This window comes from Haliotis asinina, chromosome 5 (assembly GCF_037392515.1).
Source record: "Haliotis asinina isolate JCU_RB_2024 chromosome 5, JCU_Hal_asi_v2, whole genome shotgun sequence".
Taxonomy (NCBI): Eukaryota; Metazoa; Mollusca; class Gastropoda; order Lepetellida; family Haliotidae; genus Haliotis; species Haliotis asinina.
The window spans coordinates 17,157,392-17,279,287 of NC_090284.1; the positions used below are offsets into that span (position 1 = coordinate 17,157,392).

The following is a 121,896-nucleotide window of genomic DNA, read 5'->3' on the forward strand; positions in this document are numbered from 1 at the left end:
TTTGATGGAACACACTGTGAAGCTAAGCGCTTTCATGAAAACAAATAGGTTTTTTCGGAGAGCTGTTCTGTTTCATCCCCGATAAATTGTAATGAGAGTGACTTACCTGCCCTATGCATGTGTAAGTTATTAAAAGAGACACTATTTCCTTACTGGCAATGTGAAACAGGGTATAACAGCTCTTACATGGTTAAATCACTTACAGAGCCGCGTGCATTCCGGGATGTACGGACTGATTCTGTTATAAAAGTTCCAACCCTATGAGATGCCTCACTTAAACGTGGGTACACTCAGACACTGTACAGTGGAGAACACCAGAAATGGACTTCACACATTGTACCCATGTGGGGAATTGAACCGGGTCTTCAGCATGAGAAGCCAACGCTTTACCCGCTTCCTCCTTGTTTAGCAAGTGAGCGAGTTTAGTTTTACCCTTCACTCAGCAATATTCCAGCCATATGGCGACGGTCTGTAAATAATCGAGTCTGGACCAGGCAATCTAGTGACAAACAACATTGACCATCAATCTGCGCAATTGGGAACCGATGACATGTGTCAAACAAGTCAGCGAGCCTGACCACCCGATCCCGTTAGTCACCCGTTACTCAGCTCTTACAAGCCTTTAATGGCAAGCATGGGTTGCTGAAGGCCTATTCAACCCTGGGACCTTCATGGGTCCACAGAGGTAGTGGAAACTATGCTGACCTTCCAAACAGATAAGACTTGTGACTTCAAGATTTCATTGCTGGGATGTGTTCACACACTGGATTCATTAAACAACATCACCACACTGGCAACTGTTTGACGTTTTAATTTATATTCAGTATGTCAACAAATGCACCTCCTTCCCAGAAAAGAAACAAAGTAAACAGAATATATAACAAAACTTGCCAAGTTCAACAACATGTATTACCTGAAAACCTTCAAAGTTTTCAAAATAAATATTATCAATTCACTACATTTCACATTGTCAAAGTTAACTCTTAGTCTTCAAGTAGGTTGACAAATAATATGTATATTCTTGTACTAATGACTAACTTGCTTTCACAGAAAAGATCCCTTGTATACAAGCTTTTAGCAAATGACATGACAGTCTCATGTAAACAAAATGAGGGCACAAATACTTTCTCAAAACAATTTCTCATCCAAAGATTCTTAGGAATCAACACAATAGCAGTTTGTTTTCGTATGCTTGAACAGTTTCATGGAACCAGAGAGTTATTTCAAACCCTAGTGAAACAGTATTAAGTGCCCACCTTTCCAAGTAAGACAGGGAAGAAATAAATGAAGAACACAGTGCAAAAATGGTAGGCGGACACTTTCACCACTCACCTACCAACTTACACTGACCAATATTCACATATTTTCAAACAAATCAGGCATAATAAATGATTTATCAGCATGAACATAAATAGTATTGTGACATACTTATTTATCACTAAATACTCATACTGGTAATCTCTGCAGAGTTTATTTTCTCATGTGAAACAGCAATATTCCAGTGCATTCTCGTCCCAGCAAACTGCCTGTAAAGCTGTATACAGAATGTACCACTTTGCATCCATGCTGTCTATCTCGATGAGGTTAATGTCGTAATGGAACAGTGTGGCCGAACTGAAAAGGAGCACCTTCAACTTGTCAGCATGACCTTCTACAGTCCATGATACAGTCACAGAAGCTGCAAGTCATGGTGCTGATATTACCAACAATTCATTAAAACAGTGTGTTCAGGGGAACCTCTCAAGAAGCAACCTTTACTAAGGTTAACCGTAACTCCCATTCTTTAACCTTTGGACTAAGGTTACCTTAGTGTGAGGGAGTTTAGTTTAACGCCTCTTTTAGCAAACTTTCAGCAATATAACCACATAGGAACACCAGAAATGGGCTCCCTACGTTGTATGCATCTGAGAACTTAGCCTGGGTCTTTGGCGTGATGAGCAAATGCTTTCACCACTCGGCTACCTTACTGCCCCGTTACCTGGGTGACGTATGATCACCAAACTGCTTTGTGAAAGGGGGTTCAGGTCTTTTAATGTTGACATTACTGTCCTTGTGAATACCTGAAATGTCACTTTATGGAACGACAGCTGCATTATTCATTCCTTTAAGTAAGACGCTGCAAATTATGAGCCACTTTAGCAAAACTTGTTGCCAAATCCCAGCTTATAAAATGTGTGTGGAATATACTAGCTCCCCTCTCCATGATAGCACAGACTATGTATGTACACATATTGACATATTCACATAGACATTCATACATTTGCATAATTCACACAAAAAAAGATCATTCTAAAGATCTGGCAGATACCAATTCAGAAATCTTTCATGCACAAACTCTTATAAATCAAATTCTCATACTGACTGTTCAGAATGTAGTATGCTACATCAGAGCAAAGCCAACTCAAATGAGAATACACAAAAATATTTTCCATGTTTTCCAACTCCATCTCTGTCAGATCACACCAGCATGCTCCTGTTAACACTGTTGATCAACCCACATGTCAAAACTGTCATAGACTGTACATATGATTACAAATGTGTCTTTAAGGAGGTTCATTGTGCACAGGAATTCCTCGGTATCACAACTCAATATGCTGCACACAAATTTACAATTACACGTCACCTTAAGAAAGGACACATACCTTCAGATGATAACTTACTGAAACGAACATTTTGTTCTTGGGAGGGTGATGATCAAATAATACTGAAAACTAGAAAGGGGCCTGCGTTTAATGTTGCCTTGGAATTTTAAATCTATTATGGTGCTGTGTCTGATGTATTGTAAGACAAATGTTATAAAATGTAGAACACAGATAATGGTGCAACAAAACGGTTTCTCCAACAAACAAATGTCAGCAAACATAGTAAGGATTAGTATTGTAATAGATATTGATATATTGAGGTAGTCTGAAAATCTGACATGTCAAACTCTTCACGTTCTCTATAAAACCGAAATTATTTGTGACATGAAATGATAATTGATAGGATATTTGTTACACTACCTGTTCAAGGGAGGTAAAAGAATATGTTTCTGTCCTCAGGCACTTCATCTGCCCTTTAAACGATGTTCAGTCATAGTCATACACAATTCATAAAGCCAGTTGTAACCCAAATCTAACAGGCTAACAAGTTCACTTATGTCTTTTGCCACAGAAACTGTCATTACTCCTACAAAAATCTTTTCTTTGTTCGCGAATCCTTCCATGAACATGTATCCGATTCCACAAAGTTCAAAACAAAGAAACACAAGTCTTACAAGAAGAAATGATTCAGGGTAGATTTTCCTTAGGACAATTATTGCGACTTGTGTGAAGAAGGCAACAGGCTTGCACAGCTGTAAGGCTTCAAAACAATATACTGGTAAAAGGTATGTGACGATGCAAGGCAGTATCACCATGACAATATCGACAACAGACAGGATAGAGGTTTTAAAGAAAAAGGAAAGAAATGGAGAGTGAATTTATATCATGATTGACATGAATCCATTAAATACACACCTGGACATAGTCATAATTAGGATATACATCATCTGGTCATTCACGTTAAAGGTGAATAAATCTTGGCTGATCAACTTTTCTGCATAGCTTATAACCATGAATTATATATACGATACAGTTCCATTTATCACTGTCATATGCAAGGAGACAGAGATCAAAAGTAATGCAGACATGCTAGCAAGGATACGTTACGGTTAAAAATACGATCATAACCGATGGATATTCTCACATTTGATTTACATAAGCAGATCCTGCCACAGCTAAAGGAAGCAACTCTGGACAGTGCACTATTACCCTTCAGCAACAGGGAAACAGGTGCCCCTGTGAATGGTCAAGGCAACCTGTCTGACACTGTTCAACAAAAAGTAAATTTCTGAAACCTTTTCTTCCATTGGAACTTATCAACATAGTGCATCTCTTTGACAAGTGTCACAGATGTAAGGCTTAAAAGCATCAAAACTCCATTCCACAAAGTGTTCTTAGCGCTAAGTTGATTGTTAAACGCACACTTTAACATCGACTTACAATAATCATAGCGCCAAAATCACTTCACAGAACAGGGTTCAGATTAGTTTCTCTCCTCAGATACACCGACTGTACAAGCAACTCCATTCATCCATCTGTCCATTCATGCATCTATTTCTTGCCCCCACCCCACAGCCAGCCCTTGACGAAGCCTGTGATTCCTCCTGCAGCCTTCTTCTGCTCCATCTTCTCCTCCAGAGATGGGAACTCCACGTGATTCAACGCAAGGTCAAAGAATAAGGGCCGACAAGGAATAGGTTTGAAATCTGGCGGGAACGATGTAATATTGGGTTTCTTGCTGGTTAAAGACCTATCTTCTGCAAATGTGTCCAAACGATCTTTGAGAGGCTGAAAAGAAAACATACAAAGTAACTTGAAAACAAATATTTTTTTAGAATGAAATCATAATTCATTAATACTGAAAACATTTAAATGCTTGAATAAACATGATAAATGCCCTGTTAGAACAGGGGGTCTCAAAAGTTAACTGCCCATTAAAATCTCACAAGCCTAAGACTTCATGACACAAATTGTAGGCTGACAAAAGTTATCTCCCCTCAATAATTCACTATTTCAACCTTTCTCCTCTTATGCTGATGGGTGTCTTACCCTCTTGTCACTAGATGGCAGCACTCCAAGGCTGTCTGTAGTATCATCCGTCTTCAAGATACTGGAGGCATGGCATGAATACATCAACCCATTCACGTCTTTCACCAGCTCATTCAAACTGGCTACTTCATCCTGATACACAAAATATGGTCAAGAATTAGCTGGAGAGCTCCTTTCTGCACACATTAATATTCTCGCTATATGACAGTGATATACAAACATTGGAATCTAGGCAAGACAATCCACACGTATGACTGACTGGGGTTTTTTTGGTTGTTCAACACAACACACGCCAATATTGCATCTATTGAACAGCGGCCTGTAAGTAATTGAGTCTGGACCAGACATTCCAGTGACTGACATCATGAGTGAGCAAATTTGTCCACCTGATCTCAGTAGTCAACTGTTACAAGCAACACACACACGACGGTAAACTGAATCCCCAAACCAGAGTGAGTGATGGCAGTCTGAAAACATTCCTGTCTGGAACAGACAATCCAGTCACTGAATGTCACAGCACTGTCGCTCCAGTGGTTGGCTGGTATGTTATTTAACGCTGCACTCAGAATATATGGCAGTGGTCTGTAAATAATCGAGTCTGAACCAGACAATCCAGTGATCCACAGCATGAGCATCGGCCTGTCAAAATGGGAACTGATGATATGTCAGCCAAGTCAGCGAGTCTGACTATCCCATCCAGTTAGTCACCTCTTGCAACAAGCATGGTCACTGTTTAAGGCAAGCTAAGGCCTATTCTAACCCGGACCTTCAAAGGTCCACCAATCGGGAACTCCTATTTACCTATATTCTTACAATCAGTGGTTCCTATTAACCTACACTAGCCCTGAATCCCCAGAGAGTTGTGTCAATGACCATCTGTCTCTATTAAAGCTTGACTCTTTAATTCTGCAATCGTTTGATTTTAAACACAACTATTACAATTTAAGAAAGAAAAATTGGGTATCATATGGAAAGTAGAACTGTCACATCTGATGAATCTTTGCCTGACTACATTAAAAGAAAGTTAAAGCAAACAGCTACTGACTGTTGCTAAATGTTCAGAAATAATCCAGCTTTAACACGCATCCTGTAAATAAACGAGTCAGGCAATTCTACCATCGTTGTGGGCTGTAATCAATGGCATGATGACACTCAAGTTACCTGAGCTGACCACCCAGCCATTTGGTCACTTAATACAAACATCATGGATCTTTGATGCTTACCTGGAATTCTATCAAGGGGAAAAGATAAAAGTTCACTAACCTTAAACATCCCTTGGGGTTTCAACTTCTTGTAGCCTGACAATGCCTTGTCAGCATTTGTGATTGTCCGTTGATACAATGCTATGGCCTCAGTCCATTTCTTGGCAGCAGAGTAGGACTGAGCAATGTAAAATGATCTGAAAGGAAAGTGCAATAAGAATACAACACGATGCTGTCATATATCATGGCAATATAAGCCATTAGATAATTCTAAACAGTATCTCACAGATATTGCAGTACAGTTGAGCATAACAAGGAACTAAATTGATGCAGGTCTCTAGTAATGCTAAGGATTAGCACTTTCAGTAGTGAGTCCAACAAACAAAACCATCCCAACTTGGATGAAGCTTGGATCAAACTATTACAGAGAATCCTCACAGGTAAGGGGGACAACTCTGCATTGAAAGTCAATGAGCAGCTTACACGTTACAGGGACCTTTTAGTTCACTTACCTAAATGCTTTAAAACCTGTTACTCTGGTTGTTATCTCCTCAAACAATGAAGGACTTTCTTCTAACCCATGAAGATTGGGTATATCATTTAAATTCTGAAAAGGAAACAAAGATTTCCCATCATTAGATAAGTGAAATTGTATGAGTGTGTTGATGGTAACTCTGCTTGTATAAATACCAGTTGTGTCGCTGCGAGTCACATGAGGGAATGAATGAGTTTTTAGTTTTATGCCGCTTTTATTTATTCTGGCAATTTCACACTAATGGACACTAGAAATGGGCTTTGAACCCAGGTCTTTGGTGTAACAAACGAACTTTTTAACCACAAGGCTATCCCACCACCCTAACACATGAGTGAGTGAGCGAGTTTAGTTTTACGCCACACTCAGCAATATTCCAGCTATATGGCGGCGGTCGGTAAATAATCGAGTCTGGACCAGACAATCCAGTGATCAACAACATGAGCATCGATTTGTGCAACTGGGAACTGATGACATGTGTCAACCAAGTCAGCAAGTGACCACCCAATCCCGTTAGTCGCCTCTTATGGCAAGAATGGGGTTGCTGAAGGCCTATTCTTCCCCGGGACCTTCACGAGTCCCTAACACATGAGAGGATAACCTGAAATGATGTTGGGTGCAAATGTTTGCCACCTTGATTAGCGCGAGAATGAAGTTCAACACCACTTAATGAACACCAGAAATTGGCCTGACACCATGTACCCATCTTGGGAATAAACCCAGGTCTTCAACCTACAGCATCACCCGAACCATACTGCTGAACCCCATGAACATGGTGCAGACAAACGAAAAATAAACGTGGTGAGCCCATCCACAGACATCTGACTGAACATCACTACAGAGCAAATAACATCCCCTGATGACCGAACTTCTGATTAATCAACAGTTGACCAGAACTAACCATCATACAGAACCCACTAAGAATTCAGTGCATATGTCACCTTACCTGAATAATGATGTCGTATAGTCTAACAAGGTCCTGGGGCTTAGTGATCTTCCTGCCCTCCTCTGCCACCCTTCCTGGCAGGTAGTTCTTGAGGTTGTCTATCAGCAACAGGTTTCTCTCCACGGTCTTGGTGAGCCGCAGGTAAGTCAAGTATGAGTGCAGATAGTGCTGGTTGGAGATCCTCCCTTCTATTGGCTGGCCACGAGTCGCAGCTTTAAACACCTACATGAACATCACGGAACTGTTCAGCTACAGTTTATTATAATTTTACAAATCTACCTTAAAAACAAAGGCCAACCAGGAGGGAGAGAGTGGGTGTGAAACCATATTTAACAGTTTTAATACTTTTGATCAGTGAAACAGACAAACCACTACATCCCTGGGTATTATTTTCAGGATTTCAGTAACATTTACATGAACCAGGTTGTAATATAGAAACTATTGTTGGAACGAATGCAGAACATTCCACTAGGAACCAATGACAATATTTTCATATCCGAACCATTTTATGAGTCATTAATGGACTGAATTCAAAAATCACTGTCATTATCGAAAATGCAAGATGCATTTGTGCATGACGATCCCCCAATAACATAGGTGACCAAAATATGCACATATCTTGACCCCAGCCAAGAATGTATGGATGGGGAACCACGTGTGCCCTGTGCAAAATAAACAAGCTTTACCTGATCATCTTGAAGAGCATCTCGCAGAGCCTGCTGGGCATCAATGCACTCCTTCAACAAGGACTCATAAATGGACACTTTTGTCTCATTATTCTCTGCTGACTCAAGCTCCTTGGAGCTCTCCTGCAGGTTGAGGAGGAAAACCCTCACAGACTCGATTTTCACAGGCACAGTCCGCCCCTGCCACGTTATCTCTGACAATGTGGCTGCCTGCTTTTCTCTGGTCTGAGACAGAAGATCCTGTAGGAGAAAGACATTCACTTATGATACAATATGTGTACAAATACACACCTTAGCTATGTTTCACACATGAAATCATCTTCTATTACAAGAAAGCTACGCAAAGGAGACTTGTTTCATTCCAGTCAGCAGACTTCACACCAACATCTAGGTTGCAGGAAGATGGAATCAAGCAGACCTGAGCTAAAGAGTGAGTTAGCAAGTTTAGTTCTGTGCCGCTTTTAGCAATATTCCAGCATTATCACAGTGAGTGGCACCAAAAATGTGTTTCACACATTGTACCCATGGGAGCTATCGAACATGGGTGTTTGGGGCGACAAGCAAATACTTCTAACAACTAGGCCATCCCATTGCCTCAAGATCAGTAGCATCAATCAACAAAACAATCAGCATATTGTACATTGTACCTTTGTGGAAAGGAACCTACGTCCTCACCACAAGGCCACCACACCATTCCCTGACTGAATATGGTTTTATGTCACTTTTAGCAATATATGATGAAAAACATCACTGGGGACACCAGTAATGGACTTAACACATTGTACCTATGTGAGGAATATAACCCAGCTCTTCGGCATGGTGAGAAAACACTTTCACCAGTAAGCTATTCAATTTCAACCACCCCCAGAGCTCAAAACCATCACTACATAATACATACAGAGGTACAATTACTCACACAATCACCACATTGCCGACTTATTTCGAGCGAGACATGACAATCATAGGAACAGGAGTGTCACTATGCCACTCAGATGGACTAAGAAATTGTTACTAACATCCAATTTTGATGTGAGTTGGTCCTCTCCTGACTTAAGCCTCATGTTCTGGAGGTCCCGTATAGCGGACTCATCCCCGATGTTGTAGGCACAGTAGCGTATATTGGGGGAGATCTCCTCCACACGTGACTGGTACAACACCTGCAGGTCCTCTGTCAGAGCGCCAGACAGCTTCTCATAGATCGTCCTGAAAGCAACAACAGTATCAAATTTGTATTCATTTTTCAGTTGTTATGCAACCAATAGACTGGTTTGTTAACACTGCACTCAGCTAATACTTTATCTATATGGAAGCAATCTGTAAATAATCAAGACCAGAACAGAGCCAATCCAGTGATGAACAGCAGGAGTATCGATCAACACAATTGGGATATGATGACATGTGTCAACCGAGTCACAGAGTCTGAGCACCCGATCCCGTTAGTTGCCTCTTATGACAAGCACAGGTTAAGGAAAACCCATGCTAACCTGATAGTCATGGATCTAATGGAATGGAGACAAAATTGAAACAAACAATGTAAAACTTCACAACATTTCCCTTACTTTGCACTTGTGAACTGTTCCATAGCATTCTCCCAACTGGAGGATTCAAAGTACAGCGAACCTTTGATCCATGCACTGTAGGCCTGAAAATAACACAAATTTCAAAGTATGATCTAACGTTTTGATTCACTTGTAATACTGCATGTCATGGAATAAGGGAAATGTTAAGATATGCTTCATGAAGATGACACAGCTTAAAAAAATTGAAAGGGGAAAGAAAAACAACTGACAACCTGTTTCACAGTTGATAACAAAACTCCATTGATTGCGTGCTTAGATGTGATTATTCGCCTCATATAGACAACAAAACTGACTGCAGAGTCAAACTGCATGCATTTCAGTTCAAACATACAGCTAGACACAAGTAGTGAGCAAGCAGGCGAGTTTCGTTTTGTTTGTTGTTGAAAGCCTGACAAACTAATATTCAAATTATATGGCAGAGGTCTGTACCTAAACTAGTCTGGATCAGACAACCCAGTGATCAACAGCATGGGCATCATCGCAATTTAGGCATTAAAACTGTGTCAACTAAGTCAGTGAGCATGACCACCCAATCCCATTAGTCGCTCCTTACAAAGGTCACAGGTCACAGGTCACAGACACATCACTGATTTTGAAAATCCACAGGTGAGGAGCCAACAAATGTGACACTGATAATACAGAGAGAAATGGCATTGATTTTATCAACAATCATAGATTAGTCATCCAAAGGGACACAACTCTTGTCCTAGACATGCAACACCGCAACGTCTCCAGTAAAACACTGCTAAGTGTATATCACTAACCTGACATTCCAACTTAGTCCTAGCATCACACTTGGGGCTTTCACTGAGGGCATTCAGTTCATCTGCATGCTGCACAGACTTCTTGAGGCGCGACATTAAATGGAACCGTTTCCTTGGCTCCGTGTTGGCCTCTGACTGAAGCTGCATGGCAAATGCCCACGCCCTCTCAGCAGAGAATAGTGGCAACTGAAGATATCTGAAACAAACATTTAGAGTAAAATTATACAGGTACGGTTCAACATTAATAACCACATAAGTGGCAAACCACTAGGAAATCTCTCTAGTCTGTAATCTTAAAGTTACAGTAAATGTGAGAGCGTAGTTTTAAGCCAATATTTCCTGCAATATAACAAAGAGCAACACCAGAAAAGGGCTCCACACATAGCACCTATGTGCTGAATTGAACATGGACGATTGTTGTGACAAACGAACACTTAAACAACCTGCCCACCCCCTCAAGCTACTAGTCTTGGACAATGTAGGCACATGATAATTAATATCTGATACGAAACCGTTCAGACCCAAACACAACGCTTAAAAATGTAACAGTCAAAATGGGTTCACATTATGCATGATACCTTGGATCTGTCAGCATTTCCACAGTGATTTTCTTTGGTTGAACTCTGTGTTTACCACCCTGTGGAAAGTGTAGAGACTTGCGTATTCTCCGGATTCTCCTTGAACAGTAACTCCTGTAAACACACACAATGAGACATGAACATGTCACAGCCAAGAGGTTCTCCATGCTGACCTGCATCAGTACCAAATTCAGTTCACCATGTGCTCCTGCTTTATCACTGTTGTGGCATTATTGCATCTTCCAATGCCAATTGAGTGGGTTAGTTTATTTTTACACAGCATCTAGAAATATTCCAGCAATATGACGGCTAGGGAGACCAGAAAAGGGCTTCACATATACTATGATACAGTACTCATGTCGTGAATCGAACCCTGATCTTCAGTGACATGACTATATGCTTTAACCAATAGGTTAGGACACCGTCCCAGTTCTCGTTCTACAGTTCTTGTGCTGACGTGGTTTGTGAAATAAGGATATGAACATCTGTTCCAAGCTCATCATTTGATGAGGAAAGTCTCCATCATTTAGGGATGAAACGACACAGAAAGGTAATGATCTAATACATAATTGTGATCCATAACACTCACAGCCCCTACTAAATGAGAAAGAACACAATTCTTCAAATCAGTCTGAATAATGGTGACAAAACAAAAGATCCTGTAACTTCAAAAACCACGAGCAAGAGACAGAAAAACGGTTCCAAATAAATTGTAATATCAACAAAAGAATGTATCACAATCAAGCCATCCATGGATTAAGTTACTTGTTACTCGTTACTCATGAAAAAGAAAATGCTGCCGCTGCTGTTATCCTGGTTATCCTCACCTGTATCTCTGGTAGTCACCGTGTCTGAGGCCATGCTGCTGCTGGGCCTCTTTGATTAACTGGAGAACTGGAAAGAAATACTTACTAATAAATAGTCATCACACTTAAGAAAACACCACATCTAAACACATCTGACTTTGGGTGAAGAAAAATGAGGACTAACATATTGTTCAAGACTATTTATCACTTAGTGACATGCAGATTATCAGACTGATAGGAAACAATGTAACATTATAAACATATCAATTACAGGAACTGAGTTTGTGTTGGAATTATCTGGAACAACTCACAGGCCAAAATTTGGCCCCATCTCTTCAAAAAAATTCCAAATGAATGAATATGTTTTTATGCTGCCTTTAGCAATATTCAAGCAACACCACTAGCCTAGTGGTTAAAGTGTGCCTCAACCTCTCAAAATATATTAAAAACGCACACACAAAAAAACACTTGGACAATATCAGTTTTTCAGTCTGCCAGCCAAAAGCACTTTGAGTGAGTGAGTGACTTTGGTTTTATGCCGCTTTTAGCAATATTCCAGCGATATCACAGCGGGGGACACCAGAAAATAGGCCTCACACATTGTACCCATGTGGGGAATCGAACGCTTTAACCACTAGGCTACACCACCGCCCTAACTTTGTTTGAAATCCCAGCAGAAAATGTTCAAGTGTAACATGTCTGTGCTGGGAGTCTGTAAATACACATGGCTAGAAAAACATCATCTACCATGACAAAATATGTCTTACAACATGTCAATTAAATGCTTATGATTCAGACATTGCATTATGATCAAAACTGTTCTTTTCATTGCATGAGATGTTATCCTAAACACTTGCATTTTATAACTGCACACAGAAGACATTCCGAATGTTTACATAATGGCTAGAATATCACTGAATATGGTGTTACTGTTAAACAACAGGCAAACCAAAGAAGAAGAAGACAGTATTGTAGATATGGACAGTAAGAAACAGTATTGCAGATATTGACAATAAAGAATACATATTACATAAGGTTTAATATTTGTAGGTAATGCATGGGCCCTGAACACCACCTTACCATTAAGCGAACATATTCTATATACAAACTGAGAATTATTTGTCATGTGCAACAACATATGGACGAGAAACTTTTAACTTTAAGTTGTTGTCGCTTCTACACATCCTCAATGCGGGCAAAGTAATTATCCGTGGTCACTGCATGCATTTGGCTGTACTTACAACACAGCATGCACAAGAACTGTATATACGTAGATGAGTATTAACTATCCAAATCCAGATGTTCGTGTTGGCAAAAATTAGTCACATGTTCGAACATATTGGTCTCATTCCGTTGAGAATAAGGGCACGCTTTTACACTCAGAAAGAAGATATTTCAAAGGAAATATCTCGTGTGGATTACTATACCTTCTACCGTAAATGACTGGGGTATTGCCTGATTTGAAGTCGTCTGTTCGCCAGACATTTCATTTTCTTGGCCCACGCTTTCCCCTTCGCCCGCCATCTTGTTTTCTGACACGACTAATGATGCCGCGCCCCCTACCGGAAATGTATACTCGGGACATAACTCTCAATGCCAGATGCTCATTCGATGATCAGGCAAAAAGATATAATGCCAACACATATCAAAGACTATTGTGTGCTAAGGGACAATGTATTTAGAACGTGAAATAAACGCTAACAGACAAAAAAATAGTTTTGTTTGAAATCAGAATTTAGATATTATATGTTATGGTATCTGAGCATTTGTGCTATTTAACATGTATATTTCATGTCTCCTTGTCAAAATGTATTTAAAAATCAAAACAAACAAAACAACCCATCAGGAATAATGTGGTAAACTTTCAGTTCACACGTGTAACGCACACGCCTTGTACACCCCATTTCTCCACACCTCACCGTTAAACTACAACCAACCAACCAACCTATCAATCGATCAAGCAATCACAAAAGAAAGAAGCACAATGTAATCATAGTTCTCCTTCATCATATAGTTTAAATCGTTGTAAAGAAAGACTTGAATCGAGCTGGAAACTAATTCCGACCAGGAAAATGATGACAAACAAAGGCACATACCAATGTAACACAGTCAAGATCCTGGTTGCCCATCTTTTCCCCAAACAAACATATATAGTCTGGTTCATAATTATTGAGAATTTTTCTTCTTACTTTGAACTATCCTAACACCTCAACTGATTCACTGATACTTAAAACTAAGTAATGGTATAAGGGAGGTAACTCATCTTGGCCTACTGAGTATAGTACAATTAGAGTTACCTCCCCTGAATTTGTAGCAGACGTCATTTTCCTCAGCACTGTCAACAATGTCTGCTGAAGATAAAAGAAGGTTGATTTTTGAGTTGTGTAATCAAGGAATAGATGATGTAAATACATTGGCAGAGAGAACAGGAACTCCTCTTTCTACTGTGTATAGGATTAGGAGAAATTTTAAAGAGGGAAAGGATTTTGGGCACCAGAAAGGAGCAGGGAGACCCAGAAAATTGGACTTCTCAGATCGCGTCCGGCTGGGAATTTTAGCGTCTAAAAAGCAAAGGGCAAGCATCTCCAACATCAGGTATGAAATGATAGAAAGGGGATCAACAGTTGTATCAAAATCTACAGTTAGAAGAAATTTGATTGATCTTGGATGGGAGAAAAAGACTGGAATTCCTTCTCCTCTCATGAAACAAGAACATAAAGACAGGCGTGTTGAGTGGTGTTTGGCACATGAAAACTTTGACTGGGAAAATGTGATTTTTACTGATGAAAGCTCAATATGGGTATATCCCAATAATGTGAAAATATGGACAAAGTCTGCGTCAGAACCGTTGTATCGACGACCTAAATACAGCCCAAAGTTTCATGTATGGGGAGGGATATCCTTATTAGGAACGATCCCGCTGTGTGTGTTTGAGGGAAATCCGACAAGTCAACGCTACACTAACATATTAGATAATTTTCTCCTTCCAAGTGCACATGTGTTTTATGGAAATGACTGGATTTTGCAGCAAGATAATGATCCTAAACACACCGCAAAACATGCCAAGCAGTGGTTTCAGGAGAAACATGTGACTGCATTACCATTTCCTGCGTATAGTCCTGACTTAAATCCCATTGAGAACATTTGGGGGATGATGAAAGAATGTGTGAATCAAAAGGGGTTGACAAAAATTGAAGACATGAAGAGAGAAGTGGTCCGATACTGGGACAGCATAACTCACGAGACACTAACCTCTCTGATAGGAAGTATGCCTACCCGTCTTAGACTGTGCCGTGAAGCTCAAGGAGACTTGATAAAATATTAAATTGTTGCCTACACAACATGAAAAGGTCAGTTCACTTTCACAATACATTCAATTTTATCTGATTTGTTCTCGTTTGATAATATGAAATGCTTTAGCTATTCTCAATAATTTTGAACCATACTGTACAGTGATACAAGACATGAAACAGGAAGATGTTCCCCTAAATACGCGGTTTCAGCTATTTGCGGAATCCAGTATTTTCCCCCGAGTTTGACATGACACAATTGTATGGATGGTCAACTTCTTTATTTTAACAATGGCAACGTTTCGGTATAGGTTTATACCGTTTCCAAGCATGTCTCTCTACCTGTAACTGCCAGAATGCCACTCAAAGAAACCATTTCCCAGAGGAAGCACATGGAAACTCAACAAGTGTCACGTCTGCCTAGGTCACTTCCTGTAGATGAGTGAGTAAGTTGCGTTTTACGCCGCACTCAGCAATATATGGAAGCAGTCTGTAGTGTGCGAGTTGTGTTTTACGCCACACTCAGCAATGTTCCAGCTAGATGGATGCAGTCTGTAAATAATCGAGTCTGAACCAAACAATTCAGTGATCAACAACATGAGCATCGATCTGCACAATTTGGAACCGATGACGTGTGTCAACCAAGTCAGCGAGTGACCACCCGATCCCGTTAGTCGCCTCTTACGATAAGCACAGTCGCCTTCTTCCACGGAATCTTGACGGGTCTCCGGTAGATAATCGTCTGGGTGGGCAAGTCCTCGACACATCTCTGAAAAGTACATTAGTGAAGAAATTCACAAATTAATGGCACATATATTGAAAGTAATTTTCTCTCTTTCAAGTTTCATCTTTTTTCTTCGGAATGATTCCTGTGTATTGTATTGTGAATTTCTAAATTTTTTAATTGCGATTGAAAAAGAAAACAGAGATATATCTGAGTCTATCAATGTTTATATGATAATAATGAATGTTTTGAGAGTGCGTCACCACTATAGTTGTTTGTACTGCAATTGCTCTTAAAAGATGATTGGTGTATGACGTGAAATTTGCACACCCCCACTTTTCATTTTCAAACAAGAAGAGGAAGAAAAACAAAAACAGAAACAAACACTGACGCAAGATGATTGTCAAAATTGATGGTCTACAGTGATTTATCGACCTTCTTCATGAGCCCCGTGAAGGTCACGGGGTAGAACAGACCTTCAGCAACCCATGCTTGCCATAAAAGGCGACTATGCTTGTCGTAAGAGGCGACTAACGGGATCGGGTGATCAGGCTCGCTGACTTGGTTGACACATCTCATCGGTTCCCAATTGCGCAGATCGATGCTCATGTTGTTGATCACTGGATTGTCTGGTCCAGACTCGATTATTTGCAAACCGCCGCCATATAGCCGGAATATTGCTGAGTGCGGCGTAAAACTAAACTCACTCACTCACTCTGCTTCACGAATGACACCCCATGGGATACTGCGTTGTGCACGTGCATCCCATACGTTGTGTTTAAGGGTGGTGATAAAGATACATGTTGGTGCGTTTATAAGATGTCTATCTTTGAAAAGTTTGTCAACGCTTATACTTCCTATCGAAATCGAAACTTTATGTTCCCCTACTTTTTTAAGAGTATATATTGTATGTATGCGTAAATGCGAGCATCTACGTATTAAGGTTCATGGGTGCGTCTTGATCTGCGTACATATCTGTATGTTTCAGGGTCTGTGTGCGTGCGTACTTGCGAGTGTGTTGTCAAAGACCCTTCGTACCCTGTTGTATTGCCACAGATAGACTCATCTTCAACATAAATTGCAAAGTTATTAGTAAGGCGACCCAGATTAGAGACGTGTACCAGTGTCTGCTTAGTGGTGACTACAATATGGAGCCTGATGGCTAGCGGGTGCATACTTACATTGAGATGCCGAGAGAAGTATGGGTAATACAAGGAAGATATTCCCAAAAGTTACAACGAGTGTGACAACTGACATAATGTGTCTTTAAAAGTCGGTAAAACGTTAACAATACGATTTATTCAGAAATTGCGTGTTTCACTATTGCGGAGCCCCACAGCGATCTTCATGTGGGACCTCATTGACAGCAACCCAATACTCTTCACAAACGCCATCAAGAGGTCGCACGCATGACCGCCCGTGCTTGAATATATAGGTTTACAAAGAAGACAAGGGCTTGCATCAGCTGTACACAATTACCTTCCCCGTTCAATCTCAGATGCTCAACGTCTGTGTTGCGAAGTGGGACAATCAGTAGTAGATTTTGAAGGGTAGTGGATTTTTTACAGTCAGGTGAGATCACGCTCTATAGTTTGCTGTCACGAACATACATTTTACCTGATCCTGCCACGGTTAGGGGCGGGTCATTTACTTTTAGGGGTGGTGGGACGGGAGACATGGGTCATGGAAAATGTGACATGTATTCGCGGAAGCATGATCACATGTTACCCAAAATGGAGACGGCAAACTTATATTACACAGTTGTTTGTCGGCAGTGAACACACTGGTATTCATACAGCTTGAGGTATATCGACCCGTGAAGGTCACGGGGTAGAATAGTCCTTCCGCAACCCATGCTTGCCATAAAAGACGACTATGCTTGCCGTAAGAGGCGACTAACGGGATTGGGTGGTTAGGCTCGCTGACTTGGTTGACACGTCATCGGTTCCAAATTGTGCAGATTGATGTTCATGTTGTTGATCACTGGATTGTCTGGTCCAGACTCGATTATTTACAAACCGCCGCCATATAGCTGGAATATTGCTGAGTGCGCCGTAAAACTAAACCCACTCACTTGAAGTATGTCAGTGTATTCACATACTGCAACTTCCTCTGTGCGTTCTTCCTTGAACTAAAGTAAGTACTCGAGTCTAATATATAGTCTAATAATGTCCCCACCCCTGGCCCAACTTCCCCGAGCTGTTATTATAGTGTTTTACAGAAATTATCACGGGCATGTTTGAATGACTATATGTTTGTCTGTGTATGTGGGTTAACATGGCATGCGGCAGCATTGCAGATACATGAAGACGGGAAAAAATATAGTCTTCACCAAATAACCCAGTGATCAACGTCATGAGCACCGACCTACGCAACTGGGATATAATGACATGTGTAAACCATCCTGGCCACCCGATTCCATTAGTCGACTCTTACAATGCGAAATGGAACCTTCACTGGTGTCCTCTTCTTGTTAACGTATGTACTGACTATTTAATCAACAATTAATGTATAATCACCAAGCAGTCTGTCCCTGTTAGCCATAGTGGAAGGATGATAAACCTACTGAGAGAGAGAGGGGGGGGGGGGGGGGGGGGCACACACTAGCGTCACACCAGTCTCACCTCCATATTCTTGCAGGATGGCACGCCTTCCAGGAATCTGTCTGTTGGTGTTGGTCATCGTGGCTGAAGGGATGTCTCAGAATGACGTCACGTTGCCGGGGGATGTCCTCATTGGAGGGTTGTTTTCTATCCAGACAAATGATGACGGCCGGTGTACTGGCATCAACGGTGTGTCTGTTCAAGTTCACGAAGCCGTCCGGTGGACCCTCCAGCAACTTAATCGTCAGAACTTCATCCCAGGGGTCACGTTAGGTACAGAGAAATATATATTCTCATATTCTGTAGTGAAAGGAGCGGTGTTGTAGCCTAATGGTAAAAGCGTGTGCTCGTCACTGTAAAGGGCTGGGTTCGATTTCAAACAGGAAAATGCTGTTTTCCGAGCCATGGTGTTAGATGTTGCTATGTTGCCGTGATCAGAGATACCAGAAATAAAAACTAGCAATCGAGCTACTAACAAACCAACCACATGAGGCTACAGTGTTGGAGAAGTACTACCATGTTGTTCTATGGCTTCTTGGGTTACTGAGGCGTGTAAGGACCTCGTCGAGGAGTTCTGGACGACCGACGACTTTATACGCTGCCAAGGTATTATTCCCTGCAGCTGCCGGCAAAGAACTTCTCCTAGTTGCCGTCGTCCCTGTAGACATGGTCGTTGATGTTGGAACAGACGTTGATGTTACCACAAATACATATGAGTGCGCTTCCCGAATGTAAGCTGGCGCCATTCATAAGTACAAAGCACTATCTGCATATCTTAGTAGTCCTGGTTCACTCCCACCTTCCTCCATTTCACGACAAAACGACAGGTTTGAATACCTTTGGCACTGATACGCCATGACACCGAACACTTTTCTTTCATTTTATTTTCACCAATGTTATAATGCCGATTCTATCTTACAATTTCTGTACGTATATTTTATGGTTACTTGGATCGACATATTTAAACGGCTGCAGATGCAACTTCATAGCCAGTTATGTTTGCAATGTTTCGATCGGTGACTCTTTTCAACATTATGACTTTTTGTTTTGATAATCCCTCCAACAAAGCTATTTTTAAAGTACTTCCTTTTGACAGGTAGTTGAGAAATGCATTTCTTTGTTTAAAAAAATAGATGAATATTCGAAAACGAAAAGAAGTCAGTTTATGACGTAAGGTGACCAAATTTCAAAATACATGGAGTTCGCGAGTTGTGGACACATATATTGACGTATTCTATGAGGACTGACTAATCTCAGTTGATATTTAAGGTCTAATGGCGTACAAGACGTGCGGAGATCCAGCTCTTGCTGTCAAGAGGACCCTGGGGATGATGAGAAAATCTGAGGAAAATACCACAGCTTCTCTATTTGGTGAGCTACTCAATGACGTTTATGAACAAAGAGGTGGATGGTTTTACATCAGGGTTAAAGACAGGTTAAGGCAAAGTCAAAAATATTTTTCAGGTGTTTTTGTCTGTTTATCTATGATAGAAAGACATATTCACTGCTATTATGTCTTTCGTCCAGAGTAGTCAATAATTGAGTGCTGAGGGTGGTTATTCCTTGGGGATGCCGTTCTCCTTTCAAATATGCATTTTCGTGAATCCCTGATGCTAATCTAGTATTCCAAACAGTACATCTGTCGGAAGAACTTTACGAGGGACAAAGACAGCATTTAAAGATCTGGGCCCTTATTCTCGAAGCGTTCGTAGCCCTAAGAATTCTTAACTTTGATCGTAGCCAAAGTATTAAGAATGGGCTTAAGAAGTTCGTAGCGCTACGAACGTTTCGAGAATAGCTAGCCAGATGCTCATCTTGCCATACTATTTCCAGGTGTTCTTGGCCCAGAAAGCACATCAGAAACTCAACCAGTGTCACGTCTGCTCAGTTCACTTCCGGTGGATGATCGTCTGCTACAGGTCAGCTACTCCGCCACAGCCGCCAGTCTCACAGATAAATCTGTCTACAAAAACCTGTACCGTGTCATAGCAGCAGACAATGTACAAGTGGAGGTAGGTCAAGTCTGTTTTCAGAGTATTTATATGCCAGTGAAAAACTCTGTATCCTGCCGTACAACCCTCTGTATCCCTCAATTAAGCCCTGCCCTCTGTATCCCTCTATATAGCCCTCTGTATCCCTGAATACAACCCTTTGTATCCCTCTATACAACCCTGTGTATCCCTCTATATAGCCTTCTGCATCCCTCTGTACAACCCCCTGTATCCCTCAATACAACCCTCTATTCCTCTATATAGCCCTCTGTATCCCTCTACATAGCACTCTGTATCCCTTTATACAGACCTCTGTATCCCGCTATACAGCATCTGATATTGTTTTTCAAAAGGAAGCAAGCATAAATTGCCATGAAGTTCAAAACATTCACAAATCATATGTACGAGTATGACACAAAGTGTTGTGATAAATGCCAGATCCTACAGAATGTCAAGGTCACAAAAAGTGTCACCTTTTCAACTGGAAGACAAGGAAACACACTGATAGTGTTAAATAAACAATTATCATTTGACTGTCAGATTTAAACACTACGGGTTGACACAAGCAAACCAAAAGTCAGAGGAGTAGAATGGGATATAAACATACACTGAAGTACAAAAGAAAGTACACACCCCTAAAATGTCATATTTTGTTTCAAAATGGTTCCCCCAAAGTGTTTCAGTCTTGAAGTTATAGTATTGTAACGAACGCAATCAATGATAACACTGCGCCAAAACGTAACTTTAGCATTCTGGTTTCCAAAAACGTGAATTTTTCGAAAAGGATGATTTTTTCCATTTGCACGTGCAGAAAGGGTATGAAAAGCGGTGTATTCTACCGTTCATTACACTTGTGAGGAAACGCACACAAGAGAAATGCCACGTCTTACAGCAGCGGAGCGAGAGAGAGCCGTCGGGATGTCGCAAGTGGGGGTCTCAAACAGTGAGATTGCAAGAACCATTATCCGACTTCTTCGTCGTTTCAACCATACTGGCAAGACATCCGACCGTCCAAGAAGTGGAAGACCGAGAGTAACAACCCTGTGGAAGACCGACACCTGCGCACTCTACATCTGCGCAACAGATACCTCACCATGACGCCATCAGCAGCGACAGCGCTAGGTCACTTCGTCAGCAGGAACACAGAGATAAGACGACTTCGGGCTGCTGGTATCCGGGCATATTGTCCATTCCGTGGGATGACCTTGGCCGCTCAACACCGCATGAACCGTCTTCGCTATGCAAAAATGGTGAGACGCTGGCAACGTCGGGACTGGTCACGAGTCATCTTTAACGATGAAAGTCGGTTCAACCTCTTCCAGGCTGAGGGTAGAGTGAGAGTCTACCCGATGGAGAGGCGAGCGGCTGGCTCCAGCATGTGTCCAGGAAGTCGTTCCCTTTTGCGACGGAGGCGTTATGGTTTGGGGTGTCATATGCGGAGACCAGAGGACGGATTTGGTGGTTATTCGCCGGACCTTAACAGCCCAGAGGTACAACGTGCAAGGGATGGTTCTTCAACAGGATACCGCCAGACCCCACACCGCCAGACTCACTATGGACTTCCTGAACAACTAGAACATTCAGCTTTTGCCTTGGCCGTCACGCTCCCCTGACTTGTCACCGATTGAGCACCTGTGGGACAACCTCGGGAGACAGTTGCGACGTCGTCCTCAGCAGCCAACCACCATTCCTCAGCTGGAACAGGCGCTGCTAGAGGGGTGGCACCGGATCCTAATGATGTCATCCGGCGGATGACTTTCTCCATGAGAAGACGTGTGCTGTCCTGTATTTATGGAAACGGGGATCATACGAGGTACTAAGAATACTCACAATGCCTTCACACCTGGGACTGTCATCATTTCTAGACATGTGAAATTTGCTTTCATACCCCTATGGACGCAAATGTAAACAAAAGTGCTTCAAATTGGAACAAATCTCTAAATCATTTCCGAACACGTTTGAAAATGACCCAGAAATAAAGTTAAACAGTTGAATCTTATTTATGTTTGTTCTGATTTCATTTATGGACAGACTAGTAGGGTGTGTACTTTCGTTTGTACTTCAGTTCATGTACTTCACAATCCGATTGACTCACGCAATCACTCTCTACAACCCAGTTCAGTTATCACTGGAAACGCTACTTGCTGGTCGCTGTCTAATAGCCCGAATTGGAAACGTTAAAAAGTCTTTTTTTTAAAGAAAGTTAGGACATTGATGACGATTTCTCGACATTGTCAAAAGGGCGATCTTGTCTCTGCTGTTGGGGCATGTTGAGAATCAACAGACAAAGGTACACCACTTCACAGTTGTAAACCAGACCAGCAATGTTTTCAACTGGATTAGTACAGGCAAGCTGTATTTTCCTCAAAATCACGTTTTCCTTCCAGGTTATGCTGCAGCTCATTCAACAGCTGAAATGGAATTACGTTGCCATCGGCTACGAGAATGATTCCTACAGCATTGAAGGCGCAACAGCATTGAAAGAGGAATCTGAACGTCGAGAAATCTGCATTCCGCTGTTTCAAATGATCACCACTACAATCAGTATTGCTTCACTGCGGGAAAAGCTGGACATTAAGTCAAGTCCAGTTTCAGGAATGGTGTTCTTCGGGAGAGGACCAACCGTGACTCGAGTATTAGAGTACTTTGATGAACATCTATATATGGATCAGTTTCAGTTGATTGTTTCTGAGGCCGTTGCGCTGGAACCATCCTATCTAAAGAGTGGACAGAACGATGTGTTTGATAGAGCAAAAGGACTTCTTGTACCTACGCCTGTGTATGAACCAATACTGGAATTCTCTTCTCACTGGAACTCCTTGTTTGAAAATGTCACAACATTCCGCGAAGAAGCACAGAAAAACCGTTGGTTGTCTCTTTACTTCCAGTCATTGACTGGTTGTGATCTACTTCCAGGAACAGACATTTCCAAGTGCTGGAGAGACTCGCCCAAGAGCTATAAAATCACACAACAGCCTCTGTTTATTCCCTATGCAGTTCTGGCCACTGGGGTGTTGGCACAGGGGTTAAAGAACGTCATTAGTCGGACATGCGGTGCAGGGAAAACCATATGCAGTGCCATGAGAGACGTATCACAGAAAACCTTATTTACAGAAATCGAAACCCTGAGATTGGAGCCCTCAGATCTGATGGTTAGTTTATTCCCGGGGACAGGAAACATTTCCTTCGTCAAAGGCGAGATGAAATTGCAGGCAGAAAAGAGCTTGTACGAAATATATAACTACAAGAGGAATGATACAAAATTTACCTTCCATAAGGTAAGTTATTAATGATGAATAGAATTATATTTCGCATTATTTGGCTGGAAGATTAATGCTATGTTGTTGCTACTGATATCAAAACTAGCGCCGAGAAATACGGGGCTGAATTGACTGTGAATTCAGTGTTTTGGAACAATGGAATGTAACAGCATAAGGTTTCAACTTGTACAGAAATATATAAAACGAACAGAACAGTAAATCTTGTTTTCTGACTATATCGTTAATTTTGTTTCGAAGTTGTTAATTTAAGATGGGTTGTAAAGTATAAATCTACCTGAAATTCATATGGATAAATGCATTAAAAAATTACAGAGGAATTTGATTTGATTTTAATTTTGTATTTCAGGTTGGCTTTTATAATGGTTCACTACAGTTGACAGGGAAAATCCAGTCCTTCGACAAATCTGGCAACAAAGGTGGCCCAGTTCATGGTAATTGTCAAAAGGGTCACATTTGTTCAGAATGCCTTAAAGAACCTTCAGAGGAGATCATACACATCAAAGGGGACCATTATGTCGTTGCTCTTGTTCCTATTCACAACAAACAAAGCAACAGTGGAGGCTCCCAAAGTGTCTTTCGGTGTGGTCCCCTACGGCCATCTACAGGCGTAGACATTGCAGAGGCATTGGTTTTTGCTGTAAAAGATGTGAACAGCAAAACAGGAGAATTTGCATCAGTTACTGGCAACACTTCCATAGGACTGGTTGTGTTGGACACTTGCAATAATCCTTTGATAATTCGTGATAAAATCGTAAAATTGCATAAAGGGGAACTTCATCTTGGGGGAGGGGTCTATAGTTCAGCAATTAGTGACAAGGTAATTGGCTACATAGGGCCACTAGCAAGTTCCATCAGCATTCCACTGGCATCGACAATGGAACAACTGGACCAATTATTCATAGCCTATGCCTCCACTAGCTCCATGTTAAAAGACAGGAAGACATACCCTACTTTCATGAGAACATCATCTTCACTTGATGACCAAGTGCAACCAATGATGGAAGTCGCCAAGAATGTCGGGGCTAGATACATCCAAGTTTTGTACACGGATGAGGCATATGGTCAGTCTGGTCGGGAATCTGTCCTGGAAGGATCCAAGAAGGCAGGAGTTTGTGTTGCCCAAAGTGTACCAGTGAAAGAAGATTTTGACCCCAAAGAATATGTGGGCATCGTATATAAACTGAGGCAGTTTAGGGCAGCCAAAATGGTGATTGTATTTTCTCGATCACACACTACACCAGCTCTTATGAAAGCTCTCAGTGAAGAAATTGAACCTGGAGAGTTTATTTTCTTTGGATCTGGAGAGGGCTGGGCAAGACGGACTAATGTCATTGAAGGCAACTACAACCTCAAAGGAAGCTTCACCATGGCTCAGGAACTTCCAGTTGACCCAAATTTTGAGCAGTATTTTCGCAACATCCACAGCTCTTCTGATGAAAACCCATGGCTCAGACCGTTTTTGGAGAAGAGAGCCAACTGTTACTTTCCAGACAGTTTTCTTAAAAAGGACAAACAGGAATGTACTTCCTCACTACTCTCGAGTCACCATCAGATTGACACGTGGGTTCCATTCGCTACAACTGCCCTGCATGCCTTGGTGCTAGGTTTCAGGAGCAGTCTCCAGAATGTCTGTCGGGGGGCTGCCACAAAGTGTCGAGAATACTCAACCACTGAGCTGATCCGCTACACCAAAGATGTGGAGCTGGACGTCTTCAGGGATGGCAAGCAACATCGTGTATTTGATAAGGATGGGAATGGTGCAAGTGGCTTTGTTATCTATCAGATAGTAGGAGCCATCGGATCCTCTGACCTGGAATACAAAGAAGTGATTTTTCTTATTTATAATCCAGAAATTCAATCTAGATTTCTTTTATATTTTAAGTGTCATAAACAATAATTGGCATTTCAGTCGAGTAGAGAGTGACAAAGAACTTAACACGAGCAGCACATATTGCTTGCACCTAGATTTATCTTTGACTCACGACTATGCAGTAGACTCGTCACGCCGAAGATCAATTTTCGATACCCGACATAGGTACAGTGTGTAAAGAACATTTCTGGTGTCCCGTCGTGATATTGCTGTAATACTCCTGGAATTAAAGCGGCATAAAATTATATTCACTCACTCAGTATCCTGCCAATCTCTGACTGCTTGACATCATCAATTCTATACATCCCCGAGAATATATTTGATAATGTTTGTTACAGTATCTTGGGTATGCATGTTTCAAGATGTGACTTTTTAAACAATCCCTCACAGGTGGGCAGAGCCATTGGCGACTCTCTAGCTTTCAATATGGATATTCTGGAGCCTAAAGTGACGTACAGCACCGAGTGTCCCAGTCAATATGAGTGCGACAGATGTGTGTATGAACAGGGGGAAACCACGTAAGTCTGCGTCGTCCATCACACGTAAAGAATAACAAAGAACTTGACACCGCTGAAAGTTCAGGTGTGAATTAGTCTGCAACAACCCATGTTTGTCGTAAAAGGCGACCGACGTGACCAAGTTGTCAGGCTCGTTGAACTGATTCACAAATGCCATCGTATCCCAACTGCGTAGGTTGGTGCTCTTGCTGTTAATCACTGGATTATCTGGTCAAGATTCGATCATTCATAGAACGGCTTCATGTAGCTGGAATATTGCCGAGTACATAGCTAACCAAAACTGAAATCCATCAATGTGTAAAATCCTAATGCGTACAACTCCTACATGTAATTCAAAGACTCCCTCCAAGCAGTTCTTTATCTGGATACCTAAGTCATCAGCTTGCTGCAGCATGATCACGCTTGGAAGACAACGAGTTTGTTGCCTGTACCTCCTTTCGTTGTTTCAGTGTCAGCGCCATCCCCGACGACTTCATAGCTGCAGTTGCTGTGGAGGCAGCCATCATCCTTCTTCTTACCGTCGCTGTCATCATCCTGGCTATCAAATATAGAAAACGTCGAAGTGACGAAAGTAAGCGTGTTTTTTATCGCCATCATTGATGATTATTGAACGTTCTTTCACAAATCATAAGTAAAGAGTGCGTGTTTGGTACACATGTCCTGTAGTATCGAACGTTTAAGTCTCAAAGGAGTTTGGCGACGTCAGCTGGAGACCATTGACGTAGTGCAATGTATATACACTACAATATAAGTATACGACCTGATTTTGACTCTATATACACGTGCCAGAAGCGATTAGGTTTTGTTCCAACGCTGGGGCGGTGGGCTAGACTAGTGGGAAAGGCGGTCGCTGGTTACGCCGGAGAACCAGGTTCGATCCTCGACAGGGACACAACCATTTGTTTTATGGGGCCCTACAAATCCATTTAATGAACGGCCGTTGTTTCGTTTCAGATTACCATAAGGACAGTGAGCATGTGTATGACGAACCAGTCTCAAATAACAGCCAACCTGGTAAGCCAGTTAACAGACTTAATGTTGAAGATATTCTAATTTTTTTTGCCAGCTATGTACATGCAGAGATGTTTGTGTTAGGTTGTATGTGGTCAACCATTATCTTTCTTCGAATGGTGTTACTTCCCTGCATATCTACTAAAGGTTGAACATGACCTTAAAGTACGTCATACATGGGCCTCTGGTCTCAATGGTCTCTGTTCAAGGTAACGAGGAAACACTTTTGAGAAATAGCTGAAAAAACAAGAAAACATTCGAAGCAACGAAAAATCGTGCTTGCAATTTCGAATAAACCAATAAGCAAATATTTAAAATAGCGAGAGAATTGTGCGACTTTAAGAGGAAGAGGGGTCGCTGAGTTGCAGCAAAATGCGTGTAGATCCCAAACGAAATCCTAAACTATATCTTTGTCCTATTGGATTTTGGGGGTATGTTATCGTGGTGTTTAGGCTTGGAAATATGTTCAGAATCTTTTCTAAACAAATCTAATCAACGTGCGATAAACTGTACTCTATATGCATTACAGTGATATATCTCCGTCCGATCGATGATCCAAAGCGGCAGGATGACACCCGATAGCATAGCATGTCTGTTCATCTGTGACACCAGCTGTGAAGTGATATTTGTACAGGGCACAACTACGGACTTTCAGTGGAAGGCAGGACACGTCTGTTCGTATGTTACACCCGGTGTCAAGCTGCCCGAATCAGGAGATAAAATGAGCTTCACGAAGAAAATGATTAGAGATTTCTTGCTTAAAACACCTTCCAACATACGATGTCTGCATTTTGGTATCGTGTAAGAATGTCCGTATTTTTGTTGTGTTACTCTTCACTTGCCCACCTGGAATGTCAATTCCGACGTGAAATATTAAATTGTTCTTATCTCAAGCTTCTAACTCCTTGTATGTTGAATTGATACCCTTGTTCAATATCCAATATACTCTAATCATTGACAGTCATAATAACCAGTTTTCTTCACATACAGGTTTTTTATAAGTTTTCCTAAGCAAAGCGCCTTGTTCTAAATCATAAATTAATTTAAAGACTAATACCAAGTGATCTAGCTTTTAAAATTTCTCGAAACACATAACATAATTATTACACAATTAGTGAAAAATATTTTATTTATTGTAAGAAATCAAGGAGGCGAGTGAGAGATGGGTGATTTTAAGTGGGGGTCACCCATTTTGTTCCGGTGATGTTTAGGGTCAGCATATTATATAATGCGTCAGTATATACAAGTAATAAAGATGTATTGAAAAATCTTCTCTTTTATTGTCCTTGCATTTGACTCGTATAGGGGCAACTTTTTCTTGGGTAGAGAAATCATTATATAGGCCTACAATTCAGACAATTTAATGTAACTTTAATTATATTAAGTATTTTGTAAATCTGTATATCTCGGCTAGGCTGTATCATATATGTAAGCACTGCTATCTACCCAGTGGTGTAAAGTTGCCCAGTTGGTAGTGTCAGGATCTGCAGAACAAGTCCTAATCACGTTTTCTCCCTACTATGGTCCCTGATCTGTCGGTCTGTAGGCACCTCATGTGTGATGTCAGGAAGAGATGGACGTTTACGTCTGTGGTGTACGTCTTGTGTTGCTTAGGGTTTGATGGGTTTCGGTAGTCCAGTGGTTAAACCTTTCGCTCGTTCGGGTTCGACTCGAGTTTGATAATATATCTAGGTTCGATGATATAATTAAAATACAGTCCATGACGAAGTAAACTCCCAGTTTAGAGACCGGTCATTTAGTACAAGGGGGCATACATAAGATGGAATCCGGGGAGGGCTACCAAAATTAGGACAGTCTCTATGGGAGTGTAATAAAATACTACATATTTGAGTCATGCGAAAAACGGTCATTTTATGTTCAGTGCTTTTCCATTTTAACGGAAGGTGGTAAGAAAACCTACAAGTATAAGTGGTAGCTTGGGCCTTTCAAACATATGACTACCGTTATGGATTGGTCAATATTTTGAGAACACTGGTGCATAAAAAAAATCTGACCCCCTAACCCTTTCGTAAATGTCCAGGGAGAACTTCTGCAAATGACCTTCGCAGGCGCCTACATGTACAACGTATGCAACATCATCGTCGGGTGAACAAATGTTTTAGGACATATGTATTACGCACTGCTGGTAAAACATGCCCAGTTTGAAATTCCCCACATTTCACCTATCGACCTTAAAGATGGCTGAAGGTCATAACCTCTAACCCCTAAACATCCGGGCTAGAAGTTGCCTTCCACAACCCATGTTTGTCGTTAGTTCATATGAATAAACTTGTATTCGAGCCAAGGCCTACATCGAGCACACCTTGGTACAGTGCGAAGTCGTCTAGTTATATGCTGGACTAGTTTGTCGTAAGGGGCGAACAACTGGGTAAGGTTCTCGAGCTCGCTGACTTGGTTGGTACATGTCATCGTACTGGATGGTATGGCCCAAACTCGACTAGTAACAGCCCGTCTCCACATAGTTGAAGTGTTGCTGAGTACGGCGATAAACTACAATCTGTAAAATCATAATTTGGGCATTCTGCACGTGGGTAATATGTTCTCGTTCAATTTTACATACAAGATAACTAGAGACTAATATCCCCTGCAATTGAGAAAGGTTTAACTTAATTACTGAGAATAACGTCTCGTTCAGTTTTAACATACAAGGCTAGACTATTATCTCAAACAATTGTGAAAACTTTGTTATTTCCGAGTGTCCCCCTACTTTGGAAGCGGATCGTTTAGTGACACTTGACCTTTGTGACTTGATTGCCCTTTATGTGGGCCCATAATATAAGGCACCACTAGGTATATAAAAAGGTTACTAGTCCAGTCAATCTAACCGAAATATAGGGTCAACCACCAACTCTTTGCAAAAGAAATGATACATGTTTATTTTCAAATTAGGGGTATATGAGATTTAAAAAAGTCTCGAAAACTCTAATGGGTGTTTTGTTTCAGCTAAAAGCATTTCTTTTGCAGACGGTTCAAGTTTAAATCTTTGATTGACTGGACTGCACGCTGACATGGGGTGACGAAATAGCAGGCTTGCGAGTATATGAGTTGCGCTTGAATTCCTCTTTTGACATACAGTGAGTAGGGATTCCAGGACAGATGCAGCTTAACAATCCCATGGCTGTTAAAGAGCCGACTAATAGCACAGTATCCCAGTTGATGGTGATGGTCATGACGTTGATCACTGTATTGTCTGGTCCAGACTCGATTATTTAGAGCGCTGCCACATAGCTTTGATAGTGCTGAGTGCGGCGTCAAACAACAAACATAGTACAGAATGCGTTGTTGTTTCTATTCCTCATCCTGCATACCTGCTCAAGCTATCAACCAATGGTTTGTCTCGTCCAGAATCGACCTGCCCACCGTGATACGTGAATCAGTGAGTTAGTTTTACGACTCTTTCAACAGTTTTTCCAGCAATATAGCGGCGGCGACACCCGAAATGAGCTTCACACATTTTATCCATGTGAGGAATGGAACCCGAGTTTTCGGGGTGGCGAGCGAACGCTTTAACAACTAGGCTACCCCATCGCCACCTGTGGCAGGTGTTTCACTGATTTTGTGTCATATACAACAATCACTACTCTTACATTGAATCGTGTGGACTATTTGAGTGAATGAGTGACGTCACTGTTGGGTGACACATAACATTGGTGCACGTGAAGCATTTGAGTGACTATGTGTTTAACGCCGGTTTGGACTATGTTCCATTTTATAACCGCATTCTAATGTAACGACTTTGATATTACTAAAATCGGCGTAACACTAAACTCACTCACTCACCTTGATATTGCTAAAATCGGCGCAACACTAAACTCACTCACTCACCTTGATATTGCTAAAATCGGCGCAACACTAAACTCACTCACTCACCTTGATATTGCCAAAATCAGCGTAACACTAAACTCACTCACTCACCTTGATATTGCTAAAATCGGTGTAACACTACACTCACTCACTCACCTTGATATTGCGAAAATCAGCGTAACACTAAACTCACTCACCCACCAGACATGCACTTCACATGAGAAATCGAACATTGATCTTTGTCGTGACGAGCTAAGGCTTTCACACAAGGCTGACCCACCGCCCCCGAAATAGTGAGGCTGACATATTGTAATGATGAACAAATAACGACGAAGGCCGTTTAAACAAGGGATTAAAACTGGATAAAACTAAATTTACTTTCAGTGCTGGGCACTAATAATTAAAGTGTGCGGGCCTGTGGAGATCCCGGTTAGAACTGTTCTTCGGGAAGCCATTCAAGTCATAAGAGGCGACTGACAAGATCGGATGATTAGGTTCGTTGACTTGGTTCACACGTGTCCCAACTGCGTAGATTGATGTTCGTGCCTCTACATGATCAGTAGACTTACTTCAGCAGTACCACTACATGATCAGTAGACTTACTTCAGGAGTACCACGACACAATCAGTAGACTCACTTCAGCAGTACCACTACACAATCAGTAGACTTACTTCAGGAGTACCACTACACAATCAGTAGACTCACTTCAGCAGTACCACTACACAATCAGTAGACGTACTTCAGGAGTACCACTACACAATCAGTAGACTTACTTCAGGGGTACCACTACACAGCCAGTAGACTCACTTCAGCAGTACCACTACACAGCCAGTAGACTCACTTCAGGAGTACCACGACACAACCAGTAGACTTACTTCAGGAGTACCACTACACAATCAGCAGACTCACTTCAGCAGTACCACTACACAGCCAGTAGACTTACTTCAGCAGTACCACTACACAATCAGTAGACTTACTTCAGAAGTACCACTACACAGCCAGTAGACACACTTCAGCAGTACTCGCTTCAGCAGTACCACTACACAGCCAGTAGACACACTTCAGTAGTACCACTACATAATCAGTAGACTCACTTCAGGAGTACCACTACAAACCCAGTAGACTCACTTCAGGAGTACCACTACAAAATCAGTAGACACACTTCAGGAGTACCACTACACAATCAGTAGACTTACTTCAGGAGTACCACTACACAGCCAGTAGACTTACTTCAGGAGTACCACTACAAAATCAGTAGACACACTTCAGGAGTACCACTACACAATCAGTAGACTTACTTCAGGAGTACCACTACACAATCAGTAGACTCACTTCAGCAGTACCACTACACCGCCAGTAGACTCACTTCAGGAGTACCACTACACAATCAGCAGACTCACTTCAGCAGTACCACTACACAGCCAGTAGACTTACTTCAGGAGTACCACTACACAATCAGTAGACTTACTTCAGCAGTACCACTACACAGCCAGTAGACACACTTCAGGAGTACCACTACACAGCCAGCAGACTCACTTCAGCAGTACCATTACACAGCCAGTAGACACACTTCAGGAGTACCACTACACAATCAGTAGACACACTTCAGGCGTACCACTACACAATCAGTAGACTCGCTTCAGCAGTACCACTACACACCCAGTAGACACACTTCAGCAGTACCACTACACAGCCAGTAGACACACTTCAGCAGTACCACTACACAGCCAGTAGACACACTTCAGGAGTACCACTGCACAATCAGTAGACTCACTTCAGGAGTAAAACTACACAATCAGTAGACTCACTTCAGCAGTACCACTACACAATCAGTAGACTCACTTCGGGAGTGCCATTTCATGAACAGTTCACTTGCCTCAGGTGTGAAATTATGGGAAAGATAAAAATATTAATGGCAGTTTCCCCCAAAAAGCAAACAACATTTGATCAGGAACAAGGTTTAATCACAGTAAGACCCAAATCTTGCCTCACAAAACTTTTGTGTTCATTCCATTTTGTTCAACAAAAACTGGAATTAATATGTACACACTCGATGGAATTATTCAACAACAACATAATATTCTCTAAATGTCTTAATGCATCTGGCGAGCTCTTCGTGAGTGTCTGTGTGACTGTTTGAGAAGATTTTGATCACTCGTAATGTCCTTCGTTCTGAGTTCTTTCCCAGTCTTGACTTTGGCCTTGCTCTCATTTGTGGTCTTCTTCATACTATCCCCACAAGCAGAGAGGGCGCTCCTGTTGTTCTGTGCAGGCTGGATCTTGCAAGGGACTCTGCTTTGGGCCTTCCCAGTGTATGGTCTATGTGCTTTCTTCGAGAGGGTTGGAGGAGCTACGACTGGGAGACGGGCCTGTGACTTGACTGGAGTTTGGCAGGTTAGAGGCCGAACCTGCTGCTGGAGGGCTGCATGTTGATGAATAGACTTCAGCTGCTTCAGCTCTTCCTCCAGTTTCTTTTTCTGCTCAATCTCCGCCTGTTTCTCCATCTCCCAGCGACTGGTGAGCTCCACCAGCGTCTGCTTCAGTTCCTGCAGTTCGGCATGCTCCATGGTCAAACTGAGCTTGAAATTTAGATATTCTACTCTGAACTCGGCCCTCTCTTTTTCAGCTTTAAGTCTCAGTTCGTGTTCATGGCGAAGCTCGCGGCTCTGCCGCTCATTCACTTGGCGCAGGTTCTCGTTTTCTTGGAGAAGATAGTCAAGGAGGCTGAGGAAAGACACGTAAGTTGCTTCAAGACGCGTGTATTGTAATTATGAAAGGGTAATGGTAACTATTCTCAGTTTCAAAATGCCTTTCAAATGATTAAATATGTAGTTTTAGAATTTTTTCTAATATCTTTCCACAGCACAGTTTTTTCTCTCGTCAAATTGTATGGTCTATTACTATTTTCTTAACCAACACAGCCTATAGTACTGTAAGTATATTCCATGTCTCTTTTTTTTTTTTTAATTTTCTGGCTACCAGAAAACACAACAAACGTCTAGTCGCTCAGCTTCTGCTTACCTCTCTTCCATATCTCCGACTTGAGCTTTTAACACCATGTATTGGTCTGAAAACAAAAGCACGAAGTGAGATAAACACGTCCCACGTCATGACGTGATCAATGGCCACAATACGGCAATTCTCTTAAGATGTTTACCGCGTTGACGATGATTCTGCATCCACTCCAAACAACGGATTGGTAAATCTATGTGGCTTACAAAAAATCTAATTTATATATTTGTGTTGACCTTCTTAAATATCCCCAAGATTTGAATTCAACTAGAACCATGACCTACCGAGAACATCGTTGTTTTGTTTCTTTGATCTTGGGCTAGATAGGAAACACGCCGCCTCGTTTTCCGCTTCGAGAATGGGAGAGAGAGGTTTTCGTTGCTTCAAACGACCTTCCGTGCACAAATTCATCTGTTTGATAAACATATACATATTATTTTTAAACATATACATACTATTTTTGAATTTCGAAATTTGAAGAACTTACGTATAGATTTCTAGTTGATATCTGCACTTTTAAATTTGATGTGAAATTCCGTTTTCACCACTTTCGGAAATGTCTTTGCCGACGACAAGATGTTTTAAAGAGGCGTTTTTATGTCGGAAATAGAAGATAAAATACATTTACGTATGTATATTGTTCTAAAAAGACTTGCTTACCTCGTTTGCGGCTGATGAAGGTCACAGGTATCAAATATCAGGAATCCTCAGCGGTAATGATCTTATGTCTATGCCAAGAAGCAAATGTACGTCTGAGCACAAATACAATGCGCTTAGAACTGAGGACTTGGACCAGGAACGTCGTCATGGAACCATTCTATGACGTCATTGCTATTGTGACGTCACACACTGTTTGCTGACTATGGACAATAAACGATCCGTGAAGACACGGCTTAGAACTGGACATTAGCTCATGCCTGTAAGATTCGCCATGATTCCCACGTTTGACAACGCACATGTTTACAAATTTGAAGCTATTAAAGTAGTCACTTTATTTTGTAAATCCCACGTTATTAAGAGCAAACAGTGGTAATATGTTTGCAAAGTTTTAATAAGCCTTGTTACAAAAATATACATGCAACACATCCAACCATAATCTCGAGCTACATATGAACACAAGGTATCGTCATATGAACTAGAAAAGCTATACTGGACAAAAATCGTTGGGGATATATGTAAATTTTCAAATCAGTAATAGTGATATATTTATTTATTGACACACTGATAAAATATCAAATATATAAATACCAATATCCCTAACTTACTTTGTCCAGTATGAAATGTATTATAACAGACAAAACAGGAGTCATTTTTAGTTTCGTAACACTGGGCTGTGCTCATTATTACTGATAACTTGTTTATTAAACCCAACAATGTTACAGATATAATATAATACAAGGTAAGATAAGATAAGGTAAGGTAAGATAAGATAAGAGATAACTTTATTAAATTCGTTTTGCATCACAATGGTCTCAGAATGAATGTATACACAATTTACAACTGATATAATTAAATTTTTATTGTGTTCATTAAACTTCTGGCAATCTGATTGGTTAACTGGGAACATTTCTTTTGAGTTCATTTCCCAATGAATCTGAAAAAAATAAGCCACGCCCAAAGTTTGGTCTCAGAATGAATGTATACACAATTTACAACTGATATATATCCAATAGTTTTATGCACAAAATGAATGGTGGTTACACACTTTCACACGGTAAAAATAGACAGGATTCCATACAATGTAACCACATAGGTATTGCGGCTGAATAATTCCAGCAGTCATCACATGATGATCAGTCAAAACATGTGTTGTATTCACGCGTACTGGATGGTATACGTTTGCTTTAAGCGGGGTGGGGTATTCGAAAGCGGAGATAAAATATGAGAACTATCAGTTCTAATTTTAGTTGTCCTTTTCACAGTCAGCATACTAGTACTTTGAACAAAGGCTGGATAAAATAGGCCATCATGTGTATTCGAAAGCGGAGATAAAATATGGGAAAATATGGGAGGTATCAATTCTAATTTTAGCTGTCCTTTTGACAGTCAGCATACTTTGAGTAAAGGCTGGATAAAATTGGTCATTATGTGTATTCGAAAGCGGAGATAAAATATGGGAAAATATGGGAGGTATCAATTCTAATGTTAGTTGTCCTTTTGACAGTCAGCATACTTTGATTAAATAGGTCATTATGTGTATTCGAAAGAGGAGATAAAATATCTATCAGTTCTTATTTTAGCTGTCCTTTTGACAGTCAGCATACTTTGAATAAAGGTTGGATAAAATAGGTCATTATGTTTTAGGGGTTTTCTTTTTCAAACATAAATGTTTCTTTAGCGGCGAAGAAAATAAAGATAGTCGCTTTTGGCCTTTATGTAAATGTGATCGATATAGAGACGGCTTGCAAAAAATAGTCTGAACGATGTATTCCAGTGATTGACATCGTGAGCATCGATCTACGCAACCGGAATACGACATGCGCGTCAACCAAGTCAGCGACCATGACCTCCCCATGCCGTTAATATAGTCGCCACTTACGACAAGCATGGGTTTCTGTTGGTCATCTAACCCAGATCTTCACGGTAACATTTCAGGTAGGTATGGTTTTGAATATACAAATCTTGTTGAATGATGTGTAGAAAACATGCCGAATTTCACGGTTATCATCGTAACCCTTTATGTCTGCTGATCGGTAATCCCTCCCCGGGTTTTAAATGATTGAGGTCGAAGTATTTATTTCACACAACACATTGGGTATAGGGTATATGCGTTTCAAAATTATGTATTACAAAATTAATTAAACTTCAAAACAGTTTGTCCCATACAGTAAAAATTCCTCCAAAATTGTAATGGTGAAATGTATGATGAGGCACGAGTGATTATCATATCATGCACTTTAATTATATTAATAATTATGATTCATCATTATATTCTGAAAGACTTGACATTGTGTATATTGTACACTTTAGATTATTTGTTGTTATATGCTTTGTATTGGCTCTTTGAATGCAAGACAAATTTCCCTTGCGGGACAATAAAGTTATCTTATCGGTAGCCGCCAGCTTGAGCGTGTGCATTTTTGCGTTTTCGTTATATAAACAAAATACTCAGTCAAATATTGCGTCATAACAAAGTGCCTGTTCCGGTCTTGCTTGCTATATTTTCATGAAACGAACAATGATTTATGTTAAACATCAATGCTTCATATGGATTGAGCAAACTTTGTTTATAACATTTTAGTTTAAATGTATTTCTAACATTCGGTATTATGATATCATTATGCAAAGCCATACATTATTTCAGCTGGATGTACTTTACCTGCGGGCTCCACCGAGATACAGTTTTACACTCACCCGAAATGTCTGTTTCGTGGAAGCGGCAGTGATTGTTTGTGTGCTGACGATTATTCTTTTCAACTTGATCATTTCATAAATTTCCACCAGCTTGACTGAATAAGGTAACTTTTTGAGTTTTAGCTACGGAAAAGGACATGCTCAACAGTTGTCACACTCGCTTAATTCGCCAGTTTTGTGTAAAACCAAGCCACAGTTTATTACGACATGAGGCCAAGTATGTTACCGCCATGTGCCTGTTGAACAACACTTTTCCTAATGAACTAGTTTTCCAGTTATCGTTGAACAAAGTATCCCAAAGTAGCATGCCATGTCGGCTAGAGTGCAGTTTACCGGGCGCGCGACCCGGGACTGCTGAGCGTTCGCTAATGAGCGCGCTATAGCGCGCTGTAGAGCTACTGAACTGTCTCACTTTACCGCGCTGATGTATCCTTAGGGTTAGGGACCCCCCTTCTAGATCCTTAGGGTTAGGGACCCCCCTTCTAGATCCTTAGGGTTAGGGACCCCCGCTTCTAGATCCTTAGGGTTAGGGACACCCCCCTTCTAGATCCTTAGGGTTAGGGATCCCCCCTTCTAGTTCCTTAGGGTTAGGGACCCCCCTTCTAGATCTTTAGGGTTAGGGACCCCCCTTCTAGATCCTTAGGGTTAGTGAGTAAAGGTTAGAGTTGGCAAACCTTAGATGCGATTATATCCATCCACGAATCGAAAGTCAAACGATAAACGTCATCATATATCATAGCTTCGCTGGATTGGCTGCACAACATCTTGAAAACAATGCCTAGGTGTGGCTTCTCGCTTTGATGAATGGGTAGGCGGGGCCTAGCTCTGCGCATGCGCAGTAAATGAAAACAAACCATAATAGCTTGTTTTCATTCACTGCGCATGCGCAGAGCTAGTGGGGTAATGACCCGTTAAACAAGCACTAACAAATTGTGATCGCACCGGTGGTCCCGAGGTAGCGTGTCCGCTAATTAGTCTAATTAGAATCCCACGACCCCTGCTGAGAGCGTTCGAGCCCCGCCAGCACAGCGAAAAAAAATCGGAAAAAGCGCGCCCGGTAAAGTGCACTACTCCCGCCATGTCATGTATACGACTATTCATTTGATAAGAGGTTTTGTATTCGTAGCCTCGTTTGATGTCATTTTTGAGAATATGGAAGATAATCGGTCTTTCAGCTAATTCATCTGCTGTTGCAAGAGGGGAATTCCAGAATTATCATCCTATGGAAACATCAGACAGTTCTTAGAATGTCGAAGTGTTCAATTATTTATCGCTTTGGAAAGAGTTCCGACCCGCTCTTTTCACACAGAATATTTCCACCTTCCCTGATGTAACAACAATGAAATAAGGTCATTGATTGTTTTCTTATATACCAAAGCGAGCTGATTTCGTTGTTCTGGTGATTTCGACGATTGCATTGCTAGCGCCATGTCGGAGAAGTATGTGCGTCATCGGAGTGCACAAACCGTTTCATCAGTAGGGCAGATGCCCAGTTCCTGTCGTGATACGTTTTATTGACAATTGAAATTCAGAAGTTCAGTCATGTAAAGAGCAAATAAATATCAATATTGTTTACCCAAGATCGTTAATACCACATCAGATGCAAAATCAACTGCCTTTTTAACAAAAATATCGTTGGAAATTCTGCCAGATCAGTCATCTGCTGTTGATAGATTATGTGTTAAACAGGAAGCCACGTGATCAAAACACTCTCTTGCCGGATAAGGTGTAAGTATGGCTCATCTTGGAAAACACTTACAAAATACCCAGACGTGGCAAGCGGCTACAGTTTCGCTGATACAATGTCATCAACATTATTTTTGTCGGAAACACATGATATTTTTGTGTGAAATAGATGAATACACCTTTATCACTCAAGGTTAGCAAAATCAAAACTTTAAATGATATTTAAGATAAAAGTTACGTTTTTGTCTTACATCGTCGAAAACCCCTAACACCAGGATACCTGTTCTAGTTTATCGAATGTATATTTAGGTTGAGGTGTCCATATCAGTCTGTTGCGTGATGCATTTGTCTTCATGTGGCGATTTTATACTTTTATACAGGGGTTAAGTTCAGGTCTCAATGCAACTGAACATTTGATGGTACTTGTCTCACAGTATATAGGTATCCCACATATTCATCCAGGTGTGTCGACATAATGACTTCCTCACTTTTGTTGTACCCACACGTTTGTTCTTCGATGTACTGTCTTTGGCATTTTAAGTGTTTGCTGAGCTGAGTTGTAAGTTTGTGATTGTGATTTCCCCAGTAGATGAACACTGACTTAGTGTGCATGACCATCTTTTGGTGTGAGTTTATGATGTGAAATTATTACATTGTCATTAGATGCTGTATTCAGACAATGATGTCCTAATAGTAAGCCTAAAATTACATTCACTGATTCGTTTCATAATTTTTTGTTGGTAGTATGGAAACAACCTCCAGGGGCATGACTTAGTGATACTCTGTTGCCATGACGATCTGTTCCTAAAAAGTAATCTATAGCCCCGACAACACCTCATACCTGAACACATTCATTAGGGGTGGTCAAAGATGGATAATTATAAAAATGAATTAGTAGCAACTAAAAGCAAAACTGATTGAGATGGGTGCTCCTTCCAGTGGTACCATGTTTTGATGTGCGAGTTTCCAAACGCTACTGACAAATCTCCGAAGATGGCCAATTTTCTTTCGAGTATTATGGACAGTGCTTCTGATAGGGGCGTGGTGTTTGTTTTTACTGCTACACTACTAATATCAGTGCATTTGTGAGTGAGCTGCATTGTTTACATTTGGGATGCAATTCCTTCAAATTTGCTGTAATTCCTTCAGTTACTTAATGGGGCCTGATGTATATGCTGTGTATACAGTTATAAAACTCAAAGAGTATTTTGATGTTTACTGAACACTGTCACCACCATCAGAGTGCAAAGTAGTTTCCAAACTGTGCTAGCCAGTCGTGCTAGCTATGCCAGAAAGTTACTGGTCAGTAACTGGTAACTAATTCACCAGTCCAAACTTTGGATGTAGAAACTAACTAAAAGGTCACAAAAGGTAAAGTATCTTCATGAAAATTCACTAGCCAGTCAGGCCAGTGACTATGAAGATTTACTGGCCCAACTAGAATTTTACTAGCCACAGGCTATTTTGCACTCTGACCACAATGTGTATTATATGCATGTAGCAACCGTCCAAAATCCTCTGATATTTGGTTAATGTCAAAAACCTCTTGATGATCATGCGTAATTTACATGCTGTTGATATTAGTTTTGTTACTGTGTTTTGGATATAGCTTGATCAACTCTCAATGTATTTTTATATTTGCAGCAAGCAAGGGGCCAGCCATGGACCCCTCGTGGTCTAATGGTGGGAAGCCACCAGATGACAGTATGGCCAGAGATCAAAGGAAGGCAAGAATTCAACCGTTTTGGGAGGACCTAAGGTAACATACCCAAATCATTCATGCTGGATATGATTCACAACATGCAGGTCAATAAATAGAGCTCAGATAATGGTTGTAAACAAAAACTCAACCACAAAATGTGACACAATCATAACAATGAAATGAATCAGGCATCGATTGATACCAAAATCAAGCCGATCAAGGTTATTTCTCTTTTAAAATACCCTTTTTTGTAAAATTTAATTGTATGTTTCATTTTATATTAATATCAGTTAGTTTCCCAAGCCCAGCAACAGTTGCTGACACATCCAAGATCAATTGACAGATTTTTCAATCATTCCAGCTCTACTAATCATGCCTCCATTTTGATAAGGTTTGATTCCTTTCTCAACATGTTTAGTCAAAACTAGTAAGATTTCTGAACACATGCTGAGAGACTGATAGTCAGTCCCACGTACACCTGATGGAAAGTATCTCATTCATGTTAATCAAGTTACCAAATGTAACAAATGACTCATTTTATCACTTTGTTAAGATAACTTATAACATCCACAGATAACAGCGCCAATAAGTAGGAAGAGGTTTTCAACATTGTTTTTCATTGCAGTGTTAGAGGACCATGTTTAAAGTACCTCTGAATATACGAAAACCATAGAAATAATTTGAAGATTTAATATTGCCTTTGTATGTACCTGTAGTAACACAATGTGACATTTTGTCAGTGTGCTTTAGTGGGTGTTCACCACGTACCATGTGTATTAAGCAGAAATAATGCCAAGCAGCCACTGTTTTTCTTCTCAGATGTAATTATCAATGAATGATTTGTCTCAATTATTATTCAGAAGGAATCATCTTATCTGTTAGCCTGGTAGTGCATTTCAACCATGGTCATTTTGTTTTGAGGGCATTGCTCATTCAACAAATGGCTCATTGTGAAAAAATAAAGAAATTTTCCAAATGTTATCTTGGAATTATACTTGTCAGGAGCGGTAAATATCGTAGTTCAATCTCACGCCTAAGACCCATGTTCGATTATCTCACACTTTTTATCTTTATTTCAGTGATGACAAAGAGCCTCGGACAACAAAGGTAAGGTGAAGCAATCTTTAAATCAGACACATTTGCCTTATCATTGTTTTATTCCATTTGGTAAATCTGTAATTGTTATTGTATATGACATAGAAAACAGACATTGTAACATTTCATTCAGCATCTTTAGCATGCTTAGTGACTTTGTCTTTTCCACGAGTATTTCTACAAGGGGATTCCGGAGTTATATTTGATTCCAAACAACATGTGCCGGTTGTACAACATGACTGGCAACTAATGGGATTAGGTTGTCAGACTCATTCACTTGGATGACACATGTCATCGTTTTCCAGTTTCGTAGATCAATACTCATGACGTTGATCACTGGATTGTCTGGTCCAGATTGGATTATATACAGGGCAGCATTAAACAATCAAAACATGACTAAATGGATGTGATGTTCAGAGACATTGGCATATTTCTGTATTGTGAGGATTTTTCTTCACAATATCCATGACTGTAATATTGCTGAACAACAGACAAAGCATTTCATTTTTAGTATCATTGTTGTGCCAGATTTCTTTTTAACTTAACAATGGCAAGTGTTTCATTTCATTGTGTTAGCTTGGGTTCTTCCTTCCATGTCTCAGATAATCTTGACTTACTTCCTACACCATTTAGTCTTCTTGTAATTGTGGCTGGCCCTGCTGTATCGGTGTGTTATTGTCGCGGCTCCTACTGTATCAATATGTTGTAGCTGGCCCTGCTGTATCAGTGTGTTGTTGTAGCCAGTCCTGCTGTATCTTTGTGTTGTTGTAGTCAGTCCTGCTGTATCTTTGTGTTGTTGTACTTGACTTTGCTGTATTAATGTTGTACTCAGTCTGTTGTATCAGTTTTGTTGTATTAGCCCTGCTTTATCAGTATGTTGTAGTCGACCTTGTATCAGTATGTTGTTGATATCAACCCTGCTGTATCAGTGTGTATTTGTAGCCGGCCCTGCTGTATTGGTGTGTTATTGTAGCCGGTCCTACTGTATCAATATGTTGTAGCTGGCCCAGTTGTATCAGTATGTTGTTGTAGCTGGCCCTGCTGTATCAGTGTGTTGTTGTAGCCAGTCCTACTGTATCAGTATGTTGATATAGTCGACCCTGCTGTATCAGTGGGTTGTAGAAGCCGGCCCTGATGTATCAGTATGTTGTTGTTGTAGCCGGCCCTTCTGTGTCAGTGTGTTGTTGTAGCAGACCCTGCTGTATCAGTATGTTGTAGTAGCTGACCCTGCTGTATGAGTGGGTTGTAGGAGCCAGCCCTGCTGTATCAGTATGTTGTAGTAGCCGGCCCTGCTGTATCAGTGGGTTGTAGCTGGCCCTTCTGTATCAGTGTGTTGTTGTAACTGACCCTGCTGTATCAGTGTGTTGTTGTTGTAGCCGGCCCTGCTGCAGCTGATGCAGGACCTGAAGGATGAGGGCAACACCCTTTTCAAGGAGACCATGTATGACCTGGCCTGGATGCACTACCGCAATGCTCTGTTTGTGGCACGCATGCTTGAGATGCGTTTCTACTATGAAGTCAAAAAGGATTTCATCTCAACTCTCTTTTCTAACAGAGCCCTGTGTTGTTTGAAAAAGGTAAAAGCGAAATATACTCTGGCCTTCCAATCTAATCTACCATAGTGTCATGAAAATATTAAATGGGCATGATCAGATTAGTTCAGCATGTTTCTTAAACATATTCTCTTATCATGTTCATAAGAAAAGAAATTGGATTCAAAGTATGATTACAGTTTCTCCATACCCTCAGTACAGTACATTTTGTGGATAGGATGTTGAATGGTCAGGGTTTAACATGACTCAGGAATGTGCATCCTCTACTGCGTGACAAGTATTAGATGAGTCCAATTTGCATAAATGGGAACGCCCTCCAGGACATTCTATTTCAAACAAGACTGGAACAGGTCGTCGTCTAAATGTTGAAAAGTTCAATTTCCTTGTGCAAATCATGTGGTTATGTTGTTTTGCTGAACTAAATCACTCTACGAGACACGTGTTGAACAGAAGCAGTATTGATTTCACAGCAATGTCAGTATGTATACTGCACGTGCTTAATCACCAATCTACCTGTTGCAACCACGTGTGCTCGTCCAGACTACTTGCCCCACCTGCTTGTCACAAACGCGTTCACTGCGCTGGCTCATCTAATACTGTCAAGCTGTATGTGGAGATGTATAGACTCAACTACAAATAACTATTTGGGTTATTGAGTTATGTACTTGCTTGTGTACTGAATTGGGTATCCTAATTTTCCTTTTAGACACCATATAGGTTGTGCCCACCTCAGTCAAATCAGCTAGGTATATTGCCATGTTCCAATATATGTGAAAACGTTATAAAGTTTAACTTTTAGTTAGGTGTTTTTTGTTATTTATATTTGATCTGTAAAATGAGAATTGATAAGAAAGACTGCACTTTGCCAAGTTAATGGATATTTCTTCAAAAGATTTGAACAGTGTTATACATTGTACTGAATTCTTTCTGTTTCAAGGAGCTGTACGAAGAGGCTGTGGCTGACTGTGATTCAGGTATGTATGGTCTTGACTTGACCTCTTTGTGTTAAAAGATTTAATTCAAAATAAGGATGCATTTAATAGTTATCAGTATGTTTTAAGCATCTTTTACTAAGCATCTGCACTGTTACTCTCCTTTATGTGACATAGGACCTGAGAAGATCCGGAGTAGACTAGGTCTTCAGCAATCCATGCTTGCCATAAAAGGAGACTATGCTTGTCATAAGAGGCAACTAATGAGATCGGGTGGTCAGACTTGCTGACTTGGTTGACACATTTCATCGGTTCCCAATTGCGCAGATTAATGCTCATGCTGTTCATCGCTGGATTGTCTGGTCCAGACACAATTATTTTCAGATCGCCGCCACATAGCTGGAATATTGCTAAGTGTGGCATTAACTGAACTTGCTCAATCTCTCACTACTACTACTACTACTACTACTACTACTACTACTACTACTACTACTACTACTAAGTACTAATGAACCAGAATTAGATCAGACACCACCTGACAAATGACCCCAATTTGCATATCCAGAACATTCCATTTGAAAAATGAGTGGCACAGGCTGTCGCCTACAACTTGACAAATTCAATTTCCTTGTGCAAATTGCATCTGTGGAAGACATGTTAAACAGAAGCGGCACTGAATTCACGCCACAGTCAGCGTGTATTGCATCTGCTCAATCCCCAATCTACCTCATGTACCTGTAGCAACCAAGTGTATTCATCTATATTCCCTGCCCCGCCTACTTTTTTCACAAACGCGTTTACTGCGCAGGCTCATCTAATACGTGTCCAGCAGTAATATGGCATAAATTATCTAAGATCCTAGATTTAATAACTATGGATCACAAACAGGGGAGGGTTAATATTTTTGCTTGATTTATTCAGAATTTGCCGAATTAGGATATCTTATGTTACAGATTGGGAATTATTGGCATCAGCATTTGCTGAAGACAAGAGGCTAATTTTTCAGACACTGAGAAATAAACCATGATGGGATCGTAATGACTGTGTCACATTATTTTAGTGTTACATAATCTTGGAAATATGTTTAAAACTTCAGCCATCAGGACCCAGCCGACCAATCTGAAGGCTTACTACCGCAAGGTACAGGCTCTCAAGGCTCTCCACAAATACCAGGAGGCTCTAGAGCTGGCACAGACTGGATATGCAAAACAGCCCACAGTAAGAAAACTTTCCTGTTTTTTTGCTGTAACTTGATCTTGCTCCAGGCGCAGTGGGTAGTTCAGTGTTTAAAGTGTCTACTCATCACGTCAAAGACCCAGTAGGGCTCCAGATAATGGCTGTATCAGCATATGTATCAATTAAATATGTGCACGATACGGCAGAAAAACAGCAGAAAATGTAGCAGATACACACCACAGCAATGGTGTATGGTTTTCATATCATTTATGGACGTATTTATCTGAAAAAGTATTGCTTTATTGTTTATTGACCTCTTTACACAAGAGTAGCAATGTTGTGGTGCATATATGAAACGAAACATGACATTACTTACATGCCATTAAATTCCATTCAGTACACTAACTTTTCCCAGTACTGTTCTATGGAAAAAATAAGGCGTATATACTCCTTATGTTGAAAAATTATCTGGTGCCCTGCCCAGGTTCGATTCTCTACATTGGTATCATGTATGAAGTCCATTTCTGGTGTCCCCCACCTTCATTTTGCTGATATATTCCTAAAACAGCTTAAAACTAAACTCACTTTGTTGCGCCAAGAAACAAAGGAATGTGTACTGATTTTCATTGTCGCTCATATTCCATGAGAATACCCCTACCACAGGCAGCAGAGAAGTGATGATTTATTGCATCTTAGACAGTTCAGTCAAGAAAATGTATTTCATCAGTGTTGTATTTGAGTATTTGAATAGTTTACTTTTATTATGAAAATATCTTTGAGGATGGAAAATTATATCCAGGTGGCAGTTTTATAAAGCGATCTTCACACTTAGTTGACCATAACTCCTATACCTTAACATGGGCATTTATAGTGTTAGGCTATATAAAAAAAGTGAAATGTTCCTCAGGCATTGACACATCATATTTATTAGTGCGCGTAACATTTTTTTATTGCCATTTGGAAAAAATCATTTTGACTTGGCCACGTCCAATCATCCATTTGTCCCCTACAAGAATGAGTGTCTGTAAGAGCAAGTGTGACTAAATCTACAGCTCCTCAACACGTGGCTAAACGTCCCAAGCGGTTTCTGAGAGGAAAAAATAAAAATGTCTTCTTCCCACGTCACTTTTTTTTCTATCAAAAATTTGTTTAAAAAGTTCTACCGCCTCCGTCACTTTTGTAAGAAATGTGCCTGAGAAACATTTATTTTTTTATGCAGCTTAGTGCTAAGACAGACCGCCATCATATACCTGAAATATTGCAGAGTATGTCATAAGACTAAACTCACTCACTTACTTAGCGCTAAGTTTGTTTTGAACAACAGCACCTCTGTTATGCAGTAATTTTTTAACAACAGCACCCCTATTGTGCAGTAATCCTTTCCTGCTTTATCTTGTACAACTCCATGTGCTGTCATCAAAGCTCTGTGGTGAGCTGGCAGTTCTTGTCACTCTGAGTGTAAACATGATTTCATGCTTGTGTCAGTTGCGATTTTAGTAGCATGTCTATATAATTATGCAAAACAGTATGTAACTGAACACTGAACAGCTTGACTTAGGCTAGTTTGTACTATTTAGATACAGAATAACTGATGTTATGGTTAGTCATCGCTGATCCAAAGGGTGTGAAATTGTGCAGAATTTCAAGTCTGACCCTGAGAAGTATGAATGTAGGTTTGAAGCTTACGTCAATAAGTGGTTAATGCACTACATCCCAATATCAAATTTTCAAGATTAGACTCATAGTGATGAAAAACATTATTGACCAAAGCCTGTTAGTCTCACCTCGCTGCCATCATTGACGATATTTGTGCCGTTTCGGGATGCTGTGACTGCTGTTTTGTACCCTTGGAGACCGTTCTCAGGCACTGTTGCAACTGACAAGCGAGTTTTGTTTCCTTTTCTAATGATTAGTTTTCCATTACAGATCGTTTGTTTCGATGTTAAAGGATATTGTTGCATTTTGGAAGTTTATTTTCCTGACTGGTGGTTTTTGTTTTGTTGTGCTGAGTACGGCATTGAACTACCAACCAACCAACCAACCAGCCAACTTGTGTTTTCTAGTTCCATCCTGAACTGTTAATAGGTCATTCTGCCCTACTTTCCAGTTTCTTTGAGGAACTTGTCGTGCACATAGTTGCAGTTTGAAATATGACTATAATTGATATTTTATTATTATTTTATTAATTATTAATATTTCTCTCAGCCATGAGGTATTTAGAAAATGTTAGTGTATTGATGTTTATGTGCTTTTTTACCATGTTGAAAACCTCCAGTCTAATTTTATATAATGTGCAGTGTTCATTCTTAGGCCTGGCATTCAAGCCACATCTGTTACAGTTATGACAAAGAATTATTGATAGTGCATGGTTTCAGAATTCAAAAGAATTTTGTATCACGAATGTAACAAAACTTAACGGCATAGGCATTTTCAACCTGGTCCTCTTGCCCATGCGAACCTACGCTTGCCATAAAAGACGACTCTTTGTTGTAAGAGGCGACTAATGGGATTGGGTGGTCAGGCTCACTTACTTGGTTGACACAATGTCATCAGTTCCCAATTTTGCAGATCCATGCTCATGTTGTAGATCACTGGATTGTCTGGTCCAGACTCAATTATATACACACCACTGCCATATAGCAGTGAGTGCTGTGTAAAAGTAGACTTGCTCACTTGCCCATGTGTTGACTATTGAAATCATCGGAGAGACCACATTAACACTCAGTATTGGTGTGAATGCAAAATCCTGCATGTTTCATGCAAAAAAGTAAAATCTACATTTCACACAAGACATTTTCAACCTCTGTGTTCTGGCAACAAGTATCTGAAAAAGGTATTTTGCCCAAGTAACAGCAAGTTAAATACAGTTACTCTCTAAAATGGAGGGGAATGATGTCTAAATTTCAAAATGTTTCCATGGAACCCTGCACCACACTAGAGACCTCACAAGTTTCTGTGTGGGCACACTCCTGCTATGCATGCACATGCAAAATCTTTGGGCTATGTGGTTTAGGAACGCACAGCTTTTTCCTAAAACGAACACTACATCTGCAAGTAAGGGTTTCAAGAGAGTGTGTAAGGGAGCAACCCAAACATGTTGTAAGACAAGGTTCAGGTGAGTTACGGCTTGATAAAAGTCACAAGCCAGAAATCCACTTTGAATCTCAGCAACATTTTTTATTTTATTATATTTTAACTTTGTTCTCAACAAAAAGTAGAATTTTACTTTTTTAGTCTTGATATATACATATAGAAAGAGTTTATTGCATAAAAGATTCCAACTTGCAAGATACACGCTGCTTTTTGCACCATATGATTAATGCTTCTTCTTAAACTACATTCTTGTTAATACAAGAGGTTGTGGGGTAGCCAAGTGGTTAAATGTTCACTCGTTATGCTGAAAACTCAAGTTTGATTCCCTACATGGGTACAATGTGTTAAGCCGTTTATGGTGGTCCCCTGTCCTCATCCTATCGTGATATTGCTGGAGTATTTCTGAAAGTGGTATAAAACTCACTCAAAATTGTTCGTGTGCTAAATTGATCAGGATTTCGTACTTGTTTGTATGAGGGGCTTTGGGATAGCCTTGTGGTTAAATGTTCACTACTCACTCTGAAGACTCAAGCTTGATTGCCCATGTGGGTACAGTGTCTCTCTCTCAGTCGCAATGGTTTAGACCCGTGAAGTTCCAGGGGTAGAATAGGCCATCAGCAACCCATGCTTGCCACAAAAGACGACATTGCTTGTCGTAAGAGGCGACTAACGGGATCGGGTGGTCGGGCTCGCTGACTTGATTGACACGTCACTGGTTCCCAGTTGTGCAGATCCATGCTCATGTTGTTGATCACTGGATGGTCTGGTCCAGGCTCGATTATTTACAGACCGGCACCATATAGCTGGAATATTGCTGAGTGCGGTGTAACACTAAACTCACTCACTCACGCAGTTGTAATTGTGATTAATTATTCAGCATTTTTTTTCATGACGAATTGAAAATTATTAGGATACAAACAACAATAATACCCAGAAAAATATGATTTGTCATATAACTGAGGTAAAGTATCTTGAAAAATGACAATATGTCCTTGTGATACCTTTGCTATTGGACAGGGTAGCAAAGACTGTAGGGCTAGTTATTGCCAGTTTCTGTCAGTGCATGGACAGAATATCAGAATGAATATTTAGAGATAAATAGATGTTTGTGTCTTCTTAGCTACCTTTATGAAATAACGTGTTATTTTGAAAAGAAAGACTTGACATTTTTGCAAAATACAAGCAAGCTTAAAAGGGACCTGGAGATTCTTTTAGACATAATGGAAATTTTGAACATGTATTTCATGGCTAGTCAGACTAACCTGTGTAATAGTGACCTTAGACCTGTCTCACTTGTTGATCAGTATTCACTGGAACATTCTTATCAGGTTACAGTGACGGTTACAGTGTCACTGTATCATAAGTCAAGTGCTTATTCCTGGTAGAGCCTAGTAATTGTCAGGTCACCATGACCTCACCGTGTCATGAATCCTGTCATGATGTCAGGGCTAAAAATAAACATGGGAATACCAGTATCATTGTCCTGGATATATTTTCGGACTAGACACAGGTAGGTTGTAGTACGCGTCAACACCCCTGCATATTTTACATCAAATTGGACAGATTTCAGTCATGTTAGCACCTACAACTGGTTCATCTCAATCCTTCATAGATTGTAACAGCTGACATCTGTTTTATGGATCTTATTGTGGATCTTAATCTGCATAGGGTTTCTTTATAAAACATGTCGGAACAGATTTACCTGTCAGTGTTTCCTGGAAGATGCATTGTATAACCTGAGATAACATTTCAGTTACCGGTAATTCTAAGAAACACTTTGTTCAGTAGATAGTCACCTCACAATCTATTCACCTGTGGAAATTTCTTAGCTTAGCATTTTATTCAATACTTCAATTGAGAAAATCAATCCCATAAAGACATACCTGTGAAGAGTGCGTGACTGGGTCATTTTGACTTGTACCTTTTTGGGTTTACTTAGCAATATAATCAGCTAGGTGTGTACTTGCTTGTTATGGAAAGATATGATGTGACATGTTGTAATCAGTGTAGTAGCTATCTCACCTCATTTCAGCAGCTGGCGTATACAGGTTGTCAGTAAATACATTGTAGAAATAACTGTGTGTGTCGATTTTCATTGTTTATTACCTGTATACAGCCTGTGCCAATTTCGTATTTCTCACCTGCTCCTTACTTTCAGGAGATTTTATAATCAGTATATGGACTATACTGAACAGCAAAAGAAACGCAATGCTTTTTGTCAGGTTTTAAAATAGAAGATATTAACATGAAAGCTTACTTTATTGAAATTTCATTTTTTCGAAACTTGCCTTTCTTTTGCTGTCCAGTATAGATTAAACTGATCTCACGCATGCTATACTAGAGGACGTTTTGCTATACTAGAGGACGTTTTGCTATACTAGAGGACATTTTGCTATACTAGAGGACGTTTTGCTATACTAGAGGACGTTTTGCTATACTAGAGGACGTTTTGCTATACTAGAGTTTTAGGATAATTACTGGAATGCAACAGTTTGTAAATGATTACTGAAATTTGAATCTTTCTCAAAGCTCTTTTTCTGAAACTTGAACATAGTTTTGTAAGCTGATTCATATTTTTTATGTAAAACCAATGTTTTCCCTTGACTGACAAACATGGGGGTCTTCAGTACCCCAAATTTGTAGTTTCAAGGCTCCTTGCAGGCAATGTGAGGGTCCTGTGAAGTAACAGAGTAGAGAATTGTATGTTGTAACAATTTCTTCAGAGCCTGGAATGAATCATTGATCAAGTGGACTGATGATTGAAATGATGCATGAAACTACTTCAGAGGGAAACGAGATGTCTTGTTGGTACATAGAATAATATTGTGCATCCGTCTGTGTCCATTCTGTACATTTGTATGTAGTGGCTGCACATTTGCGTGTTGCGTAAAATCATGCAAGACATATGATATTTCTTTTCTAAATATACAACTGTGTGAAGTCATGAAGCAAGGTTCCTTGAAAATGTTCACCTTACTCTGTTTTCCTGCCTATCCTTAGTGTCACCCTGATCGCTTAAAATTGTGTTATGCAGGACATAGTGTTTTTAATTAGAAGTGTGCAGTATTACCTTTATATCATGGAATCAAACACTAGTAAGTACATATCACAAAATATTTGATGTAGAAAAATAAGAGGAAATTATTTGCAACCAGTTTCCTATATAATCATAATAAATGTGAGTGTTAATTTATCTGTAGTGACATAAGCATGAACCAATAAAATACACAGTTGTCCAAAACACATGGAAAGACCCGCATTGAACAACAAACAAAACATGGAAGGGGGTAGAGCTGTTTTTGTTCAGGCTCTGGAATAGCCAAGTGGCTAAAACGCCCACTCAAACCTGAGTTCAATTTCCCACATGTGTACAATGTGTGAAGCCCATTTCTGGTGTTGTCAGCTGTGATATAGGTGGGCATAGGAATATTGCTTTAAGTGGTGTGGACCCATACTAACTCACTTACTCTTTCAGGCTCATAACCAACTGGAAACAAAAGAACGTGTAATAAATTATCTAGTGTATTTGCAACGCATAGTCCATTGCAATACTAAGCAAAACTGGGTTTGTTACCCATCACTTTTGCTTACATACTGTAAATCATGAAATTAATGCGAGCATTTTATTAATGCGAAAAATGCGTGTGTACATGTGTCGCATTATTAAAATGACACATTTCAGTCTTGGGGTGTACTTTTGAATAGACATCAGAAAACAGAAATCTCTTCTCGTCCTTATTGTCTTCAATACAATCAATACAGAATAAAACAACAATTTAGACATCTTGTATAACATTCATTGACAATCGAGCACTCGTTACATTGACACTACTTAATACCCATTGAAATTATTCATTGGCAAATTTTGTCACTAAGCAGAAGTGTTGACACTACACACTACACCAGTCAATACAGGTCACTTCCTCATCACAGGTATCGCAAGTAAGTTGTCACTGGTTACAATAATCACTGTCAATTGTTCAAAGTCATTGAAGAACATCCGCCAGACTGGACATTCTCCAGTCACGCAGGATCGTTTCGCGATCTTTGCTCACCTTTGCAATCGCGACCTCTATCCATTTGTAGAGGCGTCATCACATTCGTTATGACATTGCACAATTACCAGGGTTTTTTATATGTTAACATGTGTCACCTCAATTTAATTTGAGCAAATCCGTTCAACAGAAGTCTTTCAAGACGGATTACATTTATAATTGTTGCCATAAGACAAGTAGTGGCAAGCAATCACATGATCAAACATGGCAGCGTAATCAAAACATCATCAGCTCCAATCCATTCAATGCTTAACAAGTTCAAGGTCACTAGTGTGTGGTAAATAGAAATGAAAAGAAAATGAACATCAAAGAATCAGGGTGTCGCATTTTCTGATCAGCACAGCTTCCTGAGCTCACATTAATTTCATGACGCATTTTAGACAAGACCTTTGCACTCGTATTAAATTCATGACGCATTAATTTCATGATTTACAGTAACTTGCAGCTGACGATTCTGCACTAAAGGAAACATTTGTAATAGAAACCTGTATGGTGATTTCAGGACAAATATATGTTTCCACTTCTGTTTCAGGTGTTCAAGGATCTCCTGGATGAGCTACAGGTCTTGTGTCAACAACCGTCCCCAGCTGCACCTAGAAAGACATCTCAGGTGTCTATCAATGATGCTAAACCTGCTGCCAAAACAGAGGTGGATAATGAATGGCTTAGAGGCACAAATGCCTTGAAAGCAGAGAAGGTTGGTTGATACTTGACTTTATCAGTTTTATTAGCTTTTTGTTTCTCGGAAACTACTGTGTAGGATTAGCTTTTTGTTTCACGCTTTTAGTCTTTATGCTAAACAACGAGGTTAAATTCTGACACTTGAAATTGATTCCAATTTCCAGTATTGATTCAAATGTTATACAAATGTCCTTCAGATCCTAGGGTTTCAGGGTACTGAGTGAATATCACATTTGGTATTTATTTAGAAATGTGTTCAATCAAAGGCAAGTGACATCAAGAGAATGGCTTTTTATTTCAATTGTTAATTTTGTTTGCTATTATTAACACAAAACTGATAACTCTTCACACAGTTAGAAATTGTGGTAAGTACAGTCCAGAGACTTTGGTGGAATCCATGTCAATAATATCAAAAGTGGTTCATCGTCTGTGGGCCAAGTGGTTTAAGCATTTGCTGCCCACACCAAACACATTGGTTCGAGTCCCGACAAGGGTAAGATGTGTGGAGTCCATTTCTGGTGTACCCTGCTAGAATATTGCTAGTGACATGTCTTGCATCTGCAGCAAACCCTGGCTGATGACTATACGATACGACTAGATATTTGTATAGCGCCGATATCCAGTTAGTTCAACTGCTCAAGAGCACTTTCTTTTTCCCTCGATCATTGGATATCCATCACAACGGCACATAGTATTTTCAATCTCAACTCCCTGGGGATCATACAACTCTTGCAGCCTACCAGGCGCACCGAGTTAATGTGGCTTTCCCATCCTTACGAGGTACCCATTCACACCTGGGTGGACTGGGTGGACTGGGACAGATAGTCACAGTACTTTGTCCATGTTTACTGCACATTGCTGTACCCGCAACCAGGTGTATATTCATCTGAAACTGTTCATATTACTTATATATGCTGAAAAAGTTATACAAAGGGCATCAAAGATTTTGATTTGTTGAGCGTTATCAGGGACTTATCTGTGTTTGAGAGTCCCTGGGACTCTTGCTTATAGGGGTCCTGGACAACAAAATGGGGGACTTAAATATTCTTATTAATACTGTTATTGTTTTGCGTATTATGATCAACACATTAATTGTTACATTAATGAAATTGCAAACGATAACCCATCTCTTACTAGTAGTAGCAAACTCAGTGACGACTTATTATTACTTGACTGGAATTTTTACAAAAGTATTTGGACATCCACAGCGACTGTGTCCCTGTGGATGTGCTGATAAATATTGTTGCATCCATGATCAATTTTTATGGGTGTAAAATGCAGGAATTCACAACCCTTAAATCCTTGACTCATTAAGAAACATTCTCTTTCTTTATTTATCAGCAAAGAGAAGTAGCAGTGGCAAAGATGCCAAAGAAAAAGAAAGGTAATCTACATCTATTTCAACTTGGTACACACTAAAGTAAAAACTTAGCATTCATGGATTTCAGTATGGTGATACTCTAATAACAGTACAATACACAGAGCTGCCTTCCTGGCATATTTGGGCATATTTTGTACACGTTTTAAATAAAATGCTATTGTACGCCCACATAGCAGATTGTACGCCAATGTATGCCATTCCACACTGTAGTTCAACCTTTAGTATTAACCATTATTGTGAATGTCCCTGTCTGTTCTTCCAATATTGTTTATCAGTGCCATCAACACCCGAGTCCTACCGATATATTCCGAATGCTTACAAATGGCAACAGCATGGCTGGCAAAACCCTGGATTTGAAAATACAAACATTATCCTTTAATCATAACTTTATTGAGAAATACACTTTCATCCTGGCAATAAGCAGGTCACCTAAAGGAGCCAAGTATACATATTGTACATATTGCTGTGCAGACATTAATATTCCACATTTGGGATACATTCCGGGTCTGTTGGAGGAGCCAGATTATATTTCTTCTGAGATTGTACACTTTTACACTTCAAAATACACTTTTTAGCCACCATGAATACACTTTGAAGGCAAGTGGGGTAGGCAGGTCTGAATACATGGGTGGATGCAGGAATTTTTAAAGAGGCGGGAAGGAGAGGGAATGGCCATTTTGAATCGTCTGAACATTTCATTATATGCGTTTGTTCCTTATTGCCGAAATTGGTTCTATACATAATCTGTTTTTGACACTGTTATACGTTCACAGCTAACAAGTCAAATGGTGTGAAGAGTGCACCTGTACAGACTCTCCCTCAAACAGTGGAGAAGGAGAGTACCACTGATGAATCGGATGCAGATTCAAGTGACCTAGGGGAGGATGAGACGTTTGTGAAGCAGCTTCAGAGTGTGCGGACAAATGTGAAAAAAGCTGCTCCATTCAAAATCACCCAGCCTAAAGTGCCTAAGGAAGAGGAAGCATGGGCGTTCCCGCACTCGCCCGACACAGGAGGAGGCTTGATGCCCTTCGAAGCCTTCAGGAAGGTGGGGCCAATAGGATCCAAGGTGGGTGGTGGGTGCCTCAGATCTTGTAGCTGATACTTTTTGTCATAATTTGGGTTACATATTCTCAGGATGGAAAATGAAAACTACCAGCACTCAAAATTATTGTTGTCCGTAGGCCCAAAGACAACAGAAAACCACTCCGACCAGTCTCTTTTTTTCAGCTGATCCTTATGGCCGACAACTTTTTCTTCTCTAATGACCAAGAGTATTATTTCCATAATAAAACATAGGGCCTACACATTCTTAGCAGGATCCACAACTTTTCATGGACCTGGGTCCTTAGAGCCTGTAGCTTTTCAGGGGTAAGGTCAAACAGTGCTAACTACTGTCTGTCACCATGTTTAACGTGACTTTTCCGTAACGATGATTAGAGGAGTCGGATTGTTGTGGTGGATGGGTGGGATGGGTATCACCTTATGCATGGGCTAGAAGATCACTGTTTTTTCTACCTGTATCACTGGGTAATCAAGTTTCCAGTGTGATCACCGATCTTGCCATCAACCATCACTTTGCTAGGTGCTCGAATAGTTAGAATATTGATGAATGCTATGCAAATCAAATAACTAGTCACTAATGATCAAGTTAATGTGTGTTGTAAATTGTTGTATCCCATTCTTTGCTTTCACTTTCACTCATAAAGATCTGGGTTTGTTCTTCAGTAACCTGTGCTTGTCATAAGCAGCAGCCAGTGGTATCAAGTGGTCAGGCTTGCTGACCTGGCTAATGCATGTTATATCTCATTGCATACATTGATGCTCATGCTGTTCGTCACAGGGTTGTCTGGTCTAAACTTGTTTGTTTGCACCATCACATAGCTGAAATATTCCTGAAAGTGGCATTTAACTACAAGCAAACACACACAAAATATTATGTCATCCAGACACGAGTACCTTCACTGTCTTTTAACTGGAATATTGATGAGTGCGGTATTAAACAACCAACAAATATGCCTATATTCCATCTTACTGTTTATATTGTCAGGCAACTGCAGTGGCTCCAACCATGGGTCTAGATGATTTTGGGGCACCAGGTAGGTAACACTGATGCAGTTTGGACCCAGTGTCCACAAGTACCCTGTAGAAATTCTGTGTCCTCTGGCACAGCAGACACACACAGGTCTTGGACAAAGGACCAATTGTGATTATTCTCAGCTGTGTTTTTTCTTACCAATAGTTAACTCATTAACTCTGATGAATGTTAATAATCAGGATAAGATGGTTTTCCAACTTCTTTGTGTGGTAAGGGGCAATGGGCAAGTCAAGTGGGTTAAAGCAGTTGCTTCTCTCAATGAAGACCTGTGTTCGATTACCCACATAGGTACAGTGTGTGAAGCCCATTTCTTGTGTCCACCCGTCATGATACCAAATGGCATATTACCAAAACAGTCAACTTTCATCATGTTCTTTTCTGTAACACAAGCATTAGGACGAATAAGTTATCTGCTCTTCATCATATGTAGCATCTTGTATTCAGGGAGGATGGCAGAAACACGTGCCAGCTCTGTCTCTCGTGCCAGCCCGGACAGAAGATCTCCCAAACCTGCTGCTAGACCACCTCAGATTGAAATAGACTGGCCGCTGAAAGATGAATTTGACTTTCAATTAGCGTGTAAAGTCTGTTTCCAGAAGATTGGAGAGGGGGTCAAAGGTTATGTTTATAAGCCATTCCGACACAACTGCTTGAAGAACTTTTTCCTAATTCGACTTAAAGATAAGGAGAACTTAAATTGGTTGAGAGTTCGACCGCGAGCAGAGTCCCAGATCCATCGCAATGCCAACTACAAGATTTGTCAGCAGTTCCAGAACTCTGTGCCATGTCGTGTTGGAGAAGAACGGTGTACTTTCCCCCATCACTGGCCAGAGGTTCGACTCTGGGGCATGGACAGGGAGGGCCAATTCATCATTACAGAATTTATGGAGCATCTTAAAAAGATTGGCGTTGGTGAGCTTTATGTTAAATACTAATCAACACCAAAAAGCTTCCTCTTTCAGTACCACACTCCTTTCACCCCATCATCCCTCTGTATGTGACATTATGTTGCTCAGGGTGTTTAATATTGAGAGATGTCCATATAAATGTTAGAAAGTATTCCAGCTTCAGGTCAAGAACATTCATACAGTAGCTGACTCTTTTTCACTCATAGTACACTTAAGGAGAAGCACTGACACTTCAAAATGGACCGCACGTCTTTCTGGTCAAACGACAGCATGAAAAGTGAGGTGCAGGGTAGACAGCCAGTGTTATCTGCTCTTGGCTGTAGGTGGCCCAGACGGGCCCTGTAACTAAGGGTGGTCTCACAAGACAAAGTTTTTTGTTTTGTAAATGTTTTATTATAAAATTTAGTTACAGCTGTCATAGGAATTTTTAATGGACATAAATAATGCTTATATGGAGGAGCACTTTTGGCAAAGAATTCATAGCCTCCACAGGTTTGTATAAATCAAGATGCTAATGCAATAAGCTCTAAGTCGTCCATGAAGTCGTTTCTTTTCATTATTAGCATTTGTCCAAGACTAACCCAATGAAATTATATAATTCAATGTAGCATTGATATTGTTCTATAATTTTGCAGACACCAGCATTGGCAGAGTGCCAGCTTCATCAGTCACTGACCAGAAGCATGTCATCCCAGGAATGAACTACCAGACAGCCACCCCGACAACTTCAGTGAAACCAGTGCCAGCTGGCCCTGCCCACTTGCCATCAGCCCCTCCTCCAGCCAGGCAGTCTCCCCAGAAAAGTAAACAACCTACTGTTGGTATACCACCAACTCCAAGCAGTGCTATCATGCAGGACAAGTTAACCCCAACAATCCACCATCCACCCCCCAACTTTTCAGTTCCACCTCCAAACATTCGAGGTCCTCCGCCTGGTATGACAAGTCCTGTTGCTTACACACCCCAGGAAGAATATCGACCACCTGCATCTACACATCCAGACGGAGATGCAAGCTCAAGGATTAAGATAGAAAATCCTATAGCAGACTCTTACGAGTTCAAGGTCATGTGTAAGATGTGCTTATGTTACAACAACTTCCCAGGCCGGTATATCTACAGCCCCCATCCCCACTTGTGTGAAGAGAACATCCTGGCAATGAGGGGGCGGCAGGGAAACAGCCCCTGGTTCCGGGTGCGGGAACGGAAGAATCACCGTGAATTTCCTGGGAACTATGTCATTTGTAACAGTGTCACACATAATCGGATTGAGTGGTGTCACTACGGGGAGGAAAACTGCAGCTTTGCCCACAACATCATTGAACAGATTCTATGGACTCTTGAAAAAGATGGAGGGAATTTTAACGTGACTGAGTTCATCATGCAGAATCGGTCCTCAAGTAAGAACAGAGGTTTCTCTCTCAATGAAATCCTCTCCAAACATGGTGGTTACTTCACCTTCATCTGCCGCAACTGCTACTACAGCCAGCCCCCGATGATAGCCACTGAAGGTGGTAGTGGATTCTGCAGTGGAATGTACAAACATCCATGGCAGTCCAGCTCAGTTTTGGCTCACTTTGATCCAAATGGGGCTGTTACAGTTATCAACAACAGAGGATTCCTTCACAAAACAGCCTTCTTTAAAATCTGCAGATGGCTTCATTTCTGTCGCAACTTGCTTCAAGGAATCTGTCGTTTTGCCCACAGCATGGTAGAGCGAGATGTATGGATGCTGGAACGTGACACTGGGATGAGCAGGAAGGAGATAGTCCAGGAGTCCGACATCCTGACCGGTCGCAGTCATGCACCAGGACCACCTCTGCCGCCAGGGCTTTCAACAGACACTCGACGTCTGCCTCCAAAAACCACATCAGCAGCAGCTGCAGCAACACCAACAAGGACTGCACCACCTGCAACACCACCACCATCAGCGGCAGGAACTGCTGACTGCCCTTACAATGTGCAGATCATATGTGGAATATGCTGGAAGAAGGGAGCCAGAAGCTTCCAAGATGGAAACAAGGACAGATGTAGCAAGCTGCACAATCTGTGGCACCAAATTCGGATGTTCCAGGTTCAGCCGAGCTTGAAGGAGATTCGGCCTCTTCCAAGGAAGATCCCCACCAACTACCACTTCATTATCTGCAAGTATGTGAGAGAGAAGAAGAGGTGCGACTACAACTTGGGAGGACCATGTCAGTTTGCACATGGAGAAGAGGAACTGGAGATCTGGAAGTGGATGTGCAAAAATAACGGTAATTAGGAACATTGTATCTGCCATGTATCGTATATTAAAATCATGGTAATATCTATGTCCTGTAATAGGGATTTACTTATGCTTTTGAACTCTGTCTCCTTGAAAGAAAGTGAAATACAGTTGAAACATAACACACTCAGCACCGTCTCATTGATATTGATAACAACAAGAATTAAATATTATTTTGTGACAATGGGGTAACATCAGTCATTATGATGGAAATAGGTGATTATATTAGGCAATGACCCTGTGTTTAGTGGGCAAAAGAACAAAACTTGAACATTTATATCATGGTGGACATATTAGACTGGCATTTTGAAGTCTATACATGGAAAGTGTGTTGTTTCCAGTGAAAACGCTGGACGAACTTGCCGAGGTATCCCGCAAGGCCCAACTTGCACGTCAACCAAAACCTGGGGAGTCTGTCGTGTCTGTACAGAAAGCTGCAGCCCGTGTTATTGCTCCCTCTGACCTGAACTTCAACCCCCACTACTGCCAGTACTGTGGTATTCAGTCCAACAGTGAGAAGCAGTGGGACAACCACTGTGCCTCAGAGCGGCACACATTCAATGTCAACTCCGACAAGGACCATCAGTGGAACCATCGACAGCCTCCCTGGGGAATACCATCCTCCAGTTATGACCTCTGCTCTAAGTAAGTTTGCCTTACCATGTAGGCGACAGGTACAACCGTTCAGTGGTTGGTTGTTTTTTTTCATGCACTGAATCTGTAAATAGTTGAATCTGGGCCTGACAATCTGGTGATCAACATCATGAGTATAGATCTATGGAATTGGGATATTATGATAGCCAAGTCTGTGATCCTGACCACCAAATTCCTTTATTTGCCTCTTACGACAAGAGTTGGTTACTGAAGATCAGTTCAAACCCAGATTCTGTACTCTGATTTAACACAATTAGATTATCTACAGGATGCTGTTTTCTGGCTGGAAAATTGCTTAGTGTGGCATGAAACAAGTACTGAGAGGCAGACACACATGAAAATTTCAATTGATTTGAGATCACCGATACCTATTATTTATTCTCAAAAAATCATTGTGGCTATGGTGAAGGAATTCATATGATAGGTGATATACCTTTGATCCTATAATTCATTTTAAGATACAACAGTGATTCCAACATTATATGATCCAGGTTGAAAATTTGCCTGTTATTCAAGAATTCATTCCGGGTTTTTTTTTAAAAAAAGCCCGTTGCCAGACGTCTGGGACAGGTCATTTTTCATTTCGGACAATCAAATAATGGTATCTTACTTGTCCGTGGACTACTAGATAATTTCCATGTATGGTTTCAAACTGCAAATAATCTTGAATTTCATTTCCTATCTGCTCGTAATGAAGCTATTAAAGTTTGCAATGATAATAAAGCACAGCTAGTAGATAGTGAAATGATCATCACTCTTTGATAAATAGTCAAGTAAACATTAAGATCACGCTTTATGTAATAAATTCAGGGCATGTGGAAAATTAGTCAGGACAAGTTACATTCTTGAAGTCACTTGCCCTGATTTTCAAAATGATTTTGAACCAGTCATTCTGTACAATGTGCATATGAACCTGGGATTCACAAATTCATGATTTATAATTTGCAAAAAGCTTGAGAATTCAGGATGTAATACAGTGAGATACTCATAAATTCATGATATACCTATGTGTGTAATATGCATAACATGTTACATTTTATTGCAAACCTGTGAAGGTCTGGGGTAGAATAGGCCAACAGCAACACATGCTTGCCATAAAAGGTGACCTAATGGGATCGGGTGGTCAGGCTCACTGACTTTGTTGACACGTCATCAATTCCCAGTTGGCAGATCAATGCTCTTGCTGTTGATCACTGGATGGTCTGGTCCAGACTCGAGTATTTACATACCGCCATATAGCTGGAATACTGCTGAGTGTGGAGTGTCACTCACACACTCACCCATATTATTGCAGACACATGAATGGTGAGATGTGCCAATACTCCCATGTTCCGGAGATGTACAACCTTTGTAACTACGCCCACTCAGAGGAAGAACTGGATGAGTGGAAGGAGCGCTATGAGTGGCGGCAATTAAAGCGAGACATGGCCAAGAAACAGAAGGTCTTTTCTTACATGGATCAACTCCTTGAAAAGTATGAGACATCTGATTCGGGGATCTCTGTTGTAAGTCCTAATACTCTTTTTTTAAAATATTTAAGGAAAACACTGCTTTGTTAATCATTTGATGTGATGATTGTGATTCTTTTTTAGAGAACTGGATTGTCCTCATTCAAACAATTAGGTCACTGATTTCCCTTTTGCCTTATATCTGACACAATATTTTTGTTCACAAAATTAATTATACAAGGAGTTCTCATTTGTTAGAGCTTGGGCATTTAACAGCATCCATATATTGTTGTTCTTCCTTACTTCACCAACTTCTACTGACCATATGTTAGTTTAAGTGAGATGAAATCACACCGTCAACGTCTTTGTTTTACTACAGTCGGTATTCACTGCTAGGAGCTTAAGCCATATGCCAGACTTGTGAGTCTGGTGAAGTCTGTCTTTACAGTGATCCTAGACAAATACTTCCAGTGTTTACAATATTGAAACTGATGCTATAGGTCATGGACTGGCTAAAGACAATCAAAGTGCTTTGAATGGTCATGTGACTGACTGATTTATTGATCTCATTTAGTGACCTGCAGGGGGTCACCACTGACAGTCATGTGATATCAATATTGACTTTGCCCATTGAAAACAGCATGTCCAATGCAAGTGGCAATAAACAGTTGATATTAAGAATCTCATGGTTAAAGGTCACATGCAATGTAAAACACAACTTTGCAGATTCTGATACCTTTTGGTATGCACTTTCGAAAACAAATCATCAAAACTGCCAATTCAACCTATGAAAAAAACGTGATGAAAAAAAGGTTGTAAAATCAGAGTGCAAACGATTCACTAATGTTCCCAATCGCTAGAGGAAAAAGTGGTTTCAAGAGCTATGCTTCACTGCTATCATACTGCATGCACAGTGAATAGGTTCGCGGAGCTTGAAACAGTATGCTTGCTCGGGGTATGCACTCGTGAGCAGTAGTCTAATCTTGGTTGTATGCACAAACAAGAAAATAGTCTACTCATTGCTTGAAAAATACAAAAAAAATCATGTTGTTTTTGATAAGCAGAATCTGTCACAGAGAATACTCAGTGTCTCGGGTTTATAGACACCTATATGTTTGTCTGTATGTCTGCTAATGACAAAACGCAATGCACAATCACTGAAGACATGCAATATGAAATTCACACCAATCAGGCTTTTAAGTCATAAACAAAGAGCTGGCTAAACAAATTGGCAAATGAACCAGTGGCCAATGAAAAGGTTTCGTTACATTTGATTGCACACCCACTGGCTCTGACTGGGTTTGGTTCAGTTTTTTGGTTGCATGTGACCTTTGAATGTTTAACATTAAATAACAAAAGAGCAGCAGCCGTGGTAAAATGAAATGGTAATTTCAGAACTTTATTTTTAGAATTACACTTTCTCAGTAAAGCACAATGTTTCTTTTTGTGGGTACAGTCCCATTTGTTGTTCAAAAACACGGACACTGAAGATCATAAACCTATTCATTTTCACTACGTCGGTATGGTGCACAGCTTGTAATCACTACACCTGTTTCAGATGTCGGAGGAAGTTGAAGGTGTGTCGGTCACACCGCCCATGGAGTCACTGAATGTGTACAGAGAGGATAAAAAGGCTTCACTTGTGTGGACATTCATCATCAGGTCAATGGTAAGTGTCGACATTAATGTTTGCAATACTTCAATATGCCAATTGGCCATTAGGGCCTGCTGCTTCTGCTTGCAGGTGTAAAATTCTTTTTCAGAAGAAGTCCTCCTTGGGGTACATATATAGCATCAAAATGTCCATTTTAAAATGCCTACGACAGTTGTAACAATATTGAATAAATATTTTACAAAACAAAAAACTCGTTTTGTCTTGTGAGACCACCCCTACAGGGCCCCTACCTGGGCCCCTTGACAGCCAAGAGCAGGTAACTCCCGCCGCGAACCTCGCACCTCACTTTTCATACTGTCGTCATAAGAGACAGACGTCCAGCACAAAGACACAAGTACTGTCAAAGCTTACGGATAACTATGAGTGAGAAGACTTCTAACTCTGTATGTATGGTTCCTTTTTTATGCACGGGCGCTATTAGGAATTCATAGGTTAGACCTTTTCATTCATGAAATGTTGTAACTTTACGTGGTGTCCGCGTCTTTCAGCCATGTGGCTGACAAGATGGCGGTCAGCATGTTCCGCATGGTTAATGTTTCCAGCCTTGTTAATTAAAAAATTAGGCGTGGATTCTATTGCTATGGGGTGATTATGGATTTTTCCTTTGCTTGCAATTGGTAAGTTTTAGTATAGTATCCTTTATGACTTCTCTACTTAAGCGCATTGGGGGCTATTCATACAGTTCAGTATAATAGCTGCTATTTTTTACAGATTAGATATCGCCTGTGCGTTTTATTTTTCTCTGTAAAATTATGTGTGCTTAGTGGATTTACGGACCTTGCTACTACATAGCTTGGTTCTGTTTTTTCCAGTTTAAAGGATGCTCAACATGCAGCGCCATGCTGCCTCCCCAAGATACACACACGTCCTGCCTCAGGTGCCTAGCTGAAGACGCACATGACGACCAGGGATGTGCTATATGCCAGGGGTTTTCACCCAGGGCCATAAAGACTAGGCACGCAGACCTTATATTCTATAGGTCTCTGATTCAGGCGGGGGGTGACATTTGGGCCCAGGAGCCACCCTCAAAAAAAGCTAAAGGGGAGAAAAAGAAGGGTTCTTCGGCGGGGGGGAAATCTTCCAAATCAGCGAAGTGTACAGTCGCCCCCCCCCCGGCGGTGGCTTCCACTTCATCCTGTGCACCTCCGTCTCAATCATCACAACCCTTAACCCTTGATATGCTAACTAATCTCTTACAGCAGCAAATGGCTTCGGTCCACACGCTCATTTCGGACGCGATGTCTGGTCTCCGTCAGGAGATCGGCGTCCGTCCGGATGGGGGTGTGGCTTCTAATATGGCGTCCCAAGGGGTCCCCAGCCAAACCTCTGGTATTGGTGTGGGGACACCCTCAGTGAGTGATCCGGTGCCGTTAGCAACTTCGGTAGCCGGTCACTCGGGGACGACCTCTCTCGGTCTTCCTAGGGAAGCGGGGCCGGCTATGCGTCACACGGACTCGGTCTCGGTCGGGTCCATGGCGTCGAGCCGCTCGGCTCTTCTCGAGCCTCTCTCACTCTCCGATGTTCCCTCGACCGATCCTCCGGAGCTGTCTCTCCAGTCAGAGACGTCGTTGCTGGAGGATCGCGTCGAGGAGATCATGGAGGAGGGGGAGGGTCGGGAGGGGCCTAGCGAAGCTTCTTTTTCGCTCGGCGCCTCCCTGAGGCAGGTACGGGAGCGTATAGCTACTGTCCTGCCTCAGGTGGTTGTGGCCACGGCGACGCCTGACCCCATGGAGTTTCGGCTCCCGGGGGAGGCATTCGCTCCGATGAAGGTGGCGGATACTCGGCTCCGCATAATCCCTTCAATTTTAGCCGATGTTATCAATCCCCTCCTGTCGGGATCCCGATCTCGCTTCGATTTACCGGAGCTTGATCGGAGATACCTGATGGGGGATCTCGGCATTTATAACCCCCCTGTGGTAGACGACTGCATTTATGCGTCGGTTGCCCTGGGGGGTTCATCTGGCAGCTCACTTGCCTCGGCGAGGCAGGGTCGGAGGCTACCACCCTTTACTTCCAATGCGACTGCCCTCAAATCTGCCTATAGGTCTTTTGAGGAGCAGTACCGCAACGCGGCGCAATGTCTCAAAGTCACCATCCATGCTGCGTACACTTCGGTGTTACAGCGCCAGCTGGTGGACAGTGAGGGGGGCGAGGGGGAGGCTACCCCCTCGACCCTAGCGCAGCAGCTTACGGAGGTGCAGTCTCATTTGGCACGGGACTCGATTAGGTCCTCGGCGTGCCAGATGATGTCTGCGGTTATGGCCCTCCGTAGGCTGTGGCTCTCGGTGGCGCGGTATTCGCCGGCCACGCAGCAGGCTCTTCTTGCGTTGCCTTACCGGATGGGTTCCACCCTGTTTCCGGGAGCGGCAACAGTAGTTCGGGAGGCCGCGGAGGCTGTTTCCACTTTCAAGGATTCAAAACCCTTATTGGAGCAGCCGCATTCGTCTCGTGCGCGGCCCTCGACCCTTGCCTCGGTGTATCCTTCGGTGCCATCCAAGGACACTGCCAAATGGGCGCAGCCTTTGCAGGCGCGCAAGGGCAAGGGTAAAGGTAAGGGTAAGGGCAAGGCTGCCGGGCCCCAGCAGCTTTTTCAGAGGAAAGGGAAGTCGGCACCGACTTCCCAGTAGTCTCTCCTCTGGTGCCCTTCATGACCCCGAATCAAGCAGGCGGAGTACTGCCGACGTCGGGGATTCACTGCCTTCTACCACATGTCCCTGTGGGTGGCCGCCTTTCTCTCTTCCTGCCGGAATGGGAAAAGGTCACATCCAATCCCTGGGTCCTATCCACACTCAGGGTTGGCCACTTACCACAGTGGAAGCGAGACCCACCTCTCTTTTCCGGAATCCGTTGCACGCCAGTGCCGGCTGTTCCAGAGAAAGCCGAGGTGCTCCGCGCCGAGGTCCAGTCATTACTGGTCAAGGCGGCCATCGAGGTGGTTCCGAGGGGACAGGAACAAGAGGGGTTTTATTCCACTTATTTCCTAGTTCCCAAAAAGGACGGAGGGTTCAGACCTATTCTAAATCTAAAAGGTCTGAACAAATTGCTGCAGGTTCCTTCATTCAAGATGGAGACACTGAGGTCGGTGATCTCATCTGTAGAAAGAGGCGATTGGCTTACGTCCATCGATCTCAAGGATGCATACCTGCACATTCCCATGCATCCCCAGTTCAGGAAGTACCTCCGGTTTTCCTTCGACGGGGTATGCTATCAGTTTCGGGTGCTTCCCTTCGGCATCGCTACGGCTCCGAGGGTGTTCACCAAGCTTATGCTAATCCCAGCGCAAGTGGCCAGGTCACAGGGCAGGTGTTGTCACCCGTACCTGGACGACTGGCTCCTTCGGGCACTTGCCGCTCACTTGAGTCGAGACGCGACGTTTGCAGTCATGTGTATTCTCACCAAGTTGGGTTGGATTATCAATCTACAGAAATCAGAACTCGTTCCCACACAGGATCTGATCTTCTTAGGCGCACGATTCGAGACAGCGCGAGGCTTGGTCTCCCTATCTCCGGATCGAATCTCCAAAGTTCAGAGAGTTGTTCTACAATTTCTCGAGTCCCCCTCGGCCACAGCTCGGACTTGGCTCCAGTTGCTAGGCAACATGGCGGCGACAGTGGACATCGTTTGGAGAGCGCGGTTGAGGATGCGGCCCATTCAGTACGCCTTGGCTCGGATGTGGTCTCATTCCCAGAGCTACGAGACAATGCTCCACGCTCCGGGGTGGTTACTTCCTCATTTACGGTGGTGGACAGTGGTAGGGAATCTATCCAGGGGACTGCCCCTGGACGCTCCCTTACCAGATCTCTCAATTCAGACAGACGCCTCCCTCACGGGGTGGGGGGGTGTACTGGGCAGTCAGTCAGTCTCGGGCCTGTGGTCGCAGAACGAGACGCACCTGCACATCAATGTGCTAGAATTGAGAGCTGTCCGGCTGGTGTTCCGACATTTTCGGGAGATGGTCTGCGGCTGTGTGGTGCGTCTAGAGATGGACAACCAGACGGCAATGACCTATATCCTGAAACAGGGCGGTACGGTGTCTCCGTCTCTCCTTCAGGAGGCGTGGCAGTTTCTACTCTGGTGCGACCAGTTCAACGTGCGGGTGTTTCCCGTGTATCTCCCGGGGGTGGACAATGTTCGAGCAGATGCGCTCTCTCGACGTGTTCTGGCTCCACACGAGTGGATGTTACATCGGGAGATATTCGAGACTATCTCCCGGTTGTTCGGGTCGTTCCAGGTGGATCTGTTTGCCTCTGGGGGGACGAACCAGATTCCGGTGTTTTGCTCTCGGATACCGGATCCGAGAGCCATCGCCCAGGACGCCTTCCAACTCGATTGGACGGACAGGGTATTGTGGGCGTTCCCACCTCTGCCACTGATTCCCAGGGTCCTCTCGCAGCTTGCCACCCAACCAGCTCGACTGTTAGTGCTTCTTGCCCCTCTTTGGTCGTCTCAAAACTGGTTTCCGGTGTTACTCAGGTTTCTGGCACTGCCTCCTATCCTGTTACCCTTTCGACCGGACTTACTATCCCAGAACGGAGCGCCGCACCCGAATCCCAGGATTCAATGGGTGGCTTGGCCACTGTCAGGGATCGCCTCCAGGCGAGCGGAATTCCTGCACCAGTTGCAGACACAATTTTGGCTTCGCGGAGGGATTCGACAAACGTTCAATATGAGGATAGATGGGCCTGTTATGCGCGCTGGTGTGTCGACAGGGGGATTCTTGATCCCTTTTCTTCAACTTTAGTTGAAGTTCTGGAATTTTTACAGTCCCGGCTAGAGAACGGCCTTGCCGCGTCTACTATCCGGGGCTATTCCACAGCTATTTCGGCTTTCCATATTCCTGTCGACGGTGCTCTCTTGGGGCAGCACCCTCTTATGCAGCGTTTTCTAGCAGGCGTGGATAGGATCCGTCCGACTATCCGGCGGATTAGTCCCCCGTGGGACTTGTCAATCGTTCTTGATTGGCTGTCCGGCCCTCTTTTTTACGAGCTATCGTCTCTTTCTCTCCAGCTGTTAACTTGGAAGGCTGCCTTTCTTGTGGCGGTAACATCCGGCAGGCGGGTTGGCGACATCCACGCTATGTCAGCAGATCCTGCTCTGACCGTCTTTCATAAAGACAGGGTCAGTATTAGGTTGCCGGATTCTTACCGTCCTAAGATCGCAGGCGCTTTTCATGTTACAGCACCTATCGAGCTACCTACGCTCATGCAGCCTCCCTCGTCCGGTACCTCTCTTCGACGTGCTCACGTCTTAGATGTCCGTAAGACTCTCAGAGCTTATATAAAACGAACTGCTGATATCCGGAAGGATAAACAGTTGTTTTGCTGTTATGGCGGGGGGAGAGCTGGTCTGCCGGCGAACAAGCAAACCATTTCTAGGTGGCTTGTCTCTGCCATTTGTATGGCTTACACCCATAAGGGGTTAACTATACCCCAGGGGCTGAAAGCTCATTCGGTTAGGGCAGTGGCTACATCACAAGCTTATGCAGCGGCACTGCCCATTGAGGAGATCTGCTCAGCGGCTATTTGGAGCCGGCCGAGCACGTTCATCCGACACTATCAGTTGGACAAACACTCGAGGGAGCGTGCTCGGTTTGGTCAGACAGTTCTCTCCAGTGGGCAGGGTCGTGACCCTCCCTAGCTGAGTGAGCTAATGACATCGAGATCATGTGTTTTTTACCTCTGGTGATGGGTCAGTAAATTCATTATGGTGGTGGATTTTATACTGGTGGTGGTTTTTGTATATATATTTATATATATATATTACAAAAAAAAAAAAAAAAAAGTACCAAGAAGACGATGGCACTTTCTTATAGCGTCGATATACGCTACTGTTATTATGCACTGTTGTTCCCGGCACTGTTCGCTGGTTTGGGGAATGTACCATACAGTGTAGAGTTTAGGGCGTGGACTCATGTCCATCAGTCCTGAGCGCAGCCGTTCATTGGCTATACCCCACATTGGCCACGCCCCCGCCTGATTGACATCAGCGGTCTCGGTGTTTGGGTAAGTGTTTCTGTTATCTCTCGCAGCTTCGGCAGTGTATGAGAGTGTGTGAAGGGTATATGTTAGCAGACAGAATGCCTCTCCCGACTCACGTTCGTTGGGAGTCTGTTTTATGCTATATATGTACCCCAAGGAGGACTTCTTCTGAAAAAGAATTATACAAACCTGTAGAGGTTATGAATTCTTTGAAGAATGTCCTCCTTGGGGTACGGCCACCCACCTCCCCACATTCTGTCTGACGAGTTCAGCATGAAAAGTGAGGTGCGAGGTTCGCGGCGGGAGTTACCTGCTCTTGGCTGTCAAGGGGCCCAGGTAGGGGCCCTGTAGGGGTGGTCTCACAAGACAAAACGAGTTTTTTGTTTTGTAAAATATTTATTCAATATTGTTACAACTGTCGTAGGCATTTTAAAATGGACATTTTGATGCTATATATGTACCCCAAGGAGGACATTCTTCAAAGAATTCATAACCTCTACAGGTTTGTATAAATTTTGTAGGTCCTGAATTCAATCTGCAGGCCCATGTTGTTAAATGTCGCGCTGACAATTATTTCAAACACTGGTGGACGTGTACCTTGGCTATAGATCACCACAACGTTGTGAAGATCTGGGTTAGAGTTGATCTTCACCAGTCCATGATTGTGGCTAAAGGGACCAAGTGGTCAGGCTCACTGACTTGGTGGACATGTAGCCATATACCAGTTGTGAAGGTCAATGTTCATCATGTTAATCATTGGATTGTCCGGTCCAGACTGAAATATTTACATGTGGCTGGATTTGAACAAGTAATGAAAACTTTCAAGAGATGACATTGTCTGGAATGTGCTTGAAATGATATCTCCTAACAATGTTCATAAACAAAGGCTTAACTACAATTCTGTGTATATCTTTTTGAGTCCAGGTGTCTGTTTGCTCATACTTAATGTACATTTCTGCATTGAGTTAAGCCTGATATCGTTGTCATGGTATTATCTCATCATCTTTTCAGGATCCACTTCAGAAGGTCGCCCTGCTGTACAACCGAGACCGACTCCACTTCACCATCTGCTCTCAGGATGGTAAGACTCACCAGATTGCTCCTGGAGACACGTTTGAGAATGTGGATGCCAAAGGGATGCCTTGCTATAGAGTTGACATCAAGTTTACTGGCGGCATGTTCGGCTCCTTCAGCCAGTGGGTCATCTTTGACTTTGGCTCTATGCCCGTTCTGGTCCAGAAGATGTCCGTGGAGGTTGGTCATCAGAGAATCCATGAACAGGTGCACTCCCTCCGACAGAAGCTGGCATTTGATCGATGGACCAGTCTCAATCGGGAAATAATACGTCCAGGCAACATGTCAGGGGATGAGTTCAGCGAACAGCTGCTGAGGAAATACAAGGAGCCCAGCTCTTCGGAACATGTTGTCACTCAGAACAGCATCATTGCTGAGCTCAACCGGAACAACTACATCCACAAGATGCACAAGCTGCTTGAACTAGAAGAGATGACCAGACATCACATCATATCCAGGTCAGCATCACCATTTTATGTCCGACAGCCATGACAGGCATGTTGAACCAAGAAAACTGTGGCATACCGTTATTGAAATTTCTCAAGCTTAGTGGACTCTTTTTCACTTCTGAATGATGAAAGCTTTTTATGTTGGTTAATGTTGGACCTGTTTATTATAGGAAATGGAAATAACGTGCATGTTAAGTTTGATCACAGTAACTTCAATTTCTCAAGAGCATATAGGAATATGATCAGTTTTGCTGTGGTGAAAATTAATGTTCTTTCATTCTTCATTAAGGAGATGATAAGTTTTTTATAGACAAGACGCGTTGATAGACATGATAGGATGTTCAACATCAGTGACCTGCTGCATCTAGTATTTCACAACAGTAATGACAAGGTCCCTTGATTAGCATTCTTTATTTCTAACACTGGACATTTTCCTCCTTCAAACTTCTGTAGTTATGCATTTGACAGACATCAACGTGATTGTTGTGAAAGATGTGTTACGAGGTTATGATGATATTGGGGTTTGTTGTGACCAGCAGCAGGAACCATTGTCCATGTTATCACGGTCATCATTCTCAGACTAGGCTGAAATTGACTCCTTCAACATACAGGTTACATGTTAACTGAAACAATACTGCCAATGACCTGTATTAAAGTGGTACTTAAGCTCTTATTTCATAGCAGAACTAATTTCGTGAAAAGATCATATAATCCTGAAGTATGTAAATATTTATATCTATGATTTCTTTACTGCAGCTATAATCTTCGTACTGAAATTGAAATCATCAACCAAATCGAAGAGAAGTATTTAATCTACCCTCGGCCAGGGGAAATGTTCGGTAGGGTGCATCTCTCAGAGAATCTCACAGAAGACACAAATGCCGGCAAACTGATCCTGACCAATGTCAAAAAGGTTCTGATGGCACCTGTGAATGACAGTGATAAAACTGTCTATGAGGCAACCATTGTTCATGAGGAAAACTTCAACTACTACGGCCGAGGCAAGGAGTACATCTACCTGTGTATTCCGCCTGTGTGCGTCAAGGGGCTGAAGATCAAGCCTGAGATGAAGCTGGAGCTGGAGATACAGTTCCAGATGAACCGCCTTCTCTTCTGCCGCATGCACTACGCCATTGACTGCCTGAAGAACACAGACATCGTGTTCCCGGACATCGTCCAGCTCAGCCCTGAGTGGAATGAGAAGCATGTCCTGAAGATTAGGTAGATACAATGATGATCTGTCTTCTTTTCTGCTTTGTGAAGGTCCGAGGTAGAATAGGCCTTCAGCAAACCATGCTTGCCATAAAAGGTGAATATGCTTGATATAAGAGGCAACTAACAGGATGGGATGGTCAGACTCGTTGACTTTGTTGACACGTGTCATCAGTTCATGATTGTGCAGGCTGATGCTCATGCTGTTGATCACTGGATTGTCTGGTCCAGACTCAATTATATACAGACTGCTGCCATATAGCTGGAATATTGCGGAGTGCTCACTCACTCACTCACTCTTGTTTTGTGACAGCTATGATTGAAACTGTTGATGCATGTGTTTAGATAAGAAGACACAGTGATTTTCAGATGCCTAAATTACACACAAGAGCAGTTGCCATCTATCACAATTCCATAGCTTGATGCTGTTGATCACCAGATTGTCTTGTCCCAAGTCGATTTTTTACAGACAGACGTCACATAGCTGAAATATTACTGAGTGCAACAGTAAACAACAAACAAAGTCTCATGTGAAGCTTATGCTAAAGATCAGGTTAACAAAATCCTAATGATTTACATTAAATTTACAAAGCAGTGACTGTGTCATGGTTGCAGTGTTTCCTGATGACACAATAATGTTCTATCTTAATGTTGTTACAGCCAGGAATGCACACTGTTTGAAATCATTCATAAATCTCAGACTCTGTGGTGCTTGTCTGTTTAATTCTGGTTCTTTGACTGTTGCGATCTGTGAGATTCAATTGCGGGATCCCATATCAAATGTCTGGAATATTTCTCTGAAACTTGTTAAACTTGTGAAATCACAGCTTCGAAAGAATTTTCGAAAAACAAAATTCTTTCGCTGCTTTCTGTAACTGTACTGTTTCTGTAACGTGCATGGGAAATATTCTATCTTCTCTATTAGTTTCTGGATGTCTTTTTGTCCTAGTTCGAAGGTCTTGAACGACGACCAGATGACAGCTGTGAAACACATTGTAGCAGAACGCACCGGCTACACACCGCCCTTCGTTATGTTTGGCCCATTTGGCACTGGCAAGACAGAGACACTGGCCCAGGCAGCGATGGTGCTCTTAAAGGAGAGAAAAGAGACAAAAATTCTCATCTGTGCACAATCCAACAGGTAGGGAGAGAGAAAAATGTTACAAATGTGCTGAAGTGTTTTCAGTGTTTCCCATTTCAAGTTAGTAAAAACCTATCACCAGTATTTCCCATTTCAAGTATGAGTTATTGCCTTTATTTCCCATTTCAAGTTAGTAAATGTTACCACATGTATTTCCCATTTCAAGTAAGTCTAAATTATTGCCTTTATTTCCCATTTCAAGTTAGTAAATATTATCACATTTATTTCCCATTTCAAGTAAGTCTAAATTATTCCCTTTATTTCCCATTTCAAATTAGTAAAAGTTGTCATCTGTGGACGGCAGTGATGGCTTTGAAAGTTTGTGTTATATGTTGTGGCTCTAAGGACTAATACACATTACAATCATTTGTGTTAATGTTATTGCTTGCAATCTTGGAAAAGGAGGACATTGATATATTCTAGAAAGCGTATTTAGTTTTCCTACCATTTTGACCTTTGTTTTTAAATAAATATCTAGCAAGGCTAAGATGTTTGACTATCTTGTGTCTGTCTTGGATTCCTGGGTCACGTAGTTGTGTGACTTCTGCCTTTTTTTCCTCTCAGTGCTGCAGACCTGTACATCATCAAGCACCTGGACCCATTTGTGCGACGGAACAGCAGCATCCATCTCCGCCGCATCTACATCAAGGAGAGGCGAGTCAACACCGTCCCACCAGAGGTCCAGAAGTACTGCATCTTCAACGCAGAAAACACTGCCTTTGAGTTCCCTTCCAAGGACGACATCATGAATCACAGGATTGTCATCACTACTGTAGAGACATCACTGCAACTGACCAAACTTGGCCTTCAGGTGAATACTTTGATCCTTCTTGACAATGTGGGATTCTGAGTAGATATTGGATAGTGAATGTTAATCAAGGTAGTGGCTCTCCAGGTAATTACTTTGATCCTTTTTGACAGTGTAGTATACTGTGTAAATATTAAAGGGTGATCAAGGTTGTTGGCCTTCAGGCGAGTAAGAGAATTTTGTCAGTGTGGTATACTGTGTAAATATTGAATGGTAAATGTTGATCAAGGTTATGGGCCTTCAGGTGTATATTTTGATCATTTTTGACAGTGTGGTATACTGTGTAAATAATGGATGTTGATAAAGATCATGGACCTTCAGGTAAATACTTTGATCACTGTAATGCACTGTGTAAATATTGTGTGTTGATATTGTGAGCCTCTAGGTGTGGTTACTTTGATCATTCTTGACACTTTCTGAGGAATGCTATGTAAATATTGGATCATGGGTCTTAGGGTACATAATTTGATCCTTTTTGCCAGAAAATAATAGTGATGTGCAGTGTCCATTCCAGGACGCGCGACTGCGTGATTCGTGCTAATAATGATCAAATCGTGCCTCATAAAAACAACAGAGCGCGAACTGTCGCGCACAGTAATTTGCTCCCTGACTACCTTTCAAAAAACATGCGAAAAAAGCTTTATATGGACAAGGAATAACTTTTTAAATCGGAGTCGGCCACAGAGTCAAGTTCGAGTGACAACATGTAAACATAACAAAGTAACCTCCCTTGGTTAAAACCACTATTGGCACTGGGGAAACTAAATTCCATTCATATCAGTATGAAAATAGATAACATTTTTCAATGAAGTTATGATTTGATTATTTAATTAATTGACAATGTTAGACTATGAACACTAGACATAGTGGTTGTGTACAGCACTTGCAAAACACAGTTTTGTCAATCTTTTTCAGAACATCAGTTCGTTTTAGCTTCGTTTTCGCAAATCAGACAATATTATCACTTGAATTTGCAGACGACAAATGAATACAAAATTCTTATTTACAATGGTTTGTGGTAGTTAGGCGTCAATAATGCTATGATATGTGACTATTGTAGCCCAAATAAAATGAGCAATAGTTTCACTGGTGGTGGTTGCAATAACTTTCGTAGATCCACACTATTTTGAAAGACGGTAATAAAGGCATTCACCCCTACATTTTCCGAATTCCTACAACTTTTTTTGTAAGGGGGCGACAAATCTCCCCTAGATTTTTAATTCTAGAATAGACACTGGATGTGCTGCTTGGTAGTAGATGGTTACTGTTAATGAAGACAACTGGGCTTCAGGAGAAGTTTGGATTCTTGTTGCTAGCAACTTATGAATGAGAACAAAAAATATTTAAAGGGCCCTTTGGGGTAACTGTTTGGTTGATATTTTTACATTTGTGATGAATGTTAGAAAAATTATTTGCAACAATGCATAGAAGAGGTATCAGTTACATGAATATTAGGAAAAGTAAATTTTCGAAATGTGACCTGAGATACGTTGAAACTTTGCAGGGCTTCTTCACACACATATTTATTGACGAAGCTGCGCAGGCATTGGAGTGTGAGACAATCATGCCACTGTCCCTTGCCACTGAGAGGACCTGCATTGTGTTGACGGGTGACCACAAGCAGATAAGCCCTAAAGTGTACAGCCCAGAGGCAAGACAGCTGGGCTTCCACACTTCACTGTTAGAACGCCTGTATGCATACTACGAGAGCTTCTCCGGCAAGATTGCCACCAAGTCCAGCAACCCACTCAACATATTCCTTAGTATTAACTACAGGACCAAGATGGAAATCCTCCGCTTCATCTCCGCCATCTTCTATGGAGGACCAGATAGCCTCAAGGCAATGGGTATGTGTAGGTCATGCTGACTTTTAAAGGCCAAACTCACTGACTTTGACAATGCTCTTGCTGTTGATCACTGGATCATCAGGTCCAGATTCGCTTATATACAAACCACTACCATATAGCTGGAATATTGCTGAGTTCTATTTTAAACAACAATCAAACCTCACCTGCATATCTGCAAGAGGATATAGCAATATATATCCAACATCCCCTATATCTCAAGGGTGTACATTCCAGTAAGTCTCCACTATACCCTGGATGCATCTAATTTTATTACTTTTCTTTGCTGGCTCTGCATTCACACAGTAGCCAATCAGCTAAGCCATTGTTAAAACTGAGCTTGCCAGTGTCAACAAAGATAGTGGTTGCATCGACGTTGTTTGTTCACATTGTGACTCAGGTTTTAGGGAAATAATACAGACAAATTGACAGGTTTGAAACTTTTAAAAAATACATATTTGCAAGAACTCCTACCACTTTCAGAGTTTCTCTTCATGGTTTTGGTTGACATGTTTGATTGGTTAGATAATTTAAAAAGCTAAAGTGAATTATGATTGGTACGCTCAACTTCCCAGCGTAGACACCTTGGATAAAAAGCCAGCCAATGTAGGTAATGAATTCATCGGGCTGAGCTGTAGATACATCAAGGGTATAGTGGAGATTCGTCAAGGGTATACCTTGAAGATATTGAGGATGTGTATCCAAGCGCTACACCCATATTTTGTCTACATTGCTTCAAACTTGGTAATGTGTGTTCTGTTGCAGGTAATGTGTGTTCTGTTGCAGGTAATGTGTGTTCTCAATTGCAGGTAATGTTCCTTCTGTGGTGGAGTTGACACCGTTAGTGTTCTACGTGGTGCAAGGGCGAGAGATCCAGGACTCAGACAGCACCTCCTACTACAACATGTCAGAGGTAGAGGAGATCGTGGAGAGGGTGGAGGACCTCTTCAACAACTGGCCCATCGAGTGGGGGGAGAGAGCACCACAGGAGATAGAGGTCGTCACTCCATACTATGACCAGGTGAGAATGTGACTGTTGGACTTAAACTTTCATTAAGTAGTGCCAACTAATTCTAGCTCATGTGCACAGTTGATATCATTTGTACGACCCGTTAGAATTTGCCATCGCATCCAGTGCTTGTCATAGGAGACAACTACTGGGATCTGGAGATAGGCTGTCTGACTTAATTGATGAATGTTATCACATCCCAAATGCATTGATCGATGCTCATGATGTCAGTCACATTATTGTTTGACACAATTACTTGCAAACCACTGGAAAGGTATAGCTGTAGAATTGCTACAGCACCTACTGGCAAACAAGGATAAGTTTAGCACCAACCTTGACCCGTATTAGTATGCATGAGTGCCACCCACAGGTGCTTGCTATTATGAGCAAAGGGGCCTCAGGTTGTCAGAGATCAAGGGTGATCTTTTGCGAGTCTTTTGCTCATTGCCATGCACTGCCTACTACCCATAAATTCCTTTTTTATGCCGATTAACATACCCTTGTTTGCCACTAAAAATATGTCCTGAAAATATGCCATCTAACCAACTCAGCCACCATGACTTGGAATGGGTTTTGAGTGATAATCAACTGGTTGTTTACATTTTATATATTCATGTATGGATATAAAAGCCATTTACTGGGATGGTGGGATAGCCTAATGGTTGAAGCATCAGCTTGTCACGCTGAAGACCAAGATTCAATTCCCCACATGGGTTATAAATTGTGGAGCCCACTTTTGGTGTCCCCGGCTGTGATATTTATGGAAAGCGTAAAACCATACTCACAACCTGTAACAGATTTATCAGATATTCTGGTAGCCAGACTCTCATCCCAGGTAAATCATTTCCAGGTTCAACTAATCCGACACATGCTAAGGAAGAGGAAGCCAGAGCTACGTAGAATCAGCGTTGACACAATCCACAATGTTCAAGGTTTGTAGGACTTTTATGCCTTTGTTGTGGGCAACATCAGAGTGACCACGTTTACTAGTTGTTGGAAAACTGCATGATAATAAACCTGAGAAGATCCAGTTTAGAATGTCTACAGCATTCAGTGTTTGTTGTAAGAGGCGACTAACTAGACCAAGTGGTCAGGCTTGCTGACGTCATTGGATCCTAACTTCTTCGATGTTTATACTGTTGATCACTGGATTGTCTAGTCTAGACAGGAATATTGCCGAGTAGTGTTGAACTGACAATAAACAAACAAAATTCCATGTTTTGAAACATTAGTTTCAAAGACTTGCTACTGAACAGGCTTCCATCACATGGGTAGAATATGCTTCTTAAGGTGTCTGCTAACAATCTTTTGAAGATGTGCTCATTTTAAGTCACTGTTTGTGTTGTAGGAAAAGAGTTCCGAGCGCTGTTCATCAGTACCTGTAGGACACGGCATCTGCTTGAATCCAGCCACATGGAGAACCTGCTGAAGTCATCAGAATGTGATGGTGATATTGGGGACTTTGGCTTCCTTTCAGACCCTAAGCTGTTGAACACAGCCCTAACTCGAGCCAAGTCATATGTGTGTGTGGTGGGTGATCCAGTCGGCTTGTGTGCTGTCGGAGAGTGTGTCCAAGTGTGGAGAACGTACCTGAAGCACTGCTCTAACATGAAAAGCCTGTTCCCTCCATCAGTAACATACGACTCTATCAAGAGCCAGGTCCTCAACCTGCAGATGTCACCAATGGGGCTGAGGTTGACTGAGATAACGGAACTGAGTCGTAATAATGGAGTCATGCAAAGGGCATCACTTTCAGGAGCACGGGTAGAAAAGGATTCGAAGGTCTGGCAAAGCAAGAGTGGCCCTGGATCTTCAACATCCCAGCCTGCCCCTCCATCATCTCAGACAGTGCCAACATTATCTCGGACAATGCCAACGTCTACTCAGACAGTGCCAACATCTCAGACAGTTCCAACATCATCTCGGACAGTGACACCAACGCAACAGCCTGCTCAGATATCATGGCCGTCTCCAGTTGGTCAGAAACCAGTTGCACCCCAACCTCTAAGGCCCCTGGTGACAAATGGCCTCATGTCTCAACCACCTCCTCTTAAGCAGTTCACTAAACAGCTGCCACTTACTGAAGACAGGCAGGGTGTCATACTTGAATGTGATGGCATCATCAAGCAAATTGCTGCCGACGGCGGCGATGGAAGTTATTTGGACATGGAGTGTATCAGGGTGAAGGAATATGGAGGACATGCTGTTGTGCATTACGATACCACCTGGGCCCAGGAGAAGAGGAGACTTCAGTCAGATGAGGATCAGGATTCAGACACATCATTGCTGGATGAGGACCAGGGACAACAGAATCTCCTAAAGAACTACAGCATCCCCCAGCTCAGAAGCCTGATCCAGAGTAGTCCTGACAGGTACAAACACTGTGTGCTTCATATCGAATCATCCAGGGAGATGTTTGCCAGAGTAATCGACCTCAACTCACCGATCCACCAGATCAAGCTGAGCAGTCGGAGACACTGTGGTCAAGCCTTTGATAATGACGAAGTGGTTGTGGAGGTACTGGAACATGAAGAGGAGTATCACGAAGTTCATGGGCAAGTGGTTGGGATTCTACGACGAGCCATCGACCCCAGTAGTAAATCCTTTGTCTGCAGTGTTGAAGCTGGGAGGACTGGTCTCCTGATACCCATCAACAGAGGCATCCCCAGGATCTACAACCTGACAACCCCAACACAGGTACAGATGGGGTCCAGTGAACAGGTCTGTGTGTACAAGTTGAAACAGGACCAGAAGGTAGAATTCTCCCATTTTGAAACAGTCAGTCCTAGCAACTCAGCCAAGAAATTGTTCCTAGTACGTTATTTGAAATGGGACCTGGCCTTCTACTGTCCATTTGGTATTGTGATTGGTGTTCTACCAGAGGGCAGAGACCTGGACACAGGGTTGAAGTTGATTGATCTAGAGCACAGCATCTCACAGAAAGATGTGGAGGATGAGATCATGGCAATGTACCACAACTACCACCTTCCTAAGGAGTTGTACACTTCCCGGGAGGACCTGACTGACAGGTGGTGCTTCACAGTCACGAAGCCATCATCACAAGACCTTGACCAGGCTATCAGCATTGAGCAGACAGCTGACGGCATGTACGAGGTTGGTATGCACACCTCCGATGTTGCTTTCTTCCTGCAGCAGGGCTCCAGTGTGGATGAAGAGGCCCAGCGTAGAGGAGCATCCTTCTTCCCTCTCAGCAGAGACCCACTTCGCATGTTGCCCAACAGGCTTAGTACAGATCTTTGTAGTATCCAGCCGGATGAAGACAAACTGACTTTGTCAGTTTTTATGACTGTAAATGGATCTGGGGAGATCACAAATGTAGACATGAAAAAATGCATTATCAACTCGAAGAAGAGGTTCTCATTCAGAGAAACGGAGGAAATTCTTCACAATTCTGAGGGTGCCCAAACCGACTACTTCACTAGCTGTATGGTGGTTCTGTACCAAGTTGCGTTGCTGTGGCGCCGAAACAGGCTAGGAAATGATTACCTTTGTGTTAGCCTGGAGGGAGCCAACAAGTTGACCCCGAAAGCTCATCTTTTGATGGAGGAACTGGGGATCACTGCTAACCATCAAGTAGCAAAGATCCTGTTGAAAGTCTATCCTCAGGCCACACCCTTGAAATGCCAGGGGCCAATGAACCAGCAGCTATCTGATGAATGGAAAGAGAAACATGCTACAGATGCTATCAATACTGTGGCCCTGACCAAACCGTTCTTGGATGGAAACAGAGTCTGTAAGTGTAGGGTAGCCTGTACATGCATCTTTACCTACATTCGACAAAAGGGGATCCAACCTCAAGGAACATTTGATATCATCAAGGGCCTGTGGAAGACCTTATGCATTGCAGCAGACACAGGGAACTATGAGCTTGTGCAGCAACTTATTGTAGCACCAGAAAACCATCCTCAGCTTGCCATAGCTCAAGCAGAGCTGTCCAGAATACAGGAACCCACCAACTATGCATGCTCGGCCGACATCAGTGTGGATAAACAGGGACACTATTCCCTGAATGTTACACCCTTCACTTCCTTCACAAGACCTCTCAGTAGCTACATAGATATCGTGGTCCAGAGGTTGATGGCAGCAAGGATAGACAATATGGCCTGTCCGTACAGTAAGCTTGACATTCAGACCCTTTGCAGTCAGTTCAGTAGCATCCTAAACACTGAACGTGGCTATAACCAAGCTATGTTGACCCTCCATCTGGCTGCTGCCCTGAGGAAGAAGTCGATTGTTATGTATCCTATAGTTGAGAAGGTAGATGACTCAACCATCACCTTACTCTTTTCCAACATCAAGACTGTTCCAGTCTTGGAGAAGAATGTCAAGATGGTCCACCTTGGTCTGAGTGACAAGCCTGAAGTTTCTGAAGATCCCGTAGAAGTGAAAGTTAAATGGCAGGAAAGGATCTACGATACTGCTGGACCAGTTGCAAATATGTCACAGGCAGATCGAAGTAAGGAACTGGACCCTGACAAGTTTGTGAATCAGGTTCCCGCCTTCCATTGGCAACGTTTGCTTAATGCCATCCGAGAGGAAGACTTTGCCAAACTGCAGACAATGGTCTCCTCTGTCAGAGAACAAGTGGAGAGTATCGTTCCAGAAGGTCACTTTGCTGAGGATGTTTCATCTGAAGGTTCTAGAAACAGAAACTCTAGCAGCTTTGTAGATTTTTCTCTCAAGATACATCCTAAAATGGTTATGTGTGTACAGATTGCAGCAGACGTTAACAAAGGCCTTCTGACCCCGAAAGTCCAGCTGCTTCATCTCACCCCAAAATTGGATATTTGTCTGGAACATCGAACCTCCCCCATGAAATGCTTCTCTAGCAACACAGCCAAACAGGCATCCAGACCCACATACAGCAGTGAAAGGGATTATCAGCAGTGTTGGATGCCTATTATTGGGATGGAGGCTGCTACACGGGCAGTTGAAACCCAGGAGAGCATCATTGTACATAATGTTAAAGTGGAATGGGGGCCTGCATCTCCAGCTTCCTACACAGGCAAGATAATCCTCCCTGTAAACTTCTGTAAAGAGAGGAAAATCAAGTTCTCCAGCGATGTCCAGTTTGAAGACCTGCTTGACAAGAGCAGCTCATTAGCCCAGAGCTTCTTCCAAGACTTTATTTGTGTGAGGTACAAGGACCTCCAGCTGCCTTCTGATCCGAATCTGCAGGAAGATGTGTCTGTTCTGATGAACTCGTCAGATCCAGTGACGTGGGTTGGACATTGTTGTGTCAGAGGTGTGGAGTGGGTAATGGGTGATCAACTGCAAGTCCAGGTCGACCTCAACCAGAGCAGTATGGAGCTACCAGACCGACTACTGGGCCCTGAAGGAGCCAAGATGAAGTGCACGGTGGAATGGATTGCCAAGACTCCCCAAGACAGGTGGGTTAATTAGACAAGTAACGTCAGCTCCACAAAGCTGTCAGAGCTCTGTGGTTGTCAAAAGTCAGTGTTAAAGGATGGGAGTTACGATCATCTTAGCATTAAGATTGTTTTCTGGAAGATGGACCAGGCCTTCAATCATTTTGTGTAGAAAATGTTCCCATAATCCCATGTTTGTTAAAAGGCACTGGAGATTGTGTGCTCGAAACTTATTCTTCAGTATTACTATACTTACCTGTCATGATAGATGAAGCGATTTATCAATGGTTTATCTTACATCTTGTGATTAAAAACAATGGTCTTGAGCTCAGCCTACAACTGATCTCCTTAATTGGGATGTAACACACAGAAAGTGTTAAAAGCATGTTCAGTTATGTTTTCTGAATAAGTTTATGTTATACAATGGTATCTAATTGTTTTAGGAATGCTGAGTATGCTTTGCGTTGTCTGGACGGGGCAGCAGATTTAGCAAAGGCAATAGCCACTGGGAGGAAGCCTGTAGACAATAGTAAGTTTGACAAAGTATTGCTAGTTATCAAGACCATGAAACTTTCTCCAATTTTCCCTCCTTGTTCCTTTCATCGTTATAGACCCGTGAAGGTACAGGGTAGAATAGACCTTCAACAACCCATGCTTGCCATAAAAGACAACTGTGCTTGTCGTAAGAGGCAACTAATGGGATCGGATGGTCAGGCTCGCTGACTTGGTTGACACGTCATTGATTCCCAGTTGTGCAGATTGATGCTCATGCTGTTGATCACTGGAATGTCTGGTCCAGACTCAGTTACTTACAGAACGCCGCCATATAGCTGGAATATTGCTGAGAGTGGCATAAAACTAAACTCATGCACTTTCATGATAATATATTGATGAAACATTTCCAAATCAAGTGAATATATTTGTTGCATCAATATATATGTTGCAAATGTTTGTGGTGAGTGAGAAAAATTCAAGATATTTCTGAACCTTTGAAGTCACCTTTCCCATTAAAGTTTTTCCAAGAGGGCAGAAATGGAAGCGGTGGACCCTAACTGCATGGCAACCCTAGCTGCCTCCCCTCTCAAAGATTTCCTAATTGCATGTTCAATCGTTGCCCATTAAAGTTGTGTTTTTTCCACAACAGTTTCAGTAACTTGCTATTCATAATCAGATAATGTCTCTGTGTTATTACCCATGAAGATCCAGCTAGGAGTTGATCTCCTGTAACCCATGCATGTCATGAGAGACAACCCATGATTTGGGGTGGCCAGGCTCATGGACTTGGTTGACATGTCGTTATATCCCAGTTGCATAGGTTGATGCTCATGCTCACATGATGGTCTGATCCAGACTCGGGTATTTACAGATTGCCGCCATATGTCTGGAATATTGTGACTTAAAACTAAATTCACTCACTCTGTCATTTTATGAGTGAGTGAGTGAGTTTAGTTTTACGTCGCACTTAGCAATGTTCCAGCTATATGACGACAGTCTGTAAATAACTGAGTCTGGACCAGACAATCCAGTGATCAACAACATGAGCATCAATCTGCACAATTGGGAACCGATGACATGCGTCAACCAAGTCAGCCAGTCTGACCACCCGATCCCGTTAGTCGCCTCTTGCGACAAGCATAGTCGCCTTTTATGGCAGGCATGGGTTGTTGAAGGCCTATTCTACCCCGGGACCTTCATGGGTCTCATTTTATGAATGTATCTAAATAATTTTTGTTAAGGTTTAGCCTAAATATATATGGACAGATATATATATATAAACTAGACCAGAAGATACTGGTCACTCACTCACTCACTCACTCACTCACTCACTCACTCACTCACTCAGAATGTTATTATCCCTTTGTGTTTAATGCAAGTATATTGTTTGCAAAGATTGGGGAATCTGCACCTGTGGTCAAATTGAAAGCAGCCTGCCCAGGGTATCTCATGGAACTTCCAGGATGTTATTTCACTTTCTTTTTGTACTTTGCTGTTTCAGATCGTTTTGCTGATGTAGACGCCTTGGCACAGATGCCATGCACTCCACTTCCTCCTCCCAACCAGAACCAGCAGCGAGCCACCCGGGAGGCACTTAGTCAGCCCTTCACAGTTATTCACGGACCTCCGGGCACAGGGAAGACCTTGACGGGGGCCAATCTGGCCTACCTGTTCTGTGAGCGCAATAAGACAAGTCCAAACCAACCAGCACAAGTCCTCATCTGTGGGCCTACTAATAAATCACTTCATGTTGTTGCAGGTAGCAAAATTCACTGCTTATCTTGTCACTGCATTGTCACTATTTGAAGGTTTTGTTTTATGGGACCCGTAAAGGTCTGGGGGTAGAATAGGCTTTCAGCAACCCATGCTTGCCAACTAACGGGATTGGGTGGTCAGGCATGCTGACTTGGTTGACACATCATCGGTTCCCAATTGTGCAGTCGAAGCTCATGTTGTTGATCACTGGATGGTCAGGTCCAGACTCGATTATTTACAGGCCGCCACCATATAGCTGGAATATTGCTGTGTGTGGTGTAAACTCCCTCACTCACATTGTTTTATGGTCCAGATTTAAGTTTACATTTCAGTAATAGATCGAGTGAGTAATAGAGCAATTTTTAATGTGAGCAAAAATAATCTTTCAACCTTTTAAGTATTTTAGCATATTTGTATGATTCCAGTATTAATGATATAATGGTTATGTAAACAGCACCCAAATCCTTGCAGAACATTCATTAGATTATCCCACTGGATACCCATTCACTGCTGCTCACCAGAGGTAGTTTTTTTAACAAACTCTCTCACACACACACACACTAGGCCAGAACGTCACACTGAATGTCCAGGTTCAATTCACCACCTGGGGACAATGTGTGAAGCTCGTTTCTGGTGTCTTATGATTTTATGCACAGGACCAGATACCACCCCTAGTATATCTGATGTCAAGTAACATTTTTTCTCCCTTCATACATTTCTGACTGTCATTGAACTCTGTTACCAATGAATCCTGAATTTTCTATTTCAGCTTATCTACTGAGTATGGGCCCCAGATGCCCTCGTCTTATACATGTGTATAGTGAGAAATTAGAGCGTAGAGATTACCCGCTCCCTCGAGACCCTATCGCCCCTAAGAAGCGCAAAGCCTCCGAAGTGTCTGTAGATCCACATATAAAACAGATAGCTCTACACGAGATGATCCGTCAACCCACCAACCAGTACAGCCAGCAGATACAAGAATTAGATACGTTGTTTGGACTTTACCCAGACAGTATAAGTGATGATCAGATCAGCGACTATCTGGAGCTAATTAGTGCAGCATCCGTGGCAGAACTGCAACAGGCGGAGATTCTACTAACTACGTGTTCCACCAGTGCAAGACATAAGATGAACTGGGGAACAAATGTGCAGCAGGTAGGTTCCAGATTCTTGTTTAACATTGTGGTCGGCTTTGTCCGATTCTTGGGCTATCAAAGTATCTATTCTTTGATTTTGATTTTTTGTGAAGGTTTCTTCTTGCAAATATTTTTTTACATATAAAAATTTGGTATGTTTCCATAGATTCCCAGGTTTATTGAGGGCTATAACAGTTCCCCAGCTAGTTGTGACCCATGAGGCTTTCCATTAGAATTGGTCTCCAGTAACCCATGCTTGTCTTAAGAGATGACTAACAGGATAGGATGGTCAAGCTCGCTGTCTTCTGATGTTAAAGAGAAGGAATCCTTTAGTCACCATTTCTTAGTTGATGGTTGACAAAGGAGATACAATTAATGAACGATTTCTTTAGTGTACCTTATTCAGAATGTTGTGCTGTAGGTCTATGTGCTGTTGTAAATATGTCAATGTAACAAGCAAGACATGAGCAGGGCTCTGGGGCAGGTGGGTGTTTTGAACACTGATGTAAGAGAAGTCATATATTCTTTAACATGATGAATTAATTCACTCCTACTGAAGAGAGGTGAGCGGTAGTGGTTATAGTGTTCACACTGAAAACCTGGGTTCAATTCCGATCATTATCAAATTTTGTGAAACCCATTTCTGGTGTCTGCAGATGGTGATATTGCTGGAATATTGCTAAAAGCTATAAGTAAACAAGCTCACTCTCTCACTCTCTCACTCTCTCACTCTCTCACTCACTCACTCACCCACTCACTCACCCAAGAGAGATACAAAAATTTCAAATATATCAGTTTATTGAAACAGTTGCCCATAAATTGTGTCAGCTCTCCATGCAAATATCCCAACAGCATAGATCAATCCTCATGCTGTTGATGACTGTATTGTCTGGTCCAGATGCAGTTATATACATTCCGTCACAGCTGGAGTATTGCTGACTGTTAAACAGCAAACAAACAGACTCCTTTCAAAATGTTCATCAAATCAAGTTTTCAAAAGCATGACAATTTCCAATGTTGTGTTCCAGATTATCATCGACGAGTGTGGCATGTGCACTGAGCCTGAAGCCATGATTCCAATAATCCTGTTCCAAGAAGTAAAGCAAGTCGTCCTGATCGGTGACCAACACCAGCTTCAGCCTCCTGTCAAGGAGCTGGCTGCTAAACATCTAGGTCTCAATAAATCTCTGCTTGAACGCTACGCCTCCAGAGCAATCATGTTAACGGCTCAGTATCGTATGGTATGTATGGCTGTCGATAACTTCAAGTGGCTGTCTTCTTAGTGTAGTATAATATGCTTTCCATCAAAATTTTAGACTCACCAGTGTATACAGCCACGTATTTCAGGCAACTGTTGTAAACTGAATTTTGCAAAATATTTCTTACTGTTAAATGGTGCTGTTTAGTCTTGAACTTGCGTATTTTTTGTAAAACCTATTTGTAACTTTGGAAAGGTTTTGGTCATGTGTTCAGTGAATGATAAGAATAAGTGAAAATTGACAAATTTTAAACAAAACTTTACACCAAAACACAGCTGTTCACTTGCATATTTGCACATGCTTTTAAGTTTTTTTATGCATGATCACTTCATCTGCATTAAGGTTGCAGTTGGTTCCCCAAAGTCAGTGGAGAAGTCAATCTTCGATGTAACAAAAATAGTTTCCATCATACTTTTTAAGTGCGAGTTAGTAGGATTATTCCATCAACTTCTGTTGCCTGTGAATGATTGGGATTGTTTGAAACATTTATTTGTATCCAAGTTGTGTAGATTGATGTTCATGGAATGTGTGGTTCAGAATCAATTATTTACAGACCACCACCATATAGCTGGAATATTGCTGAGTGAGGCATAATTCTAAACTCTCTCTGTCTCACTCTCACTGGCTCACTCACCTCATTCTCATCCTAACTCTCGCTCATCTTCACATTTCACATTTCACATTTCACATCCCACAGATGACATCCTTACCTTACCTTGTCAGCTTGCTGACGGGGTTAACCTCTTTGGTCATGGGGACAAGGCATCCGTCCTCCGATCAGAAGGTCCATCGTTCGAATTCTATCACGGGACTTGGAAATTTTGTGGCCGCTACATCGGCATCCAACGTGGGTCTGAGCACGGTCATATCAAATTTTAACAAAATAAGCCTCAGCACCCAACTATGTGGTCCCGGACGTGCCTTCTGTTGATGGGGGAGTATGTAGCAGGGCGTGGAGTCATCCCACAGATGACATCCTTACCTTGTCAGCTTGCTGATAGGGTTAACCTCTTTGGTCATGTGGACAAGGCGTCGGATCAGAAGGTCCGTCGTTCGAATCCCATCACGGAGACCCGTGAAGGTCCCGGGGTAGAATAGGCCTTCAGCAACCCATGCTTGCCATAAAAGGCGACTCAGCTTGTCGTAAGAGGCGACTAACGGGATCGGGTGGTCAGGCTCGCTGACTTGGTTGACACATGTCATCGGTTCCCAATTGCGCAGATCGATGCTCATGTTGTTGATCACTGGATTGTCTGGTCCAGACTCGATTATTTACAGACCGCCGCCATATAGCTGTAATATTGCTGAGTGCGGCGTAAAACTAAACTCACTCACTCACTCACTCACCATCACGGAACTTGGAAATTTTGTTGCTGCTACACATACATCCTTCTGCAAGACATCATGCTAATAGTTCTCCAAAGTGATCAGTGATTATTATATATAGTTGTATGTAAAAAGAATCATTCATTCAGGAGGCACATTTCATTCCAGCATGAAGGAATAGCTGCGTTTCCATCTCGTTACTTCTACTCTGACCGCCTGGAATGTGGAATGTCGTCTCAGCTTAATGCTGCCCCTTTGCCAATCTGGCCTAATGGTAGAAACCAGCCTGTTACATTCTGCCATGTTAGCGGCATTGAGGACTCGCAGACACCTGCTGCCGCTTCCACTCAGTCCAAGATCAATGACAGAGAAGTCCATTACGCTGTACGTCATATTGTTTAGTGATATCTTGTAATAAAGAACTTGGAATGCATAATGCACTCTACATGGAAGTGGTGTTTTTTCTATTGAAGTTGTGATTTTAGCCGATGTGTTGGCCATGTATACTCATTTAGCTTTGAGGTTTGGTAGAGGTATGTCATACCCTAAGTAATGTAGGTCAATGCTCGTGATATTGATCTCTGGATTGTCTAGTCCTGACTTGATTATTTACACTCTGTTTCATATAACTAGAAAATTGCATTGTGCAGCATTAAACAAACAAAACAAATCTTTGTTGTATGGATGTACCTGCCTCTTGTAAAACTTGACAAGATAGCTGAACCACTGTTTCCCCCGGCATGTAATTTGAGGCATATAGTTGGCCCCTCATCTGTCTGTCCATCTGTTTATAGTCATTTTGTTTCCGGATCATAAATTGAATTATTTTTAAGCAAAACTTGGTAGATATGTCAAACAGAAGCTGAAGTGGTGCCTTTTGGTATTTTTATTTTTCTCGGTTTCTGTGGAAACGATTTGGACTAAGTCTCAAAATGGGGTGGACTTCGTTTCTGGAACACAACTCAAAAATTCTCAGTGTCTTTCAGCAAAAATTAGCAAATATGTGAGACAGGACTGGAAGTTGTGCCTTTTGCTATTTGCAGATTTTTGACATATATTTCATGGTTTCCATGGAAACCATTTAGATATAACCTTAAAAACCCATCAAGCTGGACTTAAAGTAAGTGTCAGATGATTTGTTCTTAGAAATATGTAGATGTCGGGTGGATATGGCGTCATCATCTGATGACTCTTATTTGTTTTAATATTTGTTTTAGCTTGTATTTTGTCTCATGTTGCAGGTTACTATCGCAACTAGCTTAGTTAACCGGTACAGAGTGAGTGAGTCTGATATTGTAGTGCTATCACAACACCAAGCCCAGTGTGCCGCTATTCAGAAGAAACTCCAGTTGAAAGGACTTCGCAAAATAACAGTCTGTACAGTTCTAGCTAGTCAAGGTAAAGTTGCTTCACTATTTGTCTTAGTGATATATACTACACAGAGCACTGTCAGGTGTGATGGTCAGATTTTAGTTGAGCCTGTAAAATGTATCTAGTATTTTTTTCTAAATTTAAACCTACCTCTTTATTTAATCTTAGGATATATGTTATTATAACTTGTGGCTAAATTTTCCCACAATCGCCAGCGGCGAGTGGATGGCGTAAATCCAGCTAGGGTCCATGCAGGTAGCAAACTCTCTGTGAGTCAGCATGGTCCCCGAGATGGTGATCAACCCTGAGCCCATTTTTATACTGCATGTCCTAATTTGAAATCCAATTTTAGAGAAAGATGGTCTTTTTTTTCCTTGATAGTGTGATATTCTAGTTGGCTTTACTGTTCTCCATCGACAGATCTTAATCATTTATATGTATTCATGGTGAATTTAAAACCAGTTTTAGTCACAATATGGCTGAAATATTGCCTACTGTAAATCTTAACTCACTCATTATATCAAACCATGAAGGTCCTTGGTAGAATAGGCTTTCAGCAACCCATGCCATAAAAGGCAACTATACCTGTCGTAAGTGGCGACTAACGGGATTGGGTTTTCAGGCACGCTGACTTGATTGACTCATTAATTCCCAATTCCACAGATTGATGCTCATGCTGTTGATCACAGTATTGTCTGGTCCTGATTCGATTGTTTACAGACCGCCGCCATATAGCTTGAATATTGCTGAGTGCGGCATAAAACTAAACTCACTTGCTTACTCATTATACCAATCACCTCTTAGTTGTCTGGTTTATACAGAATATCAACATCTTGAGGCTGGATTGGTGCTTGATGGGATTACACAAATAAAATGACTCCAAACCTGTATGCTAGTCCCAACAACAAGAGCTATCTCAGCGGTGTGTCTTTGATATGTACAACCAGGGAGTTGGGATAGACTACTGGTTAGAGCTCGTCACACTGAAGACACAGATTCAGTTCCCGACTTACGTACAATGTTGAAGCAACCAAACACAATTCTTTACTCTAGGGGAGATAGAAGAGGATCGGAACATTTTATAACTGTGCCATTACTCGATTTGGAATTGTATTATTGTCTTAGATTTTGTTGATTGTAGGTGGAAGCATTTATGATGTTTCAGTGTGAAAAATAAACATCTTTTGTTTCTGAGAATGTGATACATAAGAAGGAAGACTGTATCTAATGATGCTTTGAGGTTTTGACATGTATATGGTGGAGTGAAAATAACTGGCTGCGGTGATGATTCAGTAAACAGGTGATGTGAAGTAATTGATCTGGGAGTAAGTGCTGTTGATTATTGATGTCATTCCTTCCTGTTTCTGCAGGTAGAGAATGGGACTACGTTATAATGTCAACTGTGCGATCGATGCCTAAATGTCGGGTAGAGCGACAACCTACTAGTGGCTGGATGTGCCGTAACCTGGGAGCACTTGTAGACCATCACCAAGTTAACGTGGCAATCACACGACCTAGAAAAGGACTTGTGCTTATTGGTAGGTACAACAGTGTTTTTACATGCTTGTGTTTGACTTCCAGTTTTTATCAATAGCTCTGTAAGACGTTGATTCCCAAGTGTGTTGAGACGTTTCATGTGAAGGTCAGCGACTATTCTAATGTTTATGTCTAAGTGTGGATTCCACACATTCTGGTTCACAATGCAATCCCAATGTCCCTAAAAGATCCTGGTACCTAGTCATGGCCCACATAGGATCCCCATACCCAATCTTTGTCCCTTTAGGAACACAGAACCCCATGAGTCCCTATAGGACCCCAGTACCCCTTGCTTGTCCCTGTATGATCCAAGGACCCTGTGGGATCCCAATACCCCATGCATATCACATGGAATCCCAGCACCACATATTTGTCACATAGGATCCCAACACACGATGTTTGTCATAAAATCTCAGATCTCCATGCTTGTCCCTATAGGATCACAGACTTCTTTGCTTGTCCTCATACTATCCTAGTACTCAGTGCTTCTTCCTATAGGATCCCAGGTCTCCATGCATGTTCCTAGAGCATCCCAAACCGCTATGCTTGTCATATAGAATCCCAATACCCCTTTCTTGTCCCAATACCCCATGTTTGTTACTGCAGGATCCCAGCACCCCATGTTTGTCACATAGGATCCCAGGCCCAATACTAGTCATATAGGTTCCCAAGCTCTATTCCTGTCATATAAGACCCCAACACCCCATGCTTGTCATATAGGATCCCAGCACCCTATATTTATCACACAGGATCCCAGGCCCTATTCTCATCATATTCAATGCCTGTACCCCATGTTTGTCATATAGGATCACAGGTCTCTCTAGGATCCCAGGTCTCTATGCTTGTCATGTAGGATCCAAGGACCCCATGCTTGTCATATAGGATCCCAGCAGCCTATGTTTATCACACAGGATCCCAGGCCGTATTCTTGTCACATACGATGCTTGTCATATAGGATCCCAGGTCTCCATGCTTGTCATAGAAGATCCCAGCTCCTGTGCTTGTCCGCATAGGATCTTGGTACCAAGTCTTTGTTCATATAAGATACCAATACTCCATGCTTGTTCCCATGTTCCAGTACTCTAATCAGTGCCTGCCTATTAACATCTAATGTTCTTGCACTAATGTATGATTTACACTTCACTAATTCTCCTTCAGGTAACAAGTATCTACTTCAGTGTGACCCACTGTGGCGAGAACTTCTCAGAGAATACAGAAACAATCAAAAGCTACTTGATGCCGATGACCTTCTTCGACTAATGACTTAAATCTGTGTAATCAAATAAAATGGTAAAGTTACCGCGATGATGATAAGTTGAATCAGAGACGATGTAGAGGAGGACGATGATGATGACGACAAGGGGATGTTTAGGATCTGTTCTGGATGTCCAAACATGACCTGTTATAGTGTATAATTTGCATGATTATTACAATGCTTCTTGTTAGATTGTCTTGCCAGTAACAGATTATCTCAATCTTAGTCCCAGTCTTGTATATACTTTGGTGCAGGGCTTGCAGAACATTCAGTTCCATGGATGTTATTCATTGACAGTAATAATGATGAGGGGATTATTTCATTTAATTAGTTCATATGTGCTTTGTTTGCCTGCATTTTTTGGATTTGTTCATTTTAATTGTTGTGTTGTTATTGATACTGTCATACACGAGAATACACATATAAATGAACTCAGAATATCAGTGTGTTTTGCAGTACAGTACTTAGCTACAGTCCAGTCATTTTTCGGATAACCCAGTGGTGGTTAATTAGAATAGTAGAGTTAAGTAATTGTGTCTGCAGATCTCTACCAAATTGCCTGGCATGACTAAATGTCTTTAAAGAGTGATAATCTGGATCAATGACAATGCCATTTCATTCCATTCTCTCATTTTGTAGGAGTGCGTGCAGGGTCTGTGTTTCTAAGTGAGGTCTGTTACATTGACATGACAAACTTGTGTGGATTTGTCCAGTATTATTTCATCGAAGTTCTTTAAATGTAGTAGTAATAAGTATTAGATAATATCTGGATTTGTAAGTAATGTGCAGTTACAGCTTGGTTGCAGAAGGAAGTAATTATGTGACAGAATCATGTGATCAGTTTTGTTTGATGCATTCTATGGTTCCTAGGAAGAATGTGAACCAGTTCATGATCGTTTTTGTCAGGTTTCACTGCAGTATCCTTTGTGCACACATACCAGTACTTCCACTTTATCACACAGCTAACATTTATGTATTCCATGTGTTATTATTAAGTAATCTTTCAATTACATTCTAAAACAAATGGAAGGAAGGGGTTAGTAATGATGCCATGCAAGTTATAGTGCATGCTTGCATGCTTACCTATGAATTTAAGAATTATCAGATACTTTCTGATAGTATATGGAAGGCCTGTTGACCCACGTTTTTTTTGGCACAGGTTTACCATGAGTTGAGTCTCCATTTGTTGATAGTCTACAGCATTACTTACCAGGGTGCCATAATGATACTGTTTCCATACAACCCTTGAGATTCAGGTCATCGGTCAGGTCAGTTTTCCCATAAGCAGTACAATTACTAAAAGTTCCAGTGCTGTCACTTGATATATAGAGGTGAGATTAGGCATAGCCCATCAAGAATCTCAATTAATTGTCAGTGTTGTGAGACAGGAATTTGTCAGATAATAGAAGAATGAGAGCAAGTACAGTTTAATGCCACCAGTCTGTCCTCAGTTTGTACAATGTGCAAGTACAGTCTTGGGCCTACATTTTCAAAGCTCTCTCAGCACAAAACTTGTCGTAAGTGCCGTACATTAACATTAACTTCGAACTATATTAGCACAAACAGAGCTTAGAAAATCTAGGCCCTGTATTCCAGTATTATTAAGTACTTAAAATATTGTTACTGTATTATTCAGGCTGTTAAAATTGTCTGTACTGAAAATACTCAAGCCGATCATATTCTTTGTAATAAAAATGACAAAGGCAATTTATATTGTGAACTCTCATGCAAAAAATGACACAAGCCAATAATTTTGTCTACACTGGAAAAAAACACGAACTATAGTTCAATGAGCAGTGGAATTACATATTGTCTGTCAGTGTATAGAAAGAGCATATTATCTCTTATATTATGTATATATATGGCATAATTAATATTCATGATTGCCCAAATAGACTTAACAGTGTGATATGAATATATGAATATTTATTATGTTTGAATATTTCTGATTGGATAGCTATTGAAATGAAATGTAAAGTTGTCAAGTGCTTTGAGAGATGAGTACATTCATTATAAGTCCCTGACATGGTGTAAATGTCATACTCTGTACACAGGTGTTACATCTCGTATCCATCAACTGCTGCTGCAAGGATTACGTTTAAATATTCTGTTTATATTTATTGATGCACATGTACTATACGACACAGAATGACTCTTGGATTTGTGTTGACTGTGTTGTGTGTACTACTTGAACAAGCTCGCAGACCCTAAACTATTTCATAATACTACAGTTGATCTGACATGTTGCTAAGGAATGGATAAGAGGACAAAAATATCAGTGATAGGAACAGTTATCAAAGATTATTGATATGAAAACTGTGTCATTGGTAATATACATAAACTATTTTAAAATAAATTATATTTACTCAGACAATACTCAAAGTTTGGTCTTAAATCATCGACAGCTTCTTGATTATGTTCAGGGCAGTGTTTTGTCAGTAATGCAGGTTTTAAATATCTCTCCGTTCACCACTGATGAGAAATATGTTGATTTCTTTAAAAAAGGTTGTAATATTTGCTGAAAATAACTTCTTCAATATTTATAAAAAATCATTTAACTTGAGGTGACAATTATCAGTCTCAATGATCTGTATCAATATGGCTGTGACAGATCAACTATGATTTTATGAAACAAAAGAGTGGGCCTTCAACATTCTGTTTGTGTTATTGTATATATTGACTCAATGAGAAGAGTACGATATCTTTTGTTGGATCTGGAATTGTGTGTGGTGTGTATTGAGTTTAGAATTATGCTATGTGTTGTTGATAACATACATGCAATCATGCATAGTGTGAAGAGTACATTATTAATGCATTATATCCCAGGTATGCATTACTAGCAATACCAGCGTGTTGTGATTACTGTTACCAATGTATAATCTTGGTGTGACTTAAAGGTTCCGTGCCTAGAGATGACTGGTTGTAAATGTGCATGATATGCCTGCTGCTGATGTGTATTTGTGAGGACAAGTTCATTCAAAGTTTCTGTGAATAAGATATCGTTTGACTGTCAGATTTTAATAGATTTATGTGGAATTTGTTCATAATGTCCCTGATGTGATAACTCTACTGCTTACTAACCAAAGTGCCTGTTTTGTTGTACTATCTACATGAAGCTGTTGTATGTTGTATTGTACATTATCCTGACAGGATTGTTGTAGTTACTTCTAGACCTCCAGTTTTTGGTTATAATGCGGAACTGGATTTTTACCAGGTGTTTTGTCTGCCACGATTATCTGTGAAGGAAAAAGACTAGCCCCAGCTATTATCCAAATGTAATCTGTTTTGAAGTGCTTCCCATTGTTTTTTCAGTGGCATCAGTCTTCATTTTCAGTTTCTAACAATTCCTGCTGCAGATTGTGTCCATATGGAAAAATGATGGATTACTATTGTTTAAAGGCTTCAAGCCATCTTTATTTTCTGTAGTGACATTGTGTTGTTTTGATAGAGAATAAACCATAAAAATCCATGCATCAGATTTTGTTGTTAATAATATTGTTTAGCTAACAGTTGAAGCATTTATTTGTTTCGGATGGTGGAGTAGCTTTATGAATAGAGTGTTCGCTTGTCATGCCGAAGACCTTGGTTCTCACATTGGTAGTATGAGTGAAGCCGTTTATGGTGACCCACTGTCATGACAGTCGTATGGCTGGATATTGCTATAAGCAGTATTAAAGCATACACTCACTCACTCTCTCTCGTACGCACGCACACACACATTCTTGTCTCAGTTTGTTTTTATGAAATATGTTTACATATTGTGACACCCAAAGTGATGACTTCATTTCAAACAGTCGTCATGACATACAGAGTCTGGGTACACAATTTGAATGGGTCACAGTCAGACCAAATTTAGACGATGGACAATACTGAAGTACATCGTCCGCCAGTTAATTCATCATCATCCTCAACTGCTTCAAATACCTTTACACAATATTATCATCTGTTAAAAAACACAAGGACTAATTTGCAAAATATAGCAAAGCCATCTTTGTTTCTGTTCTACAACAATCTTCTGTTCGATGAAGATAAAAGACTTCACTCCTTTGCATGTTCATTTCTTATTCTTTATTTCAATTTTTATATTTTATTGCATTTTGTAAGATAAAAATTACGTGAACACAACTCCTTTAGCATTTGGGAGATGGTAGCCAGTATTTTTATTCTACACAAACAACATAACAAAATGTAAGTCCTGTGTATATGCTGGCACTCAGACCACCTCATGTTTCATGAGTAAGATCTCTTCCCGTATCGGTAAGTATCTTTAAACACACAGCAGTATTACCGTAATTTCAACTGCTACGTCAAAAGGTACAAAATGTTAGTGATTTTCACTGTGAAAAAGGATACCACTGACCAGCAAAAGAAACTCAGTTTTCGAAATAATGAATTCTCATGAAAGTAGCTCATGGTTATGTCTTCTGTTTAAAAACTTGACAAAAAAGCCAGAGCTGCATTTCTTTTGCTGTTCAGTATATGTTGTCCATCAAAAGCATGACTGCCTATGGAGACCTGATCAAATATGACAATTAATTAGATATCTGATTAGAAAGACTGATTATCATGTTTATCATGAATCAGGTATTTCATGTTACGAACCGGTTATCAATGGTCCCATTTGTCCGGTGTAATATATACTGTACATGCCATTTCAGAACATTTGAGATCCATTGGTTTGTATCTGATTATATCTCATCCTCAACCTCATCCTCATCATGACAAATTTTTAAATATGCATGCAGGTTTGACTCTTTTTCCCTGTCATTGATATACCACATGTTTTGATGATACATATCGTTATCAGGTGCTATTTATGATAGCCCAGTCCAATGAGTCTGCAGCTGGACATTCTGATACATGCATTTTGTCTGTAACTGGATGTTCTCATGTTCACACTTGTCCACTTGGTGTTCTGATATTGAGAACATCTCTGCAGCAGGATGTTCTAATATTCATATCAAGTCCGTAGCTGGATGTTCTGACATTCAGAACTGGCCATGTATACTAGCTTGAGCAAGAAAATGGATAGCTTTAAGGTCTGCCTCTGTGAGAGTTGACTCGCTTGTCAGACACTCCACTTCATACTGAACACTCTCCTGAGGAAACACATAGGCTGTTGAGTCCGACGTCTGGGCAGCAGACTGGCTCCCTGCCACCTGAACCACATTCTGAACCTGTAAACCTGTGTTAGGGTCAATGTCGACAACAACTGGCTTCTTCTTGGATCTGCTTTTCATTGTTTTGTGGCCGCTGTTGACATCAAAAGCTTCAGGATGTTGTGCAAGGTGACTGTTGAGATACTCCTTGCGGAAGAAACCACGGCCACAAACCTCACACTGGTACTGACGGATTCCTTGATGGGAGACCATGTGTCGCTTTAAGCTCCCTGGAACAGAAAACACATTCATTATTATATCTATGTGAAAAACAAGAAATCTGTTAAAAATGGTACTTTGTTATGGAATGAATCTTTGGTGTTGATGAAAGAGGCCAGAACCCAGGACATGCAATTCAACCAAGACAAGGATCAAATGTTTGTTGAGGTTTGGCCCGAGTGTCCAACATTAAAATATACCAGCCTTCAAAAGTTTAAGTTTACGTTTGGGTGTAAAGTTTTGTTGAGAATTTGCCAGATGTCACTGATTTTTTTATCATTTATTGAACTTATGACAATGTTTTCAACATTACAAATTTGTTTTACAATACATCACAGTATGGAATATTTTGCAAAATCTAGTTTCGAACAATCACCTGAAATATTCGACAACATTTACACTGGTGAGTCTAAATGTTTGATGGGTAAAATAGTAATGGATTGTAACAGAGACGTGAACAAGACCTCAGTCAGGATCAGGTTAAAACCAGATCCAAAATTTCTAATATTCACCTTAAGTGAAGTGAGTGAAAATGGGAGACTGACGCATCCAAGTTGATATAGCAACACTCACATATTTCTCGAATTGTTCCACTCAATGCCAAGCCCCAGGCAAGGTAAGTACATGCATTATCTTTGTCTTTTGTATGATGCATACTACAGACACCAAGTAGAGTCACCATACTTATGATCAGGGATTACACTGTATGCCGACTAGTGGTTGAATAACAATACAATACAGTATTGTAATCTGATAGCATTGCAAACATGCAATCTGAAACTTGATTGAATAAACAATTACACATTGACAAATTGCTATGAGTTTGTACTTCTGAAAAAAAAGAGAAAAAAATATCCTACCTTATAACAGAGAAGAACTTTATGGATAACAACTGCTTTTATTTGTGACTGCGACGTTTCCATACAGATTCTTGTACCGTTGTTAATCTGTATTGAAACTTTGCTCACACAAATAAAAGAAGTTGTTATCCATAGAGTTAGTTCTATATTGTGCTTCCCAACTTCTAAAATGCTACTCGAAGAAGAAAAATCCTACCTACCTACCCTAAAATTAAAAAAGGTGTAATCAGAATCACATTCTTTTTATTGGTCAATTTATTAGTAAAGAGCAGAATCTGCACTGTGCATCCAAACATATATGTTTTTTCCAAAATATCCTACCTTTGCTGTCAGATTTAATATAAGTATTATGAGCTGGGAGTCACCCAAGAGAGATAATTTGAACTCAGAAAACATTATAACTACTTCTTGTCTTGTGACTGACATTTCGGTGTAGATTCTTACACCATTAGTTAAATAAAACCGCTCATACACTCTTAGCTTGATAACGGTGTAAGAATCTACACCCAGATGTTGCTCCATGCAATAAACAATAGCTTGTTATCCATATAGTCACATGCTTCATTAATGCTACATGTATAATGAAACTTATGAGGCTGCAATATGATTTGTGTCCCCAAACAGTACTTCTGTTATTGACTCACCAACTTCTAGAATGCCAATCAAACAATGTGTAGTATTCACTCATCAAATTCTCTCACAGCGGGATAGTTTAATGATTACCGCTTTTACTCATCTTGCCAAAGACCCATGTTTGATTCCTAACATGGGTACAGTGTGTGAAGCCCATCTCTGGTGTACCATGCTGTGAAATTGCTGGAACGTTGCTAAAAGCATGGAAAACCTAAACTCACTCACTCACTCATTCTCTCCTAATCTGGGACAGAAGCTAGATACTCACTCTGAGCTGTGAAAACTTTGCCACAGTCGGCACACTGGAACACAGGGGCCTCCACTGGATGTTTGCAGGCTTTGTGTTTGTCTAGTCGACTCGGTGTGGTGAAGTCACGTCCACATTCGTCACACGTCACAGGTACACCTCCTCCCTCCTCGTGAGCTCTAAGATGGTACCGCAGAGACGTTGCTCGGGAGAAGCCCTTGCCACATAGATTACATCTGTGAAGCAACAACATAAACTGTGATAGTGATATGGTTACTGAAAATCGAAACTAAGGTGTCAGATTTGATTTTCAATGAATCAAACCAAATTTTTGCAGCCCTATAGAACAGTCACTTACCACAGCAGGCCACACACAAACAACTGACTTTTAGCAGGATCAAAAGGATTAATACGAACCACAGTTCACTTATCCTGAGATTAACTACTTAACTAAGTTCAACATCAAATTAGTGAAGCGCAAACTTGACTGTTTAGTATGTTTCTATTTTTGGTCAGTTTTATTCAGATCCAGTTGGTAGCCAAACTGAAGCACTGAGAACTGGTTCAGAATTACAACCCTCAAATGCTTCCAGTGATTGAGAACCACCATTACTGCAATATTGCTACCCTTAGCAGTAGCCTTGGTCAAGCAAACCAGCATAAATTTCAAGTGGAACAGTATAGGTCAGCTCTCATGTTGAACAACAGTCAGGCCATACTATTATGTCCTATGATATGGTGCCTTGTAAGTATGGCACAGTCACCTTACCAATAACCACAAGGGTATCTCATAATATAATACTTAATGTACAATATCCAAACATTTCTTCACAACCTGTTTGAGTTATCCAGCTTTCCACATGAAAAACTGACTGAGGAAGAATACTTATCTTCTTGCATTTACATCACATATCAACAATATGACTTTGTTGTTTTACATTGCACTCAGCTATATTTCAGCTTTATGGCAGAAGTATTTAGACAACTGGGTTTGGACCAGGCAATCGTGTGATCATCAGCATGAACATCAATCTACGCAAGTGAGATCCCTAAAGTCACCTTTCATCACAAGCACAGGCCAAAGACCAATTCAAATTCGGATGTTCACGGGTTCAACGTAATGAACACTTACAGGTACGGAGTGTCACCCGTGTGCTTCCGCAGATGGATGCGCAGACTCTTATTGTTGCTGAACTTCTTCGGACAGATATCACAGGTGAAGGGCTTGATGCCGGTGTGCTTGTATACGTGCACTGGGGACAGGGAAATACATCAAATTGGATGAGTTACCCATCTCATGCACTGGCCAGAAAGTCAGCATCATTTTGACTATTAAATCACATCATTACACTTCATCTGCAAAAACAATGCTTTTCCACTCACTTTACAACAGTCAATAAAGGGAAGTGTTTCACAATGGACAAAGTTTCAGAAATGGCATCACACCGATAGGAATTGCTTACTCTTAGCATTGCGCTCATTCCAATTAACTTGAAAGGAATTAAGTATTTTGTGTCACATGGCCAACAGTTTTCGATGCATGGCGCTTCATAACGATTAGTGACATGTATTTCTGTCTAGAATCTTACTTTCATAAGAAGGTGCCCCATGTCGAAGTGACTGACAGACAAGTATTAAACTTTCAGGTCCAAATTACACTTTTTTACCTCCAGTATTATATTTCGGCCCAAAATAGTGTTGGCATGTCTGTAAGATTTTCGAAGCCAAGAGTTTTTAAGCTCTCTTACCGCTAAGAGAGTTATAAGTTAATGTTAACGTATGGCACTTAAGACTAGCCTAGCAGTAAGAGGGCTTCAAAAATCCATACCCTAGGATACAAGGACAACCAAGTCAGCAAGTCTGACCACCTGAACCCATTAGTCGCCTTTTACATGTATGGGTTGCTGAAGCCCAATTCTAACCCGGATCTTCAAAGGTTCAAGTGATTGATGTTAATTGTTGGCTCAGTTGCAATATTTATGATTCAATCATACAAAATATAAGAGCTTAATTATCAATCCTGTCCCTACTGAATGTTTATGACTGTCATTATTAATCATCATTATGCTCATCACAGGAAATAAGAAAAAAGTCTTACTTTTGAAATTAACTTCTCCCTTGATCTCCTTGTTACAGAACTCACAAGTAAATTTGGGTGTTTTCTTAGGAGCTGATGTCACCTGTGATTTAACATCCTTGAGTTCCTTCTCAGCATCAGACTCAGCCTCATCTTCCTCCTGAGCATAGTCCTCATCCTCGTCCTCATCCACTTCCATCTGGGCACCATCTGTCGCGGAGGGATCAGGGATGGATGCCACCGCTGACACAGTTTCCGATACTTTCTCAACTGTTCCCTCCTCAGTGAGGTCCCCAACTGTGGCTTTCACAAGCTCCGCAAAAGCATTCCCTGAACTAATAGTGGCGTTGTTCACTTTGGACAGGATCACAGACTGTTCCTGGTCTTGGATCTGTTCCACACTGACGCGTTCCCCTTGGCTGGTCATCCTGACTCTCTCACTGAGCATCTTCAGGTCCGGAGTGTTCCACTGATCATACGGCACCATGACCATGTCCACTCTGTCTGATATTGACTGAGTTGTGGTTACAGGGATTCCTTGTTCCGGAATTACAGTACTTGTGGAATGGGATATGGGCTGATCCAATCCCTGAGTGTTATTGACTAGACTGCTTGTGGTTGGCTGTACGTCCACCACCAAGGTGGCTTCCTGATTGGACGGAACGTGTTGGGGTACCCCTTTCTGTGGCTCTACCGATTCCACAACAACACTTTGAGCTGCAGTTCCCTGAGAATCCATCACATCACTGTACACCTTCACATCTATCACATAATTTCCTGGTTCAACACTAGCCTCATTAACAGGCACTTCTCTTTCTGATTGTTGAGGTGATGACTCATGACCACTCTTGTCCATCTGAACCCCGCCTTCAGCTGCACCTTCAGCTCCACCTTGAGATGCACCATCATTCTGGGGAGACTCCATCTCCTGGAGTGCCTTGTGGGACTGGGAGACATCAACCAGCGTTTTCACTACTGCCACCTCCGCAACACTGACATCATCCACTTCCTCTGTTTCCATGTGTTCAGTCTTCATTAGGATCTGCATCACATTCTCCCCTAACAGATCAGCATCCTGCTGCACACAATACAATCAGGTGAGTACAACCTGGCCCACATCCTCCTGCACACAATACAATCAGGTCAGTACAACCTGCACACAATACAATCAGGTCAGTACAACCTGTGCCACATCCTGCTGCACACAATACAATCAGATCAGTACAATCTGTACCACATCCTCCTTCACACAATACAATCAGGTCAGTACAATCTGCACACAATACAATCAGGTCAGTACAATCTGCACACAATACAATCAGGTCAGTACAATCTGAACCACAAGCTCCTGCACACAATACAATCAGGTCAGTACAACCTGCCCTACATCTTGCTGTGTACAATACAATCAGGTAAGCACAATATGCACCACATCCTCCTAAACATAACGTATGTTAAGACCCATTTCACCTTGTTGGAGAGGACAAGGTGACAAGCTGACAGTCTACCCCATTTCACCTTGTTGGAGAGGACAAGGTGACAAGCTGACAGTCTACCCGATTTCACCTTGTCGGAGAGGACAAGGTGACAAGCTGACAGTCATCCCGATTTCACCTTGTCAGAGAGGACAAGGTGACAATCTGACAGTCTACCCCATTTCACCTTGTTGGAGAGGACAAGGTGACAAGCTGACTGTCATCCCGATTTCACCTTTTCGAAGAGGACAAGGTGACAATCTGACAGTCTACCCCATTTCACCTACCCCATTTCACCTTGTCGGAGAGGACAATGTGACAAGCTGACAGTCTACCCCATTTCACCTTGTCAGAGAGGACAAGGTGACAATCTGACAGTCTATCCGATTTCACCTACCCCATTTCACCTTGTCAGAGAGGACAAGGTAATAAGCTAACATTCTATCCCATTTCGCCTTGTCGGAGAGGACAAGGTGACAAGATGACAGTCTACCCCATTTCACCTTGTTGGAGAGGACAAGGTGACAAGCTGACAGTCATCCCGATTTCACCTGTTCGAAGAGGACAAGGTGACAATCTGACAGTCTACCCCATTTCACCTACCCCATTTCACCTTGTCGGAGAGGACAAGGTGACAAGCTGACAGTCTACCCCATTTCACCTTGTCAGAGAGGACAAGGTGACAATCTGACAGTCTATCCGATTTCACCTACCCCATTTCACCTTGTCAGAGAGGACAAGGTAATAAGCTAACATTCTATCCCATTTCGCCTTGTCGGAGAGGACAAGGTGACAAGATGACAGTCTACCCCATTTCACCTTGTTGGAGAGGACAAGGTAGCAAGCTGACAGTCATCCCCATTTCATGTTGTCTCATCCCATGGAGACACTAGAGACACAAGTAACTCACCTGACTGGCAATCTTCTCCTTGAACCAGTTGACCCGGTCAGTCATGTGTGTCCGGCGTCTCACCAGCTCCTCCTCCACAGTGTGGCAGCGTACCTCCATCTGGCAACACTTCTTTACAAAGTCAGTGATGTCCTCTGTCATTCCTTTCCAGTAGAACTTGTCACGAACCAACATGTATGTCTTGTTGCGACCATAGTGATGCTCTGAGGGATCAACAATGTGTGATGAATGGGAAAATTGTTACAACTTTGCTTGTAGGTTTGTTGTTTAATGTTGCATTCAGAAAGACAATTCAGTGACTGGTATCACTACCATCAATGTTAGGAATTTGGATACACTGACATGCATTAAAGTCAATAAGCTTGACTAGCTGATTCCCTTATATACTAACAAATATTATATAAGTGGCTTCATATATCACGCATGAGTTCCTGAAGAGCAATTCTATCTGAGCACATTCATGAATGACTGAAATGAAATGTACCAACAAAATGCATGAAGTGTGGTATTAAATGCAGATTCTTTTATCACAATCATCTCATATATTACTGTTTGTCAAGAGTAACAGAAATTATACAATGAAAACTACAACGTCAATAGGAGAGTTTTGTTTATCCACATTAATGACCACACAATCTTGAGATCATAACAATCATAATAATAATTGTACAAAGGTGACCCAAGTGAAGAACCCAAGGTACCTATGAGGCACTGTAAGGTGGAGAACCATTACCATCTGATCCTACTGGGTACCCACTTACTGCTGGGTGAATATCAAATTCGTCAACCAGTATTGCTCAGCTTCACTTGATTTGAAATCTACTCCTATATATCTTATACAATTACTTTCCTCCCCTTCCCTTCATCATCTATTGGCACTTATCTTAAAACTAGATGATTCCTACCTGAGTGGGACTCTCTGATGGCCTGTGTCCGTTCTTCCTCTGTGATGAGAACTCGTCTTGGCTGCTCCTCGCTGCCATGTCTGGAGACATAGTGCAGCACAGAGTCTATCAGCACAAAGCTCTTGCTCTTCCTCCTCAGACTGGACTTGAAGTTCTTGCTGCAACTTTGGGGGTATTTCTGCTTCTTGAGATACTCCAACAGGTCCTCATAGTTCTCCTCCCCTCCATCGTCTGTGTCCTGATACACAGATACATGTTACAAGGCATTTTGTACACAACATCTGCCTCAAGGGCAATGTGATCCATACCAGTGTTTGCAACACTTAAATTTGCCAGTGGCCATCAGGGCCTGCTGTCACAATCAGCGAAAAGCCCATGGCGCAGAGTTTACGTTTCATGTTTTTTATGTGTTGAAGACTTGTGCTGACATTCCATTGTGCCAAGCACTTAAATACCAGGAAGTGAAACTGTTATTGTAGCATGATGCATCATGCATGATTCCTGAACATCAATATAGAAAAAATATGTATGGTAAACATTAAAGTTTTAAAAAACAACAAAATAATTTACTGAAGGCCACAAGGGCCAGCAAATATTTGGAACTGCCAGTCCGATGCAATAACAACTTGAACTGGGCCTCTGGGCCAGCGATTATTTCAAATGCTGCTCCTTACTACACACAAAGTAGGTGAGTGTGTGAGTTTAGTTTTACACTGCACTCAGCAATATTCCAGCTATATGGTGGCGGTCTGCAAATAATCCAGTCTGGACCATACAATCCATATCATATCATCAGACAAATCAAAATTGAGAAATTGCAAGTGAGATTGCAGATATTTACAACTTTGGATAAACCGACAAGCACAGGGCTGATGCTGACAGACCTATATATCCAATCTGGGCTAAGCAGGCTTATGGCACTGGGTCATCATGGTCCTCCAGACTAAGAGGAAGGAAAGTTTGATGAGAAAACCTTTGTTTCTACATATATTTTTCAGTGTGTTTGCTATCCTATACAATGTTTAACTATGTTTTAAGTCCTAACCACTTGCTCTATATTTTAGTCAAAAATCCTGAAACAAGTTATGGCTAGAATGGATATAAATTAGTGATCTTTTAGTTCATTATAGCTGCAGCTCAATTTCTGTTTCTTTCAAGATATGGACTGATATTGATTGAAATGTAATTAATGGTGAAATTGTTCTAACATCATCCTAATCTGAACAGGACCTGTTTTCTCGAATTTCTAACCGAGTTCAACAATTTGAAACAGTTGAGTTTCTAACTCAGTCACATTTCTAAGACGAAAATGCCCTCAAAACTGAAGTAACCTTTCCACTACACTCAGACAGTCTACTAAGTTCAATACTGATTTCAGTTTATTCCGGGAAATGCATTTTTTCCACTGTTTTCTCAAATTTCAGTAAAAGCTCTCACTTAAGTCAAAATTTGGGCTTAAGTTTGTTTCATGGATAATAGGGTCAGAAATCTAAGATGATATGTTGTCTGCTTACTCCTGATACATCCATGTCAATGTCAAGGTCATCTTCGTCCATGGTAACATCTGCCCGTTTGAGTGTCGTGTTGAGGTCTGATCGTGTCCTCTCCTTGCCATGATCGCAAGACGGGCATGCACGAACAAATGCTTCACAATCTAATGTCAGACCCTTCCAGTATGTATTCCATGAATCAAGTCGGTCGATCACTTTGGTTCGACATACATGAGTCCCTACAAAAAGAAGTCAGATGTAACAGTACTGGTGAACGTGTGAGAGTGATATTCCTAACATGACCTTTCTCAGAAATATTCCTGACATAACCTTAATCAGAAATATTCCTGACATTACCTTTCTCAGAAATATTCCTAACTTTACCTGTGTCAGAAATATTCCTAACATTACCTTTGTCAGAAATATTCCTAATGTTACCTGTGTCAGAGATATTCCTAACATTACCTTTCTCAGGAATATTTCAAAGAATCATGGGGCACTTCATAACCTTAAAGAGCATGTTGGTGAGGATTATTTAAAAAAACATCAAATTGTCTTATAATTTCAATTCTAAAGTTTGTTTTCACTCTTCCCAGTTTGTATTTTAAGATTAGAATTTGAAAAAAGCATTTCAAATCTGGAAAATACACACTCATCATAGTAAACGACTGCGATTGAGGCAAAACAGGGCAGGGTGCAAAATAAAAAGGGCAGGGCGCAAAAGTCAAAGGGCAGGGCGCTGCGCCCTCCTAAATGTGCCTAGGGGAAACACTATCCTAACATTACCTCTGTCTGAGACATGTGCCCGTCTAAGCAGTGCCAGTCTCTGTGTTGCTGTCTTGATGACCACTTTCTTCTTGCCCTTGGCCCCTTGGAGGTAGTACAGCACACCATCCAGGAGGAAGTAACTCTGGCTGATCTTGCGCAGAACACGTTTCTGGTGGATAGTGAAGCCGTCGGGGTACTTGCCATTAACCTTGTACTGTTCCAGAGCTGAGTAATACGCATCCAGATCTTCCATCTGAGGAGCAAGTTAGTCCGAGATTAAAACATATTAATCAAACAGATGAGTATGCATCAATCTGATTGGCTGATAAATATATTACTGGATTGAACACAAGAAGTCTTTCAAACATTTCACTGCATTCTTTTCTTGAAAAGTAATATTTTCATCTCTCAGTAAAACATCTGAGTTAAAAAAAGCCATTTTAACATTGTGAAAAAAGTGCCAAATCCATGCATAAAACTAGAACATGCTAAAAAGCTAGGACTTTTATCCACTTACTAAATCAGCAGATTTTTATCCTCATGTTACTTGGGAGTATACAACCCCTAACTGTCCATTGGGTTCTAAGGTAACTGTCCAGTTATTATCTCATCTTTTCACGTACTCACTCAGTGCTGGATAACTGGAGGCTAATTCTGGACAATGTTTTGTATAAGGAGTCACTGCATGTGCTATGTATGCGTCAGTATAAGGCAAAACTGAAGCCTCAAAACTCTCAGGAATCAAGCTGCCAAATAGTCACCCACCAACTAATTTCTGCAATGAATTTTCCCCTGCTTCATGGTCTCTGTGCTGCCCTGGGACCACCCACCACCATATGAAGTTGGAAAACTGAATACATATTTGGAAAAACTGACTAGCATCTTGTGTCTTGTCATGTCTAGATAAAACCCTAACAGACATAAAACAATAATAGAACACTGTTACTTCACTCATGATGATGTTACAACAATAAACAAACTCTCTGGCCCCAAGGACTTACCCCAAATCCCAGGCCATGCATCCCAGAAGAACATACTCTATCCACAGGATGGTCTACTTGAGACTGACCCTCCTCAGGTGTCTTTGCAATCGGAGTCAGCAAGGCCTTCCTGCCCGACCTCCGCGTCACTCTGTCTGATTGTTGGAGTGACGTCTGCTTTTCCTGTCTCCGACTTCTACGCAAGCTTGGGGTGGAGGTGTAGTCAGGGTCCATGTCTTGGGTGGGTATCGCTCCATCGTCGATGTAGCTGTCGTCCTGCTCCATCTTCATAGAAGCTGCATCTGTCACAATGGACTCATCGTCTTTTTCCCTCTTAACACATAAAATGACCCAATCAGGACATGTGAAGGTCGGGTGAAATTACGACTAAGACATGAGATAATCTTGTCAGTGATTTAGTTGATGAGTATACAAAAGAAAGTAATGGACTGTCACCAACCTATCAACTGACTCCTGAAGCCCATTCTGATGTCCCCTACCATGATAGGGCTGGTATATTGCTAAAACCGGCATAAAACCTAACTCACTCGCTCACTATAAATCAACCCACCCATCCATTGTCTGGAGTTGCCATGGCTGTGATCACTTTAAACATGTTAGAAGACACATACTAATCATGTAGGTTGTGTCACATAAATAAATATGCAGTCATGTATTCATTCACTCATTCACCCTCTGGACCAGTCAAACCTATGAGTGTGTGTCTAGTCTCCTGCTGACAGATGCACATAGACAGTGTCACTGTCATGACAGAAGCAGAGATGCACTCACTCACTCACACACTCGCTTGCCACACTACTTACAAGATGTCTCTCCGTGACAGACACGACAACCAGTCGCTTCTGCCCCTTCTCTAGTGGTTTGGACGGAGCGACAGACACTGTCTTCACCTGGGTGTTCCTGGGAAGTGCCCTGGCATCCTTCTCCTTGTACTTCTCCGCTTCATCCCCAGTGACGGTGACACTTGCAACTTTGATGACAGGGAATGCATGTCCAGGTTCAATACAGGCCACATAAGGAGTTGTGCCTGCAGCAACAGATGACAGGCGATGATGAGTGTTGACAGTCCGCAGACTGTCCCTGTATCCACAATGCACCTCCATCAGACTGGCTGTGGTCTCCTCTTTCTGCTTGCTTGTTGTGTTGACGTCTATGTATGTGTTAGTATCTTGGTGAGACAGTTCTACAGGTAGATTAAACTCTCTGAAACCAAGGAGAATAAAAACATGAAACATCTCTTACAATATGCACCAATTCACAAAACATAATATTAACACACTTCAAAAGACAAAATTCAATTAAGTTAGTCATCAAGATGGAAACATGTAACCTGTATGTATCTGCATGTACCTGAATATATCTCTATGTGTCTGTACATGTGTGTGCTATGTAGCTGTATTTTCAAGCACCTGTATGTATCTGCCTGCACCCATATGTATCTGCGTGTGTCAGTACGTATCTGTATGCTAGATGACTACACATACCCGAATCTTTACATACCTGTATACATGTATCTGTATGCATTGTTATGCACTTTATGTACCTGTATATACCTGTATGTACCTTTATGTATCTGTATCATTAAGTCTATCTGCCCATATGAATCTGTGTGCGCCCATATGAATCTGTAAGTGACCCTAAGTATGTGCCCATATGAATGACTGAAGCTGTATGTGCCCATGTGAATGATTGCATCTGAATGTGCCCATATGAATGACTGAAGCTGTACAGTGTTCCCAGAAATTATTGAGAAAATCTTTGTTTTTTTTCTAATGATGCTAAGATTGGAAAAAGGGCTTTCACTATGCACTAAGCATTCTAAATAAGGGAGACAACTCTTGAAGGCTTAGAAGGTAGCTCATCACGTCAAGAGTTATCTCCCTTGTCTGAGCAGACGGCTTCCTGTGTTGACATGGCAGAATTTACAGCAAGAGAGAAAAGAAAGCTCATTCTAGATGATTTTGAAAGGGGTGAGGCTGATGCTAAAGTGTTAGCTTGTAGACATGGTATTCCTCTGTCTACAGTATACAAAACTTTGAAGAATATTCAAACAGGAACCGGGATAGAGCACAAAGCAGGGGCAGGTCGGCCTAGGAAATAAAGTGTTGTGGATCGCCGAAGACTTGGACAGATTGTGAGTAGGGGCAAATTGAAAAGTGTTGAGAACATCAGAAATGAAATGATTAGCAGAGGAAGTCCTCAGGTATGCAATGAAACAGTTAGGCAGGAATTACAGAGACTTAATTGGGTGAAAAAACGTGAAATTCCCTCGCCGTTGATGAAAGATGCACAAAAGGAAAAACGTTTAAACTGGTGTCGGGCTCATGAAAATCAAGATTGGGATAATGTTTTCTTTTCGGATGAAAGTTCTGTTTGGCTTTTCCCTAATTGTGTGAAAATTTGGACCAAAGATACTGTCAAACCTATCTACCAGCGACCAAAACATAGCCCGAAGTTTCACATGTGGGGTGGCATATCGGCTCGCAGAGTGACGCCATTGTGTGTTTTCACAGGAAACTTGACAAAAGAAAGATACGTTGACATTCTAAATGGTCACCTTCTTCCGACAGCACAAACATTGTATGAAGATGATTGGATTTTCCAGCATGATAATGACCCAAAACACACTGCGCGCTACACAAAACAGTGGTTGTCGGGCGAAAATGTTCAAGTTTTAGACTGGCCCCGTTACAGCCCAGACCTAAACCCAATTGAGAATGTGTGGGGAGTCATGAAGGACAGAATAAACCAAAAGGGACTGAGAAATATTGAAGATATGAAGGCCGAGGTGGTCCAATATTGGGATACCCTGTCACACGATTACCTACAAACTTTGATGGGTAGTGTGCCTAGGCGTATTCAGGCATGCATTGCTGGGCGAGGAGGTTTAACAAAGTACTAAAACAAGACTGAGACTGTAAAAGGATGATGTTTTAACATGTTTATGTAAGTAAAACGCCAGAAGTTAATAAACGTAATGAGTTACATGACTCAACATGATTCTCAATAATTTCTGGGAATACTATAAGTGCCCATATGAATGATTGAATCTGTACGTGCCCATATGAATGATTGAAGCTGTATGTGCCCATATGAATGACTGAAGCTGTATGTGCCCATATGAATGACTGAAGCTATATGTGCCCATATGAATGACTGAAGCTGTATGTGCCCATATGAATGATTGAATCTGTATGTACCCATATGAATGACTGAAGCTGTATGTGCCCATATGAATGACTGAATCTTTATGTGCCCATATGAATGACTGAATCTTTATGTGCCCATATGAATGACTGAAGCTGTATGTGCCCATATGAATGATTTAATCTGTATGTGCCCATATGAATGACTGAAGCTGTAAGTGCCCATATGAATGACTGAAGCTGTATGTGCCCATATGAATGACTGAAGCTGTATGTGCCCATATGAATGATTGAATCTGTATGTGCCCATATGAATGACTGAAGCTGTATGTGCCCATATGAATGACTGAAGCTGTATGTGCCCATATGAATGACTGAATCTTTATGTGCCCATATGAATGACTGAAGCTGTATGTGCCCATATGAATGACTGAAGCTGTATGTGCCCATATGAATGACTGAAGCTGTATGTGCCCATATGAATGACTGAAGCTGTATGTGCCCATATGAATGACTGAAGCTGTATGTGCCCATATGAATGATTGAATCTGTATGTGCCCATATGAATGACTGAATCTGTAATTGCCCATATGAATGACTGAAGCTGTATGTGTCCATATGAATGACTGAAGCTGTATGTGCCCATATGAATCTGTATGTATCTGTATGTGCCAATAAGAAACTGGGGTATCTACCGTTTTATGTACTGCCTATGTCTACCTACCTTCCATGAGCTAAGTATGCTGGTGTATATTCTGCCCGCTGGGGACGAGACACTCGATGTGGCATTAGACAAATCTCCAGGCACTGACTCCATGTATCTGGCTCACTTGAGATGAACGTGGTGATGGAGTTTTCCAAGTCTTCCCACACATCCTCTACAAACACACAGCAAACATGTGTTAAACCCTGATGCCTTGTAAGCAGTTTGCTGTTGTATTATCTATAAAAGGACACTCTTTACACATTTACGTTACACCGTTATCAAAGCAACATCAGTAATATTTGAGTGTTCCCCGAAATAGATGCACTGTAGCTATCCTGACTTTAATTTAAGAAACTTTGAGGTCATTTGGTACGAATATGTACTGTGTGTCACACATAAAAAGGTACAAACAGTGTTGATAAAGGAAGCACCCCAACAACAATACTTAGGACAATAACGAAGAGCAGATAGCAATGTCTTGAACAAACTTTGCTATCCTCAAAGTTATTACATCCTGAAAAAGCGTGCAGAGTAACAGGTGTGACATGCAGTATCAGAGATAGACACACAGGACCAGAGGGTCTTATAGGTGCACAAATTAATATAGAAGATCACTGGTTGACACACAGAACTGCATATCAACATACAGACTTGAGGGTTTTCATACTGTTAGTGTTACTCACTTGTCTCAGAAACAACAAAGTTCTCAAGGTCAAGGTCAATGCCGACCTTGCTCAACAGATCAGATCGGATGTGGAGGTCACTGAACTTTGTGGAATCATTTTCTCGCAGGATGACACTCTTCATCACACCATAGCTACAAAACAGTTCTGTCAAAGTCCAGTGTGCACATTTTTACATGGTTTAGCATCAGTGTGATCACAAACCTGATCTCAGCACAGAGATAACATTCACCTTAACATACTGTGTACAGAAGTGATAAAACATTCAAGTCAGCATGAATGATACTGAAAGGGCATGGACGAAAACTGTTCAATGTGTCCCAGCAGCACGACTGAAATGAGAAAAATAACACTCCCCATGATTCTTTGAATGGAAACTGTGATAAGTTTGGATGAAATCAACTGATTCAAAACCAATTTTGGCACCCCATCAAACTGTTTTTCAGTCTCACAACTTAAGATGGACAAGGGCGTTTGGACAGGCAACAAACACAATGATGATGGTTAACACTTCAGGACACACTATGTAAAAATGAGAAAAAACACTTAAGTCAGCGGATTGACTCTTAGTTTTTGTACAACATTTTTTGTTTTGAATGCTCTATCGCTTCAGTATTTACAACTCTGTTGTGTATGGAAGTATAAATCATGGTTCATCCAGAGTTAATTGGAAAACACTTCGTCACAGATACGTTTTCCACTGCGGACAAACAATGGTAGTGAAAATTCTTTTGCACATGCAACATGTTCAAAATATGTTCATATGAATGAAGTAAATGTCTTGAATTAGAAGTGAAACACCAAAGATGATTTATCAATGACCATCTATTAAATTTTCTTTTAAACAGAGCTTCAATGACACTGAGGACATTTATCATAAATCTTTTACATTTACTTTCAAAAACTGTGTGTGATTTGAAGTAACTCAGGTTAAAACTGGTAAAACTACCTAAGTGAACCAGTAAACATGAATATGGAGCTTTGAATCACAATCAGGTCAAATATATTATTAAAGCCAATCGGCAGATTGCAGCACAACTAAGGGACCAAACTCTTCTCAGACCGTTGTTATCCTGAGTAAGTGAGTTTAATGTTCTGCTGCACTCAGCAATATTGTAGCCATATGGGGGTGGTCTGCAAATACGCAAGTCTGGACCAGACAATCCAGTGATCAACAGCATGAGCATTGATCTACGCTTTTGCGATATGATCACTTGTGCCAAAAAAGTCAGTCAGCCTGACCACCCGATCCCAATTAGGCACCTCTTACAACAAGCATGGGAATATGGTTAACAGACTTTAGCAAACAGTCCTTTGACTGATGTGCACTTTTCCATGATCCTGGTAACAAGAATCACTGAACATACAACAGGTACATCATGTTTTATCTATAATCATCACGTCCAGCGTAGATACTTACCGACAGATCAGGTTGAGCAGGAAGTGGGTGATGGCTGGTGCTGACTTGTCGGCCAGTGTGGTCACCTCTGGCCACAGGGAGTAGATATCGAGGCAGACGGCGACATACAGCCACCGCCTCCCGCTCATGTACGGGCCGAGGATCTGCAGCTCCACCTGGTGAACACAATATATATGATTACATCTGGCTAGGTATGAAAGTGGTTCTAATGACAATATGACCACTAATATAGTAACTTCACACCACTGTTACTGTTGCTTGTGATGCACCCAAAAGATTAATTCACGTGACTACCACCGGGTACCCTTTTCTGCTGGGTGAACAGAGACGATTATGAACAAACTACTTCACTTGGGTAAGTGGCTAATGTGTGTCAATACACTGAGCAATAACTGGAAATGAAAAACATAAATTTGTTTATTTAGCTGTTTAACATGTTAAAATGCTTAATGCAAAGTGTAAGCCATGCATGACACTCTGAATAACTGAGACAGGACTTGATGATCCAGTGACTACATTATCAAGAGAATTCTACACAGTGTAGTCTGAGTGCAACCAGGAAATGACTCCAGTCAGTGTAATCACTGAATATGCCACGTCAAGACTGCTGAACACCTATTCTTCCCCAAGAGAAGTTACACAAAATTACGAAGTTTAAACATGGTGAAAGAGTTAAAAAATATGCTAACAACGGTTTTTGAGTTATGCTCTGGAAACGAAGTCTGCCCCACCACGAGACTAACACGAAAATGTTCCATGGAAAAACATAAAAAATAAAAATGCCAAAACTCTGTAAATAGCAAAAGGCACAACTATAGGTTGAGATCATTATATCTATCAAGTTTGGTCTAAAATTATTGAACGGTTTCTGAGTTATGCTCCGGAAACAAAATGATTACAGACAGACGGACAGACAGACGGACAGACGAGGCGTCGACTATATCCCCCCGCATTACATGCCGGGGGGATAAAAATATGCTAACAAAGTTGCAATACCTGCTTAAGAACTATATGTATGCTATTGCAAATTTGAGCAAGATAACATGGAAGTTTTAAATTCTGCTTTTACTGTCACTTTACATGATTTGCATGATATAATCAGAATCTAAAGAATCTATGATGATATAATTATCAGTCAATCCCTGACTTCTTTCTTAAACCAATGATCACGTTGTCATTGTAATCAATTCCCAACAGTATGTATTTCCTGGGATCAAAATGGTGCTTAATATGTGTGCCCTGGCACAGAAAATATTGAAATGCCAGGGATGAAATATTTTCAATGGCAGCATAACTAAAATGATCTAAAGAATCTCACAGCTTAACATGGGTGTGGCCATTGAAATACCAATGCACATAACAGGAAGTTTGGGAAATCCTATTTGGGGTGATAACATAGTTTCTGGGTAAGGTTACGAGTCAAGGACAATACGAAGATGAAATATATTTGCAGTCATTATAGTGTTCATATGAAGATGAAATATCTTTGCAGTCATTACAGTGTTCAGGAAATCCAGCTCTCAATTTTACAGGTTTACACAGCATTTATTCTGACATTAAACCATAAATTAAATGGCATAATTGTGATGCTTTCAGTTGGATCAAAAGATATGGGCACACTTATTTCCACACTGGCACACTAAAATTATTTGCCTGGGTTTTCGTTGTACAAAGCGACCGTAAAGCTCTGGTGACGTAAGTCACATACCTTAACATCATCTAAGACTTATGACAGCCTTAGCACATGGATGGTTTTGTACAAGTGCAACCTTGTGCTCTAGGCACCCATAAAAAAAATGCATATATATCCCTGATTTCAAAGTATCAAACAGACAGAAAAAAAGACAGACGTACCTTTTCCCAGAAGTGAGTGGCAGGTTCCATGTCTGGCTGAAACAGTTGTATAGGTGTGCTTGAGACCATGCTGGTGTTGCCGTCATTGTCCCCATCTTCTGGGTCCTGCTTGATGCCAAATAGTCGTGATAGAGATGGTGTGATTGACATATTGACATTGCTGCGAGATGCTTGGCAGTAGGGGCAGTTATGTATAATGTCTCTCACAATGTGGGAAATTCCGACCCAGTAGTACCGACTGCTGACTGCATTGGTTGTCTTTTCAATCCCATAATGAGTCCCTGAAGAATAATGTTAGTTTTTATGTTCTTTGAATACACAATGTTGTTTAGAAAGTCTCAAGTGATATATACTTCATATTTGAGATTACACTTTCTCATCAAAGTACAGATTCTAGTACTTTTTTAGGCTGAGTTCCAGGATTGGAACCAGTTCTCTCAGACTAAGGCACCTTATTGCCAGGGCATGTTACATCTGACCACAATCTTCTTACATTTTCTTTAGGAAATTGCTTAAAGGGAGAAAAACTCTCAGATTCAAACTAGTGAAATATGATTGGCTGTTCTTCATGGAATCATATTTGTTTATCATTGACTCTAACTTTTACTGGTTTGACTGGTGATAAGAATTGTTCAGATTGATAGACAATACTTTATTAATTTGAAAGTAATTTGTTTTGGATCACAGAGCTTGACAAAAGTACAAACAAATAACAACATAAAAAATTAAAGAGAAAATAAAAGAGAAAAATATGAGCTTTGAAATAATGAAATGATTATTATGTTAACTGGACATTCAACATTTGTTAAAAATTGCAATACTTTGAGGTACTAAATATGCATTCTCACTACACTGTGCAATATCAAAACTGTTAATCAAAACAAAGGATATACAACTAAGTTGGTTGGTTGGTTCAAATTGGTTTGTTTGTTTTTTTAACGCTGCATTCAGCAATATTCCATCTATATCTGTGAATAATCAAGTCTGGACCAAATCTGAGCATCGATACCATTAGTCGCCTCTTACATCAATCATGGTCTACTGAAATTCAATTTTAACCCTTGTCTTCACTGGTCATACACAACAAAAAGGTACAGACAACCTCATAGATGTATTTGTTCTTGACTAATGCTCTAAGACTGAAACAACTGGCAAACATCATTATTATGCACAATGAGAAAAAAGGTAGAAACACGATCTAGAATGCAGGTATACAAGTGATAACAAATATGGAGGACAAAATGGGAAATCAGAGTTCAGTTATCACGAGACATGATGATCTGCCATTGAAACTGTACCTGTGTTTTAAAAGAGATTGCTTTATGTGTAGGTGTCACAAACTATGGCAGAAACTAGCAATCAGAAACATTATCATTTTGTACCCAATAAGAAATCTGTAGATCCATAATGGATGAAAACAACATGTAAACATCCTAATTACATCCAAAACATTAAATACGAAGCGATCACATTGTTCAAGGAATATAGCACACATCTACTCAAAAAAGATATGTCACATACATCTTAAAGGGGCACTGACGTGGAACGAATAATGTTTCTCGCCACCGGTTTTATTACGAAACCAAGCTCCGAATTGGTCAGCACCCGCTCACTCGACCGTGACGGACACGGGGACTGGGCTCCTGTCCGCATTATTTCTGTCCACAGAATTTCTTCACCCTAAACAGTGAGCATGACCATCACATACCGTTATTTGAAAATATCCCTGGTATTCCTTGTCTGATTGTAACAAAATATCCCATGAGTGTAGTTTTTTCTGATGCCTGGATGGTATAGTGACTGTTCCAATTTGATCCTATTTCTGTGTTTTTGACCTCGATATTTAATCATTTCATGTAAAAATATGATGTCTACAGGCACGTAGCTAGCAGGCCATTTGTTTCATATAAGTCCAATAGATTGCAAAACTTTATATTTAGATAGTTTTGAGGGCTGGCCCAGCTGTCATAGCAAAAATCATATGTAAATTTTGGTAGCAGTGCCCTTGGTTTATTATCTATGATTATAAAAACACATAATTAATTTATTTGAATTGGTAGGGAAATCTGAAAATTTCTGAAAAAAAATGATTATACCTATTTACCCAAGTACACAGCACATGCCTATACATATTTCTTATGTAACAGTGTTGTTCCGTTGGTATTCTAAAAACAGTTTCGGCCCATAAGTGTTTTCAGGCTGCATGCAACGCAGAGATTACATCTTCCTTGATGTAACCCGCGTGATGGTATAAACCTACATGTGTTATTTGCCATCATTCACTTGATGGTCAGTTAATGAATTTATAACAGGTGTAGTTAGTGGTAACCCCACTTGGATTACCCGACAGGTGCCCATTTGGCATTTCTCTTGTCTGGAGTAAATACTCAACTTTATAAATTAAGGTCTGATGTGGCAAATGTATTGCATGCTATGTAATATATGCATGTAAGTGATGCAAGAGGGTTTGTCAGCTGAGTTACATCGATCTAAAGATTAACAGATAACACACTGATTGATTAATTACTTCCACAGCTAATTTGTCAAAAGGCAGTGTTTATGTGTGTGGATTTACTAATCTATACTGACTACACCCTGTTGTAAAGTGTGAATGTAAAAACAACATCCTTCCTTCAAAGAATTAACCGCCACTACACTGACTGATTGATTGCTCATTATTGGCTAACTAATGGCGAACATCATGCAATTAGTTGACAGGTGAGTTATCTCACTATACTTAGGTGGACCAATGAGACTATAGTGTGAAATATTCTGAAACGATGTGTCACTTTTTTGTATATTAGACTGCTGAAAGACACAAGACATAGAGCAGGATCATATGCCAGCTGCAAATGAATGGAATATTGTTCTTGCATGTGGATATTGATGGATACATTCCTGAACGAGGTAATAGCCTGACATTTTTGCTATAACTTTAGTCTCTTTTAAATTTAATATCTGCAATTTGTTTCAATTTATTCATTGTAGCATTCAGCAGAATCTGTATTACAGAAAACATGCACTAGGCCGCGAATAGCAGGTATGTGAAATATGATTCACGTTGGCAATCTATACAATGTTTAGATATTACAGTCACGTAATAAATTCACTATAAGTATAAGCCGATCATGTGGGGTTTTTTTTAATAACTTTCAAAATACATACAAATGCATCAAGAAACTAATTATGGTTATAAGACAAACTATTAATACATACACTGACTACATTATTTTTCAATCCTGACCATTTCTTTTACCACTGGCAGATGATTAGCATCAAAGTGTTTCATTTGTTTTCATTATAGTGACTTCATCTTTGTTGATCAGTCTATACTTAAACTATCAGTTGCACATATGGGTGGTCGCGAACCAGTCACGAATTCTGGGATATCATCCGTGTAGTCACAGTAGAAAAACAATAACAAAAGAAACAACCCGTCCACGGATATTGCTCCGCATCAATGCTCCTTTTAAGTGGAACAATGTCTTGTGTCTCTATAGGAATTTAATACTGAAGAAATTGTCCAAACCAGCATATGTCCAATCCGGCAAGTTGTCAACACCAACATAAAATCTCAGTCCCATCCATCACTTGTACATCTGTCATCACCTCTATAATCCAGCACATTGTCGGATTATTTATCAAATCCCAGTGAGTGCCAGCTTCCACTGTATCTAATAGTGACTGAGTGAGTTGAGTTTTAGCAATATTCCAGCTATATGGCGGCGATCTGTAAATAATCATGTCTGGACCAAACAATCCAGTGATCAACAACAAGAGCATCGATCTGCGCAATTGGGAACCAATGACATGTGTCAACCAAGTCGGCGAGCCTGACCACCCTATCCCATTAGTCGCCTCATACGACAAGCATAATCACCTATGTATCTAATAGCATCTTGTCTGAGTTGACAATTACTAACAATTACCTCTATAACAGTGTATAGAAATTTGCCAAGCAGAAGTTAAATATAATACAAAATGTAAACTATCATGTCGGGTGATAAATCATTTATCTCACATTTCACATTATATTTACCAAATTTGTTACCATGTTCACTTACCTTAAACCTCTGATGGGTTATTTATTCTTTTTACTGTGAGTAATTTTGATGTTCATGGATAGCCTCATGTTTTATATCTTGTAAGCATTAATCCACATAAAAATATTGTCACTTTAGCTGTACCACTTTTTTGCAAAGCCTTTGTCTGTATGTCCCATATGACTCTTTAATCCTTAGTGAGAATAGTGCTGAACACAAGTAAAAGGTGTCAAAATTACTATCACCGATACACAAAGGTATATTTCACAAAGAAATATTCAATCGATACTTCAGTGCTTGGAATTTTGTTTCTCCTTAATGAAATGAATGGTTAGAATATATTATACTAATGGAGGTGTGTGCTCGTTATGAGTTTCAGGGTTTTTTGAGTTAAGTTTGTGTTAACATCCAGGTTTCTTTTGTTCTACAAACTGAAAAATAATTTACATTCATTTCCTAGGAATTATTTAAGAAAAGTAGAAACTGGAGCACACCCTTTTCAAAGGAAAATATATGTAAGCTCCATCATTAATTAATAAACTATATTAATCACAATTTAAACCCTGAATAAATTATATTCATTCTGTTACCAAAACCAATGCCAAGATTTTAATGTGTGACGTTTTTGACAATTTCCAACTATTCCTGTCATATGTCTTTGAGTGAAGTGTGACCTTTTTTCACAGTTCATCATTAAATTTCAAACCCCCGGATAAAACGGAAGCAGATTCGATTTGTCACCGCACCTTCCGGGTCAATATGTGCCTCCAACACCGTTTTGCGTCGTTCCTCCTCGCTGATGAGGACCTTCCGTGGGACGCTCTGCTTGGAGTTGTCATCCTCGGCATTCGACTTTTTCCACTGCTCGATGAAATACAAGTCATCCCCAGTAAGAGAGAACGATTTGGCTCTTTTCCTGACCGCTCGTTTGTCACAGTCCGACAATCCTGGTGGATATTGACCGCTCTTCAAATATAAATAAACAGTAGACAGATTTATGTGTCCTTTCAAAATATGCCCCCTTCCATCCTTTTTGGGGGTCCTCTTCATTGTGCACTGGTCTTTCTGTCAAATTTCACCAATATGTACTCTATCAAGGGTATCGAATTTTAGAGGCAGCAGTACCGCCTCAGCCTTGCGACCACCATCTTGAAATAGGACCCGGATAAAATCCTCCAGGCCGGGAAATGTGAAAAGTGGGAGCGAAAGAATATAAACACATAAACCGAATATTAGAAACCAATATGTTTTGAACTTCACTCAACCGGTTTAAATAATTATAAGATCGGCGACCTTTGATTAAGAATTTAACATACAACATACATATATATTTGTACATAGTGTATATTTGGTATTTAATAGCAATGATACTAAATAATAGGAAAGTTAGTACACATACCTTGCCATTTCAATGCAAACTTTAGCACCTTCATGAAATTATAAGTGTTCACGCAAGAACACAGCATAAAGTGTAAACATGTCAAAATATAACAGAATGAGAAATAGTCCAATCTCTATCACAGTACGTAACATCAAAGTGTCATTTCATCTATCATGCGCTAGTCATTTTTCCTATATACTTAATGTTATTTGCTACGTATTCTGTCAGTGTGAATGTGTGACTGAATGTTTGTCTAATGTCTTAAAAAAAATGAAAT

General features: G+C 41.2%; 5 protein-coding genes across 6 annotated transcripts; 2 read left to right on the forward strand and 3 right to left on the reverse strand.

Annotated features, from left to right (window-relative positions):
* Window positions 1-795: 795 nt before the first annotated feature.
* LOC137283619 (signal recognition particle subunit SRP68-like) lies at window positions 796-13,271 on the reverse strand. The gene is made up of 12 exons (XM_067815213.1): window positions 13,153-13,271; window positions 11,747-11,813; window positions 10,920-11,033; window positions 10,342-10,537; window positions 9,557-9,639; window positions 9,014-9,200; window positions 7,998-8,237; window positions 7,312-7,533; window positions 6,346-6,440; window positions 5,895-6,030; window positions 4,632-4,763; window positions 796-4,370 (listed from the first exon to the last, which is right to left on the reverse strand). The coding sequence occupies exons 1-12, from the start codon at window positions 13,247-13,249 to the stop codon at window positions 4,134-4,136; spliced, it is 1,806 nt and encodes a 601-aa protein (XP_067671314.1). The 5' UTR covers window positions 13,250-13,271; the 3' UTR covers window positions 796-4,133.
* A 3,992-nt stretch (window positions 13,272-17,263) lies between these two features.
* LOC137283641 (uncharacterized) lies at window positions 17,264-28,281 on the forward strand. The gene is made up of 10 exons (XM_067815245.1): window positions 17,264-17,311; window positions 18,380-18,615; window positions 19,612-19,713; window positions 20,176-20,354; window positions 22,721-23,611; window positions 23,961-25,439; window positions 25,875-26,002; window positions 26,452-26,573; window positions 26,957-27,016; window positions 27,543-28,281. The coding sequence occupies exons 2-10, from the start codon at window positions 18,381-18,383 to the stop codon at window positions 27,593-27,595; spliced, it is 3,249 nt and encodes a 1,082-aa protein (XP_067671346.1). The 5' UTR covers window positions 17,264-17,311; window position 18,380; the 3' UTR covers window positions 27,596-28,281.
* A 4,650-nt stretch (window positions 28,282-32,931) lies between these two features.
* On the reverse strand, window positions 32,932-34,261 carry LOC137284641 (uncharacterized). The gene is made up of 3 exons (XM_067816532.1): window positions 34,135-34,261; window positions 33,860-33,905; window positions 32,932-33,562 (listed from the first exon to the last, which is right to left on the reverse strand). Exons 1-3 carry the CDS (start codon window positions 34,259-34,261, stop codon window positions 32,932-32,934), a joined length of 804 nt encoding a protein of 267 aa, XP_067672633.1.
* A 2,935-nt stretch (window positions 34,262-37,196) lies between these two features.
* Window positions 37,197-96,111, forward strand: LOC137283741 (3'-5' exoribonuclease HELZ2-like). The gene is made up of 31 exons (XM_067815409.1): window positions 37,197-37,308; window positions 40,535-40,649; window positions 41,672-41,699; window positions 43,064-43,264; window positions 44,178-44,214; window positions 45,269-45,390; window positions 53,029-53,193; window positions 54,519-54,561; window positions 55,332-55,627; window positions 56,609-56,657; window positions 57,101-57,568; window positions 58,200-59,816; window positions 60,169-60,472; window positions 61,776-61,986; window positions 63,488-63,598; window positions 70,594-71,114; window positions 71,862-72,326; window positions 73,267-73,458; window positions 74,023-74,269; window positions 75,771-76,113; window positions 76,920-77,131; window positions 77,970-78,051; window positions 78,468-82,530; window positions 82,953-83,038; window positions 84,506-84,763; window positions 85,529-85,914; window positions 86,924-87,136; window positions 88,649-88,864; window positions 89,722-89,878; window positions 91,222-91,389; window positions 92,546-96,111. Exons 2-31 carry the CDS (start codon window positions 40,552-40,554, stop codon window positions 92,653-92,655), a joined length of 11,469 nt encoding a protein of 3,822 aa, XP_067671510.1. The 5' UTR covers window positions 37,197-37,308; window positions 40,535-40,551; the 3' UTR covers window positions 92,656-96,111.
* A 576-nt stretch (window positions 96,112-96,687) lies between these two features.
* Window positions 96,688-121,399, reverse strand: LOC137283632 (uncharacterized). Of its 2 annotated transcripts, none has more exons than XM_067815227.1 (15): window positions 120,985-121,399; window positions 116,196-116,476; window positions 114,342-114,496; window positions 112,922-113,055; window positions 112,257-112,410; window positions 109,190-109,589; window positions 108,387-108,698; window positions 107,404-107,638; window positions 106,642-106,856; window positions 105,128-105,365; window positions 104,223-104,425; window positions 101,859-102,912; window positions 100,893-101,013; window positions 99,782-99,996; window positions 96,688-98,031 (listed from the first exon to the last, which is right to left on the reverse strand). In XM_067815227.1, exons 1-15 carry the CDS (start codon window positions 121,286-121,288, stop codon window positions 97,631-97,633), a joined length of 4,422 nt encoding a protein of 1,473 aa, XP_067671328.1. In that variant the 5' UTR covers window positions 121,289-121,399; the 3' UTR covers window positions 96,688-97,630. The 2 variants fall into 2 exon arrangements, with proteins under 2 accessions (XP_067671328.1, XP_067671327.1); XM_067815226.1 differs by having other exon boundaries at window positions 101,859-102,915.
* Window positions 121,400-121,896: the final 497 nt, after the last annotated feature.

Excerpts from the sequence above, each read along its gene's own strand:
- LOC137283619 (XM_067815213.1), bottom strand. The coding sequence starts at position 13,249 with ATGGCGGGCGAAGGGGAAAGCGTGGGCCAAGAAAATGAAATGTCTGGC. Across the intron at positions 9,640-10,341 it reads GGACTAAGTTGGAATGTCAG|GCCTACAGTGCATGGATCAA; the intron begins GTTAGTGATATA and ends TGTTATTTTCAG. Across the intron at positions 6,031-6,345 it reads ACAGGTTTTAAAGCATTTAG|ATCATTTTACATTGCTCAGT; the intron begins GTAAGTGAACTA and ends CTTTCCTTTCAG.
- LOC137283641 (XM_067815245.1), top strand. The coding sequence starts at position 18,381 with ATGGCACGCCTTCCAGGAATCTGTCTGTTGGTGTTGGTCATCGTGGCT. Across the intron at positions 25,440-25,874 it reads CTGACCTGGAATACAAAGAA|GTGGGCAGAGCCATTGGCGA; the intron begins GTGATTTTTCTT and ends AATCCCTCACAG. Across the intron at positions 27,017-27,542 it reads CTCAAATAACAGCCAACCTG|TGATATATCTCCGTCCGATC; the intron begins GTAAGCCAGTTA and ends TATGCATTACAG.
- LOC137284641 (XM_067816532.1), bottom strand. The coding sequence starts at position 34,261 with ATGAATTTGTGCACGGAAGGTCGTTTGAAGCAACGAAAACCTCTCTCT. Across the intron at positions 33,906-34,134 it reads ACAAAACAACGATGTTCTCG|ACCAATACATGGTGTTAAAA; the intron begins GTAGGTCATGGT and ends TTTTGTTTTCAG. Across the intron at positions 33,563-33,859 it reads GTCGGAGATATGGAAGAGAG|CCTCCTTGACTATCTTCTCC; the intron begins GTAAGCAGAAGC and ends GTCTTTCCTCAG.
- LOC137283741 (XM_067815409.1), top strand. The coding sequence starts at position 40,552 with ATGGACCCCTCGTGGTCTAATGGTGGGAAGCCACCAGATGACAGTATG. Across the intron at positions 54,562-55,331 it reads GATGCCAAAGAAAAAGAAAG|CTAACAAGTCAAATGGTGTG; the intron begins GTAATCTACATC and ends ATACGTTCACAG. Across the intron at positions 59,817-60,168 it reads GTGGATGTGCAAAAATAACG|TGAAAACGCTGGACGAACTT; the intron begins GTAATTAGGAAC and ends TGTTGTTTCCAG.
- LOC137283632 (XM_067815226.1), bottom strand. The coding sequence starts at position 121,288 with ATGAAGAGGACCCCCAAAAAGGATGGAAGGGGGCATATTTTGAAAGGA. Across the intron at positions 104,426-105,127 it reads CATCAGAGAGTCCCACTCAG|AGCATCACTATGGTCGCAAC; the intron begins GTAGGAATCATC and ends TTGATCCCTCAG. Across the intron at positions 98,032-99,781 it reads CAAAGTTTTCACAGCTCAGA|GGAGCTTAAAGCGACACATG; the intron begins GTGAGTATCTAG and ends TTTCTGTTCCAG.